This window comes from Meles meles, chromosome 19, assembly GCF_922984935.1.
Source record: "Meles meles chromosome 19, mMelMel3.1 paternal haplotype, whole genome shotgun sequence".
NCBI lineage: Eukaryota > Metazoa > Chordata > Mammalia > Carnivora > Mustelidae > Meles > Meles meles.
In genome coordinates this window covers 58,407,303-58,535,783 of record NC_060084.1, presented here as the reverse complement: position 1 = coordinate 58,535,783, position 128,481 = coordinate 58,407,303, and the positions used below count along the sequence as shown (strand labels likewise).

General features: G+C 46.1%; 3 protein-coding genes and 1 pseudogene across 8 annotated transcripts; 1 reads left to right on the top strand and 3 right to left on the bottom strand.

Moving 5' to 3' along the window:
• Positions 1-19,644: 19,644 nt before the first annotated feature.
• On the bottom strand, positions 19,645-67,218 carry LOC123931069 (zinc finger protein 543-like). The gene is made up of 7 exons (XM_045987760.1): positions 66,965-67,218; positions 65,400-65,526; positions 61,715-61,810; positions 52,245-52,354; positions 32,800-32,926; positions 27,908-28,003; positions 19,645-22,665 (listed from the first exon to the last, which is right to left on the bottom strand). Exons 1-7 carry the CDS (start codon positions 67,136-67,138, stop codon positions 20,825-20,827), a joined length of 2,571 nt encoding a protein of 856 aa, XP_045843716.1. The 5' UTR covers positions 67,139-67,218; the 3' UTR covers positions 19,645-20,824.
• Positions 67,219-69,643: 2,425 nt separating this feature from the next.
• LOC123931070 (zinc finger protein 264-like) lies at positions 69,644-101,995 on the bottom strand. 6 transcript variants are annotated; one of them, XM_045987766.1, is made up of 10 exons: positions 101,582-101,995; positions 100,383-100,601; positions 99,918-100,044; positions 91,281-91,376; positions 72,832-73,078; positions 72,446-72,637; positions 71,981-72,119; positions 71,099-71,247; positions 70,144-70,318; positions 69,644-69,968 (listed from the first exon to the last, which is right to left on the bottom strand). In XM_045987766.1, exons 2-10 carry the CDS (start codon positions 100,416-100,418, stop codon positions 69,798-69,800), a joined length of 1,332 nt encoding a protein of 443 aa, XP_045843722.1. In that variant the 5' UTR covers positions 100,419-100,601; positions 101,582-101,995; the 3' UTR covers positions 69,644-69,797. The 6 variants fall into 6 exon arrangements, with proteins under 6 accessions (XP_045843722.1, XP_045843718.1, XP_045843719.1 ...); XM_045987762.1 differs by lacking the exons at positions 69,644-69,968; positions 70,144-70,318; positions 71,099-71,247; ... (1 more) ...; positions 72,446-72,637; positions 72,832-73,078 and adding exons at positions 82,600-87,724; positions 101,104-101,320; XM_045987763.1 differs by lacking the exons at positions 69,644-69,968; positions 70,144-70,318; positions 71,099-71,247; ... (1 more) ...; positions 72,446-72,637; positions 72,832-73,078 and adding exons at positions 82,600-87,724; positions 101,104-101,320 and having other exon boundaries at positions 100,383-100,560.
• A 13,792-nt stretch (positions 101,996-115,787) lies between these two features.
• Positions 115,788-122,414, top strand: DUXA (double homeobox A). Its single transcript, XM_045986831.1, has 4 exons — positions 115,788-115,931; positions 116,518-116,626; positions 117,269-117,414; positions 122,346-122,414. The coding sequence occupies exons 1-4, from the start codon at positions 115,788-115,790 to the stop codon at positions 122,412-122,414; spliced, it is 468 nt and encodes a 155-aa protein (XP_045842787.1).
• LOC123931176 lies at positions 119,115-119,752 on the bottom strand (annotated as a pseudogene).
• Positions 122,415-128,481: the final 6,067 nt, after the last annotated feature.

The window sequence follows — 128,481 nt, the reverse complement described above, 5'->3', positions numbered from 1 at the left end:
TAGCAGTATCATGCCCGGCTGCGGGAGGCCTAGTCGTGCTGGCTTTTTGCAGGATCCTGGGCATTGTTTATCCAACAAAATACGACGATTTCTTGACCGGAAAGTAGCCTCACAGGTATTGACTAAAAATTTCACATAAGGACGCCTGGGTGGCTCAGTTGGTTAAGCGACTGCCTTTGGTTCTGGTCATGATCCCAGCGTCCTGGGATCGAGTCCCGTATTGGGCTCCTTGCTCGGCGGGGATCCTGCTTCTCCCTCTGCCTCTGCCTGCCACTCTGCCTGTGCTTGTGCTCTCTCTCTCTCTCTAACAAATAAATAAATTAAATCTTTTAAAAAATTTTTACATAAAAGCACAGATTTGAGCTATTTAGCTTATTTAGTTGTTTCTTTTTTTTTTTTTAAAGATTTTATTTATTTATTTGACAGAGAGAGATCACAAGTAGATAGAGAGGCAGGCACAGAGAGAGAGAGGGAAGCAGGCTCCCTGCTGAGCAGAGAGCCCGATGCGGGACTCGATCCCAGGACTCTGGGATCATGACCTGAGCCGAAGGCAGCAGCTTAACCCACTGAGCCACCCAGGCGCCCCATATTTAGTTGTTTCTTAAACAGCGTGGCAGGACAGCGTCTTCAACTACAGGGAGGCGAGCTGCCCAACACAGGCCTTACCACAGGCCCCTGGACTCAGATCTCGGGGGCGTCACGACCAGCGGCTGTCAGGGCAAGCGGACGGGGGAGCTGACCGGACTTATCTAGTTCACAGTAGCCCGGCCCTGCGTCTCCCCTCTGACCTTCGTCCTGCCCATCTGACTGCTTAGGGCAGGTGGGGCCGGCTGCAAATATGTGATCATGAAGCTCGGAGGCGTTCGGTCATGATGCCCTGGCTTTATCAAAACACTGTCACCGGGCGCCTGGGTGGGTCAGGTCATGACCCGGGAGCCCTGGGATGGAGTCCAGCTCCACAGGGAGTCTACTTCTCCCTCTGACCTTCTCCCCTCTCATGCTCTCAAATAAGTAAATAAAAATCTTAAAAAACAAAAACAAACCAAAAAACACTGTCACCAATCAGCCCACCCCCGGAACTTGCAGCCCCCAAAGGAGAACTAAATCCTGGGCACTGTGAAATCTAGAACCACTGAGGATATCCTCAGAATTGTGCACAAAGATGAGAACAGTTAAGACACAATTTCACCATCACTTCTGCCTATATCCAACTGGCCACAGCTCATTCACATGGTCCCAAAATAAGTGTAAGGAGAGCTGAGACATGCTGTCCTCCCAGGGGTCCAGACACAGAAAATGCGATTCATAAGGATCCAGCCACCTTAGGTCACAATCCATCAATTTGGTCATTAGATATATATTTTATTATTTCTCCTATGGATTCTACACTGTCACTTTTTTATTATTCCAACAACTCAAACCCCATCTAATTCCTGAGCCCATCTCACAGTTACAATCTCTAGTGTGTTGTTCAAATACTATTCTTTAACAACAGGAAACTATCAACAGAAAGTAAATTGCTTCCACTCATTTCCAGTATACAGTGGGTCAGGAACACATGGAACGACACAGTGAAAGTGCCAAAAAAATAATCGTCCACACAGATTTCAATACTCCACAAAACAGTATTTTTCAAGAAAGAGCAGGAAATAAGACAATATGAGGCCAAAAATGAAAACTATAATAGAAACCTAAGCCATACAAAATGAATCCTGAAGTTTTAAGTCAAAGGAAAGTGATCCCTCGTAAAAGGTCTGCACTGACAGAAGGAAGGAAGATCCAAGAGTGATGCATCTGTGGATTAATATAATTATTCACTATCTATAAGACACATGAACGGTACCTCCTTGTTGAGTAGAATGATAGAATTGCCATGCAATCCTCAATAATTCCCCCTATATTGTGCAAGAAAAGGGTAAAGGTATTAACACTATATTCTGTTGTGTTAGACATGTCTTATAATTCTTACCTTAAACATTAATAAAATAGGGCCACATACATTCCCAACTAAAAGCAATGTTTAGAAAGCAAATAGTCTATACAAATGTTTAAAGGAAAGTGTAAGAAACAGAACTGAAGCAAAGATAAGAACAAAACAGGAAGATGCATTTGAACCCAAATATCCCAGCCAGCACAGGACATGAGGAGTAAAATGCTAGAATTAGCAGTCAGTTATTTTTGGTGAGTTGAAAAATATCCCACAATAATCAGTTTATAAGCCACACTTCTGAGATACAATGTTACAGAAATTTGATGAAATAAAAGAGAAATGTATAACTATTTTTAAAGATTTTATTTATATATTTGAGAGAGAGAGAGCCAGCAGGGATGGGGGTGGGGATGGAAGTGGGGTGAGGGGATGGGGCAGAGGGAGAAGCAGAGAGTTCCAAGCAGACTCTGCACTGAGCTCAATCTCCCCACCCTGAGATCATGAAGCCAAAATCAAGAGTTGGACACTTAACCGACTAAGTCACCCAGGCACCCCTATAGCTAATAATTATTAGACAAAAACACAAAGATTTGTATTTGTATTGTAAAAATAGATATAAGGAAGAAAACAGGTGGAAGACATACTTTAAAATTTGTATACAGAGTCGGGGCGCCTGGGTGGCTCAGTGGGTTAAGCCTCTGCCTTCGGCTCGGGTCATGATCTCAGGGTCCTGGGATCGAGCCCCGCATCGGGCTCTCTGCTCAGCGGAGAGCCTGCTTCCTCCTCTCTCTCTCTGCCTGCCTCTCTGCCTGCTTGTGATCTCTGTCTGTCAAATAAATAAATAAAATATAAAAAATAAATAAAATAAAATTTGTATACAGAGTCAAGATGGCGGAGAAGTAGCAGGCTGAAACTACATCAGGTAGCAGGAGATCAGCTCGATAGCTTATCTAAACATTGCAAACACCTACAAATCCAACGGGAGAGCAAAGAGAAGAAGAACAGCAACTCTAGAAACAGAAAATCAACCACTTTCTGAAAGGTAGGACTGGTGGAGAAGTGAATCCAAAACGACGGGAAGATAGACCGCGGGGTGGGGGAGGGACCGGCTCCCAGCAAGCAGCGGAGCAACGGAGCACAAAATCAGGACTTTTAAAAGTCTGTTCCACTGAGGGACGTTGCTGCAGAGGCTAAACCAGGGTGAAGCCCACGCAGGGTCAGCGTGGCCCCAGGTCCCGCAGGGTCACAGAAGGATTGGGAGTGTCGGAGTGTCGCAGAGCTCGCAGGTATTAGAACGGAGAAGCCGGCTACAGAGACAGAGCCACGGACTGAACTCTCAGCTCGGGGTTACCTTGAACTGGTCGCGGGCTGGGTGAGCTTGGAGTGCGGCGGGAGGCTGGGGATACGGGAGTGATCGGGTGCTGTCCTCTGGGGACGCACTGAGGAGTGGGGCCCCGGGCTCTCGTCTCCTCCGGGCCGGAGACTGGGAGGCCGCCATTTTCATTCCCGTCCTCCGGAACTCTACGCAAAGCGTTCAGGGAACAGAAGCTCCCAAAAGTGAACCCGAGTGGATTACTTAGTCCGGCCGCCGGTAAGGGCGGTGCAATTCCGCCTCGGGCAAAGACACTTGAGAGTCACTACAACAGGCCCCTCCCCCAGAAGATCAACAAAATATCCAGCCAGGCCGAAGTTCATCTATCAAGGAAAGCATGTTCAATACCTAGGACAGCAGCGGAATTCCAGAGGAGGAGAAAGCAAAGCACGGAACTCATGGCTTTCTCCCCATGATTCTTTCGTCTTGAGGTTAATTCAATTTTTTTTTCAATTTTTTTCTTTCTTTTTTCTTCTTCTGCTAAATTTTTTAAAACTTTTACTCTTTTGTTTTTTAACGTTTTTTGACTAGTTTATCTAAAATATATATTTTTTCTTTCTTTTTTATATTTTTTATTTGTTTTATTTTTTAAATTTTTTTTCTGAACCTCTTTTTATCCCCTTTCTCCCCCCCACAATTTGGGGTCTCTTCTAATTTGGTTACAGCGCATTTTTCTGGAGTCTTTGCCACCCTTTTAGTATTTTATTTGATCCTTCATATCCTCTTATCTGGACAAACTGACAAGGCGGAAAAAATCACCACAAACAAAAGAACAAGAGGCAGTACCGAAGGCCAGAGACCTAATCAGCACAGACATTGGTAATATGTCAGATCAAGAGTTCAGAATGACGATTCTGAAGGTTCTAGCCAGGTTCGAAAAAGACATGGAAGATATTAGAGAAACCCTCTCTGCAGATATAAAAGCCCTTTCTGGAGAAATGAAAGAACTAAAATCTAACCAAGTTGAAATAAAAAAAGCTATTAATAAGGTGCAATCAAAAATGTAGGATCTCACTGCTAGGATAAATGAGGCAGAAGAAAGAATTAGTGATATAGAAGACCAAATGACAGAGAATAAGGAAGCTGAGCAAAGGAGGGACAAACAGCTCCTGGACCACGAGGAGAGAATTCGAGAGATAAGTGACACCATAAGACGAAACAACATTAGAATAATTGGGATTCCAGAAGAAGAAGAAAGAGAGAGGGGAGCAGAAGGTCTATTGGAGAGAATCATTGGAGAGAATTTCCCTAATATGGCAAAGGGAACAAGCATCAAAATCCAGGAGATGCAGAGAACCCCCCTCAAAGTCAACAAGAATAGGTCCACACCCCGTCACCTAATAGTAAAATTTATAAGTCTTAGTGACAAAGAGAAAATCCTGAAAGCAGCCCGGGAAAAGAAGTCTGTAACATACAATGGTATAAAAATATTAGATTGGCAGCAGACTTATCCATAGAGACCTGGCAGGCCAGAAAGAGCTGGCATGATATATTCAGAGCACTAAACGAGAAAAACATGCAGCCAAGAATACTCTATCCAGCTAGGCTATCATTGAAAATAGAAGGAGAGATAAAAAGCTTCCAGGAAACAAACAAAAACTGAAAGAATTTGCAAACACAAACCAGCTCTACAGGAAATATTGAAAGGGTCCTCTAAGCAAAGAGAGAGCCTAAAAGTAGTAGATCAGAAAGGTACAGAGACAATATACAGTAACAGTCATCTTACAGGCAATACAATGGCACTAAATTCATATCTCTCAATAGTTACACTGAATGTTAATGGGCTAAATGCCCCCAATGAAAAGACACAGGGTATCAGAATGCATAAAAAAAAAAAAAAACATCAATATGTTGCCTACAAGAAACTCATTTTAGACACGAAGACACCTCCAGATTTAAAGTGAGGGGGTGGAGGGGCGCCTGGGTGGCTCAGTGGGTTAAAGCCTCTGCCTTCGGCTCGGGTCATGATCCCAGGGTCCTGGGATCGAGCCCCGCATTGGGCTCTCTGCTCTGTGGGGAGCCTGCTTCCTCCTCTCTCTCTGCCTGCCTCTCTGCCTACTTGTGATATCTGTCTGTCAAATAAATAAATAAAATCTTTAAAAAAAAATAAAATGAGGGGGTAGAAAACAATTTACCATACAAATGGGCATCAGAAGAAAGCTGGGGTGGCAATCCTTATATCAGATCAATTAGATATTAAGCGAAAGACTATAATAAGAGATGAGGAAGGACACTATATCATACTCAAAGGGTCTGTCCAACAAGAAGATCTAACAATTTTAAATATCTATGCCCCTAACGTGGGAGCAGCCAACTATATAAACCAATTAATAATAAAATCAAAGAAACACATCAATAATAATACAATAATAGTAGGGGACTTGAACAGTCCCCTCACTGAAATGGATAGATCATCCAAGCAAAAGATCAACAAGGGAATAAAGGCCTTAAATGACACACTGGACCAGATGGACATCACAGATATAGTCAGAATATTTCATCCCAAAGCGACAGAGTACACATTCTTCTCTAGTGCACATGGAACATTCTCCAGAATAGATCACATCCTGGGTCACAAATCAGGTCTCAACCGGTATCAAAAGATTAGGATCATTCCCTGCATATTTTCAGACCACAATGCTCTGAAGCTAGAGCTCAATCACAAGAGGAAAGCTGGAAAGAACCCAAATACATGGAGACTAAACAGCATCCTTCTAAAAAATGAATGGGTCAACCAGGAAATTAAAGAAGAATTGAAAAAATTCATGGAAACAAATGATAATGAAAACACAATGGTTCAAAATCTGTGGGACACAGCAAAGGCAGTCCTGAGAGGAAAATATATAGCAGTACAAGCCTTTCTCAAGGAACAAGAAAGGTCTCAAGTACACAACCTAACCCTACACCTAAAGGAGCTGGAGAAAGAACAAGAAAGCAACCCTAAACCCAGCAGGAGAAGAGAAATCATAAAGATCAGAGCAGAAATCAATGAAATAGAAACCAAAAAAAACAATAGAAAAAGTCAGTGAAACTAGGAGCTGGTTCTTTGAAAGAATCAATAAGATTGATAAACCCCTGGCCAGACTTATCAAAAAGAAAAGAGAAAGGACCCAAATAAATAAAGTCATGAATGAACGAGGAGAGATCACAACTAACACCAAAGAAATACAGACAATTATAAGAACATACTATGAGCAACTCTACGCCAACAAATCTGACAATCTGGAAGAAATGGATGCATTCCTAGACATATAAACTACCACAACTGAACCAGGAAGAAATAGAAAACCTGAACAGGCCCATAACCAGTAAGGAGATTGAAACCGTCATCAAAAATCTCCAAACAAACAAAAGCCCAGGGCCAGATGGCTTCCCTGGGGAATTCTACCATACATTTAAAGAAGAACTAATTCCTATTCTCCTGAAACTGTTCCAAAAAATAGAAACGGAAGGAAAACTTCCAAACTCATTTTATGAGGCCAGCATCACCTTGATCCCAAAACCAGACAAGGATCCCGCCAAAAAAGAGAACTACAGACCAATATCCTTGATGAACACAGATGCAAAAATTCTCACCAAAATACTAGCCAATAGGATTCAACAGTACATTAAAAGGATTATTCACCACGACCAAGTGGGATTTATTCCAGGGCTGCATGGTTGGTTCAATATCCGCAAATCAATCAATGTGATACAACACATTAATAAAAGAAAGAACAAGAACCATATGATACTCTCAATAGATGCTGAAAAGGCATTTGACAAAGTACAGCATCCCTTCCTGATCAAAACTCTTCAAAGTGTAGGGATAGAGGGCACATACCTCAATATTACCAAAGCCATCTCTGAAAAACCCACCACAAATATCATTCTCAATGGAGAAATACTGAAAGCTTTTCCGTTAAGGTCAGGAACAAGACAGGGATGTCCATTATCACCACTGCCATTCAACATAGTACTAGAAGTCCTAGCCTCAGCAATCAGACAACAAAAAGAAATTAAAGGCATCCAGATTGGCAAAGAAGAAGTCAAACTATCACTCTTAGCAGATGATATGATACTATATGTGGAAAACCCAAAAGACTCCACTCCAAAACTGCTAGAACTTGTACAGGAATTCAGTAAAGTGTCAGGATATAAAATCAATGCACAGAAATCAGTTGCATTTCTGTACACCAACAACAAGACAGAAGAAAGAGAAATTAAGGAGTCAATCCCATTTACAATTGCACCCAAAACTATAAGATACCTAGGAATAAACCTAACCAAAGAGGCTAAGAATCTATACACAGAAAACTATAAAGTACTCATGAAAGAAATTGAGGAAGACACAAAGAAATGGAAAAATGTTCCATGCTCCTGGATTGGAAGAATAAATATTGTGAAAATAGCTATGCTACCTAAAGCAATCTACACATTTAATGCAATCACTATCAAAATACCATCCATTTTTTTCAAAGAAATGGAACAAATAATCCTAAAATTTATATGGAACCAGAAAAGACCTCGAATAGCCAAAGGAATATTGAAAAAGAAAGCCAACGTTGGTGGCATCACAATTCCGGACTTCAAGCTCTATTACAAAGCTGTCATCATCAAGACAGCATGGTACTGGCACAAAAACAGACGCATAGATCAATGGAACAGAATAGAGAGCCCAGAAATAGACCCTCAACTCGATGGTCAACTAATCTTTGACAAAGCAGGAATGAATGTCCAATGGAAAAAAAACAGCCTCTTCAATAAATGGTGCTGGGAAAATTGGACAGCCACATGCAGAAAAATGAAATTGGACCACTTCCTTACACCACACAGGAAAATAGACTCAAAATGGATGAAGGATCTCAATGTGAGACAGGAATCCATCAAAATCCTTGAGGAGAACACAGGCAGCAACCTCTTCAACCTCAGCCGCAGCAACATCTTCCTAGGAACATCGGCAAAGGCAAGGGAAGCAAGGGTAAAAATGAACTATTGGGATTTCATCAAGATCAAAAGCTTTTGCACAGCAAAGGAAACAGTTAACAAAACCAAAAGACAACTGACAGAATGGGAGAAGATATTTGCAAACGACATATCAGATAAAGGGCTAGTATCCAAAATCTATAAGGAACTTAGCAAACTCAACACCCAAAGAACAAACAATCCAATCAAGAAATGTGCAGAGGACATGAGCAGACATTTCTGCAAAGAAGACATCCAGATGGCCAACAGACACGTGAAAAAGTCCTCCACATCACTTGGCATCGGGCAAATACAAATCAAAACCACAATGAGATATCACCTCACACCAGTCAGAATGGCTAAAATTAACAAGTCAGGAAATGACAGATGCTGGCAAGGATGCGGAGAAAGGGGAACCCTCCTCCACTGTTGGTGGGAATGCAAGCTGGTGCAATCACTCTGGAAAACAGCATGGAGGTTCCTCAAAATGTTGAAAATAGAACTACCCTATGACCCAGCAATTGCACTACTGGGTATTTACCCTAAAGATACAAACATAGTGATCCGAAGGGGCACGTGTACCTGAATGTTTATAGCAGCAATGTCTACAATAGCCAAACTATGGAAAGAACCTAGATGTGCATCAACAGATGAATGGATAAAGAAGATGTGGTATATATACACAATGGAATACTATGCAGCCGTTAAAAGAAATGAAATCTTGCCATTTGCGACGACGTGGATGGAACTAGAGGGTATCATGCTTAGTGAAATAAGTCAATCAGAGAAAGACAACTATCATATGATCTCCCAGATATGAGGAAGTGGAGATGCAACATGGGGGGTTGGGGGGATAGGAGAAGAATAAATGAAACAAGATGGGATTGGGAGGGAGACAAACCATAAGTGACTCTTAATCTCACAAAACAAACTGGGGGTTGCTGGGGGGAGGGGGGGTTGGCAGAGGGGGAGGGGGGTTATGGACATTGGAGAGGGTATGTGCTATGGTGAGTGCTGTGAAGTGTGTAAACCTGGTGATTCACAGACCTGTACCCCTGGGGATAAAAATACATTATATGTTTATAAAAAAAAATAAGAAATAAAAGATACAAATTCTGGTTTAAAAAAATTTGTATACAATTTTTTTTTTCTTTTTAAGATTTTGTTTATTTGAGAGAGAGAGCACAACAGGGGGCGGGGGGTAGGGAAAGGAAGATGGACAAAGGACTCCATGCTGAGCATGGAGCTGGGCATGGGGCTCAGTCCCAGGACTCTGAGATCATGACCTGACCCGAAGTCGGATGCTTAACTGACTGAGCTACACAGGTGCCCCTAAAATTTGTATGTAATTCTTAGCATCAATTCAAACTATGTAAAAAAAAACCACAACATTTTTACCCTACGAATAAAGAGTTAAATGTGGGTTATTTTACTATGATTTTTGAAAGACAGACATAATATTGGTAAGTTTCCATTAGAGTCACACACCAAGATGGACAAATCTGACCTGAAGGATACATACAGAAATGTAGACACTGACTATAGGAGGTTTGCTTTTTAGCACAAACTCAATATGTATGAAACTGACTATACAGAGAACTATAAAAAGAAGGGGCACCTGGATGGCTCAGTCGGTTGAGCATCTGACTTGAGATTCTCTCTCCCTCTGCCCCTCCCCTCGCTCATGCTCTCTTTTTCAAATAAATAAATAAATTTTTAAAAAATCCCTCTTTGGGGCGCCTGGGTGGCTCAGTGGGTTAGGGCCTTTGCCTTTGGCTCAGGTCATGATCCCGGGGTCCTGGGATGGAGCCCTGCATCGGGCTCTCTGCTCAGCAGGGAGCCTGATTACCTTCTCTGCCTGCCTCTCTGCCTACTTGTGATCTCTCTCTGTCGAATAGATGAATGGAATCTTAAAAAAAAATTAAAAAGCCCTCTTTAACTGCATAGAATGAAATAAAGAATGCAATCAGGATAGAGATTAGCAACAGAAAATATCTGAAAAAAAACTAAAGATATGCTTGGAAAATTGAGTTCCAAAATACTAAATAACCCATGCCTAAAGAATGTGAAGATAATCAATATTGAACTATGTGTTTTGAAAATGACATCCCCAATGCCAACTTGGCGGGCCTTTTATAAATAGCATAGTGGACGGTATTCAGACAAGCTCGGAGAAATAGACGTGGTCTGCGCTTGATTATGGGCTTGGGTTCATCATCGGAGTTCTCTGCACTTCAGTTTTCGTATTACATTGAAGGGTTTCTTTAAAGTGCTCAACCTCTATTATTCGAAGCATACTTTTGTTTTAAAATTCTTATAGAAGGGGCACCTGCGTGTCTCAGTGGGTTAAAGCCTCTGCCTTCGGCTCAGGTCATGATCTCAGGGTCCTGGGATCGAGCCTAGATCAGGCTCTCTGCTCCGAAGGGAGCCTCCTTCCTCCTCTCTCTCTGCCTGCCTCTCTGCCTAGTTGTGATTTCTGTCAAATAAATAAAATATTAAAAAAATAAAATTCTTATAGAATATTCAACTTGAAGCTTTGCTTTACAATGTACCAAAAATGATGATACCCCTACATATTCTCATGAGATGCATTAATGAATTCCATTAAAAGGAATGCCTTTTAATGTATATAAGGGTGATAATGAGACAGGTGTACATTCATCTCAAAAACCTTTAAAAATCACAATAATAACAACAGGCAATACCAAAAAGGCATCTGTAAAGCATTATCTCATTCATATAAATTTCAAAATCCAACAGAAATACAATAACCACTATTAGTAATACATATTTAAGGTGTCAAACTATGAAGAAAAGTAAGAAAATGAGTAAAGCAAAATTCTGGACGGTGTTCTTCAAAGTGAAGGATAGAATTTGCAAGCTCATCCATGGCATGCTAACATCGCCAGGTTCCACTTTTTACTGGGGATAGGGGATGCATTTCTACTTATGACATTTATCTTTTTCCTCCTTTTTCATACATGTCTAATTCAATGAGATTAAATGGACAAATCATAGAAGTATAGCTTGGACACAATTTATGTGTTTCCCATGCAACCCCTAGCTGTACAGAGAGAACATTCCCAATAGCTTCTCAGATATGAATTTGCCTCCCCTCAGTTAATACTACGTGAACATGACCATTATTAGGTTCTCAATCACCATGTATTAGGTTTTCTTGGTTATGAACCTGTCTATAAAATTCTGCAGAATTTACTACTTTGTGTCCAATGTACATTGCCCCTCCGAGCACTGCAGGATGAAAGCAGCAGTCTGAATCTGTTTTCTTCCACTGAGTGAAAGGTAGAAATTAAGCACCTTTTTTTTTTTTTAAGATTTTAGTTATTTATTTGACAGACAGAGATCACAAGCAGGCAGAGAGGCAGGCAGAGAGAGAGGTGGGGAGAAGCAGGCTCCCTGCGGAGTAGACAGCCCAATGTCGGGCTCGATCCCAGGACCCTGAGACCACGACCCAAGTCGAAGGCAGAGGCTTTAACCCACTGAGGCACCCAGGCGCCCCCGAAATTAAGCACCTTATAGCTTACTTTCATCTGAATTATTTCTATTTCTTGGTTATCATGAAATTATTATAAACTTTTGTATATATTTATGTTGGTGTAAAAAGCACTCATTCCTAATGCGCATGCCCCCTAAGTGATTAAGTTGGTTATAAAATGGTTAGAAGTAATATAAAATCTTTACCTCAGACCACATAAAAGTATTAACTCAAAAATGGGTCTAGACCATAAAATATCTAGAAGAAAGCATAATTCAAATCTTTGCATCCTTGGGTTGGAGAGAAACTCCAATTAGAGAGTATGCAGAAAGAACACATAAAAGAAAAAAATGAATTTTGGATTACATCAAGATTAAAAACATCTCTTCTTTGAAAGACACTATGAAAATAATGAAGACATAAGCCATTGATTGAGAGAAACTATTTGCAAAACACACATCTGATAAGAGGACTAGCATCCAGAATATTAACTAAACCAATTCTTACAAGTCATGTTAGGGGAAAAATTTTTAATGGGCAAAGGATTTGATCAAGTAACCAAAGATCTATGAATGGCCAATGAACATATGAAAAGATGCTCAGTATCATTACTCATTCTGGCAACGCCACTTAAAACTACAATACAGGGGTGCCTGGGTGTCTCAGGGAGTTAAAGCCTCTGCCTTCGGCTCGGATCATGTTTCCAGGGTCCTGGGATTGAGCCTTGCATTGGGCTCTCTGCTTGGCAGGAAGCCTGCTTCTCCCTCTCTCTGCCTGCCTCTTTGCCTACTTGTGATCTGTCTGCCAAATAAATAAATAAAATCTAAAAAAACCCCCTACAATACAATAACTATATGCCTGCCCAAATCGCTACAATTAAAAAGACTGATGAGGACGTACAACTAGAACTCTCACACACTGTTGGCGGAGTGCACACTGGCACGGACACCTTGGAAAGCAATCGGGCAGTTTCCTATTTAGGTAAATACACACTTCCTATAGGACAGAGCCATCTCCTCCCACATATTTACACAAGTTAAAAGGTCTCCTTCCAAATATCTGTTGAAATATCCAAGCAATTTTGTGCACAATACCCAAAAACTTGGAACTGCTGTCCATGAACTGGTTAATGGATGGACAAATTGTAGCACACACAGAAAACAAAATACTACTTGGCTTTATATACAAGAAAGAGATGAGGAACAGGATGGAATCTCAAGATCATTATGCAAGTGAAAATGCCTGAAAAAAAGAAAGACCACATATTAAGTGATTCCATTCATTTGACATTCTAAAAAAACTAAGTCAGTGGTTCCTAAGGCTGGCATTTGGGAGAGGAATTTCCATGAGGGAAAATTTAGGGGTGAGGCAAATATTTTCACATCTTGATGGTGATAGTGGTCACAAAATTGTATACATATTTTTCAAAATTAATCAAGATATATTCTTAAAAGATTCCTGAATGGAAGTTATGCTTCAACACATTTTTTTTGCTCCAATACATTTTTTAAAATAAAGTTTAAGATAATTTTTTTAAAAGATTTTATTTATTTATTTGACAGAGATCACAAGTAGGCAGAGAGGCAGGCAGAGAGAGAGGAGGAAGCAGGCTCCCTGCCGAGCAGAGAGCCCAACGTGGGGCTCGATCCCAGGACCCCGGGATCATGACCCAAGCCGAAGGCAGAGGCTTTAACCCACTGAGCCACCCAGGTGCCCCTAAGATAAATTTTTAAAAAGATTTTATTTATTTGAGAAAGAGAAAGAGAGCATGAGAGGAGAGGTCAGTGGTCCCTGCCTAGCAGGGAGTCTGATGTGGGACTCAATCCCGGACTCCAGGATTGTGACCTGAGACAAAGGCAGTTGCTTAACCAACTGAGCCACCCAGGCACCCAAGTTTAAGATAAATTTGATGCATTTCAGGTACTTCCCTAGGCTTGTCCAAAAGAACAACGAAGGAATGTAAAGAAAATACGCACAAAGCAGTAAGAATTTTGAATTTGTTTTATACTGGGTGAAAATTTTTGAGTGAAAGACTTAGAGAAGAGACTACCTAGCATATCAATCATTTTATAGGCTGAAAATATTCACATCACAAGGGAAAAGCTGTAGAGAGCTACAGTGGGTGGGCAGTGCACAAATCTGGGGAAATGCACACTGGGGTTGCCATGATTTTGGAAGAGTAACACATAAAACTTCATTTGAAGTACCTTTAATCAGTGAGGGGCAGTGAAGTCTAGAAATGGTGATAACAAAGTCAGAAAATACTGTTCATCTGAGTAGCTGAAGTCTCCAGATGTTTTAGTTTACTTTATGAACATCTAGGACTTCCCCTGTGTAGAGAAGAGCTGCTGGAAGAAAATGGATCAGAAACCATGATCATAAATAAGGGCAGGTATGTTCAAGCTGTAAATATAAAAATTGGGACCTTGAGAGAAGGCTAAGATGCTGAAAAATACGAACATACTTAGAAATGAAGGATAGGCAGAGGTTTATTGGGTAGTAGAGATGGGGGTCCAGCTTTCTCCAAAATTCCCCCAGAGCCTGAATCAGCTCAGAAAATGTAGGGCTTATGAATACTCTTGGTTTAGGACCATGTATGGCAAGTGCCATGAAATGGAGCTAAAAGGGGAGCTTTTCAGAGGAGGATGAAGCAGTATCTACAATCAAGAGTGGGAAAATGAGAATGAGGGGCAGCTGGTGATTGGAAAGACAATGTGAAAACAACTGCTTACTTCATATATTTTATGGCAGGAAATTGTGAGCTGAATCCTGGGGTCTGGGGAGTGTATCTGAGAAAAGAACTTAGGACGCACAGGAGGGACAGCAGGCCGACATCATGGGCAAGTCTGGCACCATCCTGCTGGGGACCCTCTGATAAGACGTGTGGGAAAGTGGGTAGTACAGCGCACGGGATATCAACAGTGCTGGCTACAGAAACTGCCTTGCATGACCTCAATCCATTTGTCTGCACTGTGATGCATCTTCTGTGTAATGGCCAGCTAGTGCTGGCAGGTCAAGTAGTCAACACACTGTTGTAATGGTGTCTGCAGAGGCCCTCTTGGCAGGGAAGTTAATACCACACCCGGAGATAGCATCAGTTCCAGTAAGGATGAGTCCTTTCCCCTCCAGAAGAGAATGAATCTGGTATAAACAATCCGCCACCATGTGGCAGTTGGTCTCTTACAGAACGTATGGCATCATGATCTTAGTGTTGATCTTTGGAACCTGCACGTTAGACATTCAGTAAGGGAAGTGGCTATTTCAGTTGGGGGAAGAGGCATGCCGTGCTGTGGGGCTCACCTAACACCTCCGTTTCTGCTACTGAAGCCAACATTACCTATAGCTCTGGAGTGCAAGGACTGGGAAGGCCAAAGACTGAGCCTGGCTAGCCTCGACTACTCTGCTTCCCTCCCTTCTCCTCTGCAGTGGGTACCTGGAGGCACTAATGGGGACACATAAATCCGCTCACTTTGCACTCCCTCTGGTAACCGCATGCTCCTGTTCCATACAAACTTATCACTGCTCTGCCAGTCCTGATTCTTCAGTGCTTCTGAACAACTGCGCCCGCCATTTGCCACACAAGTACACGTACATCCTGACATCAGGCTACCTCTCCTAATACAAAAGAGATGTCCAATTGTACTCGTCCGGGATCTGGCCACAGAGAGGATTTCTCCATACCAGTGTCCTTCAGGGGCACCCTACGTGAGATGGGATGCATCATCAGCGCATTTGCAGCCTACCCTGCAACGAGCAAGACGCTTGACCTACCAAGGCCTAGGTTTTTCCTAGTCAACCCCCGAACCAAAAGGACAAGAGTCTGGTTCCACTTTTGATGTTTGTGGCCCACTTTCAATCCGACCTCCCCCTCTGCCCCACATTTGGACAACATGATATAAAACCCCACATGCTCCTTCCCTTTGTACAGGTGGGAGAGCTAAATGCCCACCCTCACCCAGTACTAAGGCAGAAGGAGGTGACCCAAGGCGGTATTCTGCTTTCACCTGTGGCATAGTGTGGTGAAGGCCCAGGGGAGGAGCTAATCTTCCAACCCCACCCAGAAGAATGGGGTTAGTCCGCACTCCACTCCCGGACCCCTCCGCAAAGGCAGGTTAATAGAAATTACTCAATCGGAACAGACATAAAACAGACTGGGAAAAAAAAATGTGAAAAGAACAGAGCCTCAGGGACCCGGGGGACAATTAAAAAAAAAAATGAAAGATTTAACATGTTATTCAAGTTCCAGAAAGGAAGGAGAAAGGGTGGATCTAAAAATCATACTGTAGGGGCGCCTGTGGCTCAGTTGTTAAGCATCTGCCTTTGGCTTAGGTCATGATCCCAGGGTCCTGAGATCCGCCTCAAGTTTCTCCCTCTCCCTGCTGCTCCCCCTACTTGGGCTCACTCTCTCTGTCCAATAAATAAATAAAATCTTAAAAAACATATATTTAAAAAATTTTTAAAAATACTGGAAGAAATAAAGTTTGAAAATATCCCCAAATTGACTGACTAAAGGGATATGCCTACAGTTTCAAAAACCTAAACACATCCCAAGCAGGATAAAAAAATTCTACACCAGGACAATTTCTGAAAACTAAAGATAAACATTTTTTTAAAAACATTTTATTCATTTACTTAGTTGACAGACAGAGATCACAAGTAGGCAGAGAAGCAGGCAGAGAGGAAGGGAAGCAGGTTCCCTGCTGAGCAGAGAGCCAGACTTGGGGCTCGATCCCAGAACCCTGGGATCATGATCTGAGCTTAAGAGAGAGGCTTTAACCCGCTGAGCTACCCAGGCGCCCCTAAAGATAAACATTTTAAAGGCAGCTAGAGGGAAAGGACATATTATCCGTAGGGGAACAATGGTTTAAATGGCAGATTTCTCACCCGAAACCACAGAGGCCTGAAGGAAGTAACATAACATTCTGCAAGTACTAGGAGAGAACTGTCAACCATGAACCCTGTATCATATCAAAATTTCCTTCAGGGGCACCTGGGTGGCTCAGTGGGTTAATCCTCTGCCTTCGGCTCAGGTCATAATATCAGGGTCCTGGGATCGAGCCCTGCATCAGGCTCTCTGCTCAGCAGGGAGCCTGCTCCCTGCCCCACCTCTACCTGCCTCTCTGCCTACTTGTGATCTCTGTCAAATAAATAAATAAAATCTTAAAAAAAAAGAAAGAAGAAAAATGAAAAATCAAAGAAGAAAAATGACATTATTTACTCCAAACATGTCAATAACTACTTCAAATATAAATGGTCTAATATACCAATTGAAAGACACACTGTCAAATGGTAGGGGCGAAAAGCTTCTATATGCTAACCACAAAAAATTACCTCAAATATAACAATATATGTAGGTTAAAATAAAAGAGATGGACGAAGATGAAACATATAAATAGCAATAAAAATCCAGCAGTGGCTTTATCGATATCAGATAAAGTATACCTCAGAGCCATGAAAATTAACAGGGACAAAAAGGGATATTAGTTACATGATAAAGGGTCAATACACCAAAAAGATACAGCATGTAAGTGTATGTGCAGCAAACAAGAAAACATTCAAACACACAAAGCAAAAGGTACGCAGAACAGAAAGAAACAGACAATTCCACAATTCTAGTTGAGGATTTTGACACTCCTTGTTCAGTGATTGATAGAAACACCAGAAACAAAATCAGGAAAGATACAGAAAATCTGAATAACACCAATAACCAGCAGACTCTGAAATTTATAGAACACTCCATCCAGCAACAGCAGAATATATATTTTCTTCAAGCACCCATGAAACATTCAAGAATGTCGCTTATGGCTCACCTGTTTGTATATCATGAAACAAGCCTCAACAAATATAAACTTTTTTAAAATCACAGAGAGCATGTACTCAGACCACATGTGAAACTAAAAATAACAGAAAAATAACAAAATATTCCAAACACTTAGAAATCAAGGAGTACCTTTCTAAATAATCCATGGGTCAGAGAAGGAGTCTCAAATGGAATTAAGAAATATTTAAGCTGAATGAAAATGAATTCAAAACAAATGAAAGTTTGTGGGATGGAACTTCAACAATGCAGAGAGGGAAATTCACGAACCAAATGCTTCTTACATTAGAAAAGAAAAAAAAAATAAACCCAGGTTAATTAGCTAATCTATGATCTCAAGAAACTACACAGTGCTAAATAAAACCAGAGGGCAAAGAAATAACAAAGACTAGAGAATAAATTGAGAATAGAAATAGAGAAAATCAATAATATAAAAAGCTAGTTCTTTGAAATAGTCAATAAAATTGATAAAAATCTAAGATTAATAGAGAGTAGAGGGGCGCCTGGGTGGCTCAGTGGGTTAAAGCCTCTGTCTTCAGCTCAGGTCATGATCCCAGGGTCCTGGGATCAAGCCCCACATCGGGCTCCCTGTTTCCTCCTCTCTCTGCCTGCCTCTCTGCCTACTTGTGACCTCTGTCTTTGTCAAATAAATAAATAAAATATTTTTAAAAAACCAAAAAACCAAAAAAACCTAACCATTATTTCTCTGTAACAGTAATGTTAATGTGCTATGATACAGTATGATACATAAAGATGCCCCCAAAAAGTACTTAGATAAAAATCTAACAAAAAGTGATCAGCAGAAAATTGTAAAACACTAACGAAATACAAAAAGATCTAAATAAATGAAGAGACATACCACGTTTATGGATTGAAAGAGTCAACATAATAAAGATGCCAAATCTCACCAAAATGATCCATAGACTAAAGTGATGTCTATCAAAATCCCATCAAGATGTTTTATAAATAAAGAAAATCATGATAAAGTGTATACAGAAAGCCAAGGGAAAAATTAATATGGAAAGCTAAATCAATTTTTAAAATATAGGGGAAGTCATCACTTTACCCAATTTTAAGATTTACTGAAAGCTACAGTAAGATATTGCAGTACTGTCAGAGGTTTAGACATGCACATCAATGGGATAATATAGATAACTCAGAAACAGATCAACATAAACATGCCCAACTGATTTCTGACTAAGGAGTAAATGTTCAATGGAGACATAATACTGTAGTCTACTTTTCAACTAATGGTGCTGGCCAACTGAACATCCTTAGGCACAAATACAAGAAAGAAATTCAACCTAAACCTCACATGGTAATACAAAAATTAACTCAACATGCATCAGAGATTTAAGTGTAAAAGGTAAAACTATAAAACTTCTGAGAGAAAATATTCAGGACAGAAAGCTTACTTAAGACTTCTTACACATGACATGAAAAGGATAAAGAGGTTCCTTCATAATAATGCCGTGAATCAATATAACAAAAATGGCTTGGCCTACGATGACAATACAAAAGTACACACGTGGTGACTGAAAGGGCCCTGAGGAGGGTTCAGTGTGAATGCGTGATTATTTTTACATCTTTCTCCCCCAGCATATTTCTTTTTTTTAAAGACTTTATTTATTTGTTAGAAAGATGGAGAGAGAACACAAGTAGGCAGAGCAGCAGGCAGAGGGAGAGGGAGAAGCAGGCTCCCCGCTGAGCAAAGAACCTGATGCCGGGCTCAATCCCGCAACCCCAAGATCATGACCTGAGCCAAAGGCAGCCATGTAACCAACTGAGCCACTCAGGCACCCCATCCACAGCATATTTCTTTCTTTCTTTCTTTTTTTTTTTTTTAAAGATTTTTAAATTTATTTCACATACAGAGAGAGATCACAAGTAGGCCGAGAGGCAGGCAGAGAGAGAGGAGGAAGCAGGCTTCCTGCTGAGCAGAGAGCCCGATGCGGGGCTCGATCCCAGGACCCTGGGATCATGACCTGAGCTGAAGGCAGAGGCTTTAACCCACTGAGCCACCCAGGCGCCCCCACAGCATATTTCTTAATGAGAGATAATAGTATCATATGTAGCTCAAAAAAATAAATAAACAACAAAAAATACCAAAGAAATTCCAAAAGACCCTGATAAAAGGTAGTAGTCCTAACTTAGTATACTAAGGCCATAGTAACAACTGTGAAACTCTACAGATAACTGCATGTGCACATACTAATTTTGTCTGTTAATATTCTAGTCAACTTCCTCAATAGCAAATCTTCACACAATCTTTTTTAAGAATAAAAATGAGATTCCTTCTCTGTGCTTTTCTGAGTTTGTTTGTTTAAGCTAATTTAGCTATCTGTTTTATTTTGTTTTGGCTCTAATTCAATCCCTAGAAAGTAACTGATGTGGACTTGGGAAGAGTCTAAGGAGGACTGGAGAAGCTTAGGAACCGCAGAGGGAAGAATTCAGGCTCACCAGGGAAGGTCACATAGCTACACTGCCGTCTTCATCACACAAACAAAAAACAATAAACAAGTAAGGCAAGAGCAAGTACAAGTAGTGGGTTGTTAAATACACATGAAAAAAATTTTGTCTGTGTTTTTTTAAATCAAAGTCTTAAGAGTGTGGTACAGTGGGCCCATTCATATGTACATTTTTATTTCCTACAATATAACATTTCATAACTCAAGGCTTTATATTTCTCATTAAGACTTATGCTACTCAAGGGTAGAGACAAAGCTGCAGAACAAAGGCTTTCAATAACTGTTTTTAGACACACCTTAAATGTCCAACTGTCCTGACAATGGACAGAGTGGAAACATACATAAGAAAGAGGGGACAAGGCTCTGTGAACTCTGAAACAACATCATCCCCTTTCCCAAATGAGATAAGGAAAAACAAACTGCCATAGGCTTGTAACATAGGTCTGAAAGAAGCCAGGCTTACATTTCTTTCTCTTTCATGTCTTTTCCTCCATTGTTTAAATACCCCTGAGATAATTTTTCAGTGTAAACTGAGGAGAAAGATGTGGCTGATGGTTTTGCTAAGTGCATGAGAATGACTGGATCACACTCCTGGATGAATTCTCAGACGCAGAATAAGGCTCCAGACAGGGTAAGTTTCCCGTCTGACTCCTCAGATGACAAATGATGTCCTGCAACAGAGGGTTTCTCATAGGGAAGGAAACTGAGGGAGTTCTCTTTGGTATGAACAATCAGATTCTGAGTAAGAAGTTTCCTCAGTGGTTACATTCAAGAAGTCTTTCTCCAACAGGAGCTCTTAGAGGCTGACTGAGGACTGCCCACTCGTGAAGGGCCTTCCCACTTCAGTTACATGGACAGGGTTTCTCCCAGTATGAATCCTCTGATGCTGAGTGAGGGATGAGCTGCGACTGAAGGCTTTCCCACACTCACTGCACTCATAGGGCTTCTCTCCGGTGTGGATAACTGAATGTCGAATGAGACTGGTGCTCCAGCAGAAGGATTTCCCACACTCCATGCACTCATAGGGCTTCTCTCCACTGTGAATCCACTGGTGCCTCGTGAGCCCTGACCGGCGGTTGAAGGCCTTCCCACACTCTGTGCACTCATAGGGCTTCTCTCCAGCATGGATGCTGATGTGTCGAATAAGGTCTTTCTTAGTGCTGAAGGCTTTCCCACATTCTTTACACTCAAAAGGTTTTTCTCCAATGTGAGCCCTTTTATGCAAGATAAAAGTGTAGCAGTACGTAAAGGCCTTTCCACACTCATTGCACTCATAGGGCTTCTCCCCAGTGTGGATGATAGCATGTCGAATGAGGTTTGCCCTCTGGCAAAAGGCTTTACCGCACTCCATGCATTCATAGGGCTTCTCTCCACTGTGAATCCGCTGGTGTCTTGTGAGGTATGACCGGCGGTTGAAGGCCTTCCCGCACTCCATGCACTCGTAGGGTTTCTCCTCGGTGTGGATGCTGAAGTGTCGGATGAGGTCTGATCGATTGCTAAAGGCTTTCCCACATTCCTTGCACTCGTAGGGTTTTTCTCCAGTGTGGGCCCTTTTGTGCAAGATGAAAGTAGAGCAGTGGGTGAAGGCCTTTCCACACTCGCCGCACACATAGGGCTTCTCCCCAGTGTGACTCCGCTGGTGCTGCTTGAGGTGTGACCGGCGGTAAAAGGCCTTCCCACACTCGAGGCACTTGTATGGCTTCTCTCCCGTGTGGATGACATAGTGCTGAATGAGGTCTGTGCTGTCGCAAAAGGCTTTCCCGCATTCATTGCATTCAAAGGGTCTCACTCCGGAGTGAATCTGCTGGTGCCACGTGAGGTGTGACCTGCGGTTGAAGGCCTTCCCACACTCCATGCACTCAAAGGGCTTCTCTCCCGTGTGGATGATGTAGTGCCGAAGGAAACCTGTCTTATCACGGAAGGCTTTCCCACATTCTTTGCACACAAAGGGCTTTTCTCCAGTGTGACTCCTGTTATGCAAGACTAGGTTGGAGCGGTGGGTGAAGGCCTTCCCACACTCACTGCACTTATAAGGCTTCTCTCCAGTGTGGATCCGCTGGTGCCTCGTGAGGTGTGACCTGCGGTTGAAGGCCTTCCCGCACTCCGCGCACTCGTAGGGCCGCTCCCCCGTGTGGATCATGCGGTGCTGGAGGAGATGTGTGCTCTTGCTGAAAGTTTTCCCACACTCGGTGCATTCATAGGGCTTTGCTCCAGCGGAAATCTGCTCATGTCGCACAAGAAAGCAATTCTTGGTAAACACTTTCCCTCGTTCCTCACACTGATAAGGACGTTTCCCTTCGTGAATCAAGGGATCTTTCAGTAGTTGCTGTGAGTCACAACCGTGAAGACCATGTTCTGCAGGGATCAGCTGCTGTACAGTCCTTGAGTGTAGACCATCATCTGTCCCTAAACCATCACGTTTAGGCTTCATGTTCCCAGGGAGCTTCTCCGTTCGGGGGTCTATCCCTGGTTTCAACTGGCCTTCCAGCATTTCCGATGGCCAATCCTGACTCTTGCCTTGCCCCAACTGGGAGCCCCCCAGAGCCTGCTGAGCCTGTTGTTCCTGTGGTGAGACTTCCTCAGACAAGGCAAGGTGAGAAAGGGAAAGCTCTGGGGTCTCGGGTTTTGTGGTGTCACCTGAAGGGAATACAATATACAGATGGGCTCATTAGAGATGGCAACACAGAAAAACAAAATCGTCATTTCAGTGGGAATAAGAAGATGAAAACAATGGCTCTGTGCCTGCCATGTTTTCAAATCTCTAAAATCCAGTTTGCAATTTCTTTTCAGACCTTGAATTCTTGAAACCTTTGAGTAGAAACCTAGAGGGAGAGAACAGATGGGGGACAGAGTGTCTGGCAACTGGGGACAAGAACACAGGGTAATGACACAGTGTGTGCTGGGTTTGCTTAAAGCAAGAATGCTCAGATGCTCCAAAAGGGCAGCAAAGGGGCACCCGACACAGCCTCCACGGCAGCCGGGAAGAGGCTGGTGAGAGTTTCCAGACAGGGAATGTGAGATATTGCCATTTAGAGAAAACTGGAAAGCCATTTCAGCCTTAGCTGATGGAATGAACAAACGCTGAATCTTCCAAGACTCAGGGAACCTGCAGGGCACCAGAGGATGGGGCTGCACCAGTGCAGCCCCTGACACGGGACTGGTATCCTCACAAGCAGAAACACAAGAGCTTTTGTGTCTTCTCAACGCCACGTGAGAAGGGAAGAGGAGACTCTTCTCTGCAAACCAGAAAGAGGGCCCTCACCAGACACCAGACCTTAAACGTCTGGCCTCCAGAACTGTGGGAAATAAACGTTGTTTCATCCTCCAGTCTGTGGCATTCTCGTTACAGCAGTCCAGGCTGACCAGACTGTTGGTATGAGCACTGTACTCATTCTTGTCTGTGATGTTAACTGTATTATTTTCAAAAAGAAATGAATGAGCAGACAACTTAGTTAATACACCAATTAATCATGGTCATTTGTGAATCAGTGATGACAATGTGTCATCAGCCAAGGTTTGGCTTGGTACAAACCAAAATTTGTACCTGAGGTTCACGAATCAAGGCTTAGAGGTCACAGCAGTGTTATGGTTAAGATCATGGTCTTCAACCACAGAAACCCTAGGCCCAGGTCCCACAAGAACTCAGTATGAGCCCCGTAGCACCTGGCAAGGCACTCACATTTCATAAGCCTTCCTTTTGTCTCCTAAAAAGTAAAGCCAGAAATAAAGACTGTGCTGTAGGACTCTGTGAGGATGAAGTGAAATCCTGCATTTGCCACGTGCATACATGAACCATGTTCAGTATGATACCAGACGCTGTGCAAACCTGGCCACATGCCAGCTCTAATTTTTTATTATGGGTTAGTCAAATAATATGCATCTGGGACCTAATTAGCGAGCATATAAACTGGCAGTGTCAGAATGCGTGGACTGACTGGAAGAGTACTGAAGAGTAAGAAGAGTGGTCCATGAGATGCCTGCCGAGCCAACATTAAAGTCACCAGAAGAAGAGAAGGGAGGTCCTGGGAGATTAGGGGCAGAGACCGCAGGAGGATCCGATGCTCACGACACAATCTAGAAGCCCGCTGAATTATGCATTCACAAGCACAGAGGTTCAGAGTGTTGGCTCAGGAGCCAGAACGGTTGGTGCAAATCCTGCCTGTACCGAGGGAGCTGATACTGGACAAATTACTTAGCTGTTTCCATCTCAGATCCCTCGTCTGAAAAACTGAGAGACTGTTTCTGCCTCACAGACTGTCCTGAAGTCTAAATGAGAAAATGCCTGTAAAGTGGTCAGCACACTGCCAGCCACTGGGGGATCGTTCAGGAAATTGTGGGCCATTACCCATCAACACTATGGCTGCTGCTGTATTTGAAAATTAGGAGCAAAGCAGTGACCGTATAAGCAACATTTTCAGTGCTGTGGTGCAGAGGAACCCCCTCACAGGGCCTCAAAGCACAAAAAGAATGATGTCACCACTTTCACAGGTGAGTGGTGGGAATGTGAAAGGGTTTGGTTTCTCCAGAACTGCCTGGGATTTTCCAATAAAGCCAACCTGACCTAGAAACATACTTGAATCTGTTCCTAACAGAAATTAGTGCTTATCTACACCAAGACAAGTAACAAGAATATTCTCAGCAGCATTAAGTTGAAAACAAGAGGAAGGCCTGCCAAGCGGGGAATGGATGAACGACTGGCAGTTTTTCCCACAATGAGACGTCACACTAGACTGAGAGTGAACAAACTCTGACTGTACGCGGCCATGTGAAAAGACTCTCACAGACGTAACGATGGGCAAAAGGAGACGGACACAAAGACACCATGCAGCGGGGTTCCAAGTCAACACAAATTCACGCTGATGGTCTCAAAAGGGATTACCTAGTAGAAGGGGCTACTGAAGGCATGAGACCCTGACGAAGTACTGGAAATGTTGTACAGTAGGTCCCTTATCTGTGGGGGATTTGTTACAAGACCCCAGTTGGTCCCTGAATTTGTGGGTAGTACCAACCCTACATATACTATGTTTTTTCATATATATATATATGTATGTATGTATAAATACACACTTACAATAAAGTTTAATTTATAAGTTTGGCACATAAGAGATTAACAAAAGTAAGTAATAATAAAATAGAATAATTAAAACAAATACTGTAATAAGAGTTACACAAACATGGTCCCTCACTCAAAATATTTTATTATATGGCACTCTCCCTTCTTGTGATGCTGTGAGATGATAAATGCCTACATGCTGAGATGAAGTGAGGTGAATGACACAGGCATGTGACACAGTATTAGGCTACTGGTGACCTTCTAATGACAGATCAGAAGAATAATCCTCTGCTTCTGGACCGTAACTGACCGCAGGTAACTGAAAGAGCAGAAAGCAAAGCCACAGACTACGGTAGACACTAAATATTAACACAGGTGGTGGTTATATAAGTTTATACACACACAATGATTCATCAAGCGGACCTCTTAAGATTTTTACACAACACAGTTACAGCTCATTCAAAAAGTGCAAGAAAATAATAGTGAATGGGCAAAGAGGAGGCCACAGTGTAGACATCTCTTGCAAGAATGAGGCAACTTGGGGCGGCTGGGTGGCTCAGTTGTTAAGAGGCTGCCTTCGGCTGAGGTCACGATCCTGGAGTCCCAGGATGGGGCTCTATGTCAGGATCCTTGTTCAGTGGGGAGTCTGCTTCTCCCTCTCCCCCTGCTCGTGCTCTTTCTCTCTCTCTCAAATAAATAAATAAAATCTTGGGACACCTGGGTGGCTCAGTCAGTTGAACACTGCCTTCGGCTCAGGTCATGATCCCAAGGTCCTGGGATTGAGTCCCACATTGGGTTCCTCACTCAGAGAGGAGCCTGTTTCTCTCTCTGCCTGCCAATCTCCCTGCTTGTTCTCGCTCTCTCTCTGAAAAATAAATAAATAAAATCTAAAAATAAATAAATAAAAAATAAAATCTTAAAAAAAAAAAAAGAGAGACAACTTTTCCAAGAAGATGGTTTATACAGGGAAACAGAATTGATACCAGTATGAAGACACTGGAGAGTTATAGGCCTTTTTCATTTACTTTCCTCTACTGTGACACAACCAAGCCTATTTTTCTATTGAGCAGAGAATGGGTAAAGTTACAGAAGAGGCAGAAGAGCAGCGAAGAAGCCAATTCCCTGAAAAGGTGTGATCTGGCCTCTAGTGCGGTCATTTGCCATGGTCGGGGGCAAGGCCTCCTCTGGGGGGTGGGAAGGGAAGCCACACACAGGAGAGATTCAGATCAATGTGCAATGGTTGGCGATCAAGCAGTGCAAGAACACAGACTATTTTTGACATGGAAATATGCGAAGACATCAGTGGCTGAGGGGTGTGGTGAAGGTCTGGAACAAGTCATCCGTGGCTGGAGGAACCAGGGGAAGACGGGCGGATGAGAGGCACATAGGGGATGTGGGGAAACCAGCTCTCGCCCAGGCCAAAGTTGAAAACCTGGACGCGGGAGTGTCAGGATGGGTCTCAGGGAGGAGAGGGGAAGGGGAGCCATTCATGGGAAATGGACAGGATGTGTGACCGCAGGGGCTGGTGGCGGCGAGGTGCTGACGAGTTATCTGAGTCGCAACCGGCCTTCTGACATGCACGGGAGGAGGGACGAGCAGCAGAATCCCGAGCTCCCTCTTAGGCATGTTGGGCATGAATGGTCTTTTCTACACTCACAGATGTGAGACTGGTGACGAGGGAGAAGACTAGGAACACCCTCCAAGGGGCCGAACAGACACATACTTGGAATGAAAGCCCAAGGCACCACCAGAGGCGAGAGCGCCTGGCTGTGCAGGGGCGCCAGTCACCACACCAGATGTCCCCAGGGCCTCGGCAACCGAGGTCTGCAGAACGGAAGCCAAACGTGAGGTTAAGCGGGCAGGAGGGGTACGAGGACTTGGAGCAAGAGAGCGTCTGAGTGTCTGACTGGCACTGGGAGGACGGGTGGATGGAGAAGGCGAGAAAGGGTGGAATGCAGGGTAGAGCTTGCTTCCTGGTGATGCAGCAGGAAGTTTGAGGTACTATCATTATTCATGAGGGTTAATATTACGACGTGAATAACACCAACAGCTCACTTTTCCCGAGCCATTCGCTCACTGTGAGTCGGGGCCAGTGTGAGCCAGTTTCACGCACAATCTGGTGCGTCCTCAGACAACCCACTGACTCAGGAAGAGACCGAGTGCAGCACACTACGCTCAGTGAACCATTTGTTCTCTCCTTGGACACACAGCTCAGCCTCATTTTCCAGCCCCAGGTGCTTAAGTGGGGCCAGATGTCTCGTTGGTGGAATGTGAGGAGAAACAGTGTGACTGGACGTGGGTATGACACCTTTCTTCTCCCGTTTCCCCTCTGCCAGCTGGAAGATGCCAGAACAATGTGCAAGTCTCGTGATGGCAGGAGGTACCAGAATCCCTGAATAACTGCATGGTGCACAGCTCCATGCTGACTCCATGGTCGCTGGGTGAGAAAAGGACTTTCACGTGCTGAGCCACCAAGATTCTGCAATATACCTGTTACAGCGGCTCTATTTACACTGGTTGAGCTTATGTATAAAGGCACAGTGAGACCATGTACCCTCCCCAGGGCCACAAGGTTGTCGTGGGTCCCAAGCAGCTAGGGCTGAGAGCCCGAACTCATAATCTAGCAGGCCCCACACGTCCACAGGAGCGCTGGGACTGTGATAGGGCTGGACTGGGTGGGCAGAAGGACCACAGGTTAAAAGGCTTGTGGATCCTAAGCCTCTAGAGAGGCCACAACAATAAAACTTCCACAGATTCCAGAGGCAGTAATCACTATACTGTCTGCAAGCTGCTGTGACACTGACTGGGCCCACTGCTGGCACCCACCTGGGCAGGAGTTAGGGGAGAGGCCTCTCTTCCATGCCTGTAACTCTGGGCTATGATCCAAGGCGTAGATCAGCTCTGGTTTGGGCAAAGGACAGCCTGTTCAAAGAGACAGAAAAAGGTTGTGGAAATCATGGTGAGAGGAAAGAAACCCTCAGTCTAGACGGGGACTTCAGAATTTGGAGAAGGCCCCAAATGAAGCTGCTCGCACCCATCCAAACAAAATATGACCTGGAAACCAATGCATAAAACATCATTATTGGGCCCCAAAGACTGCAGACATCAGTGCTGGCTCCAGCGACAGCACCAAATCCCTTTGATCTCCAGCCTGTAGGATCCCAGCACTGTTCGGACCTGTCTCCTGAAGGCACTTCCTAATTAATCCAGTCAGGAGCCTCAGCCATACCTGGTGAGCCTGAATGCCACCATGGACTAATTTACACGAAACCTCTGGGGTGAAGCCTCGCCATCAGACTGCAAACACTCCCCAAGTGATGGCACCCCACCTGGTAGGTTAAAAAACCCAGGTTTCCACCGTTTCACAAATGGCATCCCTGATTATCGACAGTCTGAGGTAGGCAGAGTGGCTGGGTACTCTGAGTAAAGAGAAGGGTTTATTCCAGGCAGGAAGACTAGAAGACAAAAACAGGAACAAGGACAATAAATAGGAAACAGTGACAAACATGGTAAATACTAATCCCATTATATCAACATCACTTAGAACATCAATGTTTTTCTAAATGCTCCATTATAAGACACATTGTCAGAGTGGATCAAAAAACAAGACCCAGGAGTGCCTGGGTGGCACAGTTAAGTGTTTGACTATTGGTTTCAGCTCAGGTCGTGATCTCAGGGTTGTGAGATTGAGCCCGTGTCAGGTTCCACGCGCTCAGTGCAGACTCTGCCTGAAGTTCTCTCTCCCTCTCCCTCTGCCCCTCCCACTTGTGCTTTCCCTCTCTCTAAAATAAATGAATAAATCTTTCTCTTTTTTTAAGATTTTATTTATTTGACAGAGAGAGAGACAACAGAGAAGGAACAGAAACAGGGGGAGCAGGAGTGGGAGGAGGAGACTTCCCAAAGAGCAGGGAGCCCAATGCGGGGCTTGACCTCAGGACCCTGGGATCATGACCTGAGCTAAAGGCAGACGCTTAACAACTGAGTTACCCAGTCACCCCAATAAATGAATAAATCTTAAAAACAAAAACAAAACAAAACCCAACTATAGATTGTCTATAAGAAACCCACTGTAAATATAAAGACACAAACGTGTTGAAATTAAATGAATGTAGAAAAATACACTAATATGTTAATAAAATGTGCTAATACTAATCAAAAGAAAGCAAGCGTATCTATGTTAATTTCAGACAGAAAAGACTTCAAAGCAAGGAAAGTTACCAGGGATAAAGAAGGCATTACATAATGATAAATAGGTTAATTTGCAAAGAAGACAGAAAAATCCTTAATCCGTACATGTCTGGCAACACAGTGTCAAACTACACGAGGCAAAAACTGATAGAATGACAAGAAGAAATAGATGAATCCACCATCAAAGTTGGAGATCATGGGGCGCCTTGGTGGCTCAGTGGGTTAAAGCCTCTGCCTTCGGCTCAGGTCATGATCTCAGGGTCCTGGGATCGAGCCCCGCATCGGGCTCTCTGCTCGGCAGGGAGCCTGCTTCCTCCTCTCTCTCTCTGCCTGCTTCTCTGCCTACTTGTAATTTCTGTCTTTCAAATAAATAAATAAAATCTTAAAAAAAAAAAAAGTTGGAGATCACACTATTCCTCTAGGAGCAATGTACAGGCAGGCAGAAAGCTGTTAATGACACAGGTGAACTCAACAATACCATCAATTACCTGGCTCTAACTGACATCTGCAGACTACATCCAAAAACAGATACACATTCTAGGGTGGCCGGTTAGCTCAGTTGGTTAGAGCGTGGTGCCAAAAACAGATACACATTCTTCTCAAACACACATGGAACATTCCCATGATAGATTATATTCTGGGCCATAAAAACATACTTTAATAAATTTTAAAAAGAACAGAAATCATTTTAAAAAGGAGGAAAAAAGAAATCAGGAGGCAAAAAACAAAGCTTAAATAGAAATGAGTGAACCCATGATTTGAAATTAAACATTAATGATTGAGAGAAAGGAAAAAAAAAAAAAGAATAGAAACCATAAAATGTCTGCCCTCAGACCATAGAGTAATTAACTAGAAATTAGTAACAGAAATATAATTGGAAAATCACCAAATAGGTAAAGGTTAAACAACACTAAATAACATACGGGTCTAAGAAGCAATCTCAAGAAAGTAAAAAATATTTTGGGGGCGCCTGGGTGGCTCGGTGGTTTAAGGCACTGCCTTCGGCTCGGGTCATGATCTCAGGGTCCTGGGATTGAGTCCCACATTGGGCTCTCTGCTTGGCAGTGAGCCTGCTTCCCTCTCACTCTCTCTGCCTGCCTCTCTGCCTACTTGTGATCTCTCTCTGTCAAATAAATAAATAAAAAATCTTTAAAAAAAAATATTTTGAACTAAATGAAAACAAAAATATAGGGAAACTGTCTAGCTCAGTTGGAACAGCATGTGACTCTTTTTCTTTTTTTTAAGATTTTATTTATTTTGACAGCTAGAGATCACAAGTAGGCAGAGAGGCAGGCAGAGAGAGAGAGAGAGAGAGAGGAGGAAGCAGGCTCCGAGCAGAGAGCCCGACGTGAGGCTCGATCCCAGGATTCTGGGATCAGGACCCAAGCCGAAGGCAGAGGCTTTAACCCACTGAGCCACCCAGGTGTCCCAGAGCATGTGACTCAATCCTGAGGTCATGAGTTTGAGTCCCACACTGGGTATAGAGGTTACTAAAAATGAATAAATAAATAATCTTTAAACAAACTAACTAAAAAACCAAAAATAAAACCTAGCGAAATTTGTGGGATGGAGCAAAGCAATGCTTCACAGGAAATTTATAATAGGATACATATTTTTTTAAAAGAAAGATCTGAAGTTAGTTATATAAATTTCCACCTTAGGCAACTAGAAGAGTACATTAAATGCAAAATAAACACTACAAAAGAATAAGAATTAGAGCAGGAATCAATGAAATTGAAAACAGAAAATAGAAAAAAATCAACAAAACCAAAATTTGGCTCTCTAAAAAGATCAATAAAATTGATAACCTTCTGGCCAGGCTAACAAAGAAAAAATAAGAAAAGACACAAATTACTAACATCAGAAGTAGAACAGAGGGGGCGCCTGGAGGCTCAAATGGTTAAGCATCTGCCTTCAGCTCAGGTCACGATCCCAGAGTCCTGGGATTGAGCCCCGCATGGAGCTCAATGCTCAGCCGGGAGCCTGCTTCTCCCTCTTCCTGCTCAGCGGGAAGCCTGCTTCTCCGCCTTCCACTCCCTCTGCATGTCCTCCTCCTCTCACTGTCACTCTCTCTGTGTCAGATAAATAAAATCTTAAAAATTAAATTAAATTGAATACTGTTTACATTAGTATTCCCCAAGTGAAATACTTAGGTATAAATCTAACAAAATATATACAGAATCTATATGAGGAAAGCTACAAAACTCCACTTAACAAAACCAAAGAATAAATGGAATGACATTTCATGTTCATGGATAGGAAGACTCAATATTGTCAAGATGTCAGTTCCTCCAAATTTGATCTGTAGAGTTAATGCAATACCAGTCAAAACCCCAGCAAGTCATTTTGTGGATATTAACAAACTGATTCTCAAGTGTATATGGAGAAACAAAAGACCCTGGTCTCCTAACGCACTAGAGTAAAAAGGAAACAGTAAACACTCCTGTGGGGCCAGCAACCTGAGTCCAAGAAGGCTAAAGCAGTGAGAGGGGGAGGGGGATTGAGCAGGAGGAGTCAATCCTCAAGAAACGGGCGTCAGGGGGAGGCAGACGTTGTGAGGCTAGACGCCATTTCATGACCCACCAAGAACAAAAAACTTGCACACGGTAATTTAGTCAAAGAGAGACACATGCATAAATTTAAGTATCATTTATTCCAGCCAACATTTCACAAAAGAAACCACCAAAAAACGCAGAGGAGAGCTTTTCACAATGAAGATATGTCTTTTTTTTAAGATTTTATTTATTTATTTGACAGAGAAAGATCCTAAGTAGATGGAGAGGCAGGCAGAGAGAGAGAGAGAGAGGGAAGCAGGTTCCATGCTGAGCAGAGAGCCCGATGCGGAACTCGATCCCAGGACCCTGAGATCATGACCTGAGCCGAAGGCAGCGGCTTAACCCACTGAGCCACCCAGGCGCCCCTGAAGATGTGTCTTTTAAAGTGAAGAGATTAAGCTTTATGAGGGACTTGCTGCAGTGGCTCTACTTTCCTTATTTGCCAAGGATGGCATGTTGGGAGAATTAATGGAGTGAAAAGAAACGTATCGGCATGTAAAAAGGAGTAGAGACAGGAACAAGGGGCCTCACATGGTAAGGACTAGGCAGCCACTTCCTGCTGCGAAATAGCCATGGCAGAAAAAAGTCACTGTAAAAAGACAAAGACACAAGCGACCCACAGAGAGAAGCCAGGACAAAAGTCCCCAAAGCAGGGATTAATTGTGTTTCTCTAAGTTCCTGTATCAGTCCCTCAAGGGGCCCAGATGGAATTCCTGCCTTTAGGCTTTGTGAGACAACCCCATTTCCTCCCAATGCACCCTTCTCCTTTGGCTGTGACCAAAAGTAAACTATGTTTCTTGCTTAACCCTCCCTGAGACACAGGAGAGCAGGCAGGAAGAGAGGAGTCTAGAAAATGACTGAAATGGAGAGGACGGGAAGGCTATAGAGACCTTCTCAAGCAGCCAGGCCTGGAGCCAGAGAGCAGAGTGAAGGAGGTGACAGGTCTCCCACACCACAGAGTTAGGGAGACCTTACCCAGAGAGACCAGAAGTCCACACGTCTCCAGCATCACTTCCTGGTACAGGGTCCTCTGGGCCAGGTCCAGCTGCCCCCACTCCTCCCGGGTAAAAGTCATGGCCACATCATCAAAGGTCACAGGCATCTGAAAAGTCAAACAGAGGCAGTGTGTTGGTCTTGGGGCTGCTGATGGGAATCACAGCCCATTTCTCTCGATGGAAAGGGAGCAGAGTGACCAAACACCCCCTGAGGGCTAAGCTCTGCGGGACTCAAGGAGGTAGAGATGCTGTTTCGCCCTGATTACAGCAGCATGAGAGACAGCGCCTCCTGCGTGGGAGCCAGTGGAGAATGGCGTGAGGTCGGGACCTTCCCGTGTGGACTGTGAAGCACAGAGTAGTAAGGGCTTTAAGACACCATGGGGATGGGAGAGAGGAACAAAGATAATGAAAACAGCACCAATAATAATTACAGGAAGAGCAGCCCAGACTCACCGATCTTCACTGCGTGCCTGACTCGTGCCGATGCTCTTCCTGTCCTGCTAATGTGAACGTCCCCAGCTCTGAAGCCATAATCCTGAGGTTTGAATCCCACGTCTTAGAATCAACACTTGCCTGCATGTGAACTTAGGAGCCTCATGTCATTTCTCTGAGCCTCCATTTCTGGATCAATATAGTAATTCTCACCCAGCACTAAGAGTATGAGAATTAAAGAAAAAATCTTTGTAAAAGAAACACTGGGGTGACTAGCCACAGCCTGTGAAGTCAGTATCATTACCACGTTCCTGCCAGTCAGGGCCCTGAGGTCCAGGGGGCTTCAGAAGTTCATCCACAGTTCACATGTGGTATGAGGAGAGGCAGGATCTGAACTGAGGTCCCTCTGGTCCCTCTGGTCTAGGGTCTAATGGCATAATCCTGGCACTCCTCCATTAGTAAAGAAATCAATGAGGACGTGAGGAACTTCAAATAAATTTCCCAGCCACATTCATTTCAGCCATCATTGAACATAATTCTGTGGACATGGGCAGAGGAGCAGCTCATCGTCACCCACCTCACAGGATGATCACCTGAGGTGGTGGCACCTGCTTGGGAAGTGGCAGGGCCTGGATCTGCTTCTGCTCCTCAGAGACTACCAAGGAGAATCCACAATGAGTCACTGTTTCTTTTTCCTACATGAGTCTTCCCCTCACCCCCTGGCTTTGGCAACTATGAAGGAACTTAAACCTCCCACCCTAACCACCTGAGTCTCAACAGCACATATTGCCGAGAAGAGAATACTTCAGGCCCAGAAAATAGAAGTTACTGAGGACAATGCGGGCTTTGGCCATGAGAATAGCCTTTGATCTGTCACACTGTCTGTCATGGGTGAGAGTATGATGGAACATCCAGCATGTGACCCACAGTCTGGCCCCCCCAGGGTTATGTCTCAGCAGACGGGGACCGAGGGGCCATGGAAATCACACCGGTACTCTGGGGATGCCTTAAACAACCAATCTGCCCTTTTTGTCCACACATTTCCACTTGCTAAAATGCCATATCCCCACGTCATGCCCAAGGCCTGTACGGAAGCCTGCCTGGCTTACAAAGTTGACTTCAGGGGTCACCTCCAGGTATCCCTGTCTGCTTTTTGTAGAGAAAAGAGTAAAACTGCAGGCTGGGGTGGTCAACACACTGGTTGTTTCTGCTACTTAAGAGCTGCAGTGAGGGGCGCCTGGGTGGCTCAGTGGGTTAAGCCGCTGCCTTCGGCTCAGGTCATGATCTCAGGGTCCTGGGATCGAGTCCCACATCGGGCTCTCTGCTCAGAAGGGAGCCTGCTTCCCTCTCTCTCTCTGCCTGCCTCTCTGCCTACTTGTGATCTCTCTCTGTCAAATAAATAAATAAAATCTTAAAAAAAAAAAAAAAAAAGAGCTGCAGTGAGTTGGGGCACTAAACCTCTGAGCTTCAAGGTGTTCTTGTGCAAAACCGAAATAACACCACAACTCAACTCAGAGGAGCCGAGGATTAAGAGAGGTGATATGTTATGCCTGTCAGCCCACAGCAAGGAGTGGAAGTCAGCTATCATGCGTCTCCTGTTACTGCTCTCGCGTTGCTCCCACCACATCCTACACAAATCCAACCACTACACTTGTTTAATTTTGCCAGGCTCCCTACACAACAATGCCGGATGATGGGCAAGCAGGGAAGGGCCCATTTCGCCTGAACTGCTATGAACCTTCTCTCCAAGCGAGTGACATCTGAGCAGAGGTCAGAGGATGTGAGAGGGGGAGCCCTGAAAAGTCACAGGGGGAGTATCCCAGGCAAAGGCGAGTGCAGGGACAAAGGCTGGGGGTCAAGGAGAACCTATCATGGTCAGGCTGGTACAGTCCCAAAGGCCAGAGGAGGTCGGCGGGGGTATGGGTAGGCACCTGCAGGTCACGGCAGCGGGCGGGATTAGTAAGCGAGGGGGGCCCTTGGAAGCCAGCACTTCTCATCCTTCATGCCCAGACTGAGCACCGCCCGAGATCCGCACAGATGCAGGACTATGGATCAAGGGACACGCCAGCCACTTGCTGTCAACAAACGACAAGGAAAAAATGAAACCGAAGGGCATCCTTGGCCTGCAGGCCGCCCAGGAGCCGCCGCTGCAGAGGGGCAGCAATGCAAAGAGCATCGTCCACTCACCCGCACGGGGTCCGTCCACGCCGCCGCCATCATGGGACCCTGTGCACAAAGCAGCGCCCGGGGGACAGCCGCCGAGGGGCTGCCACCTTTTCGCTGCCCAGAGCGGGGTGACCTCGGCTGACTGTCGCACTCCGAACCTCAGTTTCCCCAATGTGAAACGTGCCCCAGGACCTCAGCGTCGCACCAGGGCTGCGGAGAGCGCCCCCCGCAGGCGCTCACGTAACACCCCGTTACGGAGGACGAGGGACGGGTATCAGGCTCATACAAAGACACCAGGAGGGACCTACGATCCACACCACCGTCTCCGCTCCGGCCTCGGAGAGGTGCCCTGCCCTTTCAATCCCCCGTTAAAAGCCCCACAGCCCAAGGAAGACCCGCCCGGCGCAGGCGGATGACGTACTCCTCATGGGCTCGGGAGCCCCGCCCCGCCGGAGCCGGCCGCAGGAAATGCCCCTGTCCCGGGCAGTCATTGGCCCAGCGCCCGCGCGACACGCGGAGCACAGCCTTCTGGGTAATGTGGTTTTTTCCTTTGCTGACAGTAGCGGCGAGGCAGTTTCCGAGCGTGTCTTCTCCGGAAGAGTCGCCGCAGACTCGCTTCTCAGAGTGGGATCGGGGCGGGGGCGAGGCCGTCCCTCTCACGCCCTGGGAGGGCAAGGCTTGGGGGCGGGGATCTCCCCGGACGGAAGAGGGATGCTCGAGCGGTGGCGACAGGGCCGCCGCCAGGACGCCGGAAGCGCCCTCCGACGCGGCCCTTCTGGAGCCTCCTGTGGGCCAGCGCCACACACTGCGGCGCCCTGACGCGCGGATCGGGCCCGGGAGCCGGAGGGGCGGCGTGCGAGCCCCGGAGCTGGGGAGGCCACCCGTGAGCGCGGCTGGGGGACGGCCGCGACCCCAGGCTGGAGCCCGGCGCTGTGGAGAGTCTGTCCCACGCGGCACCTCGCCCTGCGTCTGAGCGCCGGCGGAGGGGTCGTGCTCGGACGCGGAGTGCTGGAGTTGTCGGCCGCCGCCGCCGCCTGGATTCTTGGCGAGGGCGAGAATAGATGGAGACGGGAACGGATGGGGGCGAAGCCGGAGCCAGCGCAGCGCTTGAGGGGGTGCAGACGAGAAACCGACCGTCACGTTAGCGGTTCCAACAACCCTTCAAGACCGTATCTCAGATGTCTTAGAGGTCACCGTCGGGTACTTCTTTGGGGTTTCTCCCCCTCTCTCAGGCAAAGGTGAGAGAATGAAATGCAGCTTCCAGCGAATCAAGCGCACGCGCACCTACAGAAGTGGAGACGGTGCTGCCCTGTCGCAGTTACTAAACACAGCACGAGGGAGTAGACCTCGCTTTCTTTTCTCCCCGGGTGTATGACTGGGAATCACAACACGCATATTTCTTGTAAGTACTTGTATTTATTCCCTTAAAAAAACAACAACTAGAATTACTAGTGCTCTCATGTAAATGAATACAGGGAGAGAAAAGAAATCTTCCTAAAGAATTCCAAGTGATTCCTTGTAGACTCTCTTGTTCTCATGGAACCAGGAGCACACACATATCCTAATCCCAAACAATGACTGTCACCCAGGGACTGTAGCTCCCCATGGAGTCACATGCTAGTTTTTGGGGGGCAGAGACAGGGCGCGAGTAGATCAACAACCAGCAGTCCTAGAAATGGGAGCATTTAGTAGCCTCCACGTAACATTCACGCTACAAATGTCTTCTAGAACAGCTGAAGGAGGGCACTTTGCAAGGTGCTGTGAAGGATATAGTGTTGAATCATTCATACCCAAACTGTAGACAAGTGTCTGGGGTGATGGACTCCTCATGGCAACCATTCCCTCGTCATGGAGGTCTCCTGGTATCTCTGTTTTAAAGTAGTCCTCCACCCAATATCACTCTTCTTTTTCTCTCTTATCACTCATAATGATTTAAAAATCTATTTACAGATATTTATTTGGTCAATTCAGCATTTACTGAGTGCCACCTGACAAGAACTTCAATCAACAATGGGGACATATACATACCAAGTAAGGACATTCCTGCTCTAGAACCTTTCATCCTAACCACCAATGACTGAAAAACAAAAACAATGAAAACCCTAAGCAATATAGATTGAAAGGAGGGAGTGCTGTGGAGATGGGAAAATCAGAGCAGATGAGAAAGAATGGGAGAGCAGAATGGAAGCAGTTCCGCAGTACTAAGTAACATGGCTAGGACAACTCTAATGAGTCACAGCAGATCGACCAATTCCTGGGTACGTTTTAGAGCGTACAGGAAACGTTCCAAGCTCCTGTTGATGACCTACAAGGCACGACACAAGGTCTCCATTCCTCTCTCTGATTCACCTTGTCCCACGTGAACCCCTGCAGACGAGGCTCTGGCCACGCTACCCTTCTTGCCCTTCTTGAGGCACCTCGTGCTTTTGCACTTGGTTCCTGTCCTGGCTGTTTTCTGGGTGAAACACTGTTCCCTTAGATAGCAGCTCAGTGGATCGTTATGTGTGCACAGATGTTGTGGAGGCAGAGGATTACCATGAAGGAAGAAGTTTATTCTTAGGCAGGGCACATGAGGCAGGGCCATGTGAAGACCAGGATGGGTCAGGAGGCAAAAGTGGAGGACAAAAAACTGTCTGGAACTTTTGTACTTAACACAGGAAAGGCGAGGCAGGGCAGGGGAGACAGCTTGGGATTGGCTATTTTGAATACTACTGGCAGGCTGGAGGAGAGAGGGGGTGTCCCTATTTGTCTGACACCAGGACCTGGATGATCAGCACAGAATATTGTCTCCTACAATGGAAGAGCCTGGAAGAAGAGGGTGGCTCCCAGGAGGGTCTTTGGATTGTCTAATTTGCATGTGAAAGGCAAGTCCCAGTGAGTAGTTGGCTGTCTCTGAGAACTGTTCCCAGGAAAAGGCAGCCTCCCTGCGGAGAAGCCCCAAAAACAGAGCACCAAGAATAGATAAGAAAATACAGTGAATACAGTGTGACATGGGTAGTAGCTACAGCAAAGTTTTAAGTAAATTGGTGATGTCACTTGATTCAGGTTTCAAAAAGATGACTCTGGGTGCTGGATGGAATTTAGATTATGGAAGGGGCACAAGAGGGGGAAGGTCTGTTAGAAAATTCTGACTGCATTCCAGCTGGGTGGACACTGAGAGAAAAGAAGGTAGTGACAGGGGAGGTCGGTTATCACAAAGTGCAAACAGCTGACCAGAAGGAACAACTTACCAAACTAGTGCAGAAACACGGACAGGATGTAATGGTCTGACAGTAGGCATTGTCGTTAATCTACCCACACCCCATGTGGCCTCCTTCACATGGTGAGCAGATTTCCGACAATACTACAATGTGTCCTCACGGAAATGCTTTACTACATAGAGATGCTCAGGCAAATATCACTGTCTGCTGTCCCAGAGCCCAAGCCAAGGGCCAGCACGGGGGACTGTGCAGGAAAGTGTTCCCGGAGCAGCCTCCACTACTCAAATGCTATGGATCGCAAAGGACTGGCCCCTGACCAGCACTGAGAAGACAACCTAAGTTCTTGAACATGGCCCGGTTGGAGGGACTTGAGGCCTGTATCTGCAGGGCCCGCTGCTTCAGGCTGACCGGGTCACTTAAGCAAACACTGTGGCTCACAGGGAACGGAGTGTTTTGTATGCCTGAGCCTCTGAGCCACACTATATCTTCGCCTCCTGTGGTCCTACCGAGTATCTACAGGCAGTCACGAAGGCCCCGCGTGCCTCAGGAAGAAACCCCGGGCACTGAAGCGTGGTGAATTTCCCTCATTGGCGATACTAGAACATGTCATCCCACATGTTTGCTGAAAGACTTAAGCAAGGGCCTGTGCGACTGCACTGGGAGAGAACGCTGGAAGCTTGGGCTTAGTTTCTTTACCCTGTGTGCCTTCTCCCTTTGGGGACCTTGACCTGTGTCCTTGTGCTGTCACAGACAGTAACTGGGACTATAGCAGCAGTTCTGAGTCGAGGGAATCCTGGCAAACCACCAAGCAGGAAGGTGGTTCAGGAGCAAAGAACCACATGCGCACACGGTTATGACCTAGATGGGTGTGTGGGTAAAGGTTCCCTGAGGAAGTGCCATCTGAGATGAGAGGGGAGGGCTGAGCGCACGCTAACCTGGCAGCGTGGGGACAGAAGAGGCCATAGCAGGTGGGAAAGTGAGGGAAAGGGAAACAGGAAGTGAGGAGAGACCAGAGTTGTGCAAGACAAAAGGTAGTAAATGAAGCACATCCCACACCAGGTAGGGCCCCAGGGATGGGCCATGTTAAGTATTTGGTTTTTATCCCAAAAGGGGAAGTGGGGGGTGGGCCCTCCATGACCAGATCGGAGCCGCATCTCTGGCTCAGTGTGGAGAATCGACTGGGGAAGAAGAGCGGAAGGTAAATGGAGGTGTGGGATGATGCCTGGCTGGACCCGGGAGGGGGCAGCGGATTGCACAGCTGCAAGGTCTCACATGGGAAAACTTCACCGTGACAGTGGCTGCTAGATGCAGAGATCGAGAGAAGCAGAATGAACAGGGACTTTTATTTTTTTATTTTTAAAAGGATTTTATTTGACAGAGATCACAAGTAGGCAGAGAGGCAGGCGGGGGGGTGGGGTGGGGGGAAGCAGGCTCCCCACTGAGCAGAGAGCCCGATGTAGGGCTCGATCCCAGGACTCTCGGATCATGACCCAAACCGAATGCAGAGGCTTTAACCCACTGAGCCACCCAGGTGCCCATGAATGGGGACTTTTAAAAAGCCTCCAGCAGCTAGGCACAAGACCAGTAAGTAGATCCCGGCATCTGACTCAAGGGCACATGCTCTTGACTCTCCACTGCTCCGAGGAGGGCAAAAACGAGCTGTCCATTTACAACCTAGCTCAGACCATTCACTCGTGAGACATGTGAGCTCCCGTGAGTAAGCAGCTGACGGGCCATTAACTCTCCAGAGCCGAAGATGACATCACTGAGCCTTCCAGAGCCAGCCCCGCATCTAGGACTGACAGGAAAGGCCGTCTGCGGGCCGGCGGGGTGGGGGGGTGGGGGGTGAGAACAGAGGGAGCTGCGCCTACTCCCAGGGGCCAAACTTCCCCCAGGCCTCCAGCATCCAATCTCTGTGGCGGGTCCTCCCAGCTGGAGTCCAGCGCTCCCGCTCCCGTCCAGTCACCCCCTCTGATGGATCTCAACCTGACGATGCCCAACACATTATTTCATCTCAAGTTATGCACACTTAATGATGCAGAAATTATTATGGCCACATATTTAATTTTCTTTTGGAGCCAAAGGCTACACGTTTCAACAGCGGGAACAGAGTAAATGAGAAATCACGGACATAAGTGCGATGTATAAAGAGCATTGACTTGGCTGTTTTGTCTTTGTGGAAATAAAGGCAAAAGAGGGAATATTTGCAAATCAAATCACCTGAACCTCCATCTATATAAAGAGAGGCAAGAGCCTGGCTCTGCTCTCACTTCATCCCCATTAAGTTCAGCCCTACGGTGGAAGAGTATCTGTGGCTGCACTAATTTAGTTACCATGGTCACATGTACGTAAGCTGTCACCTCAAAGCTAGGACTTTGTCACTGCAGCAGGCTGTTGACTCAACCTTTCAGTACCATTCAAGTCACTGTGGAGAAGAGCTCACATCGCAGGCCTGGGACTGCTATCCCTGGAGCTTCAAAGTCTGCCTTTGGCTGGAGGTGGGACCTTATGTTTCAGGAGGTTTCCCGTAGTTTCCAAAATGACAAATGGCTCGGTGTGCTTGTTTGTCAACCACGTGGCTTATGCTGGTGGCCTGCTATCCTTCTGGAGGTCTAAAGTTTTGATTATATTTTAGAGAAATAGTGCCCAATAAAAACCCTGGGTATGGAGTTTTTCCTTCCTTCCTTCGAGAGTTTATTTATTTGAGAGTGAGCACAAGCTGGGTAAAGGGCAGAGGAAGAAGCAGACTCAAGCAGGGGGAAGAGCAGAGAGAGAGAGGGAGGAGACTCTGCTGAGCAGGGAGGCTGACGCGGGGCTCGATCCCAGGATTTGGGGATCATGACCTGAGCCAAAGGCAGAGGCTTAGCTGACTGAGCCAGCCCGGCACCCCATGGCATGGAGTTTTGAATATGCTTCCCTCATAGACATTGCACAGACGCTGTCCTGACTCGTTGATGGAACCTGAGCACTCAGAACTCCCGAGGAACTCCGTACTTCCGCCTCCTTGCTTGGCTGACTTTGCTCTGCCCCCGTCCGTTGTAATAACTCAGTCACAGCTGCTGTGCGCGTGGCATCCTCAGAGTCTTCCTACTGCATCACTCACCCTGCGGTAATCTTGAGGACTTGCAACACACGCCACTCATTACCCACTCAAATGCTCCACCGCCAAGCTACACCCCATGCCTCCGCCACCATCCACATGGCTTTGCAAGTCTTAGAGATCTGGCCATAAACGCTGCTGTGGTTTCTAAGTCAACACATGCCACATGCTGTGCCAACTACATACACCGCGTTGTGTGAGCACTCTGCGAGGGGCCCGGACATGGTAATAAAAATACACTGCTGTGTGGCCCTTTGCTAAGATGCACATACAGCAAGTGTCTACGGAGGAGATAAAAAAGCTAAAGAAAACAGAATGAGACACTGGCTAGATGCGGGGAAGACGAAGAGAAATGGCGGCGAGCTATTCAGCTCGGGCAGCAGACAGAACACAGCGGATTCACTGAGATGTTGCTCAGGCACCTCAAACACGATGTGTAAAACCAAATGCCTCCCGTAGTCCTCTTCTACCTCCCACCACCTGAAACCCAGAGATTCTCTATAAATTTCTACAATATTATAATAGACTGTGCAGCCATTGAAAAGTTAAGTTTGGTTTATCTCATGCAACCTAGAGGAACCGCCAAGGTATACAGTCAAAGAGAAAGGGGGATTACAGCTCAATGACCATAAATTGATCCACTTTAATAAAAATGATGGTGGGGACGCCTGGGTGGCTCAGTTGGTTGGGCAGCTGCCTTTGGCTCAGGTCATGATCCCGGCGTCCTGGGATCGAGTCCCACATCGGGCTCCTTGCTCGGCGGGGAGCCTGCTTCACCCTCTGCCTCTGCCTGCAACTCTGTCTGCCTGTGCTCGCTCTCTCTCTCTCTCTAATAAATAAACAAAATCTTTAAAAAAAAAATGATGGTGACCGAGAAAACAAAGACTTATCCTATGAGAAACATAGGAAAGGATATGGACATGAATCCTGCAGCTGCCCTAACTGGCCTCAAATCCATAGTCTCATACTTGGTTAAATGTACAACTCTGGGTAAATCCCTTAGCCTTTCTGCTCCTCTGAACAGATCAGTTTTCTGATCCGTTAAACAGGGATAACATGACCTACCACATAGCGTTATCGCAAAGAGGAAGAGCTGATGTGTGGAAAACATTCAAAACAATGACGGAAACATAGTAATGTACCATGTCTGCCTGCTCTCATGCTGGCCCACCGCCTCCTCGTGGGGACGCCCATGACCACACGGCACAGGCAGACAGGCTCCATGTTTATGATTACTGCCCAGGTGTGCAAGGATGATCAGACAGAAACATACAACCTGGAGACAAGGACTTGGGGAACTCTGCAGATCACTGAGCGTCAAATACCTCGAGGGGGGAAACTCACTCACTCACGGAACACCTCCCAAGTCAGAAAGCAAGGGTGACAGATGGACTGAGAAACACCACTGTTTAACGGATGGAAGAAGACAGAGTTCCTCTGAAGGAGCAGGGCAGGAGCTCACAGACACCAGGAAAGTGCCTTCAAGTCAAAGAGGGGGGCAGCAGGAAAAAGGTCCCATCACAGCCTGTGTGTGGGGGGAGGGGCGGTGGAGAGGGGTGGGAGGACAAGAGAGAACTCTGGGAGACTTGCCGAAGTCAGGAGACGGTGCTGGAGACCACTGTTTAGTTGTCGGCGGCGTGAAGGGACATGAGGGGGTGGCGACAGACAGTGGATGGAACAGTGACACAGGGTGTGTCCACGCCAGGAAAGAGAAGGGCAGTGCTTACTGGGCATGTGGGGCAGAAAGCGCCTGGGGGTGAGACTAGAGACCTGAACACAGGTACGGATGAGGTGGCTAGAAGGGGATTAAGAGAAGTTACAGACCAAGCCGCGGGGGTTATAACAGTCGTCTTAGACAAGTAAGGGATTGGAGATACGTGTCCAACCACAAAGAGGAAGAGTGAGCCTTGAAGAGGATGGACCTCTTTCTCCTTTGAGGCTACACAACTGAAAAATTCAAAAACCAAAATGAAAACTCACTGGGTGAGCTCAACAGATTAGCTACGAGCGAGAAAAGACTCAGTGAGCTCAGAGAGAGATCAATGGAACTAAATCCCTCTAAGCAACAAAGAAAACAGACTGGAGAATGGGGCGGGGTGCAAGTCCATGGACCTTCTGGCACAAGACCAGAAGATCTAACACTCACGTTACTGGAGTCCTGAAAGAGAGGAGACACTGGGGCTGAAAAAGATAATCGAAGAATATCTAAAAATCTTCCAAATTGGCAACACATTCAAAAAGCTAAGCAAACACCAAACAGGATAAACCCCCAAAATGTCATGCCATAATCAAACAAATTTGTCATAATCAAACTTCCAAACTCTATATACAATAAAAACCACACTGAAAACAGCTTGACAGAGGCATTACAGGTAGAAAAACAATGGGTCAAATGGCAGACTTCTCATCTGAAACCAAGGAGAACAGAAGGAAGTGACATGCTTCCCAAGTACTAAAAGGAAAGAATTGCTGAGCCCACATCCTGTATCCCACAAAAATATCCTACTAGAATGAAGGAGCCTTACATTGTTAGATGAAGGAAAACAAAAACATTTATTACTAGAAGACCTTCCCCATAAGAAAGACTAACGGTTTTAGGATTTTTTTGGCCTTATGATACTGTGCAAGTCATAGCAGTAACAGTCACAGCCAGTAGAAGCCGTAGTTCCAAATCTGAATTTTGACTTAATTTTCCTCAGACCAGCAATATGCAGTGTGATACTCCCTTGTGACACTAGGGGAAGCACATCTTCCAGGCAGCCCTGCAATCCCAAGGGTGACCTACTGGTACTCTACAGGGCCCTATGTTGCCAGCATTTGGGATACTGTGTCTTGTGTTTCCCATCCTATCATTTCTACAAAACACCCATCTGTGGCTCTGCTTTCTGGTGAGAAGAGAAGGGCAATTACTCTTGAGAAGAAACTCAAGATAATTACCTGGCATGAAGGTGGCAAACTAGTAATGGCCATCACATGTGGCAGTTTGGATTTTCTTAAACAAAAATCAACCATATTAATGGTCAGTATTGATTAAATCCACTGTCATCACGAAGAAAAGAGATGGACCAATGGAGAACTTAGTTGTCACGCAGGTAAATGACCAAATACAGAAGCTAAGCACATACTGCTTAGCCCACTGACAATCCAGGCTAAGGCAAGAAGTCGAATCCTAAAAGAGCATGCTGATGATCCTGCAGATACACAAATGGTTACAGAAAGTGCTAAGGGATTCCAGTGCTTCACAAGACATCATAATTTTCATCATGTGAAGGTTGGCAGGGAGGCAGAAAGTGCCAACACCGAAGGTGCCAAAGCTTTTAAGGAAGACCTGCATGGGATCATTGTGAATGAGAAATATGAGCCAGAACGAACATTTAGTGATAATGAAACAAGCTCGTTCTCGAAGTGTGTGCTGGGGCATTCATACATTTTTCAGGAGTCCAAGACAATGCCAGGATTCAAGGCACTGAGACATATAATGCTGCTTTTGCGTGGAAATGCTGTAGAGTTCAGATGAAGCCTTTTCTACTCTACCACTCAGAGAGCCCTAGAGTATTCAAGAACGTGAGCAAATATATGCTTCCCATATGTTATCACCACAACGAGAGAACCTGGATGACATTAGTGCTGTTTAAAGGCTGGTTTTCAAACTGTTTTATTTCACAGGCAAGAAACTATTGTAGGCAAGACATCGTCCCATTCAAGAGTCTTCTTATCTGAGAGGGTGCTTCAGGGCACCCACAGCAATTCAGGCACAAGCATCCTGCTGTAAAGGGTGTACATTTGCCAACAAACACAACTACGCTCGTTCAATCCGTGCACCAATGTGCCACAACTATGTTCAAAGCACACTATTAATGCCATTTGTGTAGGCTGTTGAAGTGACTGAATCTGGCCAAATTCCCCCGTTTTAGAAAGACCTTCACATTCTAAACGCTTTCCAGAATATCACTACAGAGCGAGGGGTCATGCAGCAATGCACGATGGAAGCTATACACAAAGAGAACACATTCAGAGGCTGTAACAGAGATTCTGCTGTTGAGGAATGCTAAGTAACAAGATGTTAGTGCCTGGCAAACAGCCACATCAATGATGACGATATCCCTGAGCTTGCTGATGTTGAGGCGGAAGAGCGGTCTCCTGGGGACTCCACTAATCAAACTGGAAGGACAAAGAAAAAAGCAGCTGACGCAGAAGTCACACGGAAGCTCCAAGAAAGGCCACAGCAAACACTGATGGAGGACTCTGCTGCTATCAGCAGTGGCATCAGGATGTTAGAACAGATGGATATCAGTCACAAGACATTCCCGAGAGCTGAGGGAGAAACAGGATGCTCCTGCTTGCTACGCAAAAACATGTAATGAGGGGCGCCTGGGTGACTCAGTGGGTTAAGCCTCTGCCTTCGGCTCGGGTCATGATCTCAGGGTCCTGGGATTGAGCCCTGCATTGGGCTCTCTGCTCAGCAGGGAGCCTGCTCCCGCCCCCCGACCCCCACCTGCCTCTCTGCCTACTTGTGATCTCTGTCTGTCAAATAAATAAAATCTTAAAAAAAACCCATACAATGAAAAGAAGAAACAAACCACACAGTGAAAACTTGGTATCCCCCTAAAGAACTCTGCTGGCTAAACCCTCAACGAGTCTTGACGCCTTGGTGCCCTCTACCCACTATTTTTCACCCTCATCACAAGAAAGAGAAATGGATGATCCTGTCCCTGTAGCATCCCCATTATCCCCCATTATCCCCATTATCCACAAATTAACTGTAGCTCACCACCTCAAACTTTCTTTAGGCCCAGCTGTGTATGTTAATGGTAAGTACCCACACAATCATGGTTTTTCACTTTCAGTATAGTATTCAATACATTACATGAGCTATTCAACATATAATATTCATTATAAAATAGGTTTTGTGTCAGATGACTCTGCCCACCTGTAAACGAATGAAAGCGTTCTGAGGATGGGTAACCCAGGCGAGGTTACACTACAACGGTCAGAAGGGCCGGTGTACTAAATGCATTTCTGACCAAGGTGTTTTCAACTTACAGTGGGTTTACGGACATGTAACCCCAGAAGTGAGGGAAGATCTGTGTAGGAGTTTGCAAAAGGGAAAGGTGGGGCGCCTGGGTGGCTCAGTGGGTTAAAGCCTCTGCCTTCGGCTCAGGTCATGATCTCAGGGTCCTGGGATCGAGCCCCACATCGGGCTCTCTGCAAAGCAGGGAGCCTGCTTCCCTTCCTCTTTCTCTGCCTGCCTCTCTGCCTACTTATGATCTCTGTCAAATAAATAAATAAAATCTTAAAAAAAAAAAAGAACAAAAGAGAAAGGAAATGTTAATAGAAAAAATCTTCAAGACAAAAGGACAATGGAAAGGATACAAGTAGAGGTAAACAGACTATACTTCTCATGGGTTTTGTAAAAATTCCTTGTTGAAGCAAAAAACATCATCCGATATGCTCAGTGTATAAAGAGGAAATATGTGACACAATAATACTGGAGAGTGGGGAATGTGAAGGGGCGGATAAAAGCCAGGTTTCTACATATCAAAGCGCTTGGGTGTTGATGCCACAGGCTGTGATAAATTATATGTGTATAAAACAATACCTAAAATGACTACTAAAATACAAAGAGATATTCTCCGAAACATCATATTTATAGCAAATGGAATTCTAAAAATTAAAGTTAACCCACAGGAAGGCAAAACAAACACACAAAAAACCCCAAACAACAGAGCAAAAATAAACAGGAAACAAACAAAGGCCAAATAATAAAGTGGCAAACTCAAGCCCTAACATATCAGTAATTATTTAAACTTAAATGGTCTAAATACAGCAATTTAAGAAAGAAATCAGCAGAATGGATAAAGACAAAGCATGACCTGAGTATGTGCTATTCCTGGACACTCACTTCAAATATAACGACGCACGTAAGGTTGAAAATAAAATTATGGAACCATATAAACCCCAAACTGCAAAATATTACCCCAAAAATGCAATAGTGACTATATTAGTATCAGATAAAATATACTCCAAAGAAAATTTACAGGGGCAAAGAGACATTACACAATAATAAAAAAGTCAACACATCAAGATGACAGAGCAATCCTGTATGTGTGTGCACCAACAACAGAGCTTTGAAACGCTCAAAGCAAAAACTAGTAGAATTTAAAAGAGAAACAGACAATTCCTGGTCATACTTCAGGACTTCAAAATCCCCCTCTCAGCTATTGAGGGCAATACCAAACAGAAAATCAACAAGGATACAGAAAATCCGACAACATCATCAACCAACAGGATCATGTGGACATTTACATAAACTCCATCCAATGACAGTAGAATACACATTCTTTTCAAGCAACTTTATAAACATTCATCAAGACAGACCATATTTGGGGTCATAAAGCAAACCTCAACAAATTTAAACAACTAGATCAAATATAAAACAAACTAGAAGTCATTAACAAAAAGCATGAAATACCCCAAACACTAGGAAATTAAACAATACACTTCTAAATACTTTATGGGTTAGAGAGGAAGTTTTGAATAAAGAAATTTTTAGAACCAAATGAAATGTAATTAAAATGTATTACAACTTGTGAGGAAAGTGCTGTGAGGAAAATTTATAGAACGTAAGGCTTACATCAGAAAAGCAAAAAATCTCACATCAGTAATCTAAGCATCCATCTCAAGAAACTACAGAGGAAAATACCACCAAAGCAGATGGAAGAACGGATATAATAAGGGTCAATACAGGTATCAGTGAAATCGGGAACAAAAAGGCAACAGAGAAAAAACAGTGGTATAAAGTGCTGCTTCTTCAAAAAGATCAAAAAAAATGGTAAATACCTAAGAAGATTAACAAAGATAAAAAGAGAGTTGATGCATTTCCAATATCAGGAATCTAACAGGAGATATTAGTAGAGATTCTTCCATCATAATCAATATAATAAAGGAATACTTGAAACAAATAAGAAAATTTATATGAAAAGGAATACTTCCTAAAAATGGACAACTATGAAAATTCATCCAATATTAAACATTCTGAACAATTCCATACATATTAAATAAAATAAATACATAACTAAAAAGCATCCAAAGAAAAATCTCCAGGCATAAATGTTTCACTGGAGAATGCCACCAAACATTAAAAATAAAACCAGTTCTATATACTATCTTCCACATAAGACTACTCCCAATACATTTGGGGAGGTCACTATCATCTACACACCCAAACCAATGATGGTACAAAACAAAAGACAAAAAACAAAACAAACAAAAATGAGTGAAAGAAAGAAATCTATGTATCATTACCACTAATGAAATTGCAGGAAAACTTCCTCAACATACTAGTGTACTGGATACTGTAATAGAATAATAATTATGTTCTAAACCAAGTAGGGCTTATTTCAAGGACACAAAATTGATTTCATATCAAAACTCAAATTAATGTAATACATCCTATCAACAAGCTACAGAAGAAAAAAACACAAGATTCTATCAATTGGTAGAGAAAAAGTGTGTGATAAAATTGAACACCGATTCATAATAACAACAAAAAAACCCCAGCAAATTAGGAATATAGGAAACTTTCTAAACTTGATAAGAAACTTCTATAAAGAAAACCTTATACTAACATCATACTTGATGAAAAATTGTATGTTTCCCCCTAATATCAGAAACCATACAAGAATATCCTTTCTTACTACTACTACTGTTCAACATCATATTGGAAATCCTAGCTAGCACAGCAGGTAAGAAAAGAAAATACTAGGTATACATATGGTAGGGAAGAAATAAAACTATCTCTTGTGTGGATGATATTTCTATGTTTTCTAACCCCAAGCATCCTATCACAACAAATAAATGGCTACCATTCAGCAAGGGTGCAGGATACCAAAACAACATCCAAATTTTAATTACATTTCTGCATACTACTAAAACTTGTGTGGAAATGGAAAGTTTAAAAATCAATGCCATTTATAATAAAAGGAAAAAAACACCTTGATACAAACCTTATAAAATCCATACAGGACCTATCATTGAAGTTTATACAACAGTGATGAAGTAAATCAAATAATACTTAAATAGAGTTTGGATTAAGTATGAACATACTGTGTTCATAATGATGCAAATTCTCAACAAATTGATCTGAAAATTTAACTCAATTTCTATCGAAATTCAACAGATTTTTTTCATAAAAATAGACAAACTTCTCCAAAACTTTGTGGAAATTCAAAGTAATGAAGAATGCTAAATCAGTTTTAAATAAAAACAATAAAGAGAGAGAAATCATTTTACACAACTCAAAGATTTACCATCTAATTAAAGCCATCAAGTAAACCAATAGTACAGGACCAAGAAAAAGTCTAAGTATCAGATCCTTAAAACCACATGAAGTTTCTTTCTTTCTTTTTTTTAAATCAAAGCCTTAAACAGTTTTAACCGGTGCAACAACATGTGCCCATTCCTATGTGTGTTCTTATCTCAACAGAAAAGTGTCTGATGGCTCCAGCCTTTTATTTCTCACAAAAGTGAAGCTCCTTAAGAACAGAGACAGTGTTTTAGAACAAAGAAGATGTTCCTGAAGTTTCCAAACCTGCCTCCAATTAACTCTCTTGACACTGGACAGCAAGGAATGTATATACAAGACACATAGCAGTCTGGGTCCTTTATCCCTAAAACAAAACCCTCCTGCGAAGTAAACTAGGGACGCCATGACAAAGTGCCGAAGACTTGGGAAGGAAGTCTGAAAGAAAATGTGTGTTTGCAGTTCATTTTCTCTTCTATGTCTCTTTCTTAAAAAAAAAAAAAAAAAAGAGAGAGAGAGAGAGAGAGAGAAAGAAAAAAATTCCTGAGATATTACTTCGGTGTAAAACAAGGAAAAACATGTAGCGGGAGGTTTTCCTATGTGCACATAATCACTGGGTCCCTCCCTGGATGAATTCTCAGATGCAGGATAAGGCTCCAGACGGGGTAACTTTCCCGTCTGACTCCTCAGATGACAAATGATGTCGTGCAACAGAGGGTTTCTCATCGGGAAGGAAACTGAGGGGGTTCTCTTTGGTATGAACAATCAGATTCTGAGTAAGAAGTTTCCTCAGTGGTTACATTCAAGAAGTCTTTCCCCAACAGGAGCTGTTGGAGGTTGACTGAGGACTGCCCGCTCGTGAAGGGCCTTCCCACTTCGGTTACACGGACAGGGTTTCTCCCAGTATGGATCCTCTGATGCTGAGTGAGGGACGAGCTGCGACTGAAGGCTTTCCCACACTCACTGCACTCATAGGGCTTCTCTCCGGTGTGGATGATAGAGTGTCGAATGAGGTTGGTGCTCCAGCAGAAGGTTTTCCCACACTCGACACATTCATAGGGCTTCTCTCCGCTGTGAATCCGCTGGTGTCTCGTGAGCCCTGACCGGCGGTTGAAGGCCTTCCCGCACTCTGTGCACTCATAGGGCTTCTCCCCAGTGTGGATGCTGAAGTGTCGAATAAGATCTGCACGATTACTAAAAGCTTTCCCACATTCTTTGCACTCAAAGGGTTTTTCTCCAGTGTGGGCCCTTTTGTGCAAGATGAAAGTAGAGCAGTGGGTGAAGGCCTTTCCACACTCACCACACACATAGGGCTTCTCCCCAGTGTGGATCCTCTGGTGCCTCTTGAGGTACGACCTGTGGTTGAAGGCCTTCCCACACTCCAGACACTCAAAGGGCTTCTCCCCAGTGTGGATGACGTAGTGGTGAATGAGGGCTGCACTCTCACAGAAGGCTTTCCCACACTCACTGCACTCATAGGGCTTCTCCCCAGTGTGAGTCTGCTGGTGCCACATGAGGTAGGACCTGTGTTTGAAGACCTTGCCACACTCGAAGCATTCATAGGGATTCTCGCCACTGTGGATGATATAGTGACGAATGAAACCTGGCCTATCACGGAAGGCTTTCCCACATTCTTTGCACACAAAGGGCTTTTCTCCAGTGTGGCTCCTGTTATGCAAGACAAAAGTGGAGCGGTGGGTGAAGGCCTTCCCACACTCGTTGCACTTGTAAGGCTTCTCTCCACTGTGGATCCGCTGGTGCTGGGTCAGGTGTGACTTACGGTTGAAGGCCTTCCCGCACTCCATGCACTTATAGGGCTTCTCCCCTGTGTGGACCATGTGGTGTTGAAGGAGATAAGTGCTTTTACTAAATGTTTTCCCACACTCGGTACATTCGTAGGGCTTCACTCCAGAGTGAATCCTTTCATGTCGAGCAAGGAGGCGTTTCTTGTTAAAAACTTTCCCACATTCATTGCATTTAAAGATATTTTCTTCTTCCTGAATCACAGCATCTTTATCTGACCCACACGAGTCACGGTCATGGACAGCACCTCCCCACGGGACAGGCTCCTGTACAATCCCTGAATACACATTATTAGCTGTCCCTATGTTGCCATGTTCAGAGTTTGATTTTCCAGGGAGCTTCTCCTTCTGGGGGTCTATCTCTGGTCTCAAGTGTCCTTCTTGCATTTGCAATGACCCATCCCGATCCTTAGTTCGGCCCACCTGGGAGTTCCCTGGAACTCCTTGTGTTAGTTGTTCCTGGTGGGAGACTCCCTCAGACAGAGCTGGCTCACTAGTGGTTGATTCTGTGGTCTTGGATTTTCCTTTGTCACCTGAAAGAAACCCAATACATAAAAAGGTCCATTGGTAATGCCAACACAGGAAAAAATGAGCATGTCAGTGAAATGAAGAGAAAAAAACAAAGATGAAAATAGTGTCTCTGTCTTGCTACCTCTGAATCCTAGGATAACAATGTCTTTCTTTCTTGATCCTAGAACTATTGACACCATGAAAGGGAAACCTGGCGGAGTGGTTGGGTTAGAAGACAAAGTGCAAGAGAGGAGACACAGTCAATTCCAGATTGGACATTTATGCAAATAGGGCCCCTGATAGTTTATGCTTAAAAGATGACTGAGGGCAATGTCTGACCACATGCAATCAGAGGGTTTGTGCTTTGAACTGTAAGATAGCAACTAGGCCTCTGGACAGTCACATAGGAAATGATTCAATCAGCTGTGCTTATGTGAAGACAGTAAATAACTCTGACCCTCAAGTCAGGTGAAATTCCTAGGCTGCCAATACTTCGTGCATGGATTTCTATACACCAATCCCAGAAAGGTAACAAGTCCCTGAGGATACAGCAGGTCATGTATGGAACCCCTCCAAAACCTATTCCTAAAAAACACCTGATACAGACACACTAGATGTGACTTTACAACAACCACATTAAATAAGCTCAAAGAGCTAAAGTGAGATATGGAGAAAGTGAAGAAAACTATGTATAAACAAAATGGAAATATCAACAAAGAGCTAGAAACCTAAAAAGAAACCAAAAAGAAAAGTATAATAACTAAAATGAAAAATTCACTGCAAGAATTCAAACAAAGATTTCAGTAGGATGAAGAAAGAATCAGCATACTTAAATACAGGAAATGAAAATTCTTGGGGCGCCTGGGTGACTCAGTGGGTTAAGGCCTTTGCCTTCAGCTCAGGTCATGATCCCAGAGTCCTGGGATCGTCAAGTCCCGCATCGGGCTCTCTGCTTGGCAGGGAGCCTGCTTCCCCCTCCCCTTGCCTTTCTGCCTACTTGTGAAATAAATGAGTCTGTCTGTCAAATAAATAAAGAAAATCTTTAAAAAAAAAAAAAAAAAGAAATGAAGAAAATTCTGTCCAAAGAACAGAAAAAAAAAAAAAAGATTTAAGAAAAGTGAACATATTCTAATGGACCTGTGATAAACCACTAAACGAACCAATATACTTATTGTGGGATTAGTCAGAAAGAAAAAGGGTAAAAGAAAGTATTTTAATAAGTGTCTGAAATCTGATAAAAGAAATCAATAATAAATATCCAAAGAGATCAGTCCACTCCAAGAAAGAAGAGCTAAAACAGATTCACATCAATAAAACTTACTATCAAACTTTTGAAACCCAAAGATAAACAGAGTATCTTGACTGCAACCTTGATGCAACTTGTCACATACAAGAAATTCTCAATGAGATTACGAGCAGACTTCTCATGAGAAACTTGGGAGGCCAGAAAACAATGGGTCAATATATTCAAGAATAAAAGAAAAAAAAATGTCAACCAAGAATCCTGTATCTGGCAAAAGTGTCCTCTAAGAGGGAGAAATTAAGGGGCATCTGGGTGGCTCAGCTGGTTAAGCATCTGCCTTTGGCTCAGGTCATGATCCCAGGGTCCTAGGATTTAGTCCGGTATCAGGTTCCCTGCTCAGTGGGAAGCCTGCTTCTCCCTCCCCTGCTCCTCCTGCTTATGTGCTCTCTCTCTCTCTGCCAAATAAATAAATAAGTAAAATCTTTAAAAAAAAAAGAGGGAGAAATTAAAGTCACTTAATTTCAAAGCCATATAAAAATTAAAATCCCAATAAAAGTAAATACATGAATAATTACAGAAGTATTATTTTAACAATGGCTTATAACTCTTACTCTCTGCTTTTTACATGATTTAGGGGAATAATTTAAAAAACTATATTAATCTAAAAGCTAGTGTTGGGGCCCTGGGTGGCTCAGTGGGTTAAGCCTCTGCCTTTGGATCAGGTCATGATCCCAGGGTCCTGGGATCAAACCCCACATCAGGCTCTCTGCTCAGCAGTGAGCCCGATTCCTACTCTCTCTCCCTGCCTGCCACTCTGCCTACTTGTGATCTCTGTCAAATAAATAAATAAATAAATAAATAAATAAATAAGTAAAATCTTTAAAAACAATAATTAAAAAAAGCTAGTGTTACTGTAACTTCAGGCTATAATTCCACATGTAGTTTCTACATAATTCAAAAGACTAATGAATTTAAAAGAGGTATTAGTCTTAAGTCTGGGGCAACACAATATATAAAAATATACTTTTGTGACATGAACAACGAAAAGAGTTGAGAACTGAGCTGTAAAGGAGAATTTTTTTTGTTATTCAAAGCAGGCAAGTATAAAATCAGATTAATGCTACACATTTAAGATGCTTAAACACAATCCCCATGGTAACCACAAAAAAATAGCTATAGAATATACACAAAAGGAAATGACAAAGGAATTTAAACATTTCACTACAAAAAGTCAACTAAAGGGCACCCAGGTGGCTCAGCTGGTTACACATCTGCCTTCAGCTCAGGTCATGAGCCCAGGGTCCTAGGATTAAGGCCCAAGTTAGTCTCCCTGCTCAGCAGGGAGTCTCTTTCTCCCTCTCCCTTCTCATGCTCTCTCTCAAATAAATAAATAAAATTTTTAAAAATAAGTCAGTTAAATACAAGAGAAGACAGTAATGCAGGAAATGAGAAACAAAAAATCAATAATGCATATAGAAAGCAAATATCAAAATGATACAAGTCTCTTCCTATCAATAATTATGTTAAATATAAACAGATTAAACTCAAATTAAAAAACAGAGACTGAGGGGTGCCTGGGTGGCTCAGTGGATTGGGCCGCTGCCTTCGGCTCGGGTCATGATCTCAGGGTCCTGGGATCGAGCCCCGCATCGGGCTCTCTGCTCTGCAGGGAGCCTGCTTCCTCCTCTCTCTCTGCCTGCCTCTCTGCCTACTTGTGACCTCTCTCTCTGTCAAATAAATAAATAAAAATCTTTAAAAAAAAAAAAAAAAACAGAGACTGAAATAATCCATAAATCACATGATCCAACCATATGCATCTATAAGAGACTTACTTTAGATCCAAAGACACAAACAGATTAAAAGTAAAAGAAATGAAAAAGATATTCCATGCAAATACGAACCAAAAGAGAGCAGGGCTGGCTATATTATTATCAAACAAAACAGACTTTAAATCAGAAAAGATTACAAAAGACAATGAACATTATATGTATATATATTTTAAAGATTTTTTATTTTTTATTTACTTGACAGAGAGAGAGGAGAGCGAGAGCACACAAGTAGGCAGAGTGGCAGACAATGGAAGAGGGAGAAGCAGGCTCTGCACTGAGCAGGGAGCCTGATGCGGGCCTTGACCCCAGGACCCTGGGATCATGACCTGAGTTGAAGGCAGACATTTAACCCACTGAGCCACCCAGGCGCCCCAGAACACTACATGTATATTTTAAAATATTTTATTTATTTATTTAGTTGACAGAGAAGGAGAGAGAGATCACAAGTAGACAGAGAGGCAGGCAGAGAGAGAGGGGGAAGCAAGCTCCTTGGTGAGCAGAGAGCCAATGCGGGGCTTGATCCCAGGACCCTGAGATCATGACCTGAGATGAGGCAGAGGCTTAACCCACTGAGCCACCCAGGCGCCCCAGAACATTGTATTTTAATAAAAGATCTAATACAGCAAGTAGCTGCAACAACTGTAAACATGTACTTAAAAACAGACCATCAAAATATATGGAACAAAAGTGACACAATGAAGGAAAAGAGAGACCATCCTATAGTAACAGATGGAAACTCCAATATCTCATTCTCAATAATGGATAGCACAACCAGACAAAATATAAGTAAGGAAACAGAGGACTTAACATAATAAACCAACTAGACATAAAAGACATATACAGAATATTCTACCCAACAACAGGATATAAATTCTTCTCAAATGAATATGGAACATTTTCCAGGATAGATCATGTTAGGTCTCAATAGATTTAAAAAGATATGATATAAAATATGACGCACTTCTACTGAAAATGAAAACTTAAGATATTAAAACTTATAAGATGCAATGAAAGCAGCATTAACAGAAATTTATAGTTATAAATGCTTATGTTAAATAACAAAAGAGATGTCAAATCAACAAACGAGTAGACAACTTAAGGATGCAGGAAAGGAACACACTAAAACCACAGCGAAGGGAAGGAGGGAAATAGTAAAGATTATAAAGAAATGATACAGAAAATAGAAAAATAGAAACAAAAATCAGGCAAATAAAAACTTGGTTCTTTGAAAAGATCAACAAAACTGGCGAACCTTTGGCTAGATGAACAAAGAAAAAAAAGACACTTAAATGACTAAATCAGAAATGGAAGTAGGGACATTACTACCGATTCTGCAGAAATAAAAAAAATAAGATTATAGGAAAGTATTATGAACAACTGTACACCAACAAATTGGGTAACTAGATAAAATGGACAACTTTCTAGAAACACAAAATCATGAAGACTGAATCATGAAGAAATACGAAGTCTGAATAGACATCTACCTAGTAAGGAGACTGAATTGGTAGTAAAAACATCTCCCAACAAAGAAAAACCTTGGCCCTGATAGTTACACTTATGAATTCCACCAAAGGCTTTTATTTATTTATTTTTTTTAAGATTTTATTTATTTATTTGACAGGCAGAGATCACAAGTAGACAGAGAAGCAGGCAGAGAGAGAGGAGGAAGCAGGCTCCCTGCCGAGCAGAGAGCCCGATGTGGGGCTGGATCTCAGGACCCTGAGATCATGACCTGAGCCGAAGGCAGCGGCTTAATCCACTGAGCTACCCAGGCGCCCCCACCACCAAAGGCTTTAAAGAACACCAATCCTCCAACTTTTCCAAAATATTGAAGAGGAGGAAACACTTCTTAAATCATGAAGGCCATTAATACCCTGATACCAAAGCTAAAGACACTACAGAAAATTATAGCCTAATATACCTCACAAACATTAATGTAAAAAATCCTCAACAAAAAAAATATCAGCAAATTCTGCAGCATATTGAAAGGATCATACATACACCGTGACCAAGTGGGGTTTACTGCTGCAATGCAAGGGTGGTTTGACATAAGAAAACTGATAAATGTTACTAGAATGAAGGGAAAAGCCCATACTATTATCTCAATGGACACTGAAAAAGCCTTTGAAAATTCAACATCCAGGGGCGCCTGGGTTGCTCAGTAAGTTAAAGCCTCTGCCTTCAGCTCAGGTCATGATTCCAGACTCCTGAGATCGAGCCCCACATCGGGCTCCCTGCTCAGCGGGGAGCCTGCTTCCCCCTCTCTCTCTGCCTACCTTTCTGTCTACTTGTGATCTCTCTCTGTGTCAAATAAATAAAATCTTAAAAAGAAAAGAAAAGACTTTTCATCTAAGACGACATACAAATTGTTAATAAATGCAAGGTGTGAACGCCTGGGTAGCTCAGTTGGTTGAGTAACTGCCTTCCGCTCAGGTCATGATCCTGGAGTCCCGGGATCGAGTCCCACATTGGGCTCCCTGCTCCACAGGGAGTCTGCTTCTTCCTCTGACCTTCTCCCCCCTCTCTCTCAAATAAATAAATAAATAAATAAATAAATAAATAAATAAGTAAGTAAGTAAGTAAGTAAGTAAGTAAGTAAGTAAAATCTTAGAGTTCAATTGGTAGTGGGAGCGGTGAGCGGACTCCAGAGAGCCCTGAGTAGCCCCACGGCAGCCGCTGGCCTTCCCACCCTAGGAGGAGCTGCCGCGGCCGCAGCCGGCACAGTCCCCATCGCCGCAGCCGTGAGCAGCGAGGCCAGGACCCCGCACCGCCCGCCGCCCCCGCCCTCTGTGCTGCGGACACCAAGCCCCGCACCATGGGCAGCGGCGCAGGGAGCGGCCCCAGCGGCTCACATTAGAGGCGCCTGCTGGCGGGGCTCATTGCAACGAAGGTTTGGGAACAGTAAAATGGCTCAGTGTAAGAAACGGACATGGTTTCGTTCGCAGGAAGGGCACCGAGAAAGACGGAGCTGCACCCCAGGCTGCCCTAGAGAAGAACCGCAGGAAGTGCCTTCGCAGTGGAGGAGGTGGAGAGACTGTGGAGTTGGGATGTTGCCGAAGGAGAGAAGGGTGCGGAGGCAGCAAATGAGGCAGGCCCCGTGGGAGTCCGAGGCGAGGCAGTAAGTCCGCGGCAGACCCGAGCTGTTACACACGCTCTCCGCGTTGCAGGGTGCTCCACGCAGTCACCGACGGAATGACCGGAGCAGGAAGCGTGCGGGAAGGATGGGGGATCGAAAAGTGCTCCCGAAGGCCAGGCCCGACAGCCCGACCCTACGGCGGGCGACGGTTCCCGCCTTGCTCCTGTGGAGACCCTACGGGCGCGGATGGCAGTGGACCAACCCTCCGGCGCAGGGAGAAGGGATGGAAGGGATGGCAGGTGCGGACGACCGGGGTGCGCGAGAACAAGGTAGTGAGACAGAGCATGTACTGGGGTTAAGACCGCGATTCCGCAGGGGTCCTCCTCCCCAAAGACAACCTAGAGAGGATGGCAACGAGGAAGATAAGGAAAATCAAGGAGATGAGACCCAGGGTCAGCAGCTACCGCCGCGACCTCAGTTACCGACGCAGACGCCCAGAAAACCCTAAACCGCAAGACGGCAAAGAGACAGAAGCAGCCGGTCCACCCAATAAGAATTCGAGGCTGAGCAGTGTGAGCAGTGAGCAGTAAACCCCAGCTTTCCAAACCTACCGGCAACCGGATTAGTCACCCAACAGGAAGAAATGAAGATGAAATTCCAGCAATAAGAAACGAACAAGAGATTGGAGCTGAAGACCTTAAGTGCTTGCTTTTGCCCACTGACCAGATAAACAAAACTACCTGCATTATCTATGCAGCACGGCCTTTTACTGCTTTTACCTAAAGACGTCTCTTTTTCGTAATGACAAACGTGTTTTTTAAGGAAAAAAAAAAGCCTCGTTTTTCTCAATACATCTTTAAAGGTTTTTAAATTGTTTCATATCTGGTCAAGTTGAGATTTTTAAGAACCTCATTTTTAATTTGTAATAAAAGTTTACAACTTGATTTTTTCAAAAAAGTCAACAAATGGCAAGCACCCATTAATAAAGGTCTTAAAAAAATAAAATAAAAACCCACAAGGTGTTCAACATCACTTATCATTAGGGAAATGCAAAGCAAACCTACAATGCAGTATCCTCTCATGTCTACTAGGACGGCTATCAAAAAATCAGAAAGAACAAATCCTGGCGGATGTAGAGCAGTGCGAGCTCCAGGGCTCTGTGGTGGGAATGTGAAATCAGACAGCCTCTGCTGAAGCAGAAGGGAAGCTCCTCAGAAAGTTAAAAATGGAATTCAGAGATGATCCAGCAATTTCATTTCTTGTTATACACCCAAAGAATTAAAATCAGGTTCTCAAAGATGCTTGTACACCCATGTTCACAGCAGTCTAATTCCACAATAGGTAAAACATGGAAGCAACCCAAGTGTCTGCTGAGGGATGAATGGATGGCAAAGTGTGCTATGTGGAATGTTACCAAGCCTTAAGAAGGAAGGAGATTCTGACACGCGCTACAACACAGATGAAACTTGAGGACATTACGCTAAGTGAAACTGGTCAGTCCCAAAGACACACAAATACTGCATCATTCCACTCATACGAAGTATTTACAGGAGTCAAAATCATAGGCACAGAAGTAAAATTGTGGTTGCCAGGGCCTGGAGCAGAGAGATTGGGGGTCACTGTATCATGGTTATAGAGTTTCAATTTTACACAATGAAGAGCTTTGGAGATGGACGGTAGAGACAAGTGCACGGGATTATGAATGTGTTTTGTACCACTCAACTGTACAATTAAAAATGGATAAAACGTCAAGTTTTATGCTATGAATATTTTAACACACAAAAATAACAGCAAGAATATACAAACAATCCCTACAAATCAAAAACAAAATGCAAACAAGTTAATAGAAAAATAGATATTTATCATGAAATGACACTCCAAGGAGAAAATCCAGACTGACCGAGATCAGATGAGCAGGTGCCAAAGGTCCTCAGCAGGAAGGAAAAGCAAGCGGAGCCCACATGAGATACAGTTCCGTCGACCTGATACCTGACAGTATCAGAAACCAGGCAGAGCATTGTCAGCGACCGAGAAATCCTACAGTACCAAGTCCTGGGCAAAGCATGGGCGGAAGGAACCTCCACGCGGTCCCAGGGCAAGTGTGAACTGGTACATGACTTTCAGAACACCACGGCCATTAGCCAGTGAGCAAGTGAGCTATGGCCTATAATCCAACATGTCACCCCAGGAGACATCAGAGACACCGCCATCTCGTGCAAGATGACCGATGCAAAACTGCTCCTGGCAGGAGCGCCTATAAGAGTCAGAACGTGTGAGTAACTGAGCGCAGAGCGGGTGAACACGCCGAGAGACAGGAACTTTCTTACTGCTTTTCTTCGACTGTGAGGATTTGAGCCCATTTGTATGGTGAGTAGAGAAAAGGTGAAGTCACATTACACGACAAGCAGAGTATGAATGAAGAAACACTTTCCTGCAGAGGTGTACTCTAGACTATGGCTCAGAACTGGCCAGGGCCAAGGGCAAGACCTCTCCCGCTCAATGATAGGGGAAACTGCAGACCCCGGAGCCCGAATGAGTGCGGTAGGGTTGAGGATCAAGCAATGGAGGAGGCGGACCTGACTTTCAACGCCAAGACCTGCTGAGACATCATGGCTGGGGCAGTGAGAAGCCCTGGAAGCGAGTCTGAGCCCCTGAGGTAACTCGTGCAGGACACAGAACTGACCAGAGGCCCAGCAGACGCAGAGGCCGGTTACGAGGCTAGCAGCAACCCCCAGAGAAAAGACGACGGGAGCGTACACTGAGCGTGGGGACCAGTCTGAGGGAGGTAGTGCGAGTGATGGATTCAGCCGGTTACGAGGCTAGCAGCAACCCCCAGAGAAAAGACGACGGGAGCGTGCACTGAGCGTGGGGACCGGTCTGAGGGAGGTGGTGCGAGTGATGGATTCAGGACACGGAGGGGATGTGAAATGCACAGGATTGGGGCACGACCGGATGTGGGGCCGGAGGGAGCTGGGGAGGGAGGAATCTCGGAGGCTGTCTCCAGTCTCTAACCTGCTTGGGTGGCAGGATCGTTCCCTGAAACTTGGGAGGTGGGAGGAGTCAGCGACCTTCTGGGGCCCTTGGCAAGCATGCTGACTTCGGGTCAAAGGGCTCCACGGCTTCCCAACCAGCAGAGAAGCCAGAACAGGAAGCTTCCCCAGGGAAGCAGGGCCCGGGGTCTCCTGCCGGTCTCGAGCCTGCAGGGTCCCCCACCTGCCCACACCCTGGCTCGTACCTGCACAGGTGCTCTGAGACAGGTCTCCCTTCAGCGTCCACAGCTCCTGCCCGCGCTCCAGCTGGTAGATCAGCTCAGGTCTCGGAACAGGACACCCTGTTCACAGAGAAAGAAAGAAGATGCTAGGGTTTGTGTGAAAAGAAAGAAAATCCCTCAATCTAGTCTGTAAACAAGACCTTGGAATAAAACCTGCTCCCATGGACACAAAATGCTACCATGCAAACGTGGGAGCGGAAGGCATGCCATGCTGCTGGGCAGTTTTCTTTCTCATGGAAAGTAAAAAACCAATATATACAGTCATAAATATCATAGTATAAATACAAACTGTAATCATAAATAAACAAAATCGTAAAGGACTGTGTCAAACAACTTAAATGCCTTATAGCATTTTAAAATTGAAATAAATTACAATTTACACATTTAAAATATTGATGTATTCATTCAAAACAAGGCATTTGTCTTCAATAATCTAGCTCTTCTTCTAGATCCTAAGCACAGTTCTGTACTGTTCTTCCTATACGCCACAGACAAAATGAGGATTCTGTTGTAGGACTTCCTCCCAGCATCCTCCGCAAGTACACACTGCAATCAGCATCACTTTGTAGATGAAGAAACCAAGGCTCAGGCAGATAATGGGATTTGCCAAAGAGCACAGAGCTGGTAAATGGCTGAGCCAAAATGGAAACCCGGCTCTAGCCGTACCTGCTCTCTAGCTGTTTGACCACAACGCTGCACATCATCGTTCCAGACATGCTGAGTCCAGGCATAAGCATGATGAAGATCACGATGAGAGAAACAGGAGTGGCAGTGAGATTCTCAGCTGCTAACCTGCACATGAGCTGGTCACACCACGCACTGTTCTGAATCCTATTCATAAGTGACCCACTGATCTGGGCTACAGTCCAGGAAATAAAAACTAAAGTATGTATCACCCCAGCTTACCATTGAGCACACCGAGGCGCAGCCAGGTTTGGTAACTTGTCTGCAACCACAGTTTTTAAGGAGCAGACTAGGACTGAACATCAGGGATATGGCTCTAGACCTTTGTATCCTAAACATGACATTAAGGAGGAAACGGCAAGCACCTCTGTGTGTGGCCAGCAGCCTCAGACCAAGTGGAGGGCGGTGGCGAAGCAGGGCCATGAGCATGAAGAGTCATCCTCAGACCACAGGGGGCTAGGGAGGGACAGACTTAAGGACTCTAGACTTTAGCATTTCATAACTACTAAAAGATAATAAAATTGAGACTCCTACACAGAGATATGGTCACAGACCATTTACAGAAACATCAAATATAGCACACTGTCAAAAGCATTAAACTTAAAAAGGATTTCTAATACAAAGAAAAAAAAAAACACCCCAGAGAACAGCTTCATAAAATGAAATACGTTCCACACTGAGTAAATTAAGCTGTGTGGGGGACTCACTACAGGGGCCAAGATTTCCTGATCTCCTGAGCACCGGGATACCATGAGATTATATGGGGGAGCAGGAAGAGTGCCTGCGGCAGTGCTCCAAGGAACTGAGCGGGCTGTGACTATTATTAACCACTTTTCCTAAAAGTGACCCACTTTTTATTTTTCCTAGATTCCTTCAACAACGGAATCTGTATCACTTTAGTCGGTGGGAAACTGGCATCACTAGCCTTGATGGGAGGTCATCCTGAAGACTCCCAAAGAAATCAAAATGATCTTCTTAATCCCCAGTGAACTCACGAAAGCCAAATTAGCAACGATTAAGGGGTGAGGCATTAAAATTCAACACTAAACCCAGACTTATCCTCAGCAACAATCAGAAGACAGGAAAGAGCAGAAATCATGCAATGATGATGTCAGGGTGTCCCTCCATGCCAGCTGATGAGGTGTCCATTAGTCCCTGAAACAGGGTTTCTCAACCGCCATACAAATGACATGTAAGTCACGATAATTCTTTGCTGGGAAGACAGGGAGGAAACTTGTCCTGTGCTTTGTAAGGATGTCCGGCAGCACTCCAGGTCTCCGCCCACTAGGTGCCTGTCCCACCTCCATCCCACCTGGGACAACCAAAAATGTCTTCAGACACTGCCCAGTGTCCTGGGGGGACGACATCGTCCCTGAATGAGAACCACAGGCATAGAGGGTTGTAACCAGGAAGACGAGAGAATGTGAGGGGGAGGGAGGAGCCTCCACGAGCGCTGCCAGTCAGGCCGCAGATGGCAAGGTGGGGACTATGAGCAGAAGGGGCGACCACGTGAGAGGCTGAAATGCCCCAGAACACGCGGCAGCAGACACGACAGCGAGCGGAGGCCCGAGGCAGGCCTGGGCACGGGGAAATCGCTGGACGCCCAGCACAGCCAGAGCAGAGTGGGGCGGAGTGAGCTCCAGGAAAGCACTGAAGGTGAGGGGTGAGGTCAGCAGGAGAGGGTGGACTTTTATTCTGAAACATTTTGTTATGAAATATTTAATCTATCCAGCTGTTCTAGTTTTGCTTTTTCTCTTCTCACTGGCAGACGTAATTCCGGTTCTCCAAGAACAGGCACGTCTCATCCTCGGCTCTGGATTTATAGCCCTCCTTTCCCTCAAATTGAACAGCCTGTGCGGATTCTCCCCAAGGAGAGAAACATCGAAGCTGGTGCTTCTCAACCGCGGCACTCAGGACGCAGCACGTGGCACAATTCTTCCCTGAACGGGCGCTGTCTCGTCCATCAAAGGGGGTTATGGCATCTCCGGACTTGAACCCCTAGATGCCAGACCATCTACACGCACCGTGGGACAACCCAGAGGGCATGCAAACACTGCCAAATGTCTCCTGGGGGCACAACTGCCAGCTGCCGAGGAGCATTACTCTAACGTCTCTCTCGACCTAGCAGAGGACCTTGAACCTCGGGACCATCACGGAGGCACAAACACAGAGAAGCCCCGTAACTGGGACCATATCCTTTGGAACAATACCTGTCGGCGCTGAAGGCAAAGGCCTCCCGGGGGCCTGCCTGACTCACTCCCTCCTTGGAGAACATCCCATCACTCACAGGCCTGCTAAGGACACTTGAGCCAATCAGGCTCGCGCAGTCAGCTCCCCCTCCGGAATGTGAAATCAGAACTTTGGAAGAAGGCCAGTCTGTGCTGGGCACTGGGGTGACAGGTCCAGAGAAGTACTGGCTCCGGTGGCCGTTCCTGCCTCATGGACACCCCACACGGCCCGGCAGCAGACAGAGAAAGAGGAACAGTAGAAGCACACCAAGATGCGGAGACGAGGCATCTGGGGGCCGGAGAGAGCAGGGACCCATGGCCAGTCCTGTCACTACTTGATGAGGCAGGGAAAAAACCTCCCTGCACACAGAGACATGAGCAGAGAGAGCCAGAGAGAGAAGCCTGGACAAGAGACCAGAAGCCACGGCATCATCGTGGTGGTTCCCAGTTCCTCTACCAGTGCCTCACGGGACCAGCTGGAAATCCTCCCTTTGGGTTCTGCAGAACACCCCCCTTTCCTTCCACGGTTTTCTAGGAGCCAAAGAGGAACGGTTTCTTGCCCAAACAGACACAGGAGAGCAGGTCCAAAGAAATTAATCTAGAAAATGGCTGAAGTTGCAGGGAGGAGGAACACGGGGAGGGCCCCAGAGGTCTTCTTGACCAGCCAGGCCTGGTGCCAGAGGGTGCTCTGACAAGGAGGCGGCAGGTGTCCCCATGGTGGGGTGGGGAGGACTTACCCAGAGACACCAGAAGTCCACAGTTTTCCAGCATCACCTCCTGGTACAGGGTCCTCTGGGCTGGCTCCAGCTGCCCCCACTCCTCCTGGGTAAAAGTCACGGCCACATCATCGAAGGTCACAGATATCTACAAAGTCAAACAGAGAGAGCAGCGTTGGCCTTGGGGCTGCTGGATGGGATCAGAGCTCATCCCTACATCCCCGGTAAAGATGCAGAGTGATCCAGGCTCCGATCACCCAGTACCTCCTGGGGGCCAAGCTCTGTGCTGGGCTGGAGGGGGAGGCGGGCCCTGCTCTGGATGTGCTCCGGTAGTGTAAGGGAGAAGCCTCCTCCGTGGGAGGCCCTGGAAGGTCACACAGACAATGGAAATGACGCGAGGACTGGGAGATGCAGACAACAAGGGCTCTAGGACGTCAGAGGAATGAGCGAGCATGGTAATCACGGTGTCAGTAACAACAGCAGTACCTGAGCCTCCCTGGTCCTGCTAGCTGCCTGCCCCATGCTGAGGGCTTCGCATCCTGGGTAAAGGGACTACAAGTCCCCAGGTCTTAAGTCATCTTGACTTTCCACTAGTGTTGTCTAGTTGTTCAAGTGTTGACTTGAAAACACTTCATAAGGAGTTTGCCTTGTTAATGTTACTCCACCATTTTCTAGTTTCCTCAGTGTTAAATATCCAACATGTGCAGGACCACATCCTACACAGCCCAAGTTAAACATCAAGAACTCAGCTACTCCACTCCCCGATGGACAGCCTCACTACTGCACATCTGTCATTTAAACGCTCCAAGCCACTGGCTCATGGTTTCTCAAGTGCACTTTCAGTACCCACATCTCTGTGCATTGCAGCTTTGTCCCCTCCATCAGTGCTCTCGAATTAATACTTCAATTAAACGCCTGGACATTTCTAATTAATTGGTTCATACATAGGAACCCTGCAGTATTACTTAGCTCTGGTGCTGGATAAACTCATCACCAGGCACATCTTGGGCATTTAGATAAACACAGAAAAGTCAACTAGGGCCTCCACATTGACAACCAAATGATATCTGTCTGGATTATGGAAACTCTCTGACATGCACTCCCCTAGCATCGTATGTTTTTGGTTACGGGTATAGATATGCATTTTTATGATCCGTCTTGAGCTGAAAACTGGGGAAGAATTAGCGAGGATCAGTTATTAATCAAATCTTGGCTATCTGGGGCCGAGTCTTAGAGAAGTCACGGTTTAGCTTCCTGGGTGTCACTCAGGGCTAGGAATCGGGCTTCCGGCCAAGAATGACAGAGCAGACTGGTTCCCGGGTTGCTAAGGGTAGATGAGGGATTTGTTCCTGGGCAGGCAGCAGCACGTCTGGGGTCAGTGTGACTTTTAAATACGGTGTGCCAATTGTCGGGCCATCTGCACATTCAGTCCCTCTCCGTGTACTCTAAGACCGAGATGAAGAAAGTGACAACCTTCTCCACTCTGACACACATCAAAGAGAAACCGAGTACCCCCTCGCTCCAGGCTGCCCAGGAGCCCTCTCCGCAGCAGCGAGGCAGCAATGCCACAGACGTCGTCCACTCACCCGCGCAGGGTCCATACACGCCGCCGCCATCATGGGACCCTGTGCACGGAGCGGGGCCCGGACCGGCAGCGACGCAGGCGGATCCCGCCGGCTCTGCCGACTGCCACCTCTCTCCTGCCCCGGGAGGGGTGACCGCGGCTGACGTTCCCACTCTCCGGACGCCGGGTGGCTCATGGCTCCTTCAAAGGGGCGGAGGTGAGCGGTAGGCGTCTTTCTGCTCTTCTTGGAAGAGCTTCACTGGAGGCGGCCACAGAACAGCGACGCCCTCCCCACAGCTGGCGTGGACGGAACCGTCGCACACGAATGACGTAGGACCAGGAGCCCAGAAGCCCCGCCGCCACGGAAGCGGACGCCAGTGCACAGCCTTCTGGGCAGTGTAGTTTGGGCTCTACAAACGCGGCCCGGAGGAACGTGTTCCGGAGCGGGTCCTCCTCGTCCTAAAAGACTTAGCAGACCCAGAGTTCGCCGTCACACCCGCCTCTTCAGGGCGAACCCAACGCGAGGGGACCGAGGAGTAAAGGCGAGGCCGTCCCTGTCCCGCCCCGGGAAGGCGAGGCTCGGCGGCGGGGACGTCCGCCCGCGATCAGGACCCGTGGTCACCAGGCCCTGGGGTCGGCTGGTGACTTCCCCCGTGCGCCTCACCTCCCGGAGATGCCCTGGACGGAAGAAGGATGCTCGAGCGGTGGTGGCACCGCCCGGGCCAGGACGGCGGAAGCCCCCTACGACAGGGCCCCTCTGCGGCCTCCTGTGGGCCATAGCCACGCGCTTCGACGCGCGGATCGGGCCCTGGAGCCGGAGGGGCGGCGTGCGAGCCCCTGAGCTGGGGAGGCCGCGACCCCAGGCTGGAGCCCGGCGCTGTGGAGAGTCTGTCCCACGCGGCACCTCGCCCTGCGTCTGAGCGCCGGCGGAGGGGTCGTGAGCGGCCACGGAGTTGGGGAGTGGTCGGATGCTGCCGCCGCCTGGATTCTCGGCGAGGGCGAGAATAGATGGAGACGGGAACGGATGGGGGCAAAGCCGGAGACAGCCCGGCGCTGAGGGGGTGCAGATGAGAAACCCACAAAACCATGTTAGATGCTAACATTCTTTTCAGAGTTATATTAGGCAAAATCTTACATGTCGCCATCAGGGACTTCTTTAGTTTTCTTCTCATGACTATGAGAGTGAGAGAATAACGCCTCACTTGGAATGAGTTGAAAAGACATACGGCCGTGAAGAATGGAAACTGTGCGGAAGATATCAAGAGATTTAAGTTTATGTACTATTACTCAGCCATGAGAAGGAATGAAATGGTGCCATTTGTAACGACATGGATGGAGCTAGCGTGTATTATCCTAAGCAAAATAAGTCAGAGAAAGACAAATATCATATGATTTCACTGAGATGTGGGATTTAAGAACCAAAACAAATGATCACGGGGGGGGGGGGGGGGGAGGAAAACTATGAAACGCTGTTAACTATAAAGAACAAACTGACTGACTGTTGCCAGAGGAGAGGTGGGTGGGGGAGAGGTCCAGTAGGTGATGAGGATGAAGGAGTGCACTTAAAAAAAAAAAAAAAAAAAAAAAATTTATTTATTTAAGAGAGAGAGCATGAGAGGGAGAAGCAGCCACCCCCCCCGCCAGGGACAGCACAGTTCAACTCAATCCCGGAACTCCAGGATCATGGCCTGAGCGGAAGGCAGCAGCTCAAACAACTGAACCACCCAGATGCCCACGAGTGCACTTTTTTTTTTTTTTAAAGATTTTATTTATTTATTTGACAGAGAGAGAGATCACAAGTAGGCAGAGAGGCAGGCAGAGAGAGAGGAGGAAGCAGTCTCCCTGCAGAGCAGAGAGCCCGATGCGGGGCTCGATCCCAGGACCCTGAGATCATGACCTGAGCCGAAGGCAGCGGCTTAATCCACTGAGCCATCCAGGCGCCTCCCACGAGTGCACTTCTGATGAGCATTGTGTTGTGTAAGGAAGTGCTGGATCACTATATTGTACACCTGAAACTAATATTACACTGTATGCTAGCTGGAATATAAATAAAAACTAAAAAAAATTAATTTTCAAAGTAGAGAAAAGCATAATGACTGAATCAAGGATTCAGATGCAGTTGATTTCCTGGAAGAAGATGCTTTTTATGAAAGGAGGTTGTGAAGCGTGGCTTAATTAGCACACAAGGGACAGTGTGATCCATCATTGGGCATAGTAATTTGACCAAATTGAAAAAGGCATTCTTCTTTTCACATGTGGTTGACACCATTAAATTAAATGGTTTGAGGGTAGGGTGTACATCAGGTATCAAAGTTAAGATTTTTATATTCTGTGTTCTGGGTGGCAGAATGTCCAGAGTAAGTGGTGACAAAAACTATGTAGCTATTGGAGACTTTGAAATCCCTACTGTAGAGCATGTCTGAAAGTTTTCACAATTTAGACATATGTCACCTGGTAGTCAATGTGGAAGCCCTCATCGACTTTTCAATCTGCTTAAGCTACCTCCCCAAATATGTGCGGGGCTCAATCCCAGGACTCTGGGATCATGACCTGGGCCGAAGGCAGAGGCTTTAACCCACTGAGCCACCCAGGCGCCCCAGTAACTAGTTTTTAAGGTGAGTAGTTGAGTCACCATCCTTGCCCAGGAGGGACATCATCTTGGGAGGCTCTCATGGGAAAGAGTTTCTACAAGAAATAAAGATTCTACCCAGTCACACACCAACTCAAATAACTATAAAGAACTGCTACAAAATTATTCAAGTTTTATTAATTAAAATTGTGACTCTAAAACCAACAAAACAGTAGACCCAGGAGAGCTCTCTGGGCAACCACAATGAAACAGGTGCAGACAGGGCTCAAGAAGCCATCTGAATGGATGGAGGCAACACCCTTTGAGAGTGGGCCCGGACCCAGGGGTGCTCCAGGATCTGGGCTAGGGGCAGCCGCTCTGAAGGCTGGTACCTGAGAAGCCTGGAGATCAAGTCCCGGGCCCCCAAAGGTAATGATGGGGGAAACCTTACATCGACCTGATGACGCCAGAGAAGAAAAAAGAGAGCATCATTAATTTCTGTGCTGTGTGTTTTCTCCATTCCTTAAGACCCTTGAAAGCACTGTTCCGGATCTTACTAGACAATCTTTGTGTGCAACACAGGCTCTGCAGGCCTGGCTTCCGAATGAATGCCCAGAGTGTAGCCATCTTACCTTGAGGATGCGTTGGTATGTCTCAATATGGGAAGGGCTCTCGAAGGGTGGACTTCCCACCAGCAGCTCATAACACAGCACTCCAATGCTCCACAGATCTACTTTCTCATTATATGTTCTCCTTTCAATAATTTCAGGGGGCAAGTAGTCCAGCGTCCCACACGCTGTCTTTCTCCTAGAGGACACCAGGGAAGGGAGCACTGCGCAGAGGCCCAGAATAAGGGTAACTCTCCTTTTCTAGATTCCAGTGAGACGGGAGACCCTCAAAAGTCTGAGAAGTCCCCTCCTGATCATGGGAGTTTGGAAACACTAAGTTTTAATAAGGATCAAGGTTTATGGACGGCCAATACTGGGACCCACCAATTCTGTATTTTGGAATTATTCATATAGTTATGCAGTTATGTAGCTCATGATCCAAGATGTTTTCAGAATATTTTGGGCATCAATAGATTCTGAACAAAGAGACAGTGCATCAAGAAGAACCAATTAAAATTCCTGAAGTTGGTGCGCCTGGGTGGCTCAGTGGGTTAAAGCCTCTGCATTTGGCTCAGGTCATGATCTCAGGGTCCTGGGATCAAGCCCCGCATCGGGTGCTCTGTTCAGCAGGGAGCCTGCTCCCCCCTCTCTCTCTGCCTGCCTCTCTGCCTACTTGTGATCTGTGTCTGTCAAATGAAATAAAATCTTTAAAAAAAAAAATTCCTGGAGTTATGGAGCAATGAATTTTATCTACATGGGTACTTACTGGGAAAGTCACATGTTACCAGAAATCAAAAGATAAAAGATAAGGTCGAGCTACATTCTTTCAGTCTACAATTGCACATTAAATACATACATCTGAAAAAGGCAGTACTCAAATACAAAAGCAAGTTTGCATCTGGGTCTCACACACGGCACGAATTAAATTGGATCATTCCTAAGTGGCACCCAGGGCCCATACCACCACCACCAGACCTACCTCAGAGACGGGGTGTGCACAGACCAGCCAAAGTCTGCAATCTTCACCTCACCCCTGAGCCCCAGCAGTAGGTTCTCTGGCTTAATATCCCTGTGGATCACCTTTTGTTCGTGGCAGTAGATCAGAGCATCCGCCACTTCCTCCATTATCTGAGTGAGCAAAGAAAGAGCTGTTTGGAAATGAAGCCCCCCCCCTTCATACAAGATAAAATATTCCTCATGCAGTTATTGTTGTAGTGGAATCTTTGTTTCCTGCTTACTGACCCTGTTACTTCCTTACTGGCACCACAATTCTTGGTGGGGGAAGGATTCCTCTTCCCGTTTTATGTGGTCTTATAGGATGAATGCTGAAGTGACAGAACCTCCCCTTTGCCCTAGAACAGCAAGTAGCTAGACACCAGCCCTGTGCTGAGCTAAACAGATTATCTCCCACAGGACTTGAGGCCTGAAAAAATGATACAAAAGCAGGAGGAGAGCTGCAAGATCATTCATTCCGTCAGCAAGCTGAGCTAGCACTTCTGTTGGTTTGACTGTTGCTCTGATTCCCCATCTGGCACCCTCCAGAAATCTCTTGCTTCCTATTTCTAAGCCAGTTCCACTCACTTACACAGGGAACCCCTTCATAGGCTTTCAACATGCTTCTCTGCATAAGGTAGCAGAGTCAGACAGTCTTGCTTACCCTGATTACTAATATCCTGGGGTGATTAGGGCATCCAACTGTGAAGTTACAGGCTGTATGTGTCATTACATAAAAGGTACAGAATTCGAAACAAAGAAAAAAGAAAAACGTGGACAATAATGACAGCCAAAAGCAATGACTGCCCCTCCCAACCAGTCCACAGTAAACTCATGGGCCCCAGAGCCCTCAGACCCCCCGCCTCACCGTCACTGTACGCTGTTCATCTAACGTGTGTCTCTTCTGCAGCTCCTTGTAGAGCTCACCCCTTGGAGCATATTCCAGAATCAGGTACACGCGGCGGGCATCATGGAAATAGTTGTAGAGGCGCAGGATATTGGGGTGTCTGGAAAAGGGAAAGAGGAAGGGTCAGACTCACAAGGCACAACTCCTGATGCTGTCACAAGTGACTGGACACATAAGGGGCAAGTCGTGCTGGGACCAGAACAAAGCAGATCCCCGAGCGCAAGAGAGGACAGGAGCAAGCAGCAGGATCTAGGTGCCTGAAACAGGGAGGATGACACGGTGTGATCGCAGTGAACTGCAGAAAAAAAATCCTCGAGGGGGCCTATTGGAGGGTGGTTTGGGGGTAATGCCGGGCCCAGATGCCAGAGATGGAAGAGAACACAGAGTGAGAAGCCGGTGCCGGATTCCCCTGCAGCGGGGCCTCACTGCAGGTGCGCCTGGATTTCAATTTCCCTGCGCAGCTGTGGCTCCAGTCCTTCCTTTTCGATCTGGGACTTGAAGAGGACTTTCAGGGCCACGATAAAATGGCTTTCCTTGAGCCGAGCCAGGTAGACATTCCCAAATTTCCCCTTGCCCAGAGGACGCCCGATTTCAAAGTCATCCACTGTGAAGCGCCGCCTGCGAGGAAAGGAAGAAAAGAGCTTCATGAAAGGGAGGTGGAGGGCAGTCGGGGACTCCTCCTTCCCTGGACCCCACCGCGGCCCCTGCCCGTCCTCATCCGGTCCACGAGCCATCACTAAACTCGCGCGGCTTGCTCTTCGCTTGTCGCGCCACTCCCGTCCCCCTGCAGAGACCGCGGCACTGACACTCACACGGGCGCGCCGCTGACCTCCACACGACCCGCTGCAGCGACAGGGGACGGAGGGAGGTCGGCCCTTCCTCCCGCGCTGCGTCCGCCCCCGGCCGCGGACACCAGCTCTTCGCGACGTTTCCTGCGGTCCCGGGTCCTCTTCTGCTTCCCCGCGGGCTCAGCTCGGTTCGAACTCATCACCGCGTCTGGGCGGCTCCCGAGAGGAGACAACGGCGACCGGACACCTTCCTGAGCCCTCCGAAAACGTCCTGAAGGGCGGCAAAGGCAGGCAACGTGCAGGCGTCGCTCCTCACGCGGACGCACGCACACACTAGCAGGGCACACCAACCACCTCAAAGCCCGGGACCCGCCGACGCCGACGAACTCCGGGCCTTTCCGCGCGAGGCCCTTTATCCTAGCGCCCCCATTGGCTAAGCCTGATTGGTTGAAGCTTCCGAGCGCGGAGGCTGCTGGGAGCTTCCCATTGGTTGAAGCTCTCAGCGCGAAGGCAGCGTGCCCAATAGGAGAGATGGAAATGGTGGACGCGGGCGCGTGCGCGTGGCAGGGTCCGAGGGAACACCGGGAGCTGGGGCTTCGGAGACGGAGGACACCTCGGAAGAGCGGGGACGAACAGAGGGCAGCCCAGAGGATAGGATGCTCACGGGTTTCCATGAATGAATAGCTGTGGAAATGCACAAGTGCGCGAGTCCAGTAATGAACTGACCCGGGACGTGGGAATGAATAGACGCCAACCGCGGGAAGCCGCCGGGGTACCCGTGTGAAGCCGGTAAACCACCTGCGCGCCCCACCGCACCGCCCGCGCTTGAAGGTCGTGCCCCGTTTGGGCCACTCCCTAGGGCCCTCCTCCATCACGCTCTCCAAAATTTCTGCCTCCTCCCCCGATGTCCTGCAGCTCTTGGCCTCCCCACTCCACCCCACAAGCCCTGCAGCCTCCCCTAGGCCTGCAGGCCCTCTCGGCGCGGTGACACACAGCCTGGTCACCTCTTGCCTCATGTATTTGTTGGACCAGCAAAAAATTTTTACCAGCCAAAAAAACAGGTTTATTTGGAACTAATGGAGAATTACAATTAGGGACAAGGAATCTACAGCAAAAACCATAGACTAGTCCTTCAAACAGGAGAGGAACACAATTTGTGGAGAAGGAAATTTGGGAGCAGTTGTTTTGAAGGAAAGTCTGTTGGAGAAGAGGAACGGTTAAGAAAAGACAGCTTCCCATTGCTTGAGTTACAGGGGTGGTCAGTTTCTTGCAGGAAAAGCAATGTACATCTTTTCTCCTTGGGGCCTATTATAGATTATCTTTCCTGTGGAGGATTATTCTGTTGGGGTCTGTGATTGACATCCCTAGGCAGCATGTGAGAGCTTCCGCCTGGACTCCTGACTCCATTTTGGTGAAATTTCCTTTTATTTTCATAGACCCTGTCATCAGTTTGCATTTGGAGTCTCAAATAGTAAAATCAACCCACATGTCTATTTGGCAAATACAGAAGTTCCAGATGCTTTTAAATGGGCCTTCGGCTCGGGTCGTGGTCCCAGGGTCCTGGGATCGAGCCCTGCATGGGGCTCTCTGCTTGGCAGGGAGCCTGCTTCCTCCTCTCTCTCTGCCTGCCTCTCTGCCTGCTTGTGATCTCTGTCTGTTAAATAAATAAAATCTTAAAAAAAATGGAATTCTTTTAGATAGGTAACAATATAAATTGTTGGAGAAATAGAACTTAAAAAAGAAAAAAATCTCCCAACCCAGAAAATCTCTCCACAAAGGTAGTAGAGAAATAAAAATGTTTATTACTGGGTAAGCCTTAAACCAGAATGGGATGCCTTATCACAGATAATCGCTAAGAGATGGCAAAGTCAAAAAGATACCCTTTCATATAACCAAGCAGATACTAGCTTTCTCATTACATATTTTCAGCATAGACAGTCATTAGTCCTCATGTAAGAAAACATGACAGCACCAATTGTTACATAATTCATCCTAAATTTACCTAGTAATTAGGCTGGCTATCTGCTGCTACCTTGGCTTTCTATAAGGGAAAACAAACTTTTCATTACCTGAGGGTAGATGGTACTGTTAACCTTAAAAATACAAGTTACTTTAGCAGCAAAAATGGGTTTATTTGGAAATAGCATAGAATTACAATTAGAGACACGCAAGCTATGGTAAAACCATAGGCAGAGCCAACAAAGAGAAGTTATTTTACGGAGAAGGAAGAAGTTGGGATGATTGTTTTGAACAAAATCCTTTGGAGCAAAGCAGCAGTTCAAGGTGATGAACATTTCTCAATGGCAGAGTTGCAGGGATAATTGATCTTATGAGAGATCCAATGTCCATTTACCCCATGGGGGCCTAGAGTTAGGCCTCCACCTTCCCACAGAAACTGGGACAGAGGGATGCTATCTCCTTTGATGTCGGCACTTCAAAGAGAGAGCTCCCACGTCTTCTGAGAAAGATATTCCAGAGTTGGGAGAGCACCGGGTCCCTGAGGAAAGCAAGAGGGCTAGTGTTAAGGAGGGCGCATAGTGCAGGGAGCACCGGGTGTTATACGCAAACAATGAATCATGGAACACTATAGCAAACACTAGTGATGTACTGTACGGTAACTAACATAATAAAAAAAATAAAGTCCATTTTGTCCAAAAAGAAAAAAATGGCGGCTAGCATGTCTAGAGCTGCAACTGCAGGGGTTCAAGTGGGATGAGACGAGTTAGATAAATGGAGATAAATTGCATAGAACCTTGTCAGCCTTTGTAAGGAGGTTGCAGTGTGCTCCAGAATATGTTCTAAAATGCACCTATTATTTGTTTAATCAGATATGGTAACACAGTGGACCTGAAAGTGATTGTCATGAAGTTTATGCTTACAGATCCCTACAAGTGAGTCAGGCAATCCTACGGGTGGGAGATCCTGCAGTGTATGAATAGAGCCCTCAGTTCTGGGATTCCCCATGGAGGATTTCCGTGGGGATCCACTCTCAGCCAGCCAGCCAGGACGGTAGCAAGCACAAAGCCGTTTATTATGGACGGTACGCTGTCGAAGTGGGAGAGAAGGCCGGCCCAGAGGTGACAACTGCCTACAGGGATCTTTTCTTTTTAAGTAAGTGGGGGTCAGGGCTCATGGAGGGAGTAGTCTCTAATGGAGGCTACTTCCAATCATTTGGGGGACGACTCCTACTGGTTGGGAGGGCGAGTTTTGGATCCTACAAGATTTGTACCAGAACCCTCCTGGCACCTTCCCCCATGGGGGAGACAAAAACACAATGCCAATGCATTATAATGACCCTAGGGTCATCTGGTGCAGAGGGGAAGAGGAGAGCACAGGTTCTGCACCTGTGACTCCTGGTCTGTCAGCCCTGGGGTGTTGGAAGCCAGTCAAGGTTCTTATGACCTCAGGCTTCTAGCATGTAACCTGCTTTCACCACCCTTGCCTCCAGCTCATGTCTGTCCATTCTGTCAGGCATACCTTACAGGCTAGGTATGGGGACCCAGAAACAGCGGTCAGGGGGCCACAGCCGTGATGGAGAAAGCCCGGCCCAGCACACGGACTGTGTTTTTTGCAGGAAAGGCAAGGTAAGACAGGTCATCAGTTTAGGACTGACTTGTTTGCACAGTCGGAGCATACATGTCACACTCCCTGTCTGGTCTCTGGCCCTGGCGTTTTAGGACAGAGGAATGCGGCCTCCTGGAGTTTAGGAGCCAGAGAGGTGGTTGGTTTGCATAAGAAAAGTGAGGTCCTGGAAAAGTTGGTACCTAGTCCAGGGAGGGGCAGTGTCTCCCCAGTCAGCAAGGCCCCACATGCCGGATCACAGAAAGTAAAAAATACACACTCAGTACACTGTGAAACAGATAACCATCCTGGGGGGAGGTGTTGAACTGAGTGGCAATGTAATCTGAGTCATGAATTAGAAGATCAATCTGGATATTCTGTGATTAAACTACAGGAGGGGCAAGGAAAGGGAAGACCTGTTAGGCTGTTTTCCAGATGGGTGAGGATGAGGATTTAAATGAAGGTAGTGACAGGGGAGGTCGGTTATCACAAAGTGCGAACAGCTGACCAGAAGGAACAACTTACCAAACTGGTGCAGAAGCACGGACACGATGTAATGGTCTCACAGTAGGCATTGTCGTTAATCTACCCACACCCCACGTGGCCTCCTTCACATGGTGAGTAGATTTCCAACGATATTACAGTGTGTCCTCATGGAAATGCTTTACTACATAGAGATGCTCAGGCAAATATCACTGTCTGCTGTCCCAGAGCCCAAGCCAAGGGCCAGCACGGGGGACTGTGCAGGAAAGTGTTCCCGGAGCAGCCTCCACTACTCAAATGCTATGGATCGCAAAGGACTGGCCCCTGACCAGCACTGAGAAGACAACCTAAGTTCTTGAACATGGCCCGGTTGGAGGGACTTGAGGCCTGTATCTGCAGGGCCCGCTGCTTCAGGCTGACCGGGTCACTTAAGCAAACACTGTGGCTCACAGGGAACGGAGTGTTTTGTATGCCTGAGCCTCTGAGCCACACTGTATCTTCGCCTCCTGTGGTCCCGCCGAGTATCCACAGGCAGTCATGAAGGCCCCGCGTGCCTCAGGAAGAAACCCCGGGCACTAAGGCGTGGTGAATTTCCCTCGTTGGCGATACTAGAACATGTCGTCCCACATGTTTTTTTTTTTTTTTTTTTAAGATTTATTTTTTTGACAGATAGAGATTACAAGTAGGCAGAGAGGCAGGCAGAGAGAGAGAGAGGAGTAAGCAGGCTCCCAGCCAAGCAGAGAGCCCGATGCGGGGCTCGATCCCAGGACCCTGGGATCACGACCTGAGCCGAAGGCAGAGGCTTTAACCCGCTGAGCCACCCAGGCGCCCCACATGTTTACTGAAAGACTTAAGCAAGGGCCTATGCGACTGCACTGGGAGGGAACACTGGAAGCTTGGGCTTGATTTCTTTACCCTGTGTGCCTTTTCCCTTTGGGGATCTTGACCTGTGTCCTTGTGCTGTCACAGACAGTAACTGGGACTATAGCAGCAGTTCTGAGTCGAGGGAATCCTGGCAAACCACCAAGCAGGAAGGTGGTTCAGGAGCAAAGAACCACATGCGCACACGGTTATGACCTAGATGGGTGTGTGGGTAAAGGTTCCCTGAGGAAGTGCCATCTGAGATGAGAGGGGAGGGCTGAGCACACGCTAACCGGGCAGCGTGGGGACAGAAGAGGCCATAGCAGGTGGGAAAGTGAGGGAAAGGGAAACAGGAAGTGAGGAGAGACCAGAGTTGTGCAAGACAAAAGGTAGTAAATGAGACACATCCCACACCAGGTAGGGCCCCAGGGATGGGCCATGTTAAGCATTTGGTTTTTATCCCAAGTCACGAAACATTTTAGGGGAAGGGGGTGGGGGTGAGCCCTCCATGACCAGGTCGGAGCCGCATCTCTGGCTCAGTGTGGAGAATCGACCGGGGGAGAAGAGCGGAAGGTAAATGGATGCTGAGGTGCTGGATGATGCCTGGCTGGACCCGGGACGGGGCGGTGGATTGCACAGCAGCAAGGTCCCACATGGGAAAATTTCACCATGACAATGGCTGCTAGATGCGGAGATTGAGAGAAGCAGAATGAACAGGGACTTTTAAAAAGCCTCCAGCAGCTAGGAACAAGGCCAGGAAGTAGACCCCAGTATCTGACTCAAGGGCACATGCTCTTGACTCTCCACTGCTCCGAGGAGGGCAAAGACCAGCTGCCCATTTACAACCTAGCTCAGACCATTCACTCGTGAGACGTGTGAGCTCCCGTGAGCAAGCAGCTGACGGGCCGTTAACACTCCAGACCCAAGGATGACATCACTGAGCCTTCCAGAGCCAGCCCCGCATCTAGGACTAACAGGAAAGGCCGTCTGTGGGCCGGGGTGGGGGGGGGGGTGTGAGAACAGAGGGAGCTGCGCCTACTCCCAGGGGACAAACTCCCCCCAGGCCTCCAGCATCCGATCTCTGTGGCGGGTCCTCCCAGCTGGAATCCAGCGCTCCTGCTCTCGCCCAGTCACCCACTCTGACGGATCTCAACCTGACCGTGCCCACTGAACGACATACTGTTTTCTGTTCATTAAAGCCAGATGCTAAGAGTATGAACAGCAGGAACAGAGAGATAAGAGATGCTGACATGTAGCACAGAAAACACACGTCATCAATTGGCCTTTGTATTTTTATAGATAAAGGTAATAACGGGTCTGTTCGCAGGTGCAACCACTTGAAGCCACACAGACACACACCCCATTCACATACATGCGTATACATGCATATGTGTGTATTTATAGAGTCCTAAGTGATGTGTGTGCACCCACACACACAGAGTCAGTATTTGGAAGAAGTCCAGTCCCTTCTCACCAGGTTTCCCTGTACCTTGTCATCACTAAATTAAATCCTGGTTAGTCTGTAAGTTCTACTGTGGCTTAGGGTTTTTTGGTTATAGGGTTTATGTTCATAGAAGCCTCCAAAGCAATGACTTTTTTTTTCCCCCTGAAGTAATAACAGTATTTGCTTTGTTACAGAAATCTATTCAGCCTTTTAGTACCATTTAGTCTGTATACGGCTGTAACACAGCAGGCTGGAGAACTCCTATCCTTGCTGGGCTTTGAGACCTCAGAGGTCAGGTTTCACACCAGGCCCAGACATGAGTGTCTCAGTGTGCCCAAGTTTCTGGTGTAAACAATGGGGTTTGCACTGAATGCCAGCTACCGTTTTGGAAACGTAGAACTTGTTCCGTGCTAGGAGAGCCCCACCCCCTCCAAAAACTCTGGGTACCGAGAGTCTCTAGGGAGCTTCTCTAGCAGACTTTTTAAGTAATTGTCGTAACTCTCTGACGCACGTCCATTTAAGCCTGCCTGACTTCCCGGAGACAGGACTCTGACACCCTCTGGCTTTCTTCAGTCCTTGTACCAACTCTCTTGGCTGAGTTCACTTTCTATCCTTTTGCTGGAATGAATCACAGCTAGTGAGTATGACAAAATGTGGAGTCCTGCAAGTCTCCCTACTAAATCACTAAAACGGGCTGACCCTAATCACTGACACAGCCATTCACTGGGACTTCTGAACTGTTACCGATCTGGCCATACAATCCTGTGTGGGTTCTCATCAAGGTCAACATGTCACATACGTGTTTATATAGTGTCAACCATATAAACAGCTTTGTGTAAATGCTCTGTGAGGGACCCAAACATGACAATAAAAAAACACCCTGCTGTGTGTGGCCATTCACTAAGACACACATATACTGAGGCTATAAGGGGGAGAAAGTGAAAATGAACACAATGGCACAATGGCTGAAGTGGGGATGACGCAAATGGCCGCAAAGTGTCTGACTTGGGCAACAAGCCAGAAGACAGTGATATTCGCGGAGACTTTGGGCACCTCAAACACGTCACATCGAAACTCAAATGCATGCCTTGGCCTTTCTCGACCTCTCCACCCCTCACACCCGTCTGCACCTTCTGCAGTTACACATTATGCAGCCATTAGAGTGAGTTTGGTTTACCCCAACCTAAAGGGATGGTCAAGATGTAGTGTCAAATGAGAACAGTAATTTGCAGACAAACAATAGTGATTTGTTCTATTCTGAAGGGGTGCACGGATCTGCCCTAGAGGGGCAGTAAAGTGGTAAGGGCATGGATTCTGCAGCCTGCCCACTGACCTCTAGTCCCAAATCCCGTACTTCCTAATCAATTATGAAACCCTGGACAGATGCTTTAACCTTAAACCCCACAGATGCTTTGTGCCTTCATTTTCTGATCCGTAAAACAGGGATAACATGACCTACCACATAGAGTTATTGCAAAGAGGAAGAGTTGATGTGTGAAAAACATTCTAAACAATGATGGAAACAAAGTAACGTACCGTGTCTGTCTGCTCTCCTGCTGGTTACCGCCGCATCCTTGTGGTGACACCCGTGACCACATGGCACATGCAGACAGGCTCTGTGTGTATGATTACTGCCCAGGTGTGCAAGGATGACCAGACAGAAATATTCAACCTGGAGACAAGCATTTGTGGAACTCTGTAGATCACTGAGCGTCAAATACCTCGAGGGGGAAACTCACTCACTCATGGAACACCTCCCAAGTCAGAAAGCAAGGGGGACAGATGGACTGAGAAGAACCACTGTTTAACGAATGGAAGAAGACAGAGTTCCTCTGAAGGAGCAGGGCAGGAGCTCACAGACTCCAGGAAAGTGCCTTCAAGTCAAAGAGGTGGGCAGCAGGAAAAAGGTCCCATCACAGCCGGTGTGTCGGGGGAGGGGCGGTGGAGAGGGATGGGAGGACAAGAGGGAACTCTGGGAGACTTGCGGAAGTCAGGAGATGGTGCTGGAGGCCACTGTTTAGTTGTCGGCACGGTGAAGGGACATGAGGGGGTGGCGACAGACAGTGGATGGAACAGTGACACAGGGTGTGTCCACACGGAGAGCAGGGCAGAGCTCACTGGGCATGTAGGGCAGAAAGCGCCTGGGGGTGAGACTAGAGACCTGAACACAGGTACGACGAGGCGGCTAGAAGGGCATTAAGGAGGAGAAGTTACAGACCAAGCAGGGAGAGTATACAGGAAAGAGGTCCTAGACAAGTTGGGGGTTGGAGGAATGTGTCCAGCCACAGAAGAGTGATCCTTGAGGAGGAGAAACCCCTTCTCCTCTGGGGCTATAATAAGGCTTATTAGAGAGGTGAGGGATTTTACACACAGTTCTCCCCTGAAGACTAGAACCCTGAGTCATCTACAGATCACCTTCTGTTTTAACATGCATTTTTAGAAACATCTGTGGATAAAAAGACTTTCATTTCTCCAAATACGTTAGAATTTCTATTCCAACATCAAGATAAACCAGCAGAGAATCCCGACTTTGATTACACAGTTTTGCCCATTTTTTAAAAGTCCTTCTTTGGTATTATAAACTAGACAAGGAAACAGAGTATGTAAAAAAGGAGAGGTTAAACTGGGGGGGAAAAAAAGGGCAGCCAAAACCAAAACCTCAGTGAATAAGCTCAGCAGGGAGGAAATGAGAGAAAAGAGAAGCAGTGAGCTCAAAGAAAGACCAATGGAGGGGTGCCTGGACGGCCCAGGTCATGATCTCAGGGTCCTGGGATCGAGTCCTGCATCGGGCTCTCTGCTTGGCGGGGAGCCTGCTTCCCTCTCACTCTCTCTGCCTGCCTCTCTGCCTACTTGTGATCTCTCTCTGCAAATAATAAAATCTTTAAAAAAAAAAAAAATCAGTGGAAATTGATCAATCTGAGTAACAGAGAAAACAGACTGGATAAAGAAAAAAACGATTTTAAGACTTAACTGTTGAAAACTCCCCAAATTTGGCCCAAGATCATATCTTCAGATTTAAAAAGCTGAACAAATATTAAACAGGAGAACTCCAAAAGTTCAATGCCAGAACACACTGTAATCAAACTGATGAATTCTATAGACAAAAACACCTCGAAAGCCCTCAACACATGATGTAGCACAGGCAGGGGAACAATAGTTGAATGGCAGTAGGTTTCTCATCTGAAACCATGGAGGACACAGGGAGGTCACATGTTTTTCTTTTTTTCTTTTTTTTTTTTTTTTTTTTTAAAGATTTTATTTATTTATTTGACAGAGAGATCACAAGCAGACAGAGAGGCAGGCAGAGAGAGAGAGAGGGAAGCAGGCTCGCTGCCGAGCAGAGAGCCCGATGCGGGACTCGATCCCAGGACCCTGAGATCATGACCTGAGCCAAAGGCAGCAGCTTAACCCACTGAGCCACCCAGGCGCCCCCACATGTTTTTCTTATACTGAAAGAACTGTAAACCCCAAGTCTTTTATCCCACAAAAAAACATCTATCAGGAATGAAAGGGACAGAGAAACAATTTCAGATGCAGGAAAACAAAGTCCTTTGTCAGCAGCAGACCTACCCCAGAAGAAAGGCTACAGTAAATTTGCCAAACCGAAGGGAGATGTTAACAGAAGGCCTGGGACTTCAAGAAGGGAGAAAGAAAATGGAATGGGTAACAGAGGTAAACAGACCATACTTTTTGTGAGTTTTCTAACAAATGCTGTGACAGCCCAAGCACAAATTATAACATCCAACACAGTGTTCAATGTATAAAGAGGAAATATTTACAATAATATTAAAAATGGAAAATGTAAAGGAACCTGATAGAATTTAGGTTTCTATACATCAAAGTGCTAAAATGCTGATAATATTAGACTGTGATAACTTACGTACGTAAATACTTAGAATACAAAAATTAAGACAATACTCAAAAACATTATAGATAAATCAAATGGAATTCTAAAAAATGGTGAAGTAACCCACAGGAGGGCAAAACAACAACAACAAAAAACACAAAACAGAAAAAGCAAAATAACAAGAACAACCAGAAAACAAGTTGAATGATACAAAATTAACACAAACAAAAACAAATTAAAAAATGGTACACTTAAGCCCCAACATACCAATAATTATTTTCAATCTAAGTGATGTAAATCTACTATTAAAAGATAAAAAGCAGAAGGGATAAAAAAGTTAAGGGATAAAGTTAAGACCCAACTATATGCTGTTACAAGAAACTTATTTCAAGTGTAATGATACAAATAAGGTTCAAAATAAAATTATGGAAAAATAAAAGCCATGCAAACATTAATCAAAACATGCAGTAGGGACTATATTAATATCAAAGTATGCTTCAAAGGCAAGAAAATAAACAGGGACAAAAAAGGGACATCACATAACGAAAGGGTCAACACACAAGATAATATACCAAGACTAAATGTGAATGCACCGAACAACAGAGCTTTAAAATACCTGAAGCAGAAAATGATAGAATCTATTTTTTTTTAGTATTTATTTATTTGAGAGAGAGAGAGAGAAAGAGAGAGAGAGCACATGCACACACACAAACAGAATGGCAGGCAGAGGGAAGGAGAGGGAGAATCAGACTCCCCGCTGAGCAGGGAGCCTGACATGGGGCTTGATCCCAGGACCCTGAGATCATGACCACTTCATAAACACTTCAACAAATTTAAACAGATCAAACCAGAAATCAGTAACAAAAGATAACAAAAACACCCCCAACACTAGAAAACTAAACAATAATCCATGAACCCATTAAAGTCTCTAAAGAATAAAAGCTTGCAGGATGCAGCTGTCACAGTGTTATGAGAAAACTTTATAGTACTAATGCTAATACTAGAAAAGGAAAACAAAAGTAAAATACAACCAAAGAAGAAGCTATAAAGATCAGAACAGAAATCAGCGAAATTATGAACAGCAACAGAGAAAAATCATTGAAGAGGCGCCTGGGTGGTTCAGTAGGTTAAGCCTCTGCCTTTGGCTCAGGTCATGATCTCAGGCTCCTGGGATTGAGCCCCGCATCGGGCTCTCTGCTCGGTGGGGAGCCTCCTTCCTACTTTCTGCCTGCTTGGAATCTCTCTCTGTCAAATAAATAAAATCTTTAAAATTAAAAACTCGAAAAAGAAAAATCAGTGAAATAAAGTGCTGGTTCTCCAAAATGATAAGTAGAATTAATAAATGTCTAAAAGGATGGACAAAGATAAAAAGAGAGTGGACAGATTTCCAAAATCAGGAATCAAATGGGATATAAGTACAGATACTGCTCCCACTAAAAGGGTAATAAGGAAATATTTCAAACAAGTCTATAAACTAATTTAGATGAAATGGAACAATTCCTTGAAAAGGACAAACTTCAAACTATTCAATGTATCCAACATTTAAATTATTCTGAATTCAAGAAATTAGAGGAAAACCTCCTCAACAAAATATAATCAAAATGGAATGTTTTAATATATAATATATATAAAAAATTCATACTCTACAACCAAATGGGATTTATTCCAAGGAGGCAAGACTGGTTCAATATTCACAACCAGTCAGGCTACAGAAGAAAAATCAGACGATCACATCATTTGATGGAGGCAAAGCATTTGAAAAAGTCTAACACTCATAACAAGACTCAGCAAATTAAGAACAGATGGGAATTTTTTAAACTTGTTAAGAAAAATTTGGGGAGGGGAAAAAAACATCAGCTAACATCATACTTGATGAAAACTTGAACATTTTCCTCCTAATTTGAGGAATCAGTCAAGGGCATCCTTTCTCACTACTATTCAACATCAGGTTACTTACTACACTACAACATAGTGTAGTAAGAAAACAAAGTAACAGATATATAGATGGGAAGGAAGAAATAAAACTCTATATGCAGCTGACATGTCTTTGCAGAAAAGCCTGAGGATTCTACCCAACGAAATGGCTACAAATAATGTGTGTTCACCAAGGTTGCAGGATACCAAAATATCACTCCAACAATTACCTTTCTGCATACTACTAAAGATCATATGGAAAAATGAAAGTGTAAAAATCAATGCCATTTATGATCTCTCTCTCTCTCTCTCACACACACACACACCCTAGATACAATTCTCAACAAAAATGTACAGAACCTGTATGGTGAAAAGCTATAAAACAGTAGTGAAATATCAAGAATGACTTCAACAACTGAAATGTCATACCACGTACGGTGTTCATGATGCTGATTCTCAATAAACAGAGCTACAGATTTCAACCAATTCCTGTAGAAATCCAAGTAAGATTTTTTGACATCCTAAGATTTATATGAAAAGTCAAAGGAATTAGGAAAGCTCAATCAATTTAAATAAGGATAAAGAGAGCGGAATCACTTTACCCGATTCTGAGGGTTACCACACAGTTATAGAAATGAAGTAAACAGATGGACCAAGAACAAGTCTGAAAAAAGTCTGTTTGGTGTTTAAAACCGAATAAAGAACAGTTTTCTAAACATGTAAGCGTTAGAGTCTTAACTGGTGAAATAAAATGTGTCCTCACATGTGCATTTATCACTTTACTGCCTGCCTTCAGCGGGCTAACCCTGCCGACACTGGGCAGCGATGAACGTGCACGTGACAAGCACGGGGGCAAGGCCCACTGCGCCTGCAACGCTGTCCTGGCCCCACGTAAACATGTGAATCCATGACAAAGTGCTGTAAGCTGGGCAGAGAAGTCCCCAAAGTTTTTCGTTTCATTCGCTCTTCTATATCTCCACCTTCTTTTTATAAAAACTCCTGAGATAACACTGCAGTGAAGCGAAAGAGAAACATGCAGCTGAGAGTTTTATCTCGTGCACAAGAAACCCTGCTCTCTCCCTCACGGATGAATTCTCAGACGCAGAATAAGGCTCTGGGCTCGGTCAATCTCTAAAACGCGTCTACTGGACTACCGACGGTCTGGGATGGAAGATTTCTTCACACTGAAGATACTTGGCGGGTTTCTCTCTGGTAGGTCCGATCTGATGCCACGGCAGACGTTTCATCTGGCAAAAGGTTTTCCTCAGTGGTTACATTCAAGAAGTCTTTCCCCAAAAGGAGTTCTCGGAGGGTGACTGAGGACTGCCCGCTCGTGAAGGGCCTTCCCACTTCGGTTACACGGACAGGGTTTCTCCCAGTATGAATCCTCTGATGCTGAGTGAGGGACGAGCTGCGACTGAAGGCTTTTCCACACTCGCTGCACTTATAGGGCTTCTCTCCGGTGTGGATGATGGCGTGTCGAATGAGGTTGGTGCTCCAGCAGAAGGATTTCCCACACTCCATGCATTCGTAGGGCTTCTCCCCGCTGTGAATCCGCTGGTGCCTCGTGAGCCCTGACCGGCGGTTGAAGGCCTTCCCGCACTCCGTGCACTCAAAGGGCTTTTCCCCAGTGTGGATGCTGAAGTGTCGAATGAGGTCTTTCCTAGTGCTAAAGGCTTTCCCACATTCTTTGCACTCAAAGGGTTTTTCTCCAGTGTGGGCCCTTTTGTGCAAGATGAAAGTAGAACAGTGGGTGAAGGCCCTCCCGCACTCAGCGCACACAAACGGCTTCTCCCCAGTATGGATCCTCTGGTGCCTCTTGAGGTACGACCTGTGGTTGAAGGCCTTCCCACACTCCAGACACTCAAAGGGCTTCTCCCCAGTGTGGATGACGTAGTGGTGAATGAGGGCTGCACTCTCACAGAAGGCTTTTCCACACTCACTGCACTCATAGGGCTTCTCCCCAGTGTGAGTCTGCTGGTGCCATACGAGGTAGGACCTGTGTTTGAAGACCTTGCCACACTCGAAGCATTCATAGGGATTCTCACCACTGTGGATGATGTGATGTCGAAGGAATCCTGGCCTGTGTCGAAAGACTTGCCCACATTCTTTGCACACAAAGGTTTTCTCGCCAGTGTGTCTCCTCTTATGCAAGACGAAATTGGAGCGGTGGGTGAAGGCCTTCCCACATTCGTTGCACTTATAAGGCTTCTCTCCACTGTGGATCCGCTGGTGCTGAGTAAGGTAGGACTTGCGGTTGAAGGCCTTTCCGCACTCCGCGCACTCGTAGGGCCGCTCCCCTGTGTGGATCATGTGGTGCTGGAGGAGGTGTGTGCTCTTAATAAATGTTTTCCCACACTCGGTGCATTCATAGGGCTTCACTCCAGAGTGAATCTTCTCATGTCCAGCAAGAAGGTGCTTTTTATTAAAAGTTTTCCCACATTCATTGCACTTAAAGGTATTTTCCTCTTCCTGAATCACGGGATCTTTACCTGATCCACACGAGTCATGGTCATGGACAGCACCTCCTGGATGGGTCAGCTCCTGCGCCGTCTGTGAACACACGCCATCAGCTGCCCCTAAACCATCAAGTTCAGGGCTTGTTTTCTCAGGAAGCTTCTCCCTCCTGGGTTTTAAGCCCAGTCTCAAATGTCCTTCCTGCATTTCTGATGACCCACTCTGATCCTTGGTTTGGCCCAGCTGGAAGTTCCCTGGGTCTCCCTGTCTTAGTTCCTGGAACAAGGCCCCCCCAGACAGGGCTGGTGCACAACTGTAAAGTTCTGTAGTCATGGGTTTTCCCTTGTCATCTGAAAGAAACCCAATATACAGAAAGGCTTGTTAGTAATGATAACACAGAAAATATATCATCAGCATTTTAGTGAAAAGAATGAAGATGAAAACAGTGCCTATCTCTGTTATGTTTTATTATCTCTGAATCTCAGGATTGCTATTTTTTTTTCCCCTAGGTATTAGACTGTTGACACCTTGAAAGGGAGACCCAGGAGAAGCTAGATAGGGGACAGGGGTTTGGAGTGGAGACATGCTGCAATTCCGTACTGGATGAGGCCAGAAAGACTAACAAGAATGTTGTATGTTTGGTTTCGTCTAAGTGAGGACGTTGCTGTAAGAACACTAGGAAAGGGCACCTAATGGAGCCCTGATAGAAGATAGAAAGTGTGTAATGTAAAGTTAACTTTCCCCCAAATGAAGTATGGTCTTTGTCCCAGCTCCAGGAGGTAACCTCTCAACGCTGTGTAGTTCCAGAGTGACAGACCTGTCTTTGTCATTCATGGTGGGTGCCTAGGAATGTACCTCATACTTTATGACAATATATAACTCATCGTGGGCTCCTAGTTTATACCAAAGAGATGACTCACAGGGTAAGATCTGGCCACATCAGAAAAATCAACCCTATAATTAGAAAGCTGAAGCTCTGAGTCACCAGGTATCAGCTGGACCTCTGGAAAGGAACAAAGGGCTAGAGACTTGAGTCCCATGGGCAATGACTCCATCAAACACGCTTCTGTAATGAAGGCTCAATAAAAATCTGGATACTAAGGCTTCGGCCAATTTCCTGGATTGGTAATATTCACGGACCTATTGTCACATACGGATCCAAGGAGGTAACAAGTCACTGAAGACACAGGAGTTCTGTATTTGGAACACTTCTGGCTCCTCTTCTAAGCTGTACATTTGTCTGTAACAAACATGACTGAGAGGACAGTGTAACAGCTTTTAGGAAGTTTATTGAGTCTATCAGCTCATCAAGCCTGAAGGTAGTTCTGGGAAATCTCTGAACTTCCAGTGGCTTCAGATGACTTGGGTTGACGTGGCACTCTTGGGAGTTCTGTGTTCTTAGTCTTGAGCTTGGCTGGCTGCGTGCAACAAGAGATCCAAGGGAGTTTTCCCTTGCACAGGAGGTACCCATGATGTGAGTCCTACTGGCATCATGGGACTCACCACAAAAGAGAAAGTACAAAGGCCACAGCAGCCTTAGGAGACAGAATGTACAAAGGGACTGAGTGCATGAAGATGGTACTAATGAAGATCCAGGGCAAGGGAGGAGAGAAGGAAACAGGATTCCCAAGTTTCTGACTGGGGTGACAGTGAGGCCTCCCACGACAAGGCTCATAAGGCAGGAAGTGAGCAGGACTGGGCTGGACACGAGTCTGGTTTGCCTGAGGAGCAGTATGGTGAACAGACTTACAAAATACACGTGACGGTAATGCTGTACTTGAAGACATTCATGGTGAAAAAATTCTCCATATAAATCAATGGTAATTTCTTCCACACTTTATGTCATTTCTGCTAATGAGAAGTTTCCCAGGAACACTCTTAATTTTGCATACTGGGGAAACCTGTATGTCCATAATTACTCAACAAAACCTGGGCCGGCGTGGGGGGTCAGTTAATAATATAAAACTGACAATGCTACCCAAGCGAAGAAAAAAAAATTCAGTGTAATTCCCCATAAAATGGCAACTGGGTCATCACGGAACTTCACAGTTCAATAGCAGGACTTATAGGAAAGATCAAACAGGCAAGAGCAAGGAGAAGGATACCTACCGCCTCAGATGACAGTACTGTGATGGAAAAACAGACTCTCAGATATGATGGCACTGGCACAGACAGAAGACAAACGGGCAAGAGAAAAAGAACAGAGAGCTCAGAAAACACACACATACGGGGCTCTGGTGGATGGTAGAGGAGGCAGACAGCTCAGTGGTAAAAGGAGAGAAAACACAGTAAAGGGAGCTGGAAAAACTGATGTCACCTGGCAAACTGTATTCCGCTCTCCCACTACATTCAAATTCGACCTCAGATCAAAAGGACTTAAATATCCAGATAAAATAAACAAGACTATTTTCCTGATGTTGGTGAATAAAGCAAGATTTTTACACAAGACAAAATCATTATTATGTAAGAACATTACACTAAAATAAGAAGCTCTATTCAAGAAAACATACGTTGAATAAGTGAAAAAACAAAACTGAAAAGTAGTATTATAGCTGCAGCACCTATAACCAATGATAGGTAAGTGTAAGGACTACACCGAGAGAGATAATAGAAAAAATAGGTATTTATCATGAAATGACACTCCAAGGAGAAAATATAGACTGACCGAGATCATATGAGCAGGTGCCAAAGGTCCTCAGCAAGAAGGAAAAGCAAGCGGAGCCCACAAGATACATGTCAACCTTTCGTCGACCTGACACCTGAGAGTACCAGACACCAGGCAGAGCACTGTCAGTGACCGAGGAGTCCTACAGTACCAAGTCCCGGGCAAAGCATGGGCCGAAGGAACCTCCATGCGGTCCCGGGGCAAGTGTGAACTGGTACGTGTCCTTCAGAACACCACGGCCATTAGTCAGTGAGCAGGCGAGCCTGCATGGCCTGTAATCCAACATGTCACCCCAGGAGACATCAGACACCTCCATCTCGTGCAAGATGACCGACGCAGGACTGCTCCTGGCAGCAGCGCCTATGAGAGTCAGAACGTGTGCGTAACTGAGCGGAGAGCGGGTGAACACGCCGAGAGACAGGAACTTTCTTACTGCTTTTCTTCGACTGTGAGGATTTGAGCCCATTTGTATGGTGAGTAGAGAAAAGGTGAAGTCACATTACACGACAAGCAGAATATGAAAGAAGAAAACACTTTCCTGCAGAGGTGTACTCTAGACTATGGCTCAGAACTGGCCAGGCCCAAAGGCAAGACCTCTCCCACTTGATGGTAGGGGAAACTGCAGACCCCGGAGCCCGAATGAGTGCGGTAGGGTTGAGGATCAAGCAATGGAGGAGGCGGACCTGACTTTCAATACCAAGACCCGCTGAGACATCATGGCTGGGGCAGTGAGAAGCCCTGGAAGCGAGTCTGAGCCCCTGAGGTAACTCGTGCAGGACACAGAGCTGACCAGAGGCCCAGCAGACGCAGAGGCCGGTTACGAGGCTAGCAGCAACCCCCAGAGAAAAGACGACGGGAGCGTACACTGAGCGTGGGGACCGGTCTGAGGGAGGTGGTGCGAGTGATGGATTCAGGACACGGAGGAGATGTGAAATGCACAGGACTGGGGCACGACCGGATGTGGGGCCGGAGGGAGCTGGGGAGGGAGGAATCTCGGAGGCTGTCTCCAGTCTCTAACCTGCTTGGGTGGCAGGATCGTTCCCTGAAACTTGGGAGGTGGGAGGAGTCAGCGACCTTCTGGGGCCCTTGGCAAGCATGCTGACTTCGGGTCAAAGGGCTCCACGGCTTCCCAACCAGCAGAGAAGCCAGAACAGGAAGCTTCCCCAGGGAAGCAGGGCCCGGGGTCTCCTGCCGGTCTCGAGCCTGCAGGGTCCCCCACCTGCCCACACCCTGGCTCGTACCTGCACAGGTGCTCTGAGACAGGTCTCCCTTCAGCGTCCACAGCTCCTGCCCGCGCTCCAGCTGGTAGATCAGCTCAGGTCTCGGAACAGGACACCCTGTTCATAGAGAAAGAAAGAAGACGCTAGGGTTTGTGTGAAAAGAAAGAAAATCCCTCAATCTAGTCTGGGACTTCAGAATGTGGCTATGACCTTGGAATGAAGCTACTCCCATCCAAACTAATAAAATACTAACCTGTCGCCTGGAAATAAGCATGAACACCACTCTTGGGATCCAAAGACTTTAGACAGTAGTGCTGGCTGTGTAGACAGCTTCTATTCTGACTTCCAGCACACAGAATCCCAGGGAATAAGACCCCCTCCTTCCAGAAAGTGTTTTTTAACCAATCCAAGTAAGTGAGTCTCACCCATGTGTGCATCAGCACCTCCTGGGAATTTGGGTTCGCAGCCATGGAAACAAAATCTCTGCAGGTGAGGCCCATTATTGGTAGATTTTAAAATCTCCCCAGATGATTCTGACATCAAACGAAGGTTGAAAAGCCAGTTGCTACCAACCTGCAAGTGGCATTCCTCAATCACTAACAGTCAGAGGCATGCAACTTTAGAGAGCTCTATTCCAGGACGGCTGAATGAGGGGATCTGCTGCTCCTGCTGTCTGGTGGCATCCCAGGACTTTTGTGAGGGAACCTGCCCAAGAAACCTGGACCACAGAGCGGAAGTACTGAAGCACACAGCTGGGTTATCACCCACCCACGGGGGAGCCAGTCCCAACCCCTAAGCCTCCTATTATGTAAGATAATAAATTTCCTTCAGGGTGAAGACCGAGTTGCTGTCACACGTAGCCAAACACAAATGCAGGGAGGGGAAATAGCCACAGGACTCTGGAGAGAAGGGCAGAGGCACCAGGACCCACAGATCTGGCAGATCCTGAACAACAGCCCAAGATTATCAGTTGTCACTGAGTAAATCTCGCTCACATCTGCCACACACTCAGCACAGAGCCCAGTGACGGGTCGGTGGAAAGGGGAGGAAGACTCCCCTTCAGCTATCGGGAGTCATGCTTCCTGCGACCCCAGGCCCTTCTACCTGGAAGGCTGTTCTCTTTCCACCCTGTGCCTGTAGCCAGCTCTAACACTTCCGGTCTCAGCTCCCAGGTCGCGTTCATGACGTGTGCCTCCTGAGCCCAGGTGCTTCATTCCTCTGCCACGTTACTAAGGAATTTTAATCCCCACAGTAAATGAAAAACTAGCATTTACAGGGTATAACCATACACAGGGACTGTGTCTAGCTATTAAAATACATTATGTTGTTTCAAGTGGAAAAGGATTTATGGAATTTAAAGAACTGACATTTAAAATACTGACTCTTCATTCAAAACAAGGTACGTGTCTTCAACGATCTAAGTGTTATTTTAGATCCTCAGCAAAGTCATTTTGTAATTTCAGGTGTGACAACCTGGGTCTGCGGGGCTGGTTCCCTAGCTGCCACTTTATCTGGAAAAATGGATCTCATCAAAATGTCTTTCCATGGTCAAGTTTCGAGGGTGGGGGTGTGCCCCCAGGGGCAACTAGGACAACCAGTTATCATGCAAGGCTGAGGTCTCCCCAGAGACGACTGTGCTGGGATGCAGGTCTAACCAACTGGGCCAGCAATTGGTGGGCAGTTCCACTGGGTTAACTGTGACAGACCAATCGCACTGGCTCACCCTTCTAGAGGCACACCTGGTAGAGCGACCCAGCACTGGTCCCTCATGTGATGTAAGGGATCTACAGCAACACAGAATGGTGCGCCCTCCTCAGATGCCATGGCACAACAGGCTTAAATTGCTTGAGGGCAAATCTCGCCATTGCTGCAGTCTGACCCCTCACCCAGCTGGGTGTAAAGGACCCCATTCATGGAGACCCATGATTCAATGTATAATGGAGAGGAAAAAAGTGTATGGATTATCTTGTTCCTGCTCCCCGTTAAGATACCTCAGGGCATTTCTCACCTTATTCCTGATTGTACAATCCCTGGCCAGTGTGTTTGGGGACTTCTGACAGCTGCTGCCCACCAGCAGGCCAAGAGTCTCCTCCTTAAAATCAAACCAACACAGTCAGGATACCGATGCTGCCGCCACTGCTGCTCTAGATATAAGCCCAGCCCCTCTGCGGTTGCCTGGGGCACCCAGAAGGGGAGGCCACCACTCACAACAGAGGCCACTTCAGACTGCCAGAAGCTTCTCGGGTAAATACCCAAAGAATGAAAAATGGCCAGGGACAGAGAGGTGACAAAAACAATTGTGCTGTGGACCAGGGCCAACCCAAGGAGGCTGCTACCCAGAGCCCCTAGGCCCTCCCTGCTGCTCCTCTCACCAGCGGGAGACAAATTCAATATGGGGCTTCAGGAAGCTGAAAGCCCAAGAGAAAAAGGGGGGGTACACTTTAAAACTTATGTACCAAGCAAACATCTAGAATACGTGACTCATTCTAAACTATTTATTGATTCAAAAGAGTAAGAAAGCCCTAGATAGAAAGTAAAAGATAACTAAATAACACACAGTATATAACTAAAAGTCTGTAATTTGACAACTGGAAATGCAAAATTTATACACTAAAAGCTTACATAAGTTATATAAGATGATTACGTACAGCATCACAAAATTTGTATTCCAAAAAAATTATATCACCAAAACAAAACATGGCATTGACTGGCTTTTCTGATTCTATAATACAGGTTCTGAGTTAACTTTAGAATTTGCTAAAATGCACCAAGTGACAAAACTTCACAAATTTAATCAATACTAGGGCTCAAATCATAGCCATATTGGAGATTCCACTTAGATATTACTCCGCCCAAACTTAAAACGTAGCAAAATGCAGAGGAAAAATAGATACGTCTCACTTAAATTGTAGACTTGCCTATATTTCCCCTACTCATAGTACCCATTGTCCAAAAACATCCCACTCTGGGCATGGATGTTCTGACGCAACACGTAATTAAATTTTTGGTGCTTACAAACTGACCTGGTAAAATGGGACCCACAGACACCAGTTAAGGAATGAATATGGCCCAAAGGAAGCTGGGAAAGGGCCTCCATACAGTAAAACTTCACATAACAGCTAATCAATAAAGGAATGACTGTCCCACTGCTTCTCCATTTGACAGCTCAGTTTTATGTGCTCTTAACTCTGGGAAAAAACAAAGGGCACCTCACGGTGGGTTACTACAATCTTTTTTTTTTTTTTTTAAAGATTTTATTTATTTATTTGACAGACAGAGATCACAAGTAGGCAGAGAGGCAGGCAGAGAAAGAGGAAGGGAAGCAGGCTCGCTGCTTTGCAGAGAGCCCGATGTGGGGCTCGATCCCAGGACGCTGGGATCATGACCTGAGCCAAAGGCAGAGGCTTTAACCCACTGAGCCACCCAGGCACCCCAGGCTACTACAATCTTAATGCGGTGGTCAATCCATTAGGGTTCCTGCTAAGGACCAAGTGCGTCTGCCCCTAAACGTTGTTACTAAGCCCAAATTTCCAATGTGATCATACCTGGAGATAGGGTCGGTTAAGGTTAAATGACACCAGCCCCAATCTGGTAGGACTGGTGTCCTTAAAAGAAGAGGATGAAGGGGGCTTCTCAAGCCAGAGGCAAGGCCATGTGAGGACGGAGCACGAAGGCAGTGGCCAGGAAGAGATCATCAGAAACCCGTCTGCTGGCCCTTCGGTTCTGGGGCTTCCAGCCTCCAGAATGACATGAAAATAAGCTGTTGTTTAAGCCACACAGTCTGGCAGCCAGAGCTGATCCATACAATCCATACAGCCAATACCCCATATAAATAAATAATGATATCCAATCAACAACCCAGCGATTATCTTGGGCTCACAGATCTGGCTAACCCTTTTTAGTGCCTGTTTCCACAGGTTCTCTGCCAGCCTGCCTTTACTCTGAAGGTCAACACTTCTCCTTTCCCAGGCTGCCTGTGAGGCTGGCCCCATGGTTCTGCCACTGTCCAATCTGTGCACTCCAGATCTTAACCGCACCCACCTTTCTCCAGTAACGCAGGTACATCAGTTACAGCCTTGTCCAAGGAAATTCATTCAACACATTCATTATGCGTACATAAATCCAACGTCTTTCAGTCCCACCGTGGGGATAGTTTTAGCTAATACAACTACCTAGTATTATCCGGGGGCTGGTGACTATGTTCTTCATTTATGGACTTTATTTAATCTCACTGCTGCTGTTGTTTACAGATTAGCCCACCTTAAATGGGGTTTCCTCTGACAAAGACTCTAAATCTATTCAAAATACTGTTAACAGAACAAGCTCAGCACAGAGATTGTGCCTGAGAACTCTCTAAGGCAGTATAGAACCCAGCCTGGGTCCTCTGGCATAACTCCACCAGGAGGTGGCGGCTTCTCCTGTCCTCAGTCCCCTGCCAGATGCTAAGGTGCTAGAGGAGGTCAGCCCTCCCTCCCCCAGACCCTTTGGCTATCTGGAAAGTCCCTTGAGATTAACAGAGTGAACAGTCACAGGAGTTTGTGGACCATTAAAAGGACACTGCTTCCCACCATACATGATGCAGCTCAGTGGAATGTTGCTGCCTTCTATCCTTTAGCCAGAATGTTCCAAATAAAAAATGGGACCTAAGAAACATTACTTGGACAAACATCGGGAGGTTATCTTAGTGTTGGATGCCCTGGTTAAATAACAAATGGTCCCATCTCTACATTTATCATAAACTGCTGGGCCACTGCCTAAAAATGGTCTGCTTTAGGGTAAAGAACTCTTAATCTCCTGTCTCTTGGGCACCTGGGTGGCTCAGTTGGTTAAGCAACTGCCTTCAGCTCAGGTCATGATTCCAGAGTCCCGAGATCAAGTCCCGCATTGGGCTCCCAGCTCCTCGGGGAGGCTGCTTCTCCCTCTGACCTTCTCCATCTCATGTTCTCTCTCTCTCAAATAAATAAATAAAATCTTAAAAAAAAAAGAAAAAAAGAAAAAAAAAAAAGAATCTCCTGTCTCACAGACACTCCAAATAGAAGTCAAAATCACCTATCTCTACACATGCAAGGGCCACAATACAAGGCACTGCCAGAACATTCCTTATTCCCTTCAGAGTTGTAGACAATAGACACACATTTCACTTCTCAAATTATGCAATGCTACGTATGCTCTGGGAAGAGACGTTCAATAGAGCTTTCAGCGCCCAAACATGCCCCAAACTTGCTCCTAATAGCTGTTTTAAGTAAAAGACAAAATGGTCACTTCCAACAACTCCTTTTCAAATTCCAGTGTGACAAAGAACCCCTACAGGGTCTCTATCTTGCCTTAATTAAAGGCCTCTTGACCTACTTACACCCCACACTAACACTACTGTTTCAACCAAACATGGCCAAACCCTCACCAACTTGAGAGGGTACTCACTTGCAAAGAATACCCCAGTCACACACCCAGACAACATCGTCCCAGACCAGTACCTCAACCATGAAGGTGACTCCACCTGGATGCTAAAACCTTCACCCTAGCTAATGTCCACGGACTGTCTCTCCTAAGACAGAAATTAGACACAGGCCCCTTTCTGGTTTCTTCTTTTAGGAATTCTATTATGTTCCTGAGGTGACTTTTAAAAAAATCCTAAGGGGGAAAGATCTGGGGAACCAATCATTTGATTATAACATTGGAACATTCGGTTCCATCCCGGCCTCCTCTGTGGAGGCAAGAAGGGCTGGAGATTGAGTTCAATCACCAATGGCCAGTGAGTTATCAATCATGCCTATGTAATGAAGCCTTCCCAACATAAAGCAGTTCAGGGAGTTTCCAGGTTGGTTAACACAACAAGGTGCTAGAAGGGTGCCAAGCCTGGAGGGCATGGGCGCTCAGTGTCCTGTCCTAAGTACCTAGCCCTTTACATCTCTTCCATTTAGCGCTTTCTAAATCTAATCCTTTATAATAAACAGGTAATTTTAAGTTAAGTGCTTTCCTAAGTTCTGTGAGCCACCCTGGTAAACGATCAACTCTGAGGAAGGGGTCCTATCTCTGACTTACAGCCAGCTGATCAGAACAGGTGATAACCTGGACTTGAGCCTAGCACCTGAAGTGGATGCGTGGGAGGGGCCAACGTAGGCGACTGAGCCCTTAACCTGCAGGATCCGGGCTAACCCCAGGGGGCAGCGTGAGAACTGCACGGTGTGAAAACAAAATTGTGGTATCAGAAGTTGCTGAGTAGAGGAAAAAGATTTTCTCTTTTACACACAACTACCACACACAAAGGCATGTATGTACATGTGTGCCTGTGTATATACACACATATAGAAATGTAAGACATACAATATCATTAACCTCCCTGTTCTGTCACTAAGTCACCTCTACAAATTAAAATCCTGCCAAGTACAAGTTACTACAGGGGGAATGCTGTGGGAATTTAAATGAGTAGAGCATGACGATCTCTGAAGAGTCCTGCTTGGTCAGTGCTCGGGGCATTTGTGCTGATGATTATGAACTGCTTTTTAACGTGATCCATGTTTAACTTCTCTTCAAAGAATCATGCATCACTTGGTAAATGGGAAACCGAGAGTCACTTCCTTTGGTGGCAGGTCACCACGAAAACTCAGCAATGAAATAAAAATAATATTAAGTCACAGTGTCCTCATGCTGCCTACTCAGGGCTGCGAACTCAAGGCTACTTCCTCTGTTTTAAAGGGAAAAGTACCCACAGTCGGAGTGTGAGGCGAGTGAAGAAAGTATATTAAGATTCAGCACTAAACCCAGACTTGCCAGGAACAATTACGGCAGGGCGTCTCTCAATGTCAGCTGATGCAGTGTTCCTATCCTCTCTGAAACAAGGCTTCTCAACCTGGCATAATTATTTAGGTTCATGGGCATGATTATTTAGGTCAAGATAATCCTTTGCTGAAAACACAAGGAGGAAAACTGTCCTGTGCTTTGTAAGGATGTCCGCAGCATTCCAGATCTCTGCCCACTCAGTGCCTGTCCCACCTCCATCCCACCTGGGACAACCAAAAATGTCTTCAGACACTGCCCAGTGTCCTGGGGGGACGACATCGTCCCTGAATGAGAACCACAGGCATAGAGGGTTGTAACCAGGAAGACGAGAGAATGTGAGGGGGAGGGAGGAGCCTCCACGAGCGCTGCCAGTCAGGCCGCAGATGGCAAGGTGGGGACTATGCGCAGAAGGGGCGACCACGTGAGAGGCTGAAATGCCCCAGAACACGCGGCAGCAGACACGACAGCGAGCGGAGGCCCGAGGCAGGCCTGGGCACGGGGAAATCGCTGGACGCCCAGCACAGCCGGAGCAGAGTGGGGCGGAGTGAGCTCCAGGAAAGCACTGAAGGTGAGGGGTGAGGTCAGCAGGAGAGGGTGGACTTTTATTCTGAAACATTTTGTTATGAAATATTTAATCTATCCAGCTGTTCTAGTTTTGCTTTTTCTCTTCTCACTGGCAGACGTAATTCCAGTTCTCCAAGAACAGGCACGTCTCATCCTCGGCTCTGGATTTATAGCCCTCCTTTCCCTCAAATTGAACAGCCTGTGCGGATTCTCCCCAAGGAGAGAAACATCGAAGCTGGTGCTTCTCAACCGCGGCACTCAGGACGCAGCAGGCAGCACAATTCATCACTGAGCGGGCTCTGTCTCGTCCATCAGAGGGGGTTTACGGCATCTCTGGACTTGAACCCCTAGATGCCAGACCATCTACACCCACTGCGGGACAACCCAGAGGGCATGCAAACACTGCCAAACGTCTCCTGGGGGCGCAACTGCCAGCTGCCGAGGAGCATTACTCTAACGTCTCTCTCGACCTAGCAGAGGACCTTGAACCTCGGGACCATCACGGAGGCACAAACACAGAGAAGCCCCGTAACTGGGACCATATCCTTTGGAACAATACCTGTCGGCGCTGAAGGCAAAGGCCTCCCGGGGGCCTGCCTGACTCACTCCCTCCTTGGAGAACATCCCATCACTCACAGGCCTGCTAAGGACACTTGAGCCAATCAGGCTCGCGCAGTCAGCTCCCCCTCCGGAATGTGAAATCAGAACTTTGGAAGAAGGCCAGTCTGTGCTGGGCACTGGGGTGACAGGTCCAGAGAAGTACTGGCTCCGGTGGCCGTTCCTGCCTCATGGACACCCCACACGGCCCGGCAGCAGACAGAGAAAGAGGAACAGTAGAAGCACACCAAGATGCGGAGACGAGGCATCTGGGGGCTGGAGAGAGCAGGGACCCATGGCCAGTCCTGTCACTACTTGATGAGGCAGGGAAAAAACCTCCCTGCACACAGAGACATGAGCAGAGAGAGCCAGAGAGAGAAGCCTGGACAAGAGACCAGAAGCCACGGCATCATCGTGGTGGTTCCCAGTTCCTCTACCAGTGCCTCACGGGACCAGCTGGAAATCCTCCCTTTGGGTTCTGCAGAACACCCCCCTTTCCTTCCACGGTTTTCTAGGAGCCAAAGAGGAACGGTTTCTTGCCCAAACAGACACAGGAGAGCAGGTCCAAAGAAATTAATCTAGAAAATGGCTGAAGTTGCAGGGAGGAGGAACACGGGGAGGGCCCCAGAGGTCTTCTTGACCAGCCAGGCCTGGAGCCAGAGGGTGCTCTGACAAGGAGGCGGCAGGTGTCCCCATGGTGGGGTGGGGAGGACTTACCCAGAGACACCAGAAGTCCACAGTTTTCCAGCATCACCTCCTGGTACAGGGTCCTCTGGGCTGGCTCCAGCTGCCCCCACTCCTCCTGGGTAAAAGTCACGGCCACATCATCGAAGGTCACAGATATCTACAAAGTCAAACAGAGAGAGCAGCGTTGGCCTTGGGGCTGCTGGATGGGATCAGAGCTCATCCCTACATCCCCGGTAAAGATGCAGAGTGATCCAGGCTCCGATCACCCAGTACCTCCTGGGGGCCAAGCTCTGTGCTGGGCTGGAGGGGGAGGCGGGCCCTGCTCTGGATGTGCTCCGGTAGTGTAAGGGAGAAGCCTCCTCCGTGGGAGGCCCTGGAAGGTCACACAGACAATGGAAATGACGCGAGGACTGGGAGATGCAGACAGCAAGGGCTCTAGGACGTCAGAGGAATGAGCGAGCATGGTAATCACGGTGTCAGTAACAACAGCAGTACCTGAGCCTCCCTGGTCCTGCTAGCTGCCTGCCCCATGCTGAGGGCTTCGCATCCTGGGTAAAGGGACTACAAGTCCCCAGGTCTTAAGTCAGTCTCCTGTGGCTTGCATCCAGATTCCTGAAACCGACACTTGCCAGCTGCGATACCGAGAGGACATCACTTCTCTGAGGCTGGGTTTCTGGACCAATACAGTAATAGTTCCCAATTCAGCAACAACAGCTACGAGAGTTAGACAGGAGTGACTCAGTGCTCAGCGGGCTCTGGGATCTGCAGGTGTCTCCAGCCCGGGAGATAAACACCCCATCACCTCCTCACCACCGGCCCTGAAAGGCTGAGGGAGCCGCGCCAGGCCACCCAAAGTGCGGTTTCAGGACTGACTACTAGCATCGCACTGACGAGCGGAACCGGGTCCTCCCGCCTAACCAGAGTGACTGCAGCGGATCGAGGCTGCGAAGAACTTACCCCGGGTTTTTCTCTTAAATACATTTCCTTTCCCCCCAAAATTTCTGTGAACATGCACGGAGGAGCAGCACCCTCCTCACCAACCTCACAGGAAAGGCAGCTGAATGGGTAGCATCTCTCTGGCCTCACCGCAGGGCCCGGACTTGCTCCCCAGCCCCCTGGAAAGCGCCTGGGCCTCCCAGACTCGGGGAGATGCCACCATGAACCATTAGCCTTTTTCCTTCCTGAGCTGCCAGTCCTTTCCCTGGGGCCAGAGTACCTCTGGACCTGCAGCACTACCGGCTGCAGACGCCACAGGCACTGGTCACGCAGCGGGCGGGCTGAGGGTCGGTGAAGCGTCCTGCAGGACCACGGGGAGCAGCCACGGCAACCTCACAGACCCTCGCGGGTCTCCGTCAACAACCCGCATCCCGCGCTTCTGTCCACGCACTTGTCAGAAAAGCTGTCCCCCTCCGTCCGGTGGCCCAGGCCGCCTGCTGGAGGAGGGCAGGTGGGGCGCGTGCATCAACCCAGGGGAGGAGGGGTGGAATTTACTCGAAGAACAACGGGAGTCCCCGGCGGAAGCACCCCTCACTCCTCCCACACTTAAAGTCAGAGACCACACACCTGAGAGTCCGGGGATCACGCGCCAGCCGCGCACGCCGACACACACCCCTGTGGACATACGTCCCGCGGCCGCCGCGGCTCCCGCCCACCCCTCGAGAGAAGCAGCAGTCCCGAAACCAACTTCCACTGACCTGCGCCTGGCCGGTCGGCGGCGCCGCCATCACAGGGCCCCACGGGTCGAGCAAGGCTGCAGCGGCGACCACCGGGGCAGCCTGCTGGCCGCACCTCTGCCCCGCGCGCCCTGGCGACCTCGGCGGACAGCGGGAGGCCGGACAGCAGCGTCCCACGCGCAAAAGGCACCGCGACGCGGGCGCTGCCCTTGGCGAGTGCGGGGATGAGGGCGGCTGCAGAGGCCGCGGCCCAGGGGGGCGCGGGGGGGTGGCACACCCGCCACAGGGTCCCGGACTCTACGAAACGCGGTGAGTCCTCTCCTCCTTCCCGGCTCGTTCCCAGACGTGGAGCCGCTGTGGCGCCGGCCCGGCCCTCAGCAAGTCAACGCCACTCCGGGGCGAAAGGCAGGGGCTAATGGCGGCTGCAGTGAAAACACCCGGAAGTCCCGCCCCCGTACGCAGACCGCAGGAAACGCCCTGTCCGGGGCTGTCATTGGCCAGCGCCGCCTCAGATGCCTTCTGGGTACTGTGGTTTTCCCTCCTCCGTGTCCTACTGCGCGAGGAGGGTCTTCGCAGGAGTTTCCTTCCAGGGAAAGAAGCGCGAGCAGCTGATCAACCTGTCGGCCTGTTTACAGTTCGAGAGGACAGGCAAGGGGCAGGAGCGAGAGCCTTCGTTCTGGGCCTGGGGAAGTTGAGGCTCGGGAAGCAGGGACGTTCGTTAGGGCGGGGGCACGAATGCACGGGCAGAGACCGCGCCCTCGACTCGAGGCTGGCCTGCTGACTTACCCTTTTGGTATCCCCTTCCCGGATCCTCCCAAAAAAGTAGTGTAAAAATCCTGCCGTGGAGGACACCGGAAGTCCCCTCTCTCTCTGCAGAGAGCTGCACAATCTCCTGGGCCTTTTTCATGCGATGAATGACATTCTGAGTCATGTGATTGGCCCAGATCACCAAGAAATGATTTGCCATCATGTGAGGTGGGGAGGAGCACTTGGAGGAAGCTTGGACGGGGACTCGGGACTGGGGACTCCAGTTGTGAGCATCGTCAGTCCGAAACGTCTGTGAGACCACAAGGCATGTGTTACCGATGGCTGATAAAATAAAGGAAAATTTGATGAAATAAAAGGAAATTTTTCAACTTTCCGTGTTTGTGGGCCCTCTCTTTGGCTCTCAGGGAAGCTATACTTGAGCATTTACCAAAGTCGAAATGACGTGGCAAACATCAAAGCATGGCCTCTATTTCTGCCCCAAGCGCACATTGCTCATCTGCTTTGTTGATAAACAAAAACAAAAACAAAACCAAAAAAGGAGCATTCTAAACATAAAGATAAAGGGGGAAAAAAAAAACCCTCCTTGGTTCCCATAAGATTAAAGTCATACTTTAAAGTCATACGTAAAGTTTTGCACATACTAAAAGCATAAGAGAAAGTCTAAAACTTTCTAGAATGCCTTGTTCATGATGATTTGTAACTCTTTTTGTAAAAACAAAAATAGAACAGTGCACCAAATGTTCCTTCCCAGAGCACTCTCTTCTTTGTGAAGATTGTGTATATGGGTTAGCTGTCCTAAACTGAGCTTGAATAAAACTCTCTTTCCCTTTAAGTTTTTAAAAAAGGTTTGTTCCTTTTGTGTGGACACTACCCATACATTTGGGAGTGCTAGCTTACACCAATATTCCAAATCATGATACTTGGTAAGATCATCAGAGTAATGAGTGTAGACTGGAGAAGAGAATGGACAGAGCATGAATCCTGGACCAATCTGGCTTTGTTAACCGGTTGATGTCAAGAAACCAACAAACTCACATTACTGGTTCTAATGTCCACCCGGAGGTACATTAAGCAATCTTAGAAGTCACTATTGGTGATTTTTTCCCCACAACTGTGAAGCTGGGAGAATCAAATGCATCTTTGATGATTTGAGGATGCATACAGATTGAGAACTGCAATCAGGGAATATAGACATGCCCTTCAGATAATATTTCTAAGATGAGAGAGAATCATAGTGACAAGTTATTAATCAGGTCAAGGAATGAAGATATATCAAGAGTTCTGGGGCGCCTGGGTGGCTCAGTGGGTTGGGCCGCTGCCTTCGGCTCGGGTCATGATCTCGGGATCCTGGGATCGAGTCCCACATCGGGCTCTCTGCTCAGCAGGGAGCCTGCTTCCCTCTCTCTCTCTCTGCCTGCCTCTCTATCTACTTGTGATCTCTCTCTGTCAAATAAATAAATAAAATCTTTAAAAAAAAAAAGAGTTCTGCAGACAACTAGTAAGATACATGTTTTATAAATGTTTACATGTACATCTGTTATAACTATACGGTATACATATGGGCATTGCATATACGTATATAGGTACAATATGTATATGAGATTTATTTCAAGAAATTCACTTATGTGATTGTGGGGCGTGGCAAGTTTTACTCTATCCATAGGTTAGAGGATAGGCTAGTAGGCTGGAAAGTCTCCAGACAAAGCTAATGCTGCAGTTTTGACACTGAATTTCTTCCTCTGGGAACTCTTACTTAAACTCATAAGACCTTTTCACTGATTGGATAAGGCCCACCCACTACCAAATAAAATCCTTTGCTTAAAGCCAATCATTTGTAGATGTTTATCATATCTATAAAATACCTTCACAGCAACACTACATCAGTGTTTGATCCAATAACTGGCTAAGTTTATACATAAAACTAGCCATCATATTCCACCTCTTGTCAACTTGGCACCCACATACATCTCCTTAAACCATACTTAATCTCCAAATAAAGACAGTAAAAAGTCATACTTCTGCCTAACTAGATTAAATCTGGTATTGTCCCATTGCTGGGATGGACCATATTACATACAATGGACTTTACATGATGAATGCAATGTGATCCGGGTGAAATGAATCTACTGACCTGATGTTAAATTCTCTGACATTAGAAATTGTCTTCTGGGTGGCTCAGTGGGTTAAAGGCTCTGCCTTGCTCAGGTCATGATCCCAGGGTCCTAGGATCGAACCCCACATCAGGCTCCCTACTTGGCAGGGAGACTGCTTCCTCCTCTCTCTCTCTCTGCCTGCCTCTCTGCCTACTTGTGATCTCTGTCAAATAAATAAATAAAATCTTAAAAAAAGAAATTGTCTTCTGATCGTGTAAGATAATATCCTTGTTCTCAGAAAATACAAACAAATGTGAGACATGAGTATGAAGCTCTTAAATGGTTCAGAAAAATTTAGATTGAGGGATAGTGGGAGGGAAAAAGGATGAGTGATAGTGACAAATGTGACAAAGTGTGACAACAATGTGGCAAAAATACGCTGGGAGCAAAGAAACATTGTTATCACTAGACATGAGGAGTCAAAACAAACAAACAAAAATCCATATAAACAGACCTTGTTAAGATAACTTTTGGAGCAATGGGTGGGTCAGTAGTTTAAGCCTCTGCCTTTGGCTCAGGTCATGATCTCAGAGTCCTGGGGTTGAGCCCCGAGTTGGGCTCCCTGCTCAGCTGAAGGCCTGCTTCTGACTCTCCCTGTGTCACTCCCTCTGCTTGTACTCCCTCTCTCACTCAGATAAATAAATAAAATCTTTTTTTTAAAGATAACTTTCATCTTCCTTTAGTCTCCCCATTTATTTTAGCTACTTTTGAACAATTGCCTCTCTTTGTTCAACTTAACATATAAGCACTTAGGTTTCCTACTTCTTTGAGTCTTCGTTTTCTTATGAAGTCTTGTGTATCAGGTGAAACTTACATTAAATAAATTTATAAGCTTCTCTCCTGTTAATCTGTCTTATGTCAATTTAAGTCTCAGGCCCATCCAGAGATCCTAAGAATGTAGAAGTAAAATTTAAACTCTTTCTCTCTCTCAAATAAATAAAATCTTAAAACATATGGAAAAGTTTCCCTTGTAACATCAGGATGGAAATGGCTGCATCATGGGAGAGTCCAAAATTTTCAGTTTTTAAAGATAATGCCAAGGTTTTTTTTTTAAATAGTCTTTTCAAAAGGATTTTATTTTTGTATTTGACAGAGAGATAGAGAGAGAGCACAAGAAAGCAGAGCAGCAAGCAGAGGGATGAGGGAGAAGCAGGCTTCCCGCTGAGTAGGGAGCCCGTTGCAGGGCCTAATACAAGAACCCTGGGATCATGATCTGAGCTGAAGGCAGACTGAGCCACCCGAGCACCCCAATAAATGTCAAGTTGTTGGAAGTTTCCAAGGTTTGGTTATTCATTTAGATCTTATTCAACAACTTGGAATTGTCAAACTTCTTATATTTTGCCAATGAAATCAGTGTAAAATGGAATTTAATGATGGTTGTGATTTCCTTTCTCAGACATTGATGAGGTTGAGAATTTCCCCATCTTTCCTAAATTGTGTTTCCTCTCTTCTGAAATGTAATGTAATCTCCACAAGCTCAGAGATTTTCACTGACAAAAATTTGAGAACATCTTTTCACAATGGCCAATGATTTTCACTTTTTTATTTTATTTTAATTTTTTAAAAAGATTTTATTTATTTATTTGACAGGCAGAGATCACAAGTAGGCAGAGAGGCAGGCATAGAGAGAGAGAGGAAGGGAAGCAGGCTCCCTGCTGAGCAGAGAGCCCTATGCTCCATGCTCGATGCTCGGATGCTCCATCCCAGGACCCTGGGATCATGACCTGAGCCGAAGGCAGAGGCTTTAACCCACTGAGCCACCAGGGGCCCCAATTTTCACTTTTTAAAAAAAGATTTTATTTCTTTATTTGACACAGATAGACAGAGAGAGAGGGAACAGAAGCAGGGGGAGTGGGAGAGGGAGAAGCAGGCTTCCCGCCCAGCAGGGAAGAGATGCAGGGCTCCATCCTAGGACCCTGAGATCAGGACCTGGGCCAAAGGCAGATGCTTAACAACTGAGCCACTCAGGTGCCCCTGATTGGCTTTTTAGATGCCAAAATTTAAAAAATATATTTTAAAATAAATATAGTATTTAATTGGAATAAGCATAATAAATATTTAATTTATAATCATTAACAGATCCTATAAGTTATGATATTTAAATCCAAGTAGGTATACATAAAAATATATATCAAAAATAGAAATATTAATAAATACAAATGGCAGAAAATTGTACTCTAGTTGTCTAGACCAATTTGGTGGAAAATATAGTAAAAAAGGTTTAATATACAGAAGTGAATGACATACAACTTACCGCTGTTTTACATGAATATAGTATAAAAGTTTCCTGATAAGTATTTTATTGTCCTGATTAAAGAACTTTCAGGAAGGACTTAATATTTGATCACATTTTATTTGTTAGAAGTTGGATAGCTCACGTAGAGTGCCTGGGTGGCACAGTTAGCTAAGCGGCTGACTCTTAGCTATAGTTCAGATTGGGATTTCAGGGTGGTGGGTTTGAGTGCAGAGTCGGGCTCTGAGCTGAGTGTGAGGTCTGCTTAAGAGTCTCTCTCCTTCTGCCCCTCCCCCTCTCTGAAATACATAAATAAATAAATCTGTCTAAAAACCAAAAAGAAGTCAAATATCTCAATAAATAAAACTTGTATTACTTATCTAATTCCTCTTTAAAGTGTTTTAAAATAACACAAACATATATGTGTAATAAAACAAAACTTTGCTTCTTATCCTGCGGTACTGTGGATTGCAGCTACCAACAACTACAAGAATTTGTCCCCTTCCGTCAAGGCTGATCTGTGACCTCGAGAAGAAATCGCAAGGGAGAGACATGTATGTTCATGGTGCACGCAATCTCACCTGCAGCCACTCTTGCCCCTGTGGGGTAGGATCTTATTTTTATTTACATTTTTAATATCTTATATACATGGACTACTTACAATTAATTTTTGTTTTTTTTAAGTATGGCATTCAAATATGATTCATATTGAAGACAGAATTTTTTGCATCCTCTTAAATTGCTCCTGAGGTGAGAACTTCGCTTTCCATCCCTAATCCTGGCACTAATTAAAAGAACTCTTTTAAAGTGGGCAGAGGACATGAACAGACATTTCTGCAAAGAAGACATCCAAATGGCCAACAGACACATGAAAAAGTGCTCCACGTCACTCGGCATCAGGGAAATACAAATCAAAACCACAATGAGATATCACCTCACACCAGTCAGAATGGCTAAAATTAACAAGTCAGGAAATGACAGATGCTGGCAAGGATGCGGAGAAAGGGGAACCCTCCTCCACTGTTGGTGGGAATGCAAGCTGCTGCAACCACTCTGGAAAACAGCATGGAGGTTCCTCAAAATGTTGAAAATAGAACTACCCTATGACCCAGCAATTGCACTACTGGGTATTTACCCTAAAGATACAAACGTACTGATCCGAAGGGGCACGTGCACCCGAATGTTTATAGCAGCAATGTCTACAATAGCCAAACTATGGAAAGAACCTAGATGTGCATCAACAGATGAATGGATAAAGAAGATGTGGTATATATACACAATGGAATACTATGCAGCCGTCAAAAGAAATGAAATCTTGCCATTTGCGACGACGTGGATGGAGCTAGAGGGTATCATGCTTAGTGAAATAAGTCAGTCGGAGAAAGACAACTATCATATGATCTCCCTGATATGAGGACGTGGAGATGCAACATGGGAGGTTAGGGGATAGGAGAAGAATAAATGAAACAAGATGGGATTGGGAGGGAGACAAACCATAAATGACTCTTAATCTCACAAAACAAACTGGGGGTTGCTGGGGGGAGATGGGGTTGGGAGAGGGGGAGGGGGTTATGGACATTGGGGAGGGTATGTGCTATGGTGAGTGCTGTGAAGTGTGTAAACCTGGTGATTCACAGACCTGTACTCCTGGGGATAAAAATACATTATATGTTTATAAAAAAAAAAAAAGAAAGGATGAATACCCATCTTTTGTAGCAACATGGACGGAACTGGAAGTGATTATGCTGAGTGAAATAAGTCAAACAGAGAGAGTCAAGTATCATGGTTTCACTTATTTGTGGAGCATAACAAATGACATGGAGGACATTGGGAGATGGAGAGGAGAAGGAAGTTGAGGGAAGTTGGAAGGGGAGGCGAACCATAAGAGACTATGGTCTCTGAAAAACAACCTGAGGGTTTTGAAGGGGCGGGGGTGGGAGGTTGGGGGAAACAGGTGGTGGGTAATAGGGAGGGCACATATTGCATGGAGCACTGGGTGTTGTGCAAAAACAATGAATACTGTTACGCTGAAAAAAAATAAATAAATTTTAAAAAAGAACTCTTTTAATTTTCATTTGCTTTTTATTTGTTTGTTGTTTTCCTTAAATAAGCTGTATGCCCAACACTCAACATGGGTCTTGAATTCATGACCCCAAGGTCAAGAGTCACATGCTCTACAGACTGAGCAAGCCAGGCTCACTAAGAACTCTTTTAATCTTTCTAAAACATTTTTTGTTTATTTATATGACAGAAAGAGAGAGAGCACAAGCAAGCAGAGCAGCAGGGAGAAAGAGAGGGAGAGGCAGACTCCCCGTTGAGCAGGGAGCCTGATGTGGGGCTCCATCCCAGGACCCTGGGATCATGAGCTGAGCCGAAAGCTTAACCAACAGAGCCACCCAGGCACCCCAAGAACTCTTTTCACTTAGTAAGAAAAGGTCACCACTTCAAAAGATAAGTGAAGAACATTAAAAAAAGCAATTTTAAAAATGTATATAATAAACGTTGAAAAAATGTGAAAACAGTAGTTCTCGGAGATGCTCCTGTGATGGGTTAGGGTTAGGGTTAGTATAAATTATTAAATCTCTGTTAATGGAAAAACAGGAGGCTTATCTAGCCCTTCCTAGATTAAGAGGGTCTATGGTTCTAAGAAGTGATTCAATTGGCAAAGATAAAACTTCAGAATCACTAAAGATTAAATAGACAGGAGGGGCCCTGCCGGCTGATGATATAAACCCGTCTTCAAAGCTGCCTCCCAGTCTGATCCTCAGACTTCAGAACGCCGTTCCAACACGGCCCAAGAAAACTCTCCAAACAGTAAGTGCCCCTCACACCTGACTAAGTTTCCATTTTGTTGGTTTGGGGAGGAAAGTGGACTAAAAATTGGGTTAAAAACCTACTGGGCTACTGGGTTTGCTAGAAGTTGTGGGAATTCCATTTTTAAACTTTGAAAAAGCTGTACTAGGGTTAGGGAAAACCAGTTTCCGTCATGTGAGATGAAAATGTGCTGTCTTCTGAGCATTGAGCATTGGGGTTTCAGAAAGGTACAGGCATTTAAGAACTAACAAGATAGATTCTTGCTTCAGGAAGGGGAGGGAGAGAGACACATTTAAGAAACTATGGGAGTTGGGGGCGCCTGGGTGGCTCAGTGGGTTAAAGCCTCTGCCTTTCGCTCAGGTCATGATCCCAGGGTCCTGGGATCGAGCTCCGCATCAGACTCTCTGCTCCGCAGGGAGCCTGCTTCCTCCTCTCTCTCTCTCTGCCTGCCTCTCTCCCTACTTGTGATCTCTATCTGTCAAATAAATAAATAAAATCTCAAAAAAAAAAAAAAAAAAAGAAACTATGGGAGCCATAAGAAGTCCAGAAATCAGAATATCTTTGGAATCAAAAAAGCTTCCAGATTTCTCTCTCCAGCCTCAACTTTTCTCTTGAACCTTGGATTTGTCTACCTTGTTGACTTGTCTCTAACAAGCGTCTCAAACTCAACCAAACTGGACTCTCCATGTTTCCACCCAAACGCTCCGTGCCCGAGTTTATCCTCACACGGGACATGCCAGCTGCTCCGGCCAAAAAAAAAAAAAAAAAATCTAGGAAACATCCTCAACCCATTTTTCTTTTATGACCCACATCTAATCAGGCTGGAAGTTCTGTTGGCTTTAACTTTCAAATATTTTAGGAATCTGACCATTTCTTGGGCCATCCCCACATGGCCCTGTAAGGCCCTATATAATCGACTTCCCACCCCCACCTAAGGTCTAGGACCTCACCGGCTCAGGTTCTATATCCTCCTCTCCAGACTGTCTAACCTTGCTGTCTCTTAAATAAGCCAGGCAGGAACCCGCTGCTAACTCCGGTTCCCACAACGTACCTGTCTCAATGTCAACATGGCTTTCTCTCTCATTTGCTTCAAGTCTTTGCTCAAGTCGTTTTCTCAGTGAGGTCTTTGCTAATCACTTCACTTAAAACTGTGACCATACCCTATGCATCCTCTCCTTTCCCTCCTTCCTTTTTTGCCCTGGAAATATTCACCCTCTGACATACTGTACATTTCACCTGTTTGCTATCTCCTGACTCTCCATGAGGCCATGGCTATCTGGTCTGTTTTGCTCACAGTGCCTAGGGGAGGGTCAAGGGTCTGGCTTTTAATAGGGACTCTAGAGATGCGTTTTGAACAGTTAAAATCCCCATCATTACAAGCATCTGGCTTTATCTGATTTTTTAACTTTTCAACTGCAGTTTTCAATTCCAGCAATTTTTCCCATCATGTTTGGCGTTTTATTTAAGTAACTCTTTTCTATCTCAGTGTAACATAGGTTTTCTTGTACATCATCTTCCATTTACTGTAACCTTTCACATGTCTTTAATTGGGCATTTTGAAATATGCTGTGTATTGTACGGCTCGACTTCGTTTTTCTTTTTCTTTTTTTTTAAATATTTTATTTATTTGACAGATAGAGATCACAAGTAGGGAGAGAGGCAGGCAGAGAGAGAGAGAGGAGGAAGCAGGTTCCCTGCGGAGCAGAGAGCCCGATGTGGGGCTCGATCCCAGGACCCTGGGATCATGACCTGAGCCGAAGGCAGAGGCTTTAACCCACTGAGCCACCCAGGCGCCCCTCGACTTCGTTTTTCTTCACACAGTCAGTCATCTTCCCTACCCCACGCTATCCTTTCCCAGCACAGATTCGGGAGGCTGAAGCCATCCCAAGTTCTCATATGTAACAGGTTTTCTATTTGGTTCCATTTGTCTACTTGTCTGTTTCTGCATGAGCACCATAGGGGGAAAAATTGTACTAATCTATTTTATCTGGATAATTAACTCTATCATCTTTATCTTTTTAAACAAAATATATAATCTATTTTGTGGGCTTTTATTCTCCCTGTACATTTTAGTTTGCTCTCAAAATCCTATTTGCTTCCTCCTCAGAAAACATAGCCCTAGTCTAATCATAGAAAAATATCAGATAATCTCCAACGAGGTTCTACAAAAAAAAAAAAAAATCTGATCAGGACTCCTCAGAACTGTCCATATATGGAAAACTGGGAAAGTTTGAGAAACTGTGAGAGTCAAAGGGACCCTAAAGAGACAGGATGACCCAATGTAGCATGGTACCTTGAACAGCACCCTCAAACAGGAAAGGATATTAGGTAAAAACTTTTATTTTATTTTTTAAAAATATTTTATTTATTTATTTGACAGAGAGAGATCACAAGTAGGCAGAGAGGCAGGCAGAGAGAGAAGGGGAAGCAGGTTCTCTGCTGAGCAGAGAGCCCGATGGGGGACTCCATCCCAGGACCCTGAGATCATGACCTGAGCCGAAGGCAGAGGCTTAACCCACTGAGCCACCCAGGCACCCCAAGGTAAAAACTTTTAGGTAAAAACTTTAAAAATGTGCATAAAGTATGGACTTCAGTTACTAATAATGGATCAGTATTGATTCATTAGTTGTGACAAATATACTGTACTAATGTGTGAATAATAGGGGAGGGGCACCCAGCTGGTCATTTGGTAGAGCGCGTCACTCTTGATCTTGGGGCCATGAATTTGAGCTCCACGTTGGGTGCAGAGATGACTTTAAAAAGCACAGTGAATGATAGGGGAAGCTGGATGTAGACTATATGGGAACTCATACTATCTTTGCAACTTCTGTAAATCCAAACATCCTAAAATAAGGTTTACTTCAGATATCTTGTTGGCATTTTCGTCTGGAAATGCAGTTCCCTGTTGGTGGACAGTTAAGACGTTCACTACTACCGACACTATGGCAGTGACTCTCCATTTGCATGATGCACATGTATGTGGGTCATCGGTTCCTCTAGGGCACAGGCTCTCCTGGCGATTACTGAGCTGTAACTGTCTGGAACCTGGTGCTCCTCTCACCCCCCCACCCCACTCCCCAGTCAGAGATGAACTGGATCTTGATGCTGCTCTCCAGGAGCCTTTAGCTTTTTGGGCTAAAGCATGCTCCTGGGCTGATGAAAGAGATCTTGCTGGGTCGCCTGTGTGGCTCAGCGGGTTAAGCATCTGCCTTTGGCTCAGGTCATGATCCCACCATCCTGAGGATCAAGTCCCACGTCCTGAGATCAAGTTCCACGTCGGGCTCCCTGCTCGGCTCAGCTGCTTCTGCCTCTGCTTGTTCTCTCTCTCTGACAAATAAATAACATCTTTTTTAAAAAAGGAAAGAAAGAGACCTTACTCAGCTTTGATCTCTTCACTTCCCCCCTTCCTCATCTTTCATCTTCCTTCTGCCCTTCCTCATCTCTTCCTCCCAGCCCAGCCTCACGTGTCAGTGTCTCCGGAAGCCCTCATCTGCTTATCCCTCCCCTGCTCCCTAGGGAGTTGGTCTGGGTTAGTCAGAAGTTCTACTATAGCTACTTAAGGGCCTTCCTTTAAGCTTTTTATTGTAAAGGAATTTTTCCTTCTTAGAATGGACAGTCAAGGGCCTGTGCACAGAGAATAATGTAAGTGACGGTGTAAGATGGGCGGTGTCCTGTGAGAGTTTTTTCACCTAAGGCCAACCTCAGAGCCTATCACTTGCTGACGGGAAAATTAATCACAGGTGCACCTGGGAGGCTCAGTGGGTTAAATGTCTTCCTTCTCCTCAGGTCATGGTCCCACTGAGCCCCTCATCGGGCTCCTCGCTCAGTGGAGAGCCTGCTTCTCCCTCTTCCTCTTCCCCTCCCCCTTCTCATTCTCACTCTCTTACGAGCTCTCAAATAAATAAAAATCTTAAAAAAAAAACAAACCCTGTCACAGACTATTTGGTGCATGGAGCATGGGCTTTTGATCGGGGCTTTTGATCAGGAAGGACCCTGAGAAGACAGCACTCAAGCTGGAGCCTGTCGGAAAGGAGCAGGTTATTTGGTCGCCGTGGGAAGAGCGTCACAGTAAGAAAGGAACAAGCACCATGCTCTGGGGTAGGAGGAAGTTGGCCTGGTTGGGGGACAGAGAAGTTAGGTGTGTTTGCTGGAGGACACACTTATTCCAGGGTATAAGGTCAAGTAGGTCACTATGTGAGGACGTCAAAGATTTAGGTAAGGGCCTGATCAGCATGATTCTAGAAGAATTGTGGGTGATAATGAAGTTAGCTTTCCCCTTTCAGGGCGACTGGCTGGCTCAGTGGGGCAGAGCAGACGACTCTGATACCAGCGTTGTGAGTTCAACCCCCAGGCTGGGGGTAGACATTCCTTTCAAAAAAGTTCAGAATCTAAAAAATAAGTAAATAAAAACACATATGTAAAGTTTACTTTCCCCTTGTGTAGTACAAGAGACCAGGTACGCAATTGAAGATCTAGGCTTTCAGGAGGGACATTCAGGGATCAAACAAAAAAGCATCCTTAGAGACTGGAATCCAAATGAATTCTTTTGCTTAAGGAATGCAATGAGTAGCCCGAGTTAGGAGTTTTTACTGGATTTTCTTTTTGCATAAATGGTGAGTTTGCCTTTCCTGAGAGTGACCTCAGCAATACTGCAGATCTGTATGGAGACGGAGTCAGCTTGCTCTTTCCCGTGAGGTGTCAGTCACAGCCACTCAGTACATTAAAGTCTCTGGTCGGGACCACAGCTGTTGTGCTTCTGACCTCGAGCATCAGCAGGAACTGAAGTTCACGAAGTCCAGTTGTGTTACGGAATTGTATGTTCCAAACAAATGCCCAGGCTTTCCAGATCTGGCTATTTCAAGGTGGTGTCCCGTATCTAAAACCATGTGGGGCAACTGGGTCGCTCATTCGGTTAAGTGTCTGCCTTCAGTTCAGATCAATATCCTTCAGCCTTGGGATTGAGTCCTGTGTCAGGCTCCCTGCTCAGCGAGGAGTCTGCTTCTTCCTCTCCCTCTGCCTCTTCCCCTACTCGTGCTCTCACTCTCTGATAAATAAAGTCTTTAAAAGAATAAGAAAATAAAATAATGTAATGTGGTATTTATCCCCTATTTGAAGATTCTATTGAAAGTATGGAATTTTAAAAAATTAATTGTATACTCCCCACAGTGTTTTAAAAACATTTTGGAGGAGCACCTGGGTGGCTCAGACATTAAGCATCTGCCTTTGGCTCAGGTCATGATTCTGGGGTCCTGGGATCGAGTCCTGCATTGGGCTCCTTGCTCTGCAAGCCAGCTTCTCCCTCTCCCACTCCTTCTGCTTGTGTTCCCTCCCTTGCTGTGTCTCTCTGTCAAATAAATAAATAAAACCTTAGAAGAAACATTTTGGAAAGTGATCCTGTTTATCTGCCACTGAGGGCAGTGGACTTAAAAGTGATTTAATAAGTACCAGACTTTTAAAAAAAGATGTTATTTATTTATTTGACAGAGAGAGAGAGAGAGAGAGAGCACACAAGTAGGGGCAATAGCAAGCAGAGGAAGAAGCAGGCTCCTCGCTGAGCAAGAAGCCTGATGTAGGACCCAACCCCAGGACTCTGGGATCATGACCAGAGCCGAAGGCAGACACTTAACCGACTGAGCCACCTAGGCGTCCCTAAGTATCAGACTTTTAACCAGAAAAACTGAGAGGGGCTTAATGATACCTCCTTTGTTCTTCATTTCTAAGGGTTCAAGTATTCATGATTGTAATGTAATTGTGATTTTCTTGACTCATTGTTCTTAATTCATATGAAGAGAACACATCCATTTTCCATGGGTTTTGAAAATAGAAGACTTTGACTTCCCAGTCATGGCATTCAGATCAACTAGCAAAGCTCAAATTCACCCTTGTGGTTGCATCTGGGGGGCTCAGCCGGTTGAGCATCTGGCTTCAGCTCAGGTCATGATCCCAGGGTCATGGGATTGAGTCCCGCATCAGGCTCCTTGCTCAGTGGGGAGCCTGCTTCTCCCTCTGCCTGCTGCTCCCCGTGCTTGTGCTCTCTCTCTCTCTCTCTCAAATAAATACATAAAATCTTAAAAAAAAAAGACTCACCCTTGTGTGTTTAAAGGCTTTATAATTGTGGCAGAGTTCTTTCCCACTGGGTTCTGGTGGATTCCAAATGAAAAGGGTAAACCAGAATCTAGGTAGAGCCTGAAGTTTGAAATGTATAAGCCAGCCTATGAAATGCTTCCTCTTTCCTGACCTTTCCAGAGAGACCGTAGCAATGAATCAGAGACGAAACCGCACTAGGTTCACAGAAGATCAACTGAAAATCCTCATCAAGGCATTTGACCAAAATCCTTACCCAGGTTATGCTACCAAACAAAGACTGGCTTTGGAAGTCAACACTGATGAGTCTAGAGTCCAGGTAAATCACAAATTCTATATCTTCAAGACTAAAAGTGGAAAAGGAGGAGAAGGAACCTGTTGATCGAGCAGAGCTATATACCAGTCTTCAAAGGGCTTTGTATGGAGTATCTTTTGGGGGGGGCAACCAAGCAAAGTTCATTGAGTGATAGTACAGAGCAGAAGAGGGAGGGGACCCAAGAGGGCTGCCGTGAGGCATCCTGACTGACACCCAGAACTGACAAGGATGTTGCTCTTTGTCTGACTTCACAAATGTGGGTACTGAGGACGAAAGAGCTTGCAGGAGTGGGAAGGAGGCGGGCAGGTACTCCTCCAGGGAAGAGGAAATGCTTGGACTAGCTGTAAAATAGAGAATTGCAGCATCTACTTATTAACTTAAAAGATGATTATAGTCCTGTTGGGACCAGACTGTGGAGATGCTAAATGCCAAGCCTTGACCTAAGACTTCAGCAGATGTGACAGGTATCAGCAACAATCCTGAGCTTTGGTCTAGTAAGAATCATACACACGCCCTTGAAGAAAGGCAGTGATGGGGTTGAGATGACATCAGCATACTTAATTCTCTCGTTTTGTTTTCCTCACTTAAGATTTGGTTTCAGAATCGAAGAGCTAGGCACCAATCCCAGAAAAATTCAGAACCCGATGAGGACTTAGAATCAAGCCAAGACCAAGATCATGCTGAAGAGGAGATTCAGAGTAAATAGTCTGCGCCAGTCCTGGTCCCTGGCAGGGCCTCTCGGGTGACCAAGTGCCTCTGCGCTGGAGCTAGCTCCTGCTCTGAGCAGGAAAGAATGTTCTCTCTCTGGACCTCCTTCCTACTCAGGTCTTCTGGTTCAGGGTTCAGCACGGCCCCTGGAAAGCCTTCCCTTCATGGTTCATGAACCTTCATCTTTTTTTTTCTTTCACACTTTATTTATTTATATGAGAGAGAGAGGGAGGAAGAGAGAGAGCAAGGGAGTGGGGTGAGGCCCAGAGGGAGCAGACTCCCTGCAGAGCAGGGAGCCCAATGGTGGGGCTCGAACCCGGGACTCCAGGATCATGACCTGAGCCAAAGTCTGACACTTAAACTGACTGAACCATCCGGGCGCCCTGGTTCATGGACCTGAGACTCTCCTCTGTTTACATTCTTTCCACTGGAAAGAACCAGCAACCTAGCCGTATACTGCATCTCTTCTAGAACTTTCTCCCTGTAATAAGCTGGGGCAAGGCCCTCTTAAGGAGAAGCAACAGGCTCCAAATTAGATGGTAGACAGAGTGGGGCATGTTTGGGCTCCTTGTCTGAGTATGTAAACTGACCTCTGAAATGTTCCTTGACCCTCAATCTCACATCTGTCCCAGGCAGAGAAGACAGACGGCGCCGTTCCAGCTACACTCCCTCACAGCTACACACCCTCATTCAGGCCTTTACGAACAACCCTTATCCTGGCATCGATACCAGAGAGCAACTCGCTAAAGAAATTGGCATTCCAGAGTCAAGAGTCCAGGTAAGTGATGAAGAATTCGACTGGTCCACGTCCTAGAGACAGAGACGTATGGGAAGGGGAGCCACGCGGACATGACAGGCACATTCCCTCTCCAGAGCCTTTCCACAAGCTGTTCCCTCCATCTGGCAGGTTCCAGCCCAGGATCCCTCACAGTCAGCTCTCACCCCCTTCAGTTGTTTTTTGTTGTAATCAATGTCCTTTTTTTTCATCTTTTCACTGCATCTATTGCTAATATTAAATTTAAAAAAAACTTCATTCTCCGTTCTCCAGTGGCTCTCATCCCTCTTGTCCACATACCTGATCCATTTCCTCAGGACCAGTTCAAAACTGAGCCTGTCCACTGCCATTTTCACAGGAAGCAACCAGTGCAAGGGATGTAGCAGAAGGTCGGAGGAAGGCAACAGTATTGTCCAGGTTTCACCCAAAGGCAAGCTGGGTAGAGAGTCACAGAATTCAGACAAAAGGACTCGTGGCCTCTCAGTGACATAGTCTAACTAAAGTGGGCTGGAGAGGGGATAGGGTAGTCCACCAGAGCTTTTAGTGAATGCCTCAAACTTGGAAGAAACGATACTTCTTGGGGAGGACCAGGGAGACAGTCTTCTGGAAATTTCCATAACTCTCCCATGTTGGGAGGTGTGGAAAATCAAGAGGGCACCAAAGAGCCTCACTCGTTTTGGCAGAAAAACTTAACTGTAGCACGAGGAAGTCACAAAAATGCCGCCCACATTGCAAAAGGCTACAAAACGATGCCCCATTTCACAAGCACCGGGATCACAGACTAGAGTGGTGGGGATCACACTCCTGACACGGAAACTATGAGATGCAAAAGCAAGGAGAGTGGCCTTTCAGGGGGAAACACTCACATCCATACAGACTTGAGTCCAGGTCAGATGACCTGGTGGGTACCACAGAGCAGCTGGCCACACTGGCATGTCACATAGAAAGGACTTGAAATAAGCAGCTAGAAGAAGAGAATGGCAGGAAACTGTTCCAGGGCTCTCAGGAATTAATGGCAGTACCGGGGACAGCTGCAGAAGCAATGGCACCGAAGAAGTTTCCTGTTCACTGGCCAGTTGGACAGGGGGACGAGGACCCAGGAGGCAGATGAAGGGAGCAAAGATGGGGTCCTGAATGGGAGTCTGGAGGCTGGTCAGAATGAGTGCGCACTGCACACCACCGAAGATGCCACTCTGGGCCGGGGGAGGGTCCAGATGATGAAGGAGTAGGGCGACCCTAAGTTTGTCTCACCGCTCAAATACAACTAGATAGTTACCAAATCATTCTCAGCACCTGAGAAATCAGTCAGAGGTCTGAGGAAACAAATACTCCAATTCTACAAGTAGAAAAACAACCACCTTTTGGAAGGTAGAAGTTGTTTTTCTTCTTCCGTTTCTTCTTTTCTGGACAAAGTGATGAGGAGAAATTCATCCCATAAGAAAGAAGAGGAGATAGTGCTCGCAGCCAGGGATTTAATCAGCATGGATAGAAGGAAGATGTCTGAACGGGAATTTAAAACAATGATTATAAAGATGCTAGCTGGGCTGGAAAAAAGCAGCCAGAGTCCCTCATTGTAGAGACAGCTCTGGACCCCAAATCGGGGAGGCGGCAGATGCAGGTGGGGGTTCCTGACTGAGGGTGGTTGGGGGGAACAGCCTCACAGTAGCCATCCCAGGGGCCCAGGAAAATAAATGGCCTTCAGGTCACCATGGGCTCTTCCCAGCGGGGATGGGAAGGCAGTCTCCCAGAGGAGGTCCGCTGATGCCTGAGTGGTAGAAGGCACAGAGGTCCTCCTATCGACAGTGGCCCTTTTTGGCTAAGTGTCAGCAATACAGGGAAGTTGGATTTGTCTTCCGTGACCTGGGGTCCATCCTTGGGCAGGCAGATCTTCTTGATAAGAGACCAGGTTTTGAACCTTTGAGAGTTTCTCTGCTCTTTGTGAAAGCCTCCCCAGAAGGTCACCTCCCCGGTGACCCTGTCTGGGAAAAGGAGATTCATCATCAGTCTCCCCTCTACCAACCACAACCGTTTGGACCACACCAGGGGCCTTGGCCTCCCTGAATTGGGCCTTTGCCCAGGGAGGAGGTGGGGGACTCAGCAGTGGTAGAATCATTAGACCCTTGATTCTGGAGGACCTCTGTGAAGAGCTGACTTGGGGTCATCAGGCTTTCCATTGGCCAGGAGGCCACGTGGGCCAGTGGGACTCCTGTCCTTCTCATCTCCAGTCTCTTCCCTCCTGCTCTGGCAGTGAGGGCTGCTGCTGCTGCTGATTCTGCTTCTTTGGCTTCGGCATCATGGTCGCGGCACTGGCCACAGTGGGATTTGGAGGGTGGCGAGGAAGGGGCACATTGGATGGTTTCCTATTTGTTTTCTGAACAGCGCCTGGCACATGACGGTAAGAATTCACTGAATGAATGAAGGAAGGAAGAAATGTTACTTTACCTTGAATTCAAGCCAGACATTTGGCTAAAGTCTTTAAATCTGCCATATTTCTCAACCTTTCTAATTATCCCATGAGGTTGGAATTATTTTGTCTACTTTAGAGATTTAACATTTAGCTAAAAAATGTAGGATCCTTTTACTAAAAAAGATTATTTGTCAGAGAGAAGGAGCACAAGTAAGGGCAGCATCATGTAGAGGGAGAAGTAGGATCCCCATTGACTGAGGAGCCCAATTAAGTGCTCGATCCCAGGACCCTGGGATTGTGACCTGAGCTGAAGGCAGACGCTTTACCAGCTGAGCCATCTGGGTGTCCCAGCAATGCAGGGATCTGATGGAGTGTGATTCTGTCAGAGTGGTGTACTGCGTGTGTATTTCCACACCAGTGCTCCTTGCAGTAACCAGGAACCGAATGCGCACGAGGGGTACTGATGCGCCATCCTCTCTGCTCTCTTCCTCCCCACTTCTGTGTCTTTCATGCTGCACTCGTACCCAGTGCCTGTGGTGTGCAAGGAGCAGGCCTACCTGGTGAGGAATTCATGAAAACAGAAGCTTGGAAAATAGTAAGGGAGATGGGCAAATGAACTGCAGTTTCGATGGTGGGATAAAGTCCCACAAATTCCCCTTCCAGACAAACACGAGTGAACAAATGAGTTTGGTACCAATAGAGAAGCAGATGCATCTGGCCAGAGATCGCTTCACAGAGGAAAACTTGATCTGAGGCTTGACAATCAGGGGAAACTCCCCAGGGGAAGACCCAGATAGAGGGGGTTAGGAAGGGCAGCATTGGCGGCAGACCGGATTCCTAAGAGCAGCCCTGCAGCTTCCAGAGAATCGCAGATCTGTCTATGGGCTGGTGAACTAGCGTGTCAAAGATACTTGCGGGAGCTTCAAGTGTGGACCACCTGCTTGTAGCCAGTTAAGATGGTGGACACAAAACCCGAATGTGACATCATTCGTTAGCCTGTGAACTGGGAGAAGGGACCCATCTCTGATTAATCCCTGTATGCTAAGGCATGCTCAGAGGTCTTGAAGTGGATTACACACTTGGAAAGTGTTTGCTAGAAGGGTTTATATTTCATCCTTTGGGTGGGAGGGACGTGCTTGAGGAATTAAGGCAGATGAGAAAGCATGCTACTGTTACAGCTTGAAATAGCTTCTCTTCTTCCAGAGTGAAGAATGGACTCCACTACGGAGACCAGAAATAGGTTGGACAATCAGGGAAAAGTCAAGGAGGCTGAGACATGGAAAGGGGTTAAGAGACGGCATGGACACAGACTGATAACACAGGGCACGGACAGGGTGAGGAGGACAGGGATGGCATGGAGAGGGAAAGAGAGGAACCAACCAGGAAGATATGGCGTGTTTAGCTTGGATGGCTGAAACGGGTGTTATCCAGCAGGAGGACAGGGTTCTAGAAGAATATAAGGAGTCCCACAAGGTGGGAGGTGTCTGCCTGGGATACCCAGAATGGATAGTTAGGAGGCAGCTTCCACAAGGCCCCCAAGCTCTGGGGAGGAGAGGATGCATCCCAGTGAAGGCTGGGAGATTTTACAGAGAAGCCAGATGGGAATGGCAGACTGACTTTTGAGTAATTGGTTTGGCGGGATTCTGAAAGAGCACGAGCTGAGAGAGAAGAAAACAGAAGTCAGCGGTAGAAGATGAAGTGAATCATGTCCTAATAAGGTCATTCCAGTATTCTCTGGGCTAGTTTTCTCCTCGGAATTCAAAGCTGAATATATTTTTCCTTAAGATCAAGATATGGGTAGGTGCTGAAAGAATGAGAACTATCTGAATGGCTTCGTCAACAGGGGACTAATTCTTTTAGCCATCACAAGCGTGGTGGATGGAGAAAGGGGGTTAGGATTTGGGTGTAGAGCCACATACAGGGCTATGTGTGTGCGGGTTTCCAAGACCAGCATTCATCTGCAGGGTGGCCTATACCGTCAGGAAGGACGTGAAAGTTTCCAGGATATTATGTGACTTTTCCAAAGCCTGGTTTTTGGACTCCACACCTGTGCTTTATTCTGCTTGCAACCTCTGTGAAAACCAAAAGTAGCAGCTGTGGGACATGAGTGTGTGTGTAATATATAAAAACATGTGTTTTTCTAAAGTTATGTTATTATAAAATGTATACATATATTTAATGTCTGTGTCTAATGTGCATGTATGCGTGTAATTTATGGGCAGAGGCTAGGAGTAGCAATCCATTATGTATTACTGTGGGATGAAAAATATTTTCCTAGACAGATATACTATCCTGGGTCATGGAAGAGGGTATAAAACCCATCATGCAGGTACTAGGTGTGAGGTTTGGAATTTTGGGCTTTATCTCCAGACCCAATAGACTTTCCTAGATATCATACGGAATGTCAGTGATTTTGAAATTAAGCCTAAAACAAACCATCCCACTCTTCCTTCTTCCTTATGACAAAAGCAACGGTGAAACTTGCGTGACATCACTTGCTTTAATTCTCAGTGTTTTACCCACTTAGATCTGGTTTCAAAATCGGAGATCCAGACTCCATGTCCAGAGAAAAAGAGAACCTGATGATCAAGACTGAGAACAGAGACAAGACCAGCAACAGGATCTCTGGGATGAGAGGGTTCAAGGTAATCCTACTGTCGTTCACAAGCCGAGCCTCCTGACTGTCCAGTCCTCCCACATGGTGGAGTCAACCCCAACTATCTCTTGGGAACTAGAAGATATTCCTACTCAAAAGAAGGATAAATCTGGAAGAAGGATAGGTTAGAAGGATAAAGAAGGATAAAGCTAGAAGACAAACCTACTCAAATGCCTTATCAGGTTCCATGCGGTAAGGGGATTGGTTATAGTGTCTGAAGGCTCTCCCCAAGTTATGGTTCCCCCCAAGGAATTCCACTGGCCACTTTCCCAGCCAGAGTCCAGAAACCCAGGAGAATGGGAATTTTGTTCACTGATGTCTTCCCAGGGCCTGTTACATAGTAAACAATCAGTCAACTTTTGTGGAAGGTATGGTTGACTTAATAGAAGAATCAGTCCTTAGCTGTGTTCTCCAGGGGTCGCCTAGTGCATGGCTTTCCCAGGGAGTAGTAAGTTCCACATTGGGCTAGGAAGGTGGGAGTGAGTTTACTTTCACGTTTGAATATACAAACTGGCTTCTTCCATTTCTCTTTCTTATCTTTCCCCCTTGGGCATAGAAACTACACAAAATGGCACCAGTCTCACTCTCAACTGTCTTATTTCTCCAGAGCGAGACATTCAGTATATTTTATGTCTTCAGCCTGGGGTCTAAATCCCTCTTCCTTTTTTTAAAAGGATTTTATTTATTTATTTTACAGACAGAGATCACAAGTAGGCAGAGAGAGGAGGAAGGAGGCTCCCCGCGGAGCAGAGAGCCCGACGCGGGGCTCGATCCCAGGACCCTGGGATCATGACCCCAGCCGAAGGCATAGGCTTTAACCCACTGAGCCACCCAGGTGCCCCTAAATCTCTCTTCTAAGCATACCTGCAGCTTTTCCAGAAGCTGAGCCTGGGGGAGACAGTAAACAGAGCTTGGGGGTGGGGGTTAGAAAGTATAATGTAAAACTCTATCTTAATCACAGCAAAACTGAAACAGTGCCCCATGGGTTAATGAGGTTAAAAGTAGCAGAAAATTTTAATCTTGTTTTTTAGACAACCGTTTCCCCCAGTAAGTTACCGTGTCTTTTCAGACCCCACCAACAAACATACTAGTGACTCTGCACAAGGCTGGAACTCAAGGTCAAGTGATACAGCCCCAGCCCATGAACAAGGAAGGCCCTGCGTTTCTTAAGAAAATGAGCCCCAGACCCCATCCAGCTTATCCCAGCTCCTGGAACATGCCCTAAGTTGTTTCCCTTTGTCCTGACATCAGGGGCTGGGTTTTGCTTCCTTCTGGCGATGTCTTTGCCCCCAAATGAACATGGGATGTATGTTTGCTCATTATGCACGCTCCTGCTCCGTCTTTACTCATGAAAAGTCATGCTCCCTGACCCTTTCCAGCAATAGGCATGTAACCCCAACTCTTGTGATTATAAAAAACTTGTTCTCTCCCCCTTCCGGAAGGAGGGTTTGAAGCTCTACCTCCCACCTCCTTGCCTCATCTAGCTGCCTCTTAGATAAATCCTTTTCTTGTTGCGAACCAGTGAGCGGCTCTGCTGCCTGTCAGGCAGATGGACCTGGGCTCAGTTACAGAACCCAAACTAAGGATAGATAAATTTTAAGAGAATGTACACAACCCAAATGAAGAAACCTAAAATATTGCACTAAGGCACCTGAAAAGAAGACATGAATATTATTAACAGCAGGTGGGCAGTGAATCCAGAAGTTGGAAAAAGAACTAAATAAAGCGAAAGCATAAATACTAAATGAAGATAAAGTAATCTGAGTAGTTTGGGGGCAAGGGTTTCTCAAGATAACAGAGTCAGAAAACGTGCCTGGTGAGGTGATGTTTTGAGCCAACAAAGACAGTAGGAGAACGCATGAACTACGTGAGGGTCTAGAGGAAAAGATTTCAGACAGAGTTCCAGGTAAGAAAGGGTCGGAGAGACTGTCTGATAGGGATGCTATTGAGGAAGGAAGTGCTCAGAGGGTGGGGAGGAGCGGCAGCTTTCTAGAAGAAAGGGGGAAACCATGAGCCTTTGAAAGGTTTCCAGGTGGTCTTAGGTTTAAAAGGGTATGGATCTGGGGCCCCTGGGTGGCTCAGTCCGTTAAGGTTAAGCATCTGCTTTCAGCTCAGGTCATGGTCCCAGAGTCCTGGGATCAAGCCCCACATCAGGCTCCCTGCTCGGCCGGGAGTCTGAGGCTCCCTCTGGCCCCTCCCCCTGCTCCCGCTCACATGTTCTCCCTCTTAAAAAAAACAAATAGAAGGGTGTGGGTCTGAAGAACAAACCGAGCCAATAAGTGTTGGGAGGTTCATGAAAAAGAAGTGGGTTGTGTGTCCAGGATCCCACCAGTCCTGGACACTCCGGGGTTAAGATGAATATGAATTTTCTCATCCACCTCGTTTGCTGTGAAACCCCTGAGTCGGGGTGTCTGGATGGCTCAATCTTTGGAAAAAAAAAAAGATGAAAAGAAAAAGCATTGTATGCTTAACCAACTGAGCCCCTCAGGTTCCACTAAGGAAAATGCTTTATCACTGGTGTCCAGGTTGAGAACAGTATCTACAGGATGAGCCATTGCGGTTACTTTCGGGAGTGGACTGGAGTTAGCAGAGATATTTTCTTTTTTTTTTTTTTTAAAGATTTTATTTATTTGACAGAGAGATCATAAGTAGGCAGAGAGGCAGGCAGAGGGAGAGGGGGAAGCAGGCTCCCTGCTGAGCAGAGAGCCCGATGTGGGACTCAATCCCAGGACCCTGAGATCATGACCTGAGCCGAAGGCAGCGGCTTAACCCACTGAGGCACCCAGGGGCCCCTGGCAGCCCAGGCCCTGTTCTAACACTTCACATGTGTTGGGTCACTGAATCCTCATGGTATCCTCCCCATATCAGAGATAAGAAAAAAAATGGAGGCACGAGGAGGTTGTAAACTTGCCCGAGGGCACAGCAAACTGCAAAGTTTGGCTTCGAACCCAGGCAACAGGACTCCCAAGCCCGTGCTCTTACCCATAAAGGAACGTGTGCTCACCGGCTGGCCACTGCGTACAACTGTGCAGCTTGTGCATTGCATGGAAACTCCCACCCAGGACGGAAGTAGGAGTTGAAATCCAGCTCACTGTCTGCTCACCATGCCATAGTCCCTGCTCTCTGCTCAACCTGCCTCAAGGAACAGATGCCTTTTTCTTCCCACAAAAGTGTTACACATCAGCCAAACCATGTATCCAGGGTCTGTCTGAACAGAGGGTGCTGGTCTCTAATTTGCACCCATCCATTCCAAACCCCAGCAGCTCTGGACGCATGGTTGTGGGGCTCTGGACACACTGGTTTTCCTGTAAGTAGGGCTTTTCCTAATCTTCCCCCAAATCCCACTGTGGCTCCCAGATCGATTGTTTTTTCTTTTCATCTTGGAGCTTCCAAGATTCCTAGGCCTAAATATTTTCCTAGTAGCCCAGATGTGGCATCCTTCAGTGGCCCAGCCTCCGATGCCCGTCACTGTTGGGCCACCCACTCACTGCTCAGTACAGAGAAACTCAAAAGAAGAGACACGGTCCTTGGGGGAAGACAAGATTTTCACACACTTAATAAAATATTTCCAATGTCATCATCATACATAAAAGCGCTTTTGGCACTATTCTGCCCTATCCTCTCTATGAAGAGAGAGATCTGAAGCTGAAATAACCCTTAACAGCCAGGAAGATGTGGTGCTGAGCACACCACACGCATGCGTGCATCATTCCACATGTCCCAGTGCCGTGCCTCTCTGGACATTTGAGTAGCATCTCCATTTCAACACCCCAATACTTACCCTATCCCTCTGCAGAAGCTGCCTCTCCTGTTTACTCGTTCCTTCAGTGGGTTGTGAAACCAGGCATCTGGGAGCATGGTCACCAATGCCTGCTTCTCTCTCATCTCCCATACAGTGGCCCGCCTATCCCTCTGGTCTATTACCTTAGATGCACTTTTCATCCAGAGCACCAACTCCTCCATTCACTATCTCAAAAGCGATCTCAGACAGGCTTTAAAAATAACCAGGATTCGTGGATGTACGTGATAGGGATGGCCAGAGGAAAGGCTGATATGTGGGAATCAGGTGAGGCTCTATCCAGCAGCTTAAACAATGTTGACAGTAATCTAGTTTCTCTTTCTCTAGTCATGCTACTTCCACTGTGTTGACATGATCCTCAGTTTCTACCTCATGATCTCCCGGTAGCCCCAGCCTCTGTATTCTGGGCAGGAACACACCATACCACACCAAATTATTTTGAGGACAAGAGAGCAATCATCTTTTTTCCAGAAACCCTAGCAAATGCCTCCTGTGTGCTCACTGGCTGTGCGTGAGATATGTACCAACCTGAGGACCATTCACATCCTTTTGAGGTCGCTGACTAGTTAGACTCTGGAACATTCTTAGAGTTGAGTGTAGGGTCAATTCTACCCAGTCAATTCTACCCAGGTTGAAATGGAGAGGGGAGGATTTCTAATGGAAATCTCGTGCAATCTCCTATTCTCTTTGAATGGTCAGAAATCCAGTGGCTCCATTTTCAAAATATCTAGAATCTTCTCAACACTGTTATCGCGGTCGGAACTACCATTTTCTCTCCCTTGGATCTTACAGAAATGTCACTGCATCCACATCTGCCCCCTGCCGCCAGACTCATGACAATTGCCAGAAACTGGAAAGAAACTCAATGCGAGTTAACTGGTGAATGAATACATAAATTGTCGTATAGCCATCAATGAATACTACTCAGTGGGGGAAAAAAGGAATGAACCACCGTCACTCAAAGAACATGAATGAGCCTCAAAATCATTACAATACAGAAAAGCAGCCAGACACAAAAATGTGTATCATATAACGGCACTTCTATAATAGTTTGGAAAATGCAAGTGAATCTATAGCGACCGAAAGCAGATCAGTGGTGTTCTGTGGAGGGGCTGCTGGAGGGCATGTGGAGGGATTAGAAAGATGCATGCCTCAGACTTTTGGGGGTGATGGATAGGTTTCCTATCTTGACTGCGGTGATGGTTTTGAAGGTATACATTTATCAGAAAGCATCAAATTGTTCATTTTAAGTACCTCTCATCTATTGTACGTCAACTTTGTATCAGTAACATTGAAAAAAAAATCAGAAAATCTAAGAAGCCGATATAAGACCAACCTCAGTAAGGACAAAATCAGTATCAAGGAATCAGAAGCCAGAAAAGAAGAGGCATTGATATGCAAATATCAGAGACTGAAGTTTGAAAATAGTCCCACGGTTGGCAGACCTAACTGGGAAAAAAAGGACAGAATGCACACGTTATCAGAGTCTTGAATGACCTACAAGTAGACACAAACACAGATACGGTTTCCAGGGTAGAAAGATAGTAGATGCTCATTTATAGTAATACATTTGAAAATCTCTGATGAGTGATTTTCTAGGAAAGGCTGAGCAGAGTTCTTGGGTATATTTTTAAAAATATTTCAGAAAAATATAGTTAATAGGGACGTTCCAGAGCATTAAAATAGCGGAATATTAGTTCTGATACCATATAACACTCCTGGTGCATACCCTATGTGGGGGAAAACATGCAGAGTCCCATATCCTCCATCATCCCCAAGCCAGGGATACAGTGGTCCAGCCTTAAACCTTGACTTTTCCCACACTGCCTACTTTCCGACTACCAGAAAGTCCTGTTTCTCCTCCCTCAAAGCACCTCCCCTGTCCACCACCTCCTCTGGCTTCCCATTGCCAAGTTTCAGTCATCTCTTGCATGGACCTTTGAAGTGGATTCAGTTGGGTCACTAGGGGCGCTGGCTAGCCACACCTCACTCCCCTCCCATTCAGAAATAGATCCCTGGGGTGCCTGGGTGGCTCAGTGGGTTAAAGCCTCTGCCTTTGGCTCAGGTCATGATCCTGGGATAGAGCCCTGCATGGGGCTCTCTGCTCAGCAGGGAGCCTGCTTGCCTCTCTCTCTGCCTGCCTCTCTGCCTACTTGTGATCTCTCTCTGTCAAAATAAATAAATAAATCTCGAAAAGAAAAGAAAAGA

Bases quoted from the DNA above. Each gene is read 5' to 3' on its own strand.
- LOC123931069 (XM_045987760.1), bottom strand. From the start codon at position 67,138: ATGAGCCACCCGGCGTCCGGAGAGTGGGAACGTCAGCCGCGGTCACCC. The intron at 61,811-65,399 runs GTAAGTCCTCCC...CTCTGTGAACAG, and splicing joins TGGACTTCTGGTGTCTCTGG to GGTGTCCTGTTCCGAGACCT. The intron at 22,666-27,907 runs GTGGGTGCCAGC...TATTCCCTTCAG, and splicing joins CTCCCCTAACTCCTGCCCAG to GTGACACCACAAAACCCGAG.
- LOC123931070 (XM_045987762.1), bottom strand. From the start codon at position 100,418: ATGGGGCAGGCAGCTAGCAGGACCAGGGAGGCTCAG. The intron at 100,045-100,382 runs GTACTGCTGTTG...TTGACTTTGTAG, and splicing joins GCAGGACCAGGGAGGCTCAG to ATATCTGTGACCTTCGATGA. The intron at 91,377-99,917 runs GTAAGTCCTCCC...CTCTATGAACAG, and splicing joins TGGACTTCTGGTGTCTCTGG to GGTGTCCTGTTCCGAGACCT.
- DUXA (XM_045986831.1), top strand. From the start codon at position 115,788: ATGAATCAGAGACGAAACCGCACTAGGTTCACAGAAGATCAACTGAAA. The intron at 116,627-117,268 runs GTAAATAGTCTG...CATCTGTCCCAG, and splicing joins TGCTGAAGAGGAGATTCAGA to GCAGAGAAGACAGACGGCGC. The intron at 117,415-122,345 runs GTAAGTGATGAA...TTACCCACTTAG, and splicing joins TTCCAGAGTCAAGAGTCCAG to ATCTGGTTTCAAAATCGGAG.